The 142,357-nt window shown below is 40.9% G+C and overlaps 10 protein-coding genes across 16 annotated transcripts in view; 4 read left to right on the plus strand and 6 right to left on the minus strand.

The window, feature by feature from the left end:
* The window catches only part of setd1ba (SET domain containing 1B, histone lysine methyltransferase a), a 15,511-nt gene extending 14,916 nt beyond the window's left edge, over nt 1–595 (minus strand). The window contains exon 1 of the mRNA XM_040000525.1: nt 494–595. The gene's annotated coding sequence lies outside the window, so the exon portion shown is untranslated. The remainder of the gene's footprint in view (nt 1–493) is intronic.
* A 3,764-nt stretch (nt 596–4,359) lies between these two features.
* rhof (ras homolog family member F) lies at nt 4,360–7,472 on the plus strand. Its single transcript, XM_040000540.1, has 5 exons — nt 4,360–4,514; nt 4,743–4,830; nt 5,814–5,923; nt 6,254–6,388; nt 6,633–7,472. The coding sequence occupies exons 1-5, from the start codon at nt 4,386–4,388 to the stop codon at nt 6,795–6,797; spliced, it is 627 nt and encodes a 208-aa protein (XP_039856474.1). The 5' UTR covers nt 4,360–4,385; the 3' UTR covers nt 6,798–7,472.
* Nucleotides 7,473–7,687: 215 nt separating this feature from the next.
* On the minus strand, nt 7,688–16,427 carry tmem120b (transmembrane protein 120B). Its single transcript, XM_040000536.1, has 12 exons — nt 16,183–16,427; nt 13,715–13,833; nt 13,440–13,556; nt 13,298–13,357; nt 13,100–13,195; nt 12,919–13,008; nt 12,736–12,801; nt 12,592–12,653; nt 10,149–10,241; nt 9,814–9,878; nt 9,560–9,628; nt 7,688–8,989 (listed from the first exon to the last, which is right to left on the minus strand). The coding sequence occupies exons 1-12, from the start codon at nt 16,243–16,245 to the stop codon at nt 8,873–8,875; spliced, it is 1,017 nt and encodes a 338-aa protein (XP_039856470.1). The 5' UTR covers nt 16,246–16,427; the 3' UTR covers nt 7,688–8,872.
* Nucleotides 16,428–16,559: 132 nt separating this feature from the next.
* morn3 (MORN repeat containing 3) lies at nt 16,560–18,975 on the plus strand. Of its 2 annotated transcripts, none has more exons than XM_040000538.1 (6): nt 16,560–16,708; nt 17,299–17,466; nt 17,566–17,723; nt 17,809–17,968; nt 18,057–18,241; nt 18,405–18,975. In XM_040000538.1, the coding sequence occupies exons 2-6, from the start codon at nt 17,322–17,324 to the stop codon at nt 18,468–18,470; spliced, it is 714 nt and encodes a 237-aa protein (XP_039856472.1). In that variant the 5' UTR covers nt 16,560–16,708; nt 17,299–17,321; the 3' UTR covers nt 18,471–18,975. The 2 variants fall into 2 exon arrangements, with proteins under 2 accessions (XP_039856472.1, XP_039856471.1); XM_040000537.1 differs by having other exon boundaries at nt 16,562–16,738.
* An 869-nt stretch (nt 18,976–19,844) lies between these two features.
* On the minus strand, nt 19,845–22,772 carry orai1b (ORAI calcium release-activated calcium modulator 1b). The gene is made up of 2 exons (XM_040000539.1): nt 21,919–22,772; nt 19,845–21,813 (listed from the first exon to the last, which is right to left on the minus strand). Exons 1-2 carry the CDS (start codon nt 22,030–22,032, stop codon nt 21,256–21,258), a joined length of 672 nt encoding a protein of 223 aa, XP_039856473.1. The 5' UTR covers nt 22,033–22,772; the 3' UTR covers nt 19,845–21,255.
* A 357-nt stretch (nt 22,773–23,129) lies between these two features.
* Nucleotides 23,130–54,020, plus strand: LOC120714353 (lysine-specific demethylase 2B). 4 transcript variants are annotated; one of them, XM_040000528.1, is made up of 21 exons: nt 23,130–23,478; nt 24,028–24,172; nt 24,276–24,354; nt 24,497–24,543; nt 25,581–25,759; nt 25,915–26,021; nt 28,085–28,178; nt 28,324–28,477; nt 28,590–28,705; nt 29,271–29,391; nt 29,771–30,177; nt 30,280–30,366; nt 35,567–35,797; nt 39,638–39,781; nt 39,871–39,957; nt 40,086–40,421; nt 42,696–43,768; nt 43,860–44,023; nt 45,405–45,566; nt 47,420–47,638; nt 49,344–54,020. In XM_040000528.1, the coding sequence occupies exons 1-21, from the start codon at nt 23,434–23,436 to the stop codon at nt 49,523–49,525; spliced, it is 4,179 nt and encodes a 1,392-aa protein (XP_039856462.1). In that variant the 5' UTR covers nt 23,130–23,433; the 3' UTR covers nt 49,526–54,020. The 4 variants fall into 4 exon arrangements, with proteins under 4 accessions (XP_039856462.1, XP_039856461.1, XP_039856463.1 ...); XM_040000527.1 differs by having other exon boundaries at nt 23,131–23,478; nt 42,693–43,768; XM_040000529.1 differs by having other exon boundaries at nt 23,131–23,478; nt 40,095–40,421; nt 42,693–43,768.
* Nucleotides 54,021–54,590: 570 nt separating this feature from the next.
* rnf34b (ring finger protein 34b) lies at nt 54,591–78,860 on the minus strand. 3 transcript variants are annotated; one of them, XM_040000531.1, is made up of 8 exons: nt 78,482–78,855; nt 64,640–64,858; nt 62,155–62,673; nt 58,330–58,392; nt 58,006–58,207; nt 57,892–57,915; nt 57,655–57,696; nt 54,591–56,095 (listed from the first exon to the last, which is right to left on the minus strand). In XM_040000531.1, the coding sequence occupies exons 1-8, from the start codon at nt 78,542–78,544 to the stop codon at nt 55,911–55,913; spliced, it is 1,317 nt and encodes a 438-aa protein (XP_039856465.1). In that variant the 5' UTR covers nt 78,545–78,855; the 3' UTR covers nt 54,591–55,910. The 3 variants fall into 3 exon arrangements, with proteins under 3 accessions (XP_039856465.1, XP_039856468.1, XP_039856467.1); XM_040000534.1 differs by lacking the exon at nt 78,482–78,855 and adding an exon at nt 75,014–75,167; XM_040000533.1 differs by lacking the exon at nt 57,655–57,696 and having other exon boundaries at nt 78,482–78,860.
* A 3,577-nt stretch (nt 78,861–82,437) lies between these two features.
* On the minus strand, nt 82,438–121,068 carry lrrc75bb (leucine rich repeat containing 75Bb). Its single transcript, XM_040000535.1, has 5 exons — nt 120,995–121,068; nt 120,579–120,887; nt 107,770–107,898; nt 105,761–105,873; nt 82,438–85,408 (listed from the first exon to the last, which is right to left on the minus strand). The coding sequence occupies exons 2-5, from the start codon at nt 120,864–120,866 to the stop codon at nt 84,796–84,798; spliced, it is 1,143 nt and encodes a 380-aa protein (XP_039856469.1). The 5' UTR covers nt 120,867–120,887; nt 120,995–121,068; the 3' UTR covers nt 82,438–84,795.
* A 6,892-nt stretch (nt 121,069–127,960) lies between these two features.
* Nucleotides 127,961–136,120, plus strand: ggt1b (gamma-glutamyltransferase 1b). Its single transcript, XM_040000885.1, has 13 exons — nt 127,961–128,258; nt 128,986–129,160; nt 129,257–129,387; nt 129,513–129,602; nt 129,844–130,036; nt 130,125–130,285; nt 130,712–130,861; nt 131,963–132,099; nt 132,400–132,587; nt 132,682–132,809; nt 133,041–133,153; nt 133,249–133,362; nt 134,593–136,120. Exons 2-13 carry the CDS (start codon nt 128,994–128,996, stop codon nt 134,737–134,739), a joined length of 1,719 nt encoding a protein of 572 aa, XP_039856819.1. The 5' UTR covers nt 127,961–128,258; nt 128,986–128,993; the 3' UTR covers nt 134,740–136,120.
* A 5,387-nt stretch (nt 136,121–141,507) lies between these two features.
* The window catches only part of ggt5b (gamma-glutamyltransferase 5b), a 9,039-nt gene continuing 8,189 nt past the window's right edge, over nt 141,508–142,357 (minus strand). The window contains 1 exon segment of the mRNA XM_040000547.1: nt 141,508–142,357. This exon segment is cut by the window's right edge and continues 547 nt beyond it. The gene's annotated coding sequence lies outside the window, so the exon portion shown is untranslated.

The raw sequence follows: 142,357 nt of genomic DNA on the forward strand, positions 1-142,357 counted from the left end.
AAATATGTCCACTGGCATGCTGACATTAAAACATACAAGGCTAGAGGTGCAGGGTTTGTAACATCAGTGCTCCTCAGATGACTGAAAGCAGGCCACGGAGACCTAATGGCCGCTTGTTAAATAGTTTGTTGACTGATAATCCATTTGCTCTGATTAACAACGTCTCCCACTTTTCCTCTCACAACAGCAACGCTTTAAACACCCTGGTGTCTCCTGTTGTGTCCTGTACTGCAACTGTGGAGACAGCTTGAATCGACTAGGTTTGTGCTGTCCAACTAAGAAAGAGCCAAATGTGCAATTGTCGACTTGACCTTACTTCAAGGGCATAATTTAAATTTAGAAAGAAGCCCACTTAGGAAGTCCCCCATCACCACCACCATTTTTAATTATTTAATTTTTTTTCCAGCTTCTACAGCGATTTTTTTTTTCCTTTTAAAAACACAACCTCAGATTAAAGAGATGGAGGGAAAACTTTCAGGCTGAAAATATTTACCTCAGCAGTTAACAGGCCTAAACGCAGGGGCAGGAGGAATGTTTTCAGCTCCATCTTCGGATCCTCTAATAATGGCATTAATAAGGGGTGGGAATGCGTCTCCTGAAAAGGAAGGAATCCATTAGCACGAAAAGATAGAGCTCTTTTGATAACTTTTTTTTGATCAGTGGTAGCTTTGCCTCTCTCAGCCAGCGAATATGCATCTTCAAGCATCATCTGTGTGGGCAATATGCAAAACCATCTCTTCTCTCTCCCTGAAGACAGGATTGCAGTCGATAATAGCCTCTCTTGCTTTTTTCGACATTTCTAGCTGATCTACACTTCACTTAAAACTGCAAGGATAATGTTTTGGACAGGTAATGGATTTTTGAGCTATTTCACTCAATTTGCCAGCTTTATGTGTCTACATTAAATAGTCTCATAAGAGAGCAGACATCAAAGAAGCAGTTGATACAAAACGACGTCAGCGTAATTGTTAAAAAAGGGAAAAATGAGTAACTGTAACCCACATTTTTAATGATATTGCAAACTTACAGGCAGTATTCAAAACATGTAATCCAAGTCTTAAACGAGCCACCAAAAAAGAAGTTTATGGGAAGAAATCTTGTGTTTTTTAAACTGCTTCTTCCCCCTCTCCAAACAGAGACCTTTTTAGTGGTATGTAGGCAACACTTGTTCTGTGGTTTTCTCTGCTGTTCTCTGTCTCAAAATGGCTTCTTTACAGACAAAGGAGAGCACTGTGCCGTGAAAAAGCTGCTGCGCCATAACTGGGTGAGGCTCAGGAGAGCGGCTTTTTTTTTTTTTTTTTTTTAAATCCGAGGGTAATTTCAACTGGAAGTAACCACACTAAGCGCCACTGGGGGGTGATTTATTTTTTTATTTATTTAATCCAAAATGGTGGCTGTTTTTACACGAATATAAAAAGAGAAGAAAAGACGACAACTGCGTGTGAGGAAGGAAACTTTCATAAAACCGGCGTAGTCAGGCGGTCGGTTGCTAGGCTGACTCGCGCCGAGAGCTCGAGCGCATTCGTTGGAACCCCCTCCCCCTCCTACACGCCGTTGCCATATAAGGTCACGAAGAATCCACTGCAGCGGCAGCTCTGTTGTTTGGTATCTAGGCGAAAATAGCACGCAGCGTGCGCGTGATCTCTCGCTTCAAAGTCCAGCGGATCAACGGCTGCTTTACCAGATTAGACAAACAAGATATGAACCTCTTTTTTCGGTGAAGGAGTTAAATATACAGAAGGGGAGGGTCTTTATTCACGTACGTAAAATGGAAGGGGGCGCGGGGGGGTCTCTAGATACACCTCTTTAGTTAAATGGTGCAGTCTTTCTCTGTGTGTCAGTGTGCGTGTCAGAGGCCTGTTTTTCTTGTTATCAACTGCCGGCCCTAAACTGCCAGGCGCGCGCATTCAGGTCACAGGGCTTCAATACCCTCCCCCCTCTCTCTATGTTAAGCTTGTCCTTGCTCACAGCCAGCCCACGGTTACGGCATGTAGAGGGTTTTATGGATATGTTTAAAACAAACAACATAAAAGTGAAAATGTGACATTACTTTAGAGATGGATTTGCGATTAAATCGACACCAATTGGGTTACTTATAGGCCTTTTGATTTTTCTTTTTTCTGTTGTTAAAAAAAAAAAGCTTCCCGAGTGGGTTGTGCCCGTTCAGCGCTGCCGCTGACAGTCTGGAATATTCCACACAGAGAGGACTGGCCTTTTTCCCCTGCAGGACAGCTGTCTCCTTCTCTTCGGAGTGATAATATTTTGACAATTGTTCTTTCTTTATTAACTGATGAAAATGGGCTGTATGCGTGTGGATATGTAAGGACAATTTAATATCCTTTTAAGCCATATGTTATACTGCCAGTTACACCTTGTAAGTCAATCAAGCACTTTAAAAAAATGTAACTTATTCAACATATTTCTTTTAAATTTATTGCGCTAAATACTGTACAAAACTGACAGGTACACTGCTGTGTCTATTTTTTATGGCTTTTTGTACTTTCAGCTTTAAATCCTGACGGACTGAATCAAATCAAACATTCCTCGGAGTCGTGTTTCTCATTATTTATGGGCACAGTTGGCTTTTTCAAGGATTTTTTTCCCCTCTTCCCCGTGCAGAGATTGATTGGTACTGTAAAGGGGAAAAAAAGCCAGATTTCTTCTTCTTAGCTCTTAAATATTTGCATGTGTAGTGTATTGCTGTACTATTCCACATAATGATCTGTAACATACTCTCATTGCAAGTTTTATTACCTCTTGGCTGTGTGTGTGCGTGTGTGTTTGTGAGATGATGAAATAAATAGACTATGCATTAATTTTATTGTTTTCTTTTTATGGAAACTAAAAGGAGATTTTGTTGAATTTTTGGGCCCATCCTTAAAACTGTGCCTTAGCTGTGATGACACAATATATGGCATGTTTCACATGCTGTGGGGTGAGATTACTGGAGGAATTTTGAGTAGAAACACGTTTATTTTGTGCCAATTTATTCACATTTTAAGAATTGAATTTTTGAAATGGAGGAAGGGTGTCAGCCTTTTCTCTTAAAGGGACAGGTTGTTCAAATTTTCAGCGCTTCCATGATCCAGCTAAACATATCATTAAACATCCCTGGGTTTAATTTGACTTTTTAGTCCACATCAGCATGTTTAAGTGTTTGGCGTTTTGTGATCATATATGGTTGTTCCCTGTGATCTGCTCTCTCCCGACACCCACAGTCACTGATAACCAGTCATCTACACTGTCGAATGAAACACGTTCCCAAACCTGCTTTCTCACACTTTCTGCTGTGTTTGTCTTTTAATATCTAGCCACGTCAGTGTTGAGCTCTAGTTTGTAACACTCACCCTTGTGACAAGAAAATACACCCAAAACACTGGAAAATACAAAAATAAACTTTAAAAAAAAAAATCCTCACGCCCTTGAAAAGATTCATCACATTATTAAAAAAAGACCAAAAAAAAAAACAAAAAAAACCCCACATCCACAAACTGCACCCTGGGAAGAGAGAAAATAGTTTGTCCTGATGGTACCATCTGTGATGTCACAGCAGAGAAGCATTACTCACATCCTGCTGAGGACTCAAAATGATCACATGGTACAGAAAACACTTTAATTTTAAAGTAATATACAGTTATTTTGATCTAATCTGGAAGCGCTGGTGCTCAGATGCTCTGTTTTCTGTTTCAGATATATTAAATATTCTACCTGCAAGCTGCTTGCATGCTTCCTTAAGGTTCCAACTGTTGTATCTTTCCAGCCTGACAGTGGAAAAGATTACAAAACAGGCTTTTTACTTGGAAAAAGCTCACATTTAGATGGGTGCACCCAGTGACCCACTCAGTCTCACCAAGACAATGCTTCACACCTCCACAGGCAGGAGTCTAGAAACCTCTGTAGTGACAGCTGTCAGCGTCAACAAAAACCTGCTGATCCTGCATCAGTAGGATCAGCGTGAAAAGTGAGCATTTCTCAGTGTTATCCCTCGCACACACACGCCACACGGTCAGTGGGGGCAGTGCTTCAGACTGAGTACCCACCCAGAAAATGAAATACGCAAACACATTGCGGTAGAGGAAGTAGGAGCAGCCAGACTCAGTCGCTTCACATGTGTAATTCGGCGAGAGAGCGGCATGCTTTCAGTGAACAGGCTCATAATATGAGAGGAGAGAAGTGGGGGGTCAATTGGAGGCAGACAGTGTGACAGGAACAGGAAGTGGTGAGCAGAGTGAGCTACCTGGTAAAACATGAGGCTTGGCTGTTCCTCACTCTGCCTGACACTCCCTGTAAATCATCTCAACCATTCAAAAAATAGACTCGCTAGGCTGTGTCATGTATTTAAGTTAAATCTGGAGGGAGCACCTGCGTGACACTTTGGAGGCGAGATGACACAAAACGGTGCCGGGAGCGGCACCACGAAAAAGGGAGATGAACTTAAAATTGTAATTGTGGGAGATGGAGGCTGCGGGAAAACATCTCTTCTGATGGTTTATGCCAAAGGTGATTTTCCAGAGGTAAGAAGAGCTCCCATGTCACTTTTCACTCATCACAGCTTTCTGAATTTATGAACGCAGTTCTGATGTGTGACTGTAACCTGTCACACCCAGCACTGTAAGCTGCCTTTCCAAAGATTAACGAGGCACACCTCTGAAACACTTCAAATCGGTATAAATGAAGGAATATATAAACATGACACTGTCTCTTAAAGTTGGAAATCTTTCTTTTTTGTGTGTCAAAAACAGAAGTATGCACCTTCAGTGTTCGAAAAATACACCACGACTATCACTCTCGGAGGAAAAGAGATAAAGCTCAACCTGTATGACACAGCCGGTAAGACCAAAAAAAATCAACGATCATCTCTGTGATTCAGGGTTCTTTTCTTCACTTAAATTTCACATTGTATGAGAAGACATCAGGGTTTATTTTTTAGCTCAGAGGCCACATTATTTGTCCTCTGGGTGGAATAAAACAGAAGTATTGTATCTAATCTAATGTGATTATCAAGCGAGAGGAAGAGAAACACCCTTTTATTTTTTTGCTTTTTAAGATATTAAAGTTCAACCACACTCCCATCTTGTGAATTCGGTTGTTATCTTCGTGCTCTGAGAAACACTGTAGAAGGAAGTAGTAAAGGTTGACGCTCATGTCAGAGCATCATCATCATGATATTTCAGGAACTGTCTAAAATATAAGTGTACTAAGCAGCTGTTAATATGAGGGTTTTTTATAGGGTAAATAAACCAAACGAAACACCTACAATCAAGTAAATATCCAAAAACTTGACTGGAAGTAAACCTAGAGTCTCAGATTAGACCCTCAAAACATTTTATGGACTAATTTTATGTATTTTTGCTTCGTCAAACCATTTAAATATATATTAATAACAGTATTTTATATGTTTTGAAACAGAGCACGTATGGCCAGCTGTACAGCGTCGACTTGCTAGTACCAAAATTAGATTCGTAAAGTGGTCAGCGTGACTCAAAAGTGACAGTTTTAACACATTTCCATGTTATCTGAAGAGCTTTTTTAAGAAGACATTTCATTGTCAGGAAAAGCCACGGCAGTCTGGTCTGTCAGCTTATCTGCTGTAGGGTGCCTTACATCAGCTGCAGAGGAAACTGAAGCCAGGATGTGGTTTCTTATAGCCACCATAAACTTTGTAGCATTTTTATGTTTAGACTGTTGCATTTAAAGCAGAATATTTGTCCTTTTGTTTCTTTAGACGCACACACAGAGTTTTGTAGCGTATGGGCGTATTCACACTTCTACATTTATCGGCTAACCCATATTTCTTGCCCTTCTCCTTTCAGGACAGGATGACTATGATCGACTGAGGCCACTTTCGTACCAAGAAGCTAATCTGGTTCTAGTCTGCTTTGATGTCACAAACCCAACCAGCTATGAGAACGTCCTGATAAAGGTGATCCTTTTCTATTTTACAATAAGCGTTAACAATGAGCCAAGTTACTCATGCAGGCACAGGAATGTCGCCAAACGTTCTCGTTTTTTTTGTTTAAGATCCAGTTTACGATTAATCATTAATCGCCTGGTATGTTGGTGCTGGCTTGCATTGTCTCGTATATTATTAACTCTTATGTTGTGCAAGCCTTCATGTGAGCAAGGATTACAATACAGGACCAATCAGTGCTGCAAACAAACAGAGTAATGCCAAATAATTCAAAAATCTAATAGGGGAAATAACGGACATGTACTGTATCACACCGTTAAACTCCCTATTCTGTTTGCCTAGTGGTACCCAGAGGTGAAGCACTTCTGTCGGGACACGCCAGTCATCCTGATTGGCTGCAAGACTGACCTCAGGAAGGACAAAGAGTGTGCCAGGAAGCTGAAGGCTATGAATCTGGCTCATGTCACTTACATGCAAGTAAGAAGCGAACCATGCAGACGTTCACCGATCTCTGTAAACATGTTTTCACTGATGTTACAGGATACAAGAGCATGCACGCTAACCAGAACCCATCACCACATCTAAAAGCTACAGAGTTCCTTCAGATACATGTTTTTTTCCTTCTTCCTTTACTGATCGTTGTCTTCGCAGCTTTACAGTCTAATTCTTGCTTTTTTCTAAAACTTGCTTTGATTTTTGTTCATTTTTTCCCCTCACCCAGGGTGAGGAGACTCGCCAGCACATGAACGCAGAGCTCTACCTCGAGTGCTCGGCGAAGTATCAGGAGAACGTGGAAGACGTTTTCAGAGAGGCAACGAAGAGGGCTTTGGCCTTCAACCGAAAACAGAGGAATAACAAGAGGAAGAAGAAATGTATCATTTTGTGAAAGTTTTTTTTTTTTTTTAAAAAAGGACAAAAAGCCACAAGAACCCTCTTCTTCAGTGAGACAGATTGTGCTCAGTGTCTTGCAGAGATTGAAAGTTGGGGGCTTGCACATGATCCTTCAGTGTTACAAGGAAATGAGTGATGACACAACAGGAAAGACAATTTTGCAAGTTGCAACGTGGAGCTTGAAACACCCTCTTTTGGAGGGTTTTACTTTCATATGTTATGTCTGGTATTTTTATGTATTTTCTTCTTCCTGAGGAATTTTGTACTGTCTCTACTTTTGTACTGTTATTTTACCAAAAACATATTTATTGGAGGCACCGAGTTATTGTTTGTATTGTGATGTAGCTTTTACAATCTAAAGGAGTGAAGGAGAAGAAAAAAAAACAAACAAAAAACCCCAACTCATGACTGTTAGGTTGTTTTGTGGCCGTCAGTCTGAAGCACGGCTCTTAGCTTTGCCAATAGCGCCCACTAGAGTTGAAAAACCATAACGCGTTAGAGCGGCTGCACAGTTTATTTAGGCTTTTATCACAGGTTGGACTGAAACAATGTAATGAATACAGTGAACACCTGTGAGAACAAGAAAAAACGAGTTACTGTTCTTAATCAGGTGCTGATTTAACCATAACGGACACATGAATGAAAAACTCAGGGAGCAAATTGCATTCTTGAAAAATGGCTACGTACAATTTTTCTGTGTGTTAAAGACAAAGTGTTTTAATCACATCAGATGTGATCAATTTCCCTCAATAAAAAAAAAAAAGAAAAAAGAAAAAGAAAAAAAAAGTAGTACACAGATACTGAGATTCTCTCCAGGAGCATGATTGCACAAGACATGACACAATCAATGAAACCATTTTCACAAAACAAGTGGTGTTTTTTTGACCCCTCCCCCCGTCCCATGAATAAAAAGTAAGGCATCAGAGAAAACTATGTGAAGCAAAATGAAAGGTCTCACCATAAATTAATTCAAATATTATAGGGTATATGGGTCTGTGGAATTAGAAAAATAATTGAAATCATTAAAAAAATAAAAAAAAAAATAAAAAAAAATCATAATTCAGTATCAGTCTCACAGTACTGGTGCCAATAGCAGCATTTAATCAAAACATTTCTCCAACATGTAACAAAACGGGAACTCACAGAACAGTAATTTGAACCATCTTCCCCAAAAACTGTGTCGCTAAATGTTATGTGCGTCTTCTTGGGATTAAAAAAAAAAAAAAATAAGTTATGGCTTTTGAAACCGCTGCTTTCAAAAAGACAATGTAGTGCTCCCTTTGTAGTCCCAACTCATCTGGAAACAAAACAGTAACAGTAAAGACAGAGCAGCTGCTCTCACTCGAGACAGCAGAGGGATTCTTTTTTTTCCTCCACCCTTTCAGATAATTCTCAATACTCAAGTATCAGTTTGATTTTTTTTTTTTTGTTTTTCTTTTTTTTAAGCTTTGGACCTACATTTGAGATTTTCAGGACCTAAAGACTAGCAGTAAAAATAATATCACACAACAGGGAGATGAGACAAAAAGAAGGTGGTGAAGTACAGCCTCAAACTGAAAGTGATCAATTTTTTTGGGAGACGTTTTGATCATCATTACTTCACAGAAGTATGAAGCATGTGCGTGACAGACGTTAGGTCTTCAAAGGCAAACTATTTTCTGTTCTGTTAAACGATGCTACCTTCCCTCATTACTTGCATATGATTTGAACAGAGGCTGTCCGCTAAGGTTCATGCACAGACACAAACACCCAAATAAACGCACTCTTTCCACACACACACACACACACACACACACACACACACACACACACACACACACACACACGTTAAAGAGACTAATCTATCAGGTGAACGTCACTTCGTGATGTGCCCATATGAACATCAACACAGTCATACATATGTAAAAACATATTTGTCAGAAACTTTGGCCGGACGCTGCTGCCCGAGAGAAAACGGTGGCTTCAGCCTCGTCGTCTCTCGACCTGATCACACTCTGTTCAGTCCATCAAGCGATTGTGCGTGTTACTTCAAAATGACTGGCCATTGAAGATGCCTCACTGAGGTTATTCTCAGTCAGTTTTTTGGACCTTCTCCGGGTTTTTCTGAACTTTTTGGTGGACGACTTTTACCGTGGTGAGAAAGTTTCCCAGGAACAGGACGAGAAATGTTAGAGCCAGCATGAATACCTAAAAGAAGAAAAAAAGGGTTACAAGTCATGGCATGTGCAGCTGTGTGCCTTTCAAACAGGACACGAAAATGAAGACGACTGTTCTAAAACGCATCATTTCCTAACACTTGTGTTCGCAGACGATTCTTGCTGTGATGAGGAAAGTGCAGGCACAGCGCGAGCAAAGTTCAACAGATTGTAGGCGACACTGAACATCGCACAGTTATTAGTGTCAGACTGGGACTTTCCCGCACAACAATCTCTGGGGTTTACAGAGAATGGTCCGAAAACCGAGAATATTCAGTGAGCGGCACTTCTCTAGGTTAAAAAGCCTTCATGTCAGAGATTAGAGGAAATGAGACGGATGATGAGACTCTGATGGTAGGGTCAGAATTTGTAAATATAACTCTGAATACGACCCCAAATGTGGCCTTAGCTTATACTGCTACCAAATATACATGAGGAATGTACAAATGAGATCCAAAAGAAGCGTCTCAAACATTTTCCTCTTACATAAAATTATCTTTGAGCTCTGCTTCAACATGTCCGTTTGACATTTAAGCACTTGAACTGCAAATGCGATCCTTACCTGCCACTCCTTACAATCCTCATGGCTTGCCAAGCGGAACAAGGTCACAGAGTTGTACAGCTGCCAAAACTGTGAAAGAAGAGGAGGCATCATCTTTCATGATGTTGCTGCACAGACACATGTTTCTTTTAAAAAACGCCAGGCCATTTTATGCTCTTAATGCCCAGTGAGGATCTTGTGCAGTCCTCCTGAAAAGTGCAATCGAGCAATAGAAGTTTTATATTGGATACAAGTAGAAAAACGTGAAAACTTACATGGCCAAAAAATAGAAAAGGCAAAAGAAACGTGAGTCCCCTCCACATCCAAGATTGAAATCCCTCTGCAGAGACAGAAAAACAGTCACTTGTCATGTTTTGTTTTGTTGGAGTGCTCTCACTCTGATTTCACTGCTCAACAGCTTGACGTTTGAGATGTTTGAGGAAGCAGATCTGTGTCATCGGTGCTCCAGCGTGTTGGGACATCTGTGACCCTGCACGCTGATGTTAACAACTGCCCCCATCTCTCACCTTTCCCCCCCATTTCCCCCACCCAGACATGATGTTGCAGATGACTCAAACAACTGAAATGGTTATCATCAAAAATAGCTTACCCACTGTGAGGTCCAGCTGATTTCTCTCTCCCAAAGCTCGCAGCCTGTATAAGCAGCCGCTCTGGTAGTAGTACTGAAGGAACTGAACAAAGCCTGGAGGAACAAAAAGATTAAAAATAATTATTCATCGCTGCACTTTATAACCACGTTCTTATTGTAGAGCACTGATGGCAACAATAACAATCAACAAACTGCAGCTCTCCATGTGAAGTTTGGCTCAAAACCACAAGTTCTACATTCGGTTGAATCTGTCAGGCAGATTTTTTTTTTTTTTTTTTTTAATTATTACGCTTTCAAACATTTGACTTGTCATCCAAAACCCTGACCAGAGAGCACCCTCAGAGTTGACACCTCATGAGTCTGCATATGATATACAGAGCAACAAGTACAACCGCCAGTGTGTCACATGACTTCCCTTCTATACTCAGGGGAAGACATATTTCCACAAACTGCTTAACAAAGCAGCTACAATCTCATCATTTTCCATCACTGTTAAATAAACTGCTCTTTGTTATAGTCCGGTTAGTTTTTAGGCCTTTCTACAACCTTATTAAATCCAACTATCAACTTTAAATCATCTGTATTATTAAAGCTCTTATTTAAAAAGGTTCTCACCAAGAACCTTTTTACAGACATTTACAGCAAGTTTTGCAAATAAGTTTTCAAGTCTAATCCCAGACTACAACAAAGATTTAATCAAGCTCTTCACTGGCGGCTTTTTATTTGTGTACCTCAGCTCAATCCAGTTGTATGGCTCCATCCAATGACTTGTACGGTTTAAGAGTAAGTATACAGACACATAATACAAAGAGACACGTTTGCAAGAGCAGTTGCAGACACACACTAATAAATCTTAGCTGCCTACAAATGGAAAGGAAAAGTATTCAAATCCAGTTTTTCCAACATCATTGTGAACATGAGATACTGTGACATGACTTTCTAATTACTGTATTTCTTTGTAGTACAAACTTGTAAGTCATCACCTTTAAGTGCTGCCCCATCCTGAAGTCATTCAAAGTTTTCGTTTTATTGGGGGGTTATGTAACAAATTTGGTTTTGCAAGTGACCTGACCTTGCCCTCTTCTGGCACAGTGTGGCATCACACCACAGTGTGACATCACACCACAGTGTGACTGCATGTCAGCGTCTGACATGGGAACATTCGAGGGAAAATAGTGATGAAAGCATCTGAAGTTTGTTTTACCCCCTCTGGGTCCTCAACTAGAGCTTTGATTTACAGAATGTGTGTGTGTCTCTCTCTCTCTCTTTTTTTTTTTTTTTTTTTTTTAAATATTGAAATCCCAGATTTTAGACCTTAAGCTCAAGTGCATCTTCTCTCTCCATGCACAGTTTTATGCAATAATTGGCTGAAGGGCAGAAAATATTATTTTCATCCCTTAAATATCACAAAAGCCAAATAAAATGTGATAGAAGCACCTCCAGTCTGACAATTTGCTTTTTAACATTTCTTTTTGTTTACTTCCGCAAATAATCAAAATATATTTGTCTCCGTCTCCAGGAAGACACCCGTATTGCCAACTATTGATGCAATTGGTAGTCATTTATTTGGTACTGCAACAGCATGGTGCCTCAAATGTGATGAAGTGTGGCAATGTTTGACAAAACAACAGAAAACCATGTGAAATGCATTATTTGTTATGAGGTTCCTTATAACAAACAGGAAAGGCTTTCATGCTTAAAACCCCTTTTTTTAAACTGAGGTTTAAGTCAACCCTAAGTACTTTCAGTACTGTACTTCATCTATACTTTTCAGTGGTGTGCCCAGATTGCTCTGCTGTCATGATGTAACTGAGCTGTTTATGTTGGACTTTGAACTATTAAATCTTGAACTGTTGCTTTTAAAGAAGCGCAGGAAGGGGAGTTGGAAAAACAGAAGAATACCTGCTGAGGTTCTGAGCAGCAGAATGAGGAAAGGTGAGAGATTTAAGAGACTTTGACTGTGGGATGGTTGTTTCTGCCAGACGAGCTTGTCTGAATATTTCATAAACTACTCAGCTGCTCTGATTTTGCCCACATAACCATCTCTAGAGTTTACAGAAAATGGTCCAAAAACGAGACAACACCCCATGTGAAAGCTCAAATAACCTCAAACTGGTTTCTTAAAAATTACAAAGAGTTCACTCTACTCAGATTACCTCCAAAGTCATCAGATCTCAGTCTAATAGAGGACCTTTGATTTATTGGAACTGGAGTTTTGCATCACATATGTGCAGCTGACAAATCTGCAGCAACTGTCAATATGGAGCAAATGTTTCGAGGACCATATTGAATCTTACATGTCATGAAGAATTCTGATCTGAACGCAAAAGGGTTCCCAACTTGGTACTAACATCTGTATCTAATAAAGTGGCCAGTGAGTGTAAATAAATAAGCTAATTTAGCACCACTAAGTAAATGAATTAATCTCATGGATTCATCTTACTTTGATAGATGGAGAAGGCAAGAAACTGGCTCCTGAACATCTGATACATAGGTCCTTCTGGCCTGAGAAAAGAAAAGACCAACTCATTCACATTTCCCAAAATAAAAACAACACAATGCTGAATCAACAAAGACAATATCTCACCATGTCAGCATAACACCTGACAAGAAGGTGGAGACATAATGGTGAGACACCCACCACCCTTTGATCCTGAAAAGAAAAAAGGAGGAACTTGAAAATTTTCCCAACTAAAAATCTTCCATAGACAAAGGCTTTAATTTAAAAATAACCCACTAAAGGATAAATGCTCCGATAGTAGCAACACACCTGGAGCCGTTGTTTATGAGGATGCTTTCCCTTATGGTCAATGTGCAGTAGTACCACACCAACAAAAAGTTGAAGATTTCATCAGTGACTCTAAACAAGGCAGAAAACAAATAAATAAGAAGCCAATCCTTAATAAAATAATACCACCAGTCATGCTTCGAGGGGAGGGAGGTTATCTCACCGACAGTTTAGAAAGAAGAGGCAGGTTATTGCTCCGAACATCAGGATTATTGTCATGTAAAGCTTGAACTTCTCATACTCATCTTTGTAGGCAAATCTGTGTACATAAACGGAAGAAAGAGATGATAAGAGACTGACATAAAAAACAATCTGAACCCACACCGTGAACCTGCTTCTGAGGCTAAAAGGTGACACATACTTTGCCTGGTTGCTGAGAAGGGTTACATTCACGTTGCCCAGGACCAAATTCAAGTATAGTCTGGAAATGAAAAGCATGCAAGTTAATGAAATAAAGCTTAGTGATTACAGCAGATCTCTCACTAACAACAAATAGTACTCACCCATTTTTCTTTGGCAAATATGCTTCCATGTCAAAGAAAACATTTTCTTTATCTTTTATTTGTGTTTTGATGTCAGTTATTAGTTTCAGCTCTTTCTCGTCACACGTCTGTGCGCACCTGTAAGGAAAGCAGAAGGGCAAAAAGAGAAAAGACGAAGGATACTTTTCACTCTCCATGATATCACCGAAATCAAAACCAGATCATTTAAGTGCTTATTTTAGTCGTGGGAAACCGTCGACTACTTGCTTGACTACTTTTATAGCAGGTGTACTTACTTGGTTAAACTGTGCCTCAAGTCTTTCAGACATTTCCTCTGTTTACTGATGGCGTTGCTGCAAGTTGCTTGAAGACTGGTGAGCTCTTCTAGTTTTTGTCTGTATATTTTGTGAGTTTCCTGTGAATAAATTAAATACATGTCTGGTTAGAAACATCTGCTGAAATGCAGAAATAAGGATTAAGCACAACCAGCTAGGACTTAAAGATAAATACAGCCACAACTGAATCTAAATACAAATACTAAGAAAAGCCAGTGGGTGTTTACAGATTAACTTCAACTGAAATTTGTCATATTCCCTTGAAAACCTTGTTTGATAGAATAAAAATGCATTATTATCCCACACAAGTCTTTGCCAAGCTTTAAAAAACAAACAAAACAACAAAAGATGAAACTTTTGGCTCATAGTCTCTTTCAGCAGTAGTGGAAAAACTGTCCAACCTTTCTGTATGAAGACAAACCACAAATTCCACAAGATTTTTTAGTAAAATAAATACTCAGGTTTACTTGCGTTCGTAGCTACACTGTCATCACTTTGTCCCCATCAAAAAGCATGAAGCATCTGATATATATACACACACACACACACATTTTTAAATTACAGCTACTGCGTCTGTCTTTTACCTGACAGCTTCAATAAGAATTATAAATTAATTAAAAGTAAATTATATCATTTGGAAATATGAACTGCAGTTCAAACAACACTGAAAACTGATGACACACCCATATATAGTCATGCTTCTAAGTTTAAGTTCTTTTATCATTAATTACATACCCAGTTTTATTAATCCTATTTATTCATTCTGTTCATTTATTGTCATTTTAATCCTAAGAGAAAGTACAATGAAAGTTTGCCTATGTATAATGACAATAAAAAGTTCATTCATCCATTCATGCTGAGAGTGACTCACTATCCTCTGAATCTTTGAGCCTTTAATACTCTGTTCTTCAGTGAAACAGTCCCCGTAAGCGGATCATATTGTCATACATGTAAACTACATGCAAGTTTGCTAATCAGGGGTCAGATTCCTATCCCCCTTAGAGCCAGTTCAACCCCCTTTGTTGTACCTCCATCCATCCAGCACACCATCACAAAAGCAGGACTGATCTCTTCAGCAGAGCACAGTAATTGTTTAATACTTGTCCTATGAGTGTCCTTATGATGAAATAATTCAAAGTTAGCGACACTACAAAAAGTAGGGAGAACTCCCCAGCAATTAATAGGTAAAAGAAAGCAATCTACATGCAGCTCTCATTTGTTGTGTTTCAGCATTCTTTGTTTTATCACATGATCATTTTCTGACATCAGTTATGATGAGGTGCACATGGCCTGTTAAAAGAATGGGTTATACCAGTCAGCCAGTACTGAGCACACGATCTAAGTACACGTCCATTCAAACTGACACGAAAACGATGCAAAATCTGTTTTAAATTCTTCTATGGGTCTGGCACCAGTCTCTCTCTCAGAGATCACATAATCATCATATACAGATAAACAGATAAGTCAGATGCTATGCAGCTGGCCTCCTGGTCCCAAGATCTATACACACAGGAGGAATCAGCTTTTAGCCATCGTGGCCCCAGTGTCTGAAGGTGAATGACTCCACCTCAGTGGCAATTTAAAAAACCCCTTGACTTATGTTTTTTAATTGAAGTGGGCTCAATATTTCTGTACGTGTTAAAGCTTTACGACATTTTTCTTTTATCGTTTCAAAATTTGTTTACACATTTGTTTATAGTTGTAAAAGTTTAGTCAAAATATGTGTTTTAACATTCTCTACAGAACTGCAGCTGTTTGAAAGATGTAAATAAAGCTGAAATATAAAAGCTATAATATGAACGGGAGGCGGTTTCTGCTCAGTTTCAGATCCACGTGTGCACAAACTGTGAGGTGTCTCAGAATCAGAGATTTTAGGTGAACAATACAGTTTCTTATCTTCATGTTGTTCAAAGTTAGCAAACTATGGCTAACGTGAGCTAGCGTGTCAACTTCACGATGGCTGCTGATGTCCCCAAGGACTCCTAAATAAATCACCCAAGCCAAAGACCCAGAAACTAATTTGTGAAGCCACTTTAACCTCTATCTCAACTTCGGTAGCAATGATTTAACATTAGTCAATAGCACAACAATGCAGTGTGCGGTTAGCTAAGTTACTGTATCTGCTTATTAGCAGCAAAGCACCTTAGCCCTAAGAAGACTATTGCTAATGTTAGCGGCTACAACACAGCGATGTTACAGTAAAGTCAGAAAAATTATAAAACGCACGGCAAATATATTGCATCCCTCGGATACTGCTGCCAACAGCGCACTTATTGGCTCGATGCTCGGTTTACGGATGACCTGAGAATGAATGGCGAATAGGAAAGAGCTAGACAAACTGCTACAGAACCCTGCATGTCCTCGACGGCACGCTACTCCTACCAACCTAGCACAAATTATACTATACTCGTTTAAGAGTTTTCAGTCACCTGTAATTGTTGATATTCCCCATCAATTTCCTCCCACTCCGCCTGAAACCTCGGCTTGGACATTGCAGTGTTGTAGCTTATTCGGCGAAGAAGACTCTTTCACAAGGCTTTTCACCCACAGGCTGCTCCTGCTCCGGCCACTCAGGCGAGTTTTAACTGTCTTGTGCGAAGCATGCGCACTTCGTAAACCGCCGTCATGACCAAACGCTGTGGTTTAACCACGGTTGAAGCCATCAAACAGTAAATAAAAAAAACTAACGGCAGATAAATAAAACATGACTTGTGGATTAAAAATGACACCCAAACATGTTAAACTCGAATTTTTAAATGGTCTCCCAATTACATTTATAAGTCACCAATAACTGTACACATTGCTGTTGCTAGGATACAGCATACAAACTTGCTCGCCTGCTGCTGCTGGTCAGCAGGGAAGCTCTGTACGGCTAGTCGTGTAACATGTTTTCTTGATTTCTTCGGTAAATTAATGGCTTTTGTTTGGCAAAGTTTGCAAGCGGATTCAGTTTCAGTAAGTTATCCGCTTGGAAACTCCGCGAAGGTACAACTACTTTGCTATTTTGCTTTTCCACGTTTCAATTTTACTTGTAATGCTAACTAAGCTGGAGAGCTTAACTAGTTTCCTTAGATTACCTTGTGGCTACTTTTCATATTCTGAATTAGAAAATACAGTTTTGATATACAATTAGACATCATGGAAAAGTGTCGCGAGTGTGTTTAAAATACTGTCAATTCCTAATTAAAACCTCAAAGAAGGGCAGTGTTTTGTTGTTGTTGTTGTTGTTGTATGAATTTGGTGATATGTACTGCTTAATGGGTATGGAAGCTTGTTTGTGCCACCAACAAAACTTTTTTTTTTGACATCTATCAAGTCAACAATGTATGTTAGGTATCTCAAAAAATAAAATATCAATTTACTAACTCAAACATGACAAAATAATTTTAAAGTTTGAGTTATTAAGTCAGATTTTGAGACAATAACTTTAAATTTTGACTTATGGGTGGCAAAAAATACAAATAAAAATATTTGTTTTCATTTTCAGTGGCAGAAAGACAGCAAACATGTATTTGTTTTTTTAAATTTCATTCTAATGCTTACAGGTTTCATCAAGCTACAACTAGCAATGCCATTTCTCAAAAGACCTCCAACTAGTCCCCCATTGTCAACACTGCTGGACATTAAATCACAGAAATGTGGACTACGACACACAGTTTTCTCAGCCAGTGGAAACGAATACACCGGGGAGTGGCAGAACAATAAGAAGCATGGTGAGATATAGTTTGTCGTCAGCTTCCACTCAACTCCTGAGAGGTTCGAAGTATAGTGCAGCTGTCATGTTTGCTTGTTTGTTTATTTATTTTTATAAGGCAAGGGAAATCAGGTTTGGAAGAAGTCTGGTGCCATTTATAATGGAGAGTGGAAATTCGGAAAACGTGACGGGTATGGTACCTACAGCATTTTACTCCCAGAATCAAAGAAGTATGTGAAGAAGTACTGTGGTGAATGGACAGATGGAAAGAAGCATGTATGTATCTGCCATAATGTTTCACATGCACGCTACAAGACATATCGGTATGTATGGTCAGTGATGTACTTGTCCGGCTTCTCAGGGGTACGGCACATACTTTTACAAAAACTCATCAGTGTACGAGGGGGAGTGGAGCGAGGACCAACGGAGTGGCTGGGGAAGGATATACTATGCAAATGGAGACATCTATGAGGGCAAGTGGCTGAAGGATAAGAATCATGGAGAAGGAATCTTTATATTTTGTAAGAGAAAATTTTCTATACATGCATGTGAATCAAAACTAGATTATAATTTGGATGTTATAATGCAACTTTCAAATTTTTGTTTAAGCAAATGGAAACAGGTATGAAGGTAGCTGGCGAGAGGGGAAGAAGGATGGTCGTGGAAAGTTCTACTACTGTGACAAAGGCCAGCTTTATGAAGGCCTTTGGGTGGATGGAGTGCCAAAATGTGGGACCCTGTCTGATTTTGGGAGAGATGGCGCACCAATGCCTGCAAAATATCAGATTCCAAAGGTACAGCGTTGCTTCTGACTGTTACAGCCATGGATCAAAATTAAATTACACGACTAATTACATTACACTGCTTACATGACATAATCATATGAGCACTGACAACAAAGCCCTGTTCCATTTGTACTACTGTGCATGAAAGCATGCACTTATCTTCTATTTTCAGGTACACCTGATCGATACTCAGCTGGTTTTAAGGGAAGCCGAATCAGCTTACCTTGGCCGGTTCTGATAAACAACAAGAGGATTGAGAGCAAGTTTCCACTTCACTGCATGCTTGCTGATAAAGAATAAAAAAAAAAAAAAAGCATAATGGGTTCTCAGCATGTATCCATTTTGTCACAGATTATTTGTCCTTGTCAGAGGGGCAAAATCCTTTAATCATCCATTAATGTGACAAATTTATCTGTTGCCAATGCCAATTAAAAGTGTTTAGATAATAGATCATAAAGGAAAAAAATGCCTCATCAGATTTTATATACATATATATATATCCCTCTTAAGATTGAAAACATTATATTGGATGACTTCATAAAAATATGAGCACACAATTGAAAGAGATTGTCATATGATAAATTCAGTATTACACATCCATCTGTTTGTCATATGGTGTCTGATCACACATTAGCCTTGAGTGTGTAAATCCTTGTGAACTTGTAACTAACACACAAGCCGCTTTGTTCTGTTTATAGTTTGTGTAGTTGTCCTAAGAATAAAACACTAGTCCTAACAACCAGTCTGTAAGAGGATGATATTTTGCTATGTTTACCACATCTAAACCTTGAAAAATACTACTGCTTCTCAAAGAAATACAAAAAGATAAAATTTCATATTATTCTATATTCATCGCACATGCAGTGATATATTTCACTACATTTCTTTTTTTTCTTAATTTTGGTGATTATGGAATATAGATGAAAATCAAGAATCCTGTATCTAAAATTATTAGAATATTTAATTTAGAGTTTGAGTAAATTACTATTCAAACAGTATAAATACAGTGTATCTCACGGTTTAGTTCAATACCACCAACCACAATCATGTGGAAGACTGCTGACTTGACAGTTGACTAGATGATGATGATCATCACTGCGCATGAACACAGGAAGTCATTGCTGAAAAGGCTGGCTGTTCTCGAGAGTGCTGCATCACAGGATTTAAAAAGTTGACTGCTAGTGTGGCAAGAAAGGGTGCAAAAAAGATAATCACAGCTTTGAGAGGATTGTCAAAAACAGCTGACTCAGGAAGTGATATTCAGGCACTCCTGAAGCAGAGACATCACAAATGTCTTACCTCGGCTAAAGATGAAGAACTGAATTTACTCAGCGGTCCAAAGTTCTCTTTTAAGACGAAAGCAAATGTTGCATTTTGTTTGCAAATTACAGTCTTAGAGGTTTGGAGGAAGAACTGAGAAGCGCAGACTCCATAGTGTCTGAAGTCCAGTGTGAAGTTTCTGCAGTCTGTGGTGATTTGGGGTGCTGTATTATCTGCCGCTGTTTTGGTGTGTCCCCTGTGTTTTACATCAACTCCAAAATCAACACAGATGTCTGCCAGGGTTTTCCAGTGTTCTGCATGCTTCCATCTGCTGACAAGCTTTAAGGAGATGCCAATTTTCTTTTCCAGCAGGACTCAGCCCCTTCCCACAGAGCCAAGCATTCTACTACAAGGTGTGCTGACTCTGCCGTTACTGTGTGCAAGTGGTCAGCCAACTCAGGAGACTGGATTTCAGATTTTCATGAGCTACAAGCCATACTCATCAAAATTAAAACAAAAAAATGCTTAAAATGTCACTCTAAGTGTAATATGTTTTCCCCTTTAGAAATACAAAAAAACAAAAAACTTTTTCATTATATTTTAATTTTTTAGAATTCACTAGCAACTGGATTATGGCCATCTATCAATGTTCCAGCTGCTTAAGTAAACACATCTCTGACCACATTTGAACTACAGCCTCACATAGACTCTTAATTCAAAATAATCACTTTTTATGTTAAAAACACAATTGGAAAGCTCACAGTATGTACTTCAAGACTGAATCACAAAGGCAAAATGCCAGTTCAGAATATGTGAGTGCTCAGACTCTTCAAAATACAGCACTAACAATTAATATTAACATTAAGTTTCCAGCAGAGATCCCAATGAGATTATAAAGCTGTGTTAGTGTGTATAAAAATGTCAGCAGTCTAAGGCAAACAGATAGGACTAAGCTCTTTTTCATACATATACTGCATAATTTTCTAGATAATCTAGTGTGTGATAACACAAATGTCTGGCTTGCTCTGACATTAGAGGCTCTTTATCCTGCCAGCTCCATAGTGCAAAGTCTGTGTAATATAAGGACAGAACATCTATCTATTGGCAAGTCAGCATCCTCACGAAGCCCAAACCAGACTCTCCACACGCAGTCACGTTTTTTGATTTTTGCTATGATCGTTAACTTTTAACATCACTTTGTGAAAAGGTGTTTATTTGAACACCACAGCCTGTGCAAAACGAGACAGTAAAACATACTGAAGTTGTACTGTAAGTTGTGCAGCTGATTAGTCGACACAAATGGAGCGCATTCTGAATGCAAATGGTGAACATTTAAAAAAACAAAAACAATAAGACCATGTAAATAAAGGGTTAAATACACGTGGTTCACAAGGTAATATACATAAACAAATGAAGTATTCACTGACAGACTGTTAAATAAATACAGCAGGCAGCAACAGACAGGATTCCAGGTTACTGTTCAGACATCTCTCCCATACCGTTGGAGATCAGTGAGGCAGCTACCACTGTTAAGACTTTCCGATTTCAAGCTACATGCAGCACGGCGGATATACGAGTTCACAGTCAATCAAGTGTGTTTTCTAAAAAATACAACTGTTCTTCACAAAATAAGTTTCACAATAAAGAGTGAGATTAATCTTCATTCCTGTAAAAACCATAGAAGCCAATAACGAGGCTTCTGACTTGGAGAATTCCCAAAGGGGTCACGAGTTCCAACACAGATGTGCATCAGCTGGACCCGACTATGGGAAATGTGAGCTTGGCGACTGCAAGATGGAAGATTCTCCTCTGTTATCAAGCTCATTCTGTAGCCTGGTGAGGTTGGAGAGCTCCTCCAGCTCCTCAAACTGTCTGTCAGTCTTGTGGCTCACTAAGGAGCGATAGAAATGCACAGCGAAGACTATGAAAACCAAACCAAAGGGCACCATGATGGAGGTGGAGGTAATGGCAGCAGCCACTCCGGAGGAAACTGTGCTGTTGCTGGATTTGTTGGGCTTGATGGGCAAAAACTTAACCCAGCAGAGTAGAACCACCTCTGCCAGGAAGAGCAAAGTACCAATGACTGTGGAAAACGCCCACGCCAGCTCAATGTGCCGGTGCATTCGCTCATGTGGGGACTCCTTCACCGAGTTGAGATTGTGGACGTTGCTCACGGCCTCTATGTTGGGTAAAATGCAGGTGCTGACCATCAGAGCGAACAGGTGAACGGCTACGAGCACAGTGGTGCAGGCACTGAAGGCAATAAGGAGGGCAGGTGGGTAGGGGTAGCTGTTGTCCAGCTGCACTTCTACCATAGCCACCTGAGAAGACGGAAGGAAACAGGAAACACAACGTTACAACACAGGTCAGTAATGTCCTCTAACAGATTCGGAACAGTGCCAGTGCTTGCCAGGAGACCGTGTTACCATAGCAAATCCAGACAGCAGAGCCGAGGTCCGACTGGAAGCCTTCAGTTTAGCTCGACTCAGGTACAGCTTTCTCCAGGACAGCGCTTGCAGGGAATGCTCGTTCAGACTCATACTGCGACACTTAGCAAAAACACTCTGTTACTTAAAAAAGGAGATTCCGACAGCGTACACTTACACAGCATTTAACCTCGCCTGCTAACTGAACTGCGGAAGCAATTTCTTGTCGTTCTTCAGCGTGCCGCTGTACCGCCTGCACCTTGCATTACCCATAAGTCTGCGCGCTCCCATGGAAACATCCGCTGCTGAGCGTTTGCTTTAAAAACATGGTGCTACTCATTATTAATTAGTCAGCGATAATAGTGTAACTACGGAGTTATATATGTTAGCTTGTTTCTGCCAATATAAATAAATACATACATTTTTTGAAAAAATGGCTAAAGTCACATTTTGCCGGTACTTACTCAACCGTATGAGTAAATAACTCGAAAATTGAGGAAGTATTTGGAAATTCGAGATGTTAAGTTGAAATTTTGAGAAATAACCGGAAAATTCAGCTTAGCTACGCTTAACGGAGGCTTGTTTCCGCCATTGATTTTTTTTTTTTTAAATAAATAAATAAAAATGATGCCAGGCAGAGGTAAGTTCAAATTCGGAGTTATTATCCCAAAATGTTCTCAGCGCTTTAAGTTGGTAAGTCAAGATTTTGAGTTAACCTATAATTTCGACTGAGCTACGTTTTACGGACCCTTGTTTCTCCCAGTGAAAAAAAAGAAGTAGAAAATAAAAATAAAATGATGCCGGGGAGAGGTGAGTCGATATTTGGAGTTATCTCAAAGAAATTGAGTAACTCAAAGAGAAAAAAATATGACTTAACAGTTTCGAGTTATGAAATTAAAAAATTTGCAACAATAACCCCAAATTTTGAATTAACTCTGTACTTTCCTCGCACTAGGGAAAAAGGAGAAAAAGAAAAAAAACTGATTGAATAGCTTGAAATTTCAAGCTATTTAGTTAACATTTTAAGATAATAACTATTTTTTTTTTACATTTTATCTTATTTTTCAGCGGTGGAAACAAGCTTATTAGAATTGCACGTGTAAAACTTATAAACAAGGAAATAAAAAACAAACTTTTAAAGTTAAATGTACCGTTCTTTATAGTTTAATAAAAGTGAGTAAATATACCTCCTTTTTATTGCTTGATGTTTAAAATAGATATCAGCGCTATTCGATAACAGGGGGTTTAACCAGTATTAGTATCATTTCCCCCCACTACTACAATAAAACCGTGTGACGTGGGGAATGTTTATTGTTGGTGAGCGCGGTTAAAAAGCGTACTGACATGCCGTGACGTTGTCCAACAATGTTTTGGTTCCTGGCGGTGACGTAATACACAAAAACATGGTTCCCTTGTTTTGAACCCGTAAAGCGTGCTAAGTGTTTTCTCTCAACTTCGCCACGCACGGAGATGCATTCGCGAAACTGAGTGGCCGGAAAACAATCGTAAAAGACGATGGCTCAGGCCGCAGAGACGTGTGCTGAATCCGGACGCAGGCTGGTGTGTACCATCTGCCGTGTTAAATGTTAGCTTATGAGGCGAGACTGGCAGCGAGCTAATTAGTTAGCTAAGCTAACCCTCGCCACTGTGAGCGTTGGGATATTTGTCAAGTCACTTAAGATGTCCAAGTTTAAGCAAAACGATGAAAAACGGCTAACTGTCGCATTTTAGAGTCTATAACTTCTTTTCTGATCGCAGTAGTTGAGCGAGCGTAGCGTAATTAAAACGAGATAAATCAATATCTGGAGCAGCGGAGTCGAGCAAACATTTTACAATCGCTTCCATAAAATATCACAAACAGCTGGCTTAGTAGTTTTTGCACTAGTTCACACATTCAAAGAAATGACTGCTGTTATAGTACTATCAAAACTTTAGCACAACCCACTGCTCCAGTTTGAAAGTCACACGTAAAATTAACGATCGGTTCCCTCACACGAGTCACAATGACCGTTCAAGGGGGGCAGAAAGTGGCCTTTTGGGGTAGAAAGAGTTCTCTCTTTCCGCGTGGCTCTGTTTTTGTCTTGTAAAACATCTCGTTTTCAATGGCAGCGCTCCATCTCCCGGACGATGTACGACGAAAACGAGGACCTGTCTGACGTGGAGGAAATTGTAAACATCAGAGGGTTCAGCGTGGAGGAAAAGGTCCTCAGTGACAGCTACAGCGCAGACTTTGTCCGGGTGATGGAGGGTAAAGGTAAAGCAGCACGGTGCATATTAGCTTTCTTATAGGTTACATGTGACTGCAGTAGTTTTCAAATAATTGCTTTGGACCTAAATGTAAAACTACTGTCTTGCAGACTTCACTTATGAGTATGTGCAAAGGGAGGGTCTAAGGATCCCTCTCATTTTTAAAGAGAAAGATCAATTAGGGATCAGGTGAGAAACCTTTCCTTTAAATGTGCAATGCCTGTGCACATGCTGTAGATTCAACCTACTTTCTATTTTATTTATATATATATTTATGGTTTTAAGTCTTTGGGAACTAAACAACATGCATCCCTTTCCTATAAATATGCAGAATGCCAGATCCAGAATTCACAGTCAGTGAAATTAAAGGACTAGTTGGTAAGTAGACACCGATGCACACACATGCATATTTTTACCCGTGCATATACTTATTACTCTTAGCCTGCGTGCAAACACGACCAAAGTATATCTGCATCTTCTTCAGAGAATAAGGGCTTTTGCATTGTTGTAAAAAGTAAAAAAAAAAACCAAACAAACCCCAAAACAGTCTGTGATACGGTGAGGCTCCATGCTGACTTAAAAAAATGTAATGAAGTCGTGTTTCATGGTCAAATTTCCTTTTAATTTAATTTATGATGAAACATGTTCAGTCTGCACTAACTATGACTAGGCATGTGGGAAGTTTCAGGATAATGAGTAGCTGTTTTAGTTTTGTCACAACAATTTGCTAATTTTATCTGATATTATAGAAATTGCTAACTTGAAAGATATAGTAGAAATGATTTATTTACTGATCTGCCTACCAACCATCCAAATCTAGTGGATGTTGCCGATGCCAAATGCTAGAAATGGACATAAAAAATAGAAGAGAACGTCAAAAAAAGTCACATTTTAATCATGCATGTTAATACATCAGTGTTGTTTTTTGTATTTTTCTTAGGAAATAAGTTATTTAGTGAGCATGCATCTGTTAGTCACTCTGCTGTATGCCTGTATCTCTGTCTGTGTCTACCTCTTGTACTATTGTGTTATGTGTGTAGGATCATCACGATAGGTTCACCCAGGGCCTCTTGCTCATATTGTGGGGTTATGTTAAAGGTCTCATCATGCTGTTTTCTGTTTGCGACTGTTTTCTAATGCAGTGCAATATAATTATGTTAAGTGTGCCCTGGAAGAAATTGAGCCAGGGTATGATTGGGGTGTAGTTGCCCCATCTAGTGGTTAAATTTGGGAATTACAAATAAGAAGTACTGCTCTTGTTCATAGTAGAATATTTTGCAACAGTACAACTTCTCTGTGTATAAATATGACAAAGCATACGCCGACTCACAGACAGACTGCACTGGATTGTGTGTTGATGTTGATGCGTACGATCTCATTGGCTAAATTCATCGTATCCTGGTTGTTTTTCGCAGGCAGTCGCCGGTCTGTGGACGTTATGGATGTGAGCACTCAGAAAGGTTCTGAAATGAGCATGGCTCAGTTTGTCCGCTATTATGAGACGCCAGAGGAAGAGCGGGACAAACTGTTCAATGTCATTAGCTTGGAGTTCAGCCACACCAAGCTGGAGAACCTCATCAAGCGTCCCACAGTGGTAATCTGCCCCCGACCCTCGCTGTGTATCATACTATAAGAGGTTTGATAGAGGTCACAAATCTGGTGAAAGATTCAAAGAAGAATGACAAAAATAGAAGATGATAGAACACTGTGATTGGTTGCTGAATGGTGCTGCTTTGATTGCTCTTATAGGTGGATCAAGTGGACTGGGTGGACAACATGTGGCCTCCTGGTTTGAAACAAAGCCAAACTGAAGCCACCAATATCATCTCAGAGATGAAATACCCCAAAGTGCAAAGGTATGCATTGCACTGTTGTGCTTTTGTTTTTATGAAGTTCTCTTTGGAGCTGTGTGTCAGTCTACGAGGGGTGAAAAAAAACTGTGTGTAGAGCAAGAAAATAAATACTAATAAAAAGAAAACACTTGTAGAAAATGTCTGTTTCTCCTCCCATCTCTCATCCATCGCTCCATCACGGTAGAGTACTGCATACTGTCACCTCCTGTACGTGCTCCTTGTTGTTGCTAGGCAGCAGGATTTTTTTTCCCCTCCTCGCATAAGAGAAAGGTTTCTAACAACTGTGGTCTGACTGCACACACACACCTCTCAGCCAATCAGCCGTTGAAGAGTCAAAATGAATCAAAACCAGGGCTGCCTGTCTTTTTAATGTCAGCTGCCCATATTTTCTACTGTTACACTTAAACCCTGCTAATCTCCTGTATTGTTCATAGAGGTTAGGGAGATGCTGGCAGTGGTTTAGGGTGTAACAGAGTAGAATATCAAACAAGACGATTTTACTGCTGCAATTTCAGCACACTGTGCAGAAGCTAGTTTAGAATCTATTACTCAAAATAAAGCCATTTTCAAAACTGAAACATTTCAGTCATCTGTACTCTTGTATTTTTCCCTTCAGCACACTCACTGGTTTCCCCTTTGCCTAGAGGCTTCACTTTAAAATTGTTAATCTAGTATACTGTTGCATGAAGACACATCCCATGTTGTTTCTCACCTCCTGTTCTATTTAATTGGACTATATATATATATACCAGCTTTTTGTTAGGTACACCTGTTCAACTGCTCATTAACACAAATATCTAATCAGCCTGCTGATGTTCAAACTGAGTGGGGAATGGGGAAGAAAGGTGACATAAGTGACTTTGAACGTGGCATGGTTGTTGGTCCCAGACTCGCTGGTCATATGAAAATGTTGATTTACTGCACAGCCAACCCATCCAGGTTGCTTTGAGTTGATACGAAGGCAACAGAAGCTCAAACAACTTCTTGTTACAGCCAAGTTATGCAGAAGAGCATCTCTGAATGCATATCTTGGACTACAGCAGCAGAAGACCACACTGACATTTTTAAGATGGGGTCAGACCAACATGAAAGCATCCATCCATCCATCCATCCATCCATCCTGCATTGTATCAGTGGTTCAGCCATCTTCTAATGGCTGCTTCCTGCAGGATAATGTGCCAGATCACATAGCTCAAACTGATTTTCTTTTAAACATGACATTGATGTCACTGTACTCAAATGGCCTCACATCAATATGAACCAACATCTGAAATGGAATTACTGGCTGTTCGCTTTATAATTTCAAATAAAGTTCAGAAAAAAAAAAACAGGAAAAAACCCAAAAACAATATGAACCGACATCTGAGGTATGTTCCCAGCACCTTGTTGAATCTATTCCATGAAGAATTAAACCAGCTCTGACGGCATAACGGGGTCCAGCCGAGAACTAGTGAGGTGAAACTCGTGATATAGCTGTGGAGCGTTAAATTTTTTATTATTGTTGCAGTGAAAGCTACCCTGGATATGCTCTCATTTATGATTCACTATGAACTCAGTCTTCTTTCATGCGGTGATAACACACAAGTCTTTAAATTAAAAAGCTGTGAAATAGTCAATAATGATGTCAGGATTTTTTTTTTTTTTTTTAATTTTGGCTTAGCCGTTTGACGGATGGTTCAACTGGCAAAATTCAAACTTCTTTTTATTTGTGAAGGTGTTAGATTCTCTCAGTGGCATTCACAGTATCATCGTGTGCAAGATGTCCTTGGAAGGGCTTTCCTTTAAATGTCTCCAAGTCAGTGGGGATTCTCTTAGAGATTATACTCTTTAGCTAAATTGGCAAATCATTTGTGTCTTGGGGTTCTAATCATTCCTAAATTAATTTCTAGAGGAGAATTGCCTTATTGTGAAGTGTTTTCTACGCTGTGTCGCTCCCGAGAGTTACCTGTGTCGGTAGCATCCTGAGATTATTGCTGCCTTGTAATTAGCCATGTTGTGTTTACCACTTTTTTCTGTTTACCTATTTACTTCTTGTCTCTTAGATGATTTTCTAATTTCCTTTGTAGGTATTGTTTGATGAGCGTGAAAGGCTGCTACACAGATTTCCACATCGATTTTGGGGGAACTTCAGTTTGGTATCACGTATTCAAGGGACAGAAAGTAAGTTTATTCTTTCTTTGTAAAGCTTGGTTGCCTCTTTAGGATATACTGATCACACCTACGAAGACGTCTGCTAATATTCCTCAAAGCTTTGAATGTTGTTAACAGTTACAGACTCTAAGTAGAAATGACTGCTTCTCCTCAGGTGTTCTGGCTTGTGCCTCCAACTCCCTATAACCTTGCCCTGTATGAGGACTGGGTCCTGTCAGGCAAGCAGAGTGATGTCTTCCTGGGAGACCGAGCTGATGGATGCCAGAGAGTGGAGCTTCAACGAGGATACACCTTCTTCATCCCATCTGGTGTGTTGGCATGGTTGTCTTAAAGTAGCCAGCAGGAATAGATTAGGCTCCGTTAATGCTCAGCTTTGAATATTTGACCATTTTATAACACATTTAACTCTCTGTAATTAAGGGTGGATCCACGCTGTCTACACTCCCGTGGACACACTGGTGTTTGGAGGCAACATTCTGCACAGCTTTAACATTCCTATGCAGCTTACCATCTATGAGATAGAGAACAGGACAAAGGTAGGAGTCTATTTTCTCCACTTTGTGGCTTAACTCTGATCTGGACTGCAATATAGTAAACTCCACGTGGGAGAAATTAATCTCTCTGAGAACCAGGGGAAGGTGAAAAGTTTACCCTTGAGAGAGACAGGAGGATAAGAGGTGTGGGCATTTGTAAAACTAATTTTTGGATAAAGTAACCCTTTCTTGGGTTCTTTCTATATTTTACTTGCGTTGTGCATTAACATCTTTGTGGCTATCTTTTTCCACTTCCTGTTAAATGTGAGCTGGTCTGCTGAGATTACAGTTGCATTACTGAGAATTCTGCAAAGCCTCTGACTGTCAGAGCACAAGATACTGCTACAGATAGCAGCTGCCTCGTTCCTTATAGTCCTTTATAGTTTGACTTACGCTTTAAGCTGTTTTTTATATGCATTAAAGCTTTTGTGGTAATGGAAGGCCAACTTTGTTTTAACCTTACTTAAATGACCAATCATTGAAAGCATCCATTTGAGATTTTCATTTACTTTTTAATGGTTCTTTAATTGAATCTGTCATTTTTAAATTTTTTTTGTCATCCCTTCAGGTCCATTCCAAGTTTCGTTTCCCCTTCTATTATGAGATATGCTGGTATGTCCTGGAGAGATACCTGCATTGCCTTACCAAACGGTCCTACTTTTCTCAGGAGATCCGTAAAGAATCTATGGGTGAGTGAAAAACCTCAATTACGGCACCAAAGTAATTGCACTCTATACCTCTTTGTGACCAACAACCACCAGCAACTGCTCGCCGGCTGGTTGGGTAATACATATTTTTCCCTAGCGACATGTGGTTGCCGGGGAGGGGAAGGGGCACTGACTGGAGCCTAACCCAGCTGGTATGTCACAGGAAGTCACTTTAGATCGAACTTGAATGTTTCAGGGGTTTGGATGTGTTGTTGTTGCTTTGTTATATGTGCTAACCTACAAATTGACCCATAATTTCAGGATTACTAACAGGTGCTCCCCAAACTAGAGAAATTATTTGCTCATTGGTATGCCCGTTATCAAAACATCCATTATAGGAAATCTGCTTTCATTCCTGCAGATTTTGAGACAAAGTCAAAGACAGAAAGCCCCTCCTCTGACTCCAGGAGTCAAGACATGAACGAGGACTCGTGTGGGACTCATGTCAGAGATGAGCAGGGTGAAAAACTAGAGAGAGTTCCTCAGGATGGACCCTGCACACCCGACAATGGGAAGGGCCAACATCTCAAAGCTGTTTTATCCATCGACTCTGAGGACAGCTGTAACCCCAGCTCGGCCTCTTTAGATTTCCCTAAAACTCCTTCAGACTCTCCGAACTCAGAGCCTCAGAATAAATGGATTCATTTAACAGAGTTTGAACTGAATGGGCTAAGGACGCTGATTGAAAAGCTCGAGTCACTCCCGGAAAATAGGAAATGTATTCCAATGGGAATAGAGAACCCCCAAGCGCTGTTGGATGACTTAAAGGTAAAAAAAACCCAAACATGTTTGCGGCATGCCTTCAGATTACTTAACAGACAGGAATCATAGTTCGGCCCTATTTTGATTTTGTTCTCTGTGCCCGTCTAGGTTGTCTTAAAGGAACATACTGATGATGACCCTAAATTAGCCATCACTGGATATCCTGTGGTGTACTGGCCTAAGAAAACCATAAAGGTAAGAAAGTGTCACCTGCAGTACAGTTTTCCAGCAAATATAGTGTTTTTACTTAATTTTCAGGCACTTGAGAATCATTTTATGTGCTACATACCTGTGTAGTACAAAGCTTATGCACCTTTTGCTTAAATTTGTGGTGCAAGCAACATCACTGAGTATATTTTAAATAGATATTTACCTATCAATACAGGTGTGCATATTTTATATATTTCTTTACCTGTGTTATACAGGTACATATCTGGTATAGGACAATTATTAATGGCTAAGGTCCTGTCTTCCCTCACTCATCCCACCACTCACTGCACTCCTTCCCTTTAGCAGGAGATTTAACAGTTTGCATAATTTTGTCATAACGGGCTGCAGTATTGCCTAATGAAGTAAATGATGAGATATTTTTGCTCCTCTGCATAATTTGACATGTGTTTTGCTGTCATTAATGCTTTTTGGTGTGCCTTCCGAATCCAAAACAAGCCTTTAGTGTCCATAAAAACATTGTTTACTAAGAGCAGAAATTATATGGCATGTCTCACCATGTCACAGCCTTTGCGTTTTACGTTGGGGGGACTAAATATTTACAGAGATCCAGAAATATTGCCCTCGCTAGCCTTTTTGCTGTCATATGTTTTGAGTGCGGTTTCGCATTTGTTCGAAACACCGCGATACGGTTCATTTGAAATTGTGATATCGTAAGACGAAAATGGTTGTTGATGTCAGAAGGCTCGAAGTGCATTTGATGTCATGTTACCTGAGTTTCTCTAGCCGTGAGCTGAGCAGCAGACTGTGAGGTCATAATTGAGGCTTTTCATTTATTATCCAAATATAACAACAACAACAAAAAAAACCATGCTCCTTAATATCAGTACAATTCTTATCTCACTTACGGTCTAACATAAGATATCCCAAAACAAATCAAAATGTGAATAAATGGCTTTAATCAGTGTGATGGTTGCAATTTTAATTAGAAGTGTTTAAATATGCCACGGTGCTGCTCTATTTTAGTCGCTGAATATGTGTGATTAAAAATGTATCCAAACAAACACACAAGACATCGGAGCCTCAGCTGAAAGTTTAAGAATGAGATGTGCTTTACAGGAATGCATGAAAGTGAAGTTTGTATGGGTCTTACAAACCCTCAGGATCTCCCCCACTGGGCTCTCCAAAGGCCAGCTGCTGGTCGTGGGGCCTCTTTGTGTTTGCCTTTTGTAATGAGATGCCATCTGGCTCTGGCTGTGCAGAGCCTGCTCTCCTCTCCCTCTGCTACTCATCATAAATATGATAATACCTTTACTGCATTTTCTCTCCACATTGGATGGAGGCAGACTCCCCCCGAGTGCATATTCTGATTCACAGCAGCCTCCCATTGGCTCTGCGCTGCCCAGCACCCCCTCCTCTTCCTCAGTGAGTCGATCCATATTAATGAAGCAGGCTTGTATGTGTTTCCTACATCTGCTTGTGGTATTGTGGAGCTTTTGGAGCAGGAGGGAGGGCTATAGGCCTGACAGCAGTAGCAGGAGGAGGAGGAGGAGGAGACTGCAGCCATGTCAGTTTGCTGTAAGCTGGACGGTATCTGAAAACCAGCCATGGCCATGTCGCTGAGCGCCGATGATGAGGACTACGACTCAGACTCCGAGCAGGTTAGCACCCTAAAAGCCCTGCAGGCAGGCGTAAGGAGGCCGCCAGAGGAATGCTTGTGTGAGACAGAGCAGTGTGCAGCATCACAGGGCAGTGAAGTAATGGAGATACCTGAAGACAAAAGCACTGATTCAGTTTATCTTCTGTGCTTGGGCTTTGATTTTTTATTTTATTTTTTTTGCCTTTGTTTTTATTTTTTTTGCTTCTTTTTTGTGGTAGATTTGTTGTTTATGCGTGCGTGCGTGCATGCTTGCATTTTTATTATCAGATAAATCCAGCAATAGGAGCTTCTGTTTATGTAGCTCGAGGTTGCTATTGGTTGTGTGAAGATGCAGGAGCTGAATCTCTAACGGTTTGATTGTAAACCTATCGATTGATATCAGAATACATGTCATGGTAAACCAAAACAAAAGGGGAAGGTTTTTCTTTCAGTGTGCGTTAATGAAAAGACATAATTTTTTGTGAAAACATTAGAAGATGGGACTTGCACGGAAATTGTTAATTCAAATATTTTCCCCCCTACACTCTTTACTCTGAACCACACCCCCCTTACATTAAGCCTGTGCCTGCATTTAGATTAAAAAAATGCTGACTGCAGATGAATGAGTCAATTCTGCTCTGCTGACAGATATTAAAAAGGCTTTTTCCCCCCTCCAAGTTTTATCCCAAAGTTCAACTATTCAAACATCTTTGGGATGTATTACGTCCACAGCAGGTTGTATAACTGTTAAATCACTGCGTTGCTCCAAAGCATAGCAGTTCAGCTTCAACCTGAGCAACTTGTGAAATATCACTGCCCGATTATCTGCTTGTGCTGTGTGGTCTCAATATCTCCGATGCATGCTCTGTATATATGGAGATTTTAAAACTGATTGACATTGTAATTGATCTCCATTGAAAAGTTTACTTATCTATATCCCCTTGAAGAGAAATTGTGAATACCGGGAACCGTTATTGCATCAGAGCAACGTGAGCGTGGTGTGTTTATGTCAGTGCAGAGTTTAGATCATCACAGTGTTCCATGTATTACTGCTGTCAGCTATCTGATTGTGAAGTTTGCCATATTGTGTGCAGTGTGTGTTCGTGTGTGTGCTGTCTTCACTGCAATGATGGGTATCTTCCTACTAGCTCAGGGCTGTGTCACTGAACATAAGGGTCTGCTTCTCATAATGTTTTCCAGCTGAATGAGCTCTGTAGTGCTAAGAAATCACTAGCGGGTCACCCGTGCTGTCCTTGTTACTGCACAAAGGGGACAAATGTGCATCCTTCTTCCTGTAAAAAGGCACACGCTACATAATACAGATTTCATTGGCTGCTTCTCCTGAAACATGCTGATGAAGGCTTAGCTGCCACCGGTGACATATTTTCTTGTCAAGAGTTCTTGGATATCATTGCACAAAAACATGAGCAGATACAGGGAGTACTTACTGAGATTTAAGGGAAGTTGGTTGTCTTTGGTGATGTTGCTGTTGCCAGCCTTTCCTGTGATTGAAAATTGTGTGTCAGAAGGATATCTGCTTTAGAGATCACCCCACTTATCAGTCTGCAGGGAGGGAGCAGAGTTGGAGGGGGAATTGGTGGAAAATATAGACTACAATCCAAAACCTGCCTCCTTGTGGTTCATGTCACAGGCATAAACAAACATGAATGGAGGCAGTGTTCCTGCACGGCCTGGTTACTTGTTGTTTCATGTGAATCTATTGCAACTTCAGCCCATCAGCTGACACTTAAAATGGCAAAAGCTGAGTTGCAGAACATCATGTGTGTTGTTTTGCTGGGTAATCTGGTCTCATTTCATTGTTTCTTCTCTTCTTAATCCCACCCCCTCCCCAACCATCCCATCCTACACACACACACCAATATCTCCCGCTAATCCTGTCTGGTCACCACATATCTGACTGCCTATGTCAGTCAATTCTGTGGCTATTGTTGGAATAAATTATTGCAATGTGCGCAAGATAGAGCCTACTTAATTTTTTTTCTTTCTTTTTTTTTGTTAGATGGTCTCATTACAGTTCTTATTGGTTACAAGTCCGTGTGTCATAGACTGTTCTGTTAGGGAATGGGACGTGGCTGTTGCTATGCTGACACTAGGAAAATCTGCACTGCCGATGTAACTAAAGAAATCCGATCTTCATTTCCAGGAGCTGCAGTGTTTTGCACTCCTCGTTCATGTTTATTTCATTTCACACACTCCACTCTTTTTATTTTTGATTTTTTTCTTCATGTGGCATGGCTGGCAGTGTTTTGACTTGTGGTTTTCATGTTAAAAATACATTGTTGTGGTGGGGATGTGAGCCCGAGGGGGTGGGGGCAAAATATATATATATATATGACACAAGAAAAATAATGATGCTGATCAAAGACTCCCTCATTTCAATTGGCCACTTCTGTTAAATAGAGCACATTTAATAATGCGCACGGCTGTAAATCATGGAATAATAGATCCTAGTGATCCATGTGTGAAATGTAGCCATAAGTGCGGCTCCTCTTTGAAGTAGAAACATGCAAGCAATTGAGGTGCTAAATTTGGAAGACGCCTCCAGGGACGTTTTTGATGTGTTTGTTTTCTCTCGTACTCTGAGCTATACCAGGCGTGAATAATGTGTTTATGCGCAGCATGTTTCGATCAGGTTTGTGGATATGTGTTATGTGCTGTTTTTGCGTATATAAATGCAGGTGTTTTTTTTCCTTTTTGCTTTCGTCTGCGCCTGGAAATCTTGACCCAGAGATGGGGGGAAACAAAGAAGGGTCCAGGCAGTACTTTAGACGTCAGCTGTAGCACCAACCGCAGCTGGATTTAATAGCCTCTTTTTTGTTTTTGTTGTTTTCTTTTTTCTTTTTATGTAACATGATTGTAAGTGTGCTCTAAAAGGGCCGCTCGACTGCAGAGCTTCATTATTAGAATGTAGATAATCAGTCATCAGAATGATGATAAACATGTACAGCGGTTTGTTATTAACAATGCAAACCAAAGGTAGTGAAAGCTAATGATGCGAGTACTTTGCCAATGACATCCTAATTGTTATATTAATTAACTGCGCTGCGCTGCATCCCGCTGCGTGCTTAACATGTACTTGGTGAATATTTTGAACATTCACTCTTTGCCAACACATGACTCTATCTGACCTTTAAGTGCATACTTGTTGGCTTATCGTTACTGATGCACCGCACTTTGTCCTCCTCTCTGTTTTGTCTTTCTTGGGGCGATCGTGGCTCAAGAGTTGGGAGTTCGTCTTGTAATCAGAAGGTTGCCGGTTCGAGCCCCGGCTTGGACAGTCTCGGTCGTTGTGTCCTTGGGCAAGACACTTCACCCGTTGCCTACTGGTGGTGGTCAGAGGGCCCGGTAGCGGCAGTGTCCGGCAGCCTCGCCTCCGTCAGTGCGTCCCAGGGCAGCTGTGGCTACAATGTAGCATTGCCATCACCAGTGTGTGAATGTGTGTGTGAATGAGTGAATGACTGAATGTAGTGTAAAGCGCTTTGGGGTCCTTAGGGACTAAGTAAAGCGCTATACAAATACAGGCCATTTACCATTTCTTTTTTCCTTTTTCTTTTTTTTTTTCCTTAGCCCCGGCCTCCCAACCGGCCGAAACCTAAGATGGCAGCATCTCCCGCATCAGCGGTCAAGCTGTCGGCCAGCCGGGGTACATCTGGAGCCAGGAGGAGACGGACACGCTGTCGGAAATGCGAGGCGTGTCTGCGGACGGAGTGCGGAGAGTGTCACTTCTGCAAAGACATGAAGAAGTTCGGCGGGCCGGGACGCATGAAGCAGTCCTGCATCATGAGGCAGTGCATTGCTGTAAGTATGATGTGTGTGAGTGAACTTTTGTGTGGTGTAGTCATCAGTGTGGGCAGCACGGTGGTTAGCAGTGTTGGGTCGCAGCAAGAAGGTCCTCAGTTCGACTCCACCATCTGGCCGGGGCCTTTCTGTTTGCATGTTTTCTCTGGGTACTCTGGCTTCCTCCTATAGTACAAAGACATGCAGTTAGTGGGGTTAGGTTAAATGGTGATTCTAAATTGCCCGTAGGTGTGAATGTGAGTGTGAATGGTTGCCTCTCTTACTGTTTTAGCCCTGTGTAGGATTGGTGACCTGTCCAGGCTGTACCTCGCCGTATGGTAGCTGGGATAGGCTCCAAGCCCCCTGTGATCCTGAAAAGGATAAGCAGAAGAGGATGGATGGATGTACTCCTAAGTGTGCCTGATTTAGGCTTCTGCAGGAAATTTACTTATGACCTATCTTAGCCCTACGCCGTGACCTGACATGTAGTTAAATTTCTCGGGAGATAGATGTCAGGGTACGTGGAAGGTTATGCCGCAGGGTTAAAAGAGGGTAGATTTCCTGCTGAAGTATAGTTCGGGCATTAATTTTGACAGCAATTTCGATGTAGTTGTAGTCTGTTGACTAAAAGGTCATTTAGTTTTAGTCATAAGTTAGGCATCTAAATTCTTATAGTTTTATTAGACTAAATATCATTATAGTAGGCTAAATCTGAAGCCAATTCAGTTGATTAAAATATAAAGTGTAAATGTTGGGCTGTGAGGGTTCGCTCAGCACGGTTTACAAAGCTTCTCATCTTTGAGATCAAATGTGAAGAGCTTCCACATATCTGCTCTTTTCTTGTTCCGAAGCGTTGACATGTTGTCGCGTTTTCATTAGAAACAGGAAGCATGGATGCTAGCTGAATCCTTCCTTACACAATTACAAGGAGATTACTTCTCATTGGATCACTTCCGACTTGTCCCGCCTTTCATCACAGCTTCATTATTTCTGATTGGATCTCATCTGTCCTGAGTACTTTCAACTTGTTTTGATTTGTTGTTGATTTATTCCGTTATTATCTTAATTTCATCAGGAAAAAAAGAATCTTTGAGGAAAAGTATTGGTTAACGAATTAACATTGGTTCTTGTGCTCATTGGAGAACGCACAAACAAATCGTGGTATGCTTGTTGGCTACAGGGGAACAAGCATCATAAATAACACACATTAGTGTTAAAAAAATAGAATAAAATTGGGAGAGCTGATTCCTTTCCATCACAAAAGTTCACCAAACTCATACCAGTAGAGCAGCTGTATTCACTGCTTCAAATATAGGAATCCAACAAGCAGCTCTTTCCAATTGAAAGTAATTCTCATCAGATATAGTCACTGATGCTGCTCGAAGCTCGACAACAAGTGATAATGATTGGCCTCCTGGGAGCCACATGCCTCCAGCACCTTGAAGAGCCTGAGCAGGCGTCTGCACAGCTGTGGTGACATATCTACTAGGACTCTCCACGAGTTTCATATACTTATATTCAAAATTGTTAGTTTCACATTTCCATTTCTGTTTTATATAAACGGTACTCACTGTTTTAACTTCCTGAAGTCCCTGATTGGTAGCAAATTCAAAGCCTTTGGTGAAATAAGGAGGTACACCCAGTGGGTGATTCACTTAGCTTTGGATGAATACTGAAAATGGATGGAAACGCCTACATAAGCTATCTAAAACTTACTGTATCTTCTTTGTTTGATGATGAAGTTATTTAAATGTAAGTCTCTTGCATATTGGTGTCACTATCAGTGAAGAAGTCAAACCTTCTCGACAAGAAACAATTCAAGTATTTAACCTCTGATCAAACGACAGCTTGGTTTCTCTACAGATTAAACAAACAACTTCTAATGCCTCAGTGAGCTTTAAAGTACTTACAGAGCTAGGATAGCTGTTTGTTGTATCTATTGTTAGCTAAACTAAAAGTCTCAGTCACAATCACTTTATTGTCCTTGAGTGCATCTGTAGTGACATAGACCAGTGTTATCCTTTCACTCACCAGCTGGTTCTGCTTAGCTTTATGTCCCTCGACTGTGGACCCAAGGCGTCTGCACATTAGGTTAAAGCAGAGGTGGTTCCTTTAGTCAACTTCCTTGATACTGTTTCATATTCCTGCACCAATTGAAGGGTGTTCCTCCCTCCCTAGGCAATATTTTCTGTGTAGATTCTCAGTCATCCAGGTCATGGTAGTCTTAAGCATTGAAGGAAACTGCAGTTCCTTTTAGGTTTGTGAAGGTGTTTCACGAAGCCTCTCGAGTGTGGTGAGTTCTCAGAAATGATTGAAGAGTTTCAGATGTTGGTACCACATTTAAGACAATTCTTGAGATCCTTTTCCAGGTGCTTCAGCTGTCATTCACACATTTATGTGACCTTAAACATAAAGATCCCAGGATTAGATACCACTTGATGAAGAGGTGAAACATCCTCATGAATCTATAGAAAGAAGTCCAGTTGTCTTTGACTCAAATGCTAGACCGAATGGCTCATGACCTCAATGACTGAGAAACTGAGAAACTCATTAATAAGCCTGGCTTTCTTATAATTATTATAAGAAAATAGTAATTATATTATTATATAATTATAATTATAATTATAATTTATTATGTTTGGTTCTGGAGTAGCTGCCTGGATGGTTTTTTTTTTAGTTGCTGTTTGTTGTAGCTGTGTAATAAAAAGAATGCAAGTAGCAGTATCAGATATTACCTGTTACAGTAGCATTTATATAGACGCACGGAGAAAGTGATAATGGCCTGGTCTAAATGTTTCAGTACCAAGGACAGAGACTTGTAGAGAGGCTGAGTTTGATTATTTCTGCCTTTTGTATGTTGAGAAGGACTGTGTTTTAATGTTTAATCATGCTAGTTAAAAGATAGCGAGAGAGCACTCGGGTCTTTGGGCTTTTTAGCCACCGTGACTCGTGTTTAAATAATGCAAAACATGCTTAACTCGCCCTTCATATTAACTTACTCTAACACAGATAGAGAGCAGTCATCAGAGCCAGCGATTACACACAGTTCATCAAGAGCCACTCTGTTGCTTTAGCCCATTTATTAGTTGGCTAATGTTGTTGTAAATCTGTTTGGAAGCTCACGGTAAATGATGAACTAGCTGTTAGGGCTATAACACTCTGGATTCATATGGAATATAAATGAATGAATAAATCAGGTCATTTTTTTTAAAGCTATGGTGGCAAACTTGAGCTGTCAGGATTTTAGATCACAATTAAGGGTAGCTTATACAACTCTATAAACCAGCTACTGTCTTAGCAATTAGTGAAGTCAATCTTCCATCAATATTACATTATTATTACTTTGAGGTTGCTGTGGCTCAGAGGAGATAGAGGAAGCTGGCAGCTGAAGCAAATGGCTTGATGTTGTGCGTTTGGTCCATGTGATCTTTGGGAACTGAACTCCAGATTGCCTCCAGTGAGTGATTTGTGTGTGTCTATGACGGAGAAAGTATTGTATGTATAGAATAAAACGATCTGTCTGTACGTGTGTGTAAATGGGCGACTGTTGCTTGTAGTGTAAAGTGCTTTGAGTGGTCGATAAGACGAGAAAAGAGCTATATAAATGCCAGTCCATTTACATTTTTCCATCACTCAGATTGGATTTAAAATTTTTCTGGGTCCTTAGTTGAGTCATATGAGGAGTAGGCTGTTGAAAGCCATGGCAGCAAATAGTTCCAGCTCTGCTTTGTTTCACCCTTCTGAAAAAGTGTGGGTTAAATTTTGTTGTGACAAAGAATTGCTTAAAAAGACGAGAGTGAGCTGATGCAGAGCCTTTATCTTCTGCACTGTCTTTTCTTTGTTTTTTTCTCCCTCCTCCAGCCCGTCCTACCCCACACGGCAGTGTGTCTCGTCTGTGGCGAGGCAGGCAAGGAGGACACCGTGGAGGATGAGGAAGAGAAGTTTAACCTTATGCTCATGGAGTGTTCCATCTGTAACGAGATCGTTCACCCTAACTGTCTCAAGGTGAAGACCTGAGTGTCAGTCAGCTGTTGAATAATTGCTCGTTTCATGTCAAACGCTGTTTAATAGCCAGTGTGTTTCTTGTTATTCAGATTAAAGATTCAAATGGAGTAGTCAATGATGAGCTGCCAAACTGCTGGGAGTGCCCAAAATGTAACCATGCTGGGAAAACTGGAAAAGTAAGCATCAGTATGGACTTTATTCTGAGTGTGTGTGTGTGTGATGCATTTGTTAAACTGCCGAGTTTTAGTTAAGAATCTAAGAACCAGAAAAATAAAGTTGTGCTCTCTTTTTTCCTAACCTTTTGGCCTCAAAGCAAAAAAGAGGCCCAGGGTTTAAGTATGCATCCAACCTTCCTGGCTCGCTGCTCAAAGAACCGAGGTTAAACCGAGATTCAAAGGAAGAGCCAGACCTACCCATGGTGGCGCCAACACCTATTGCTGCCTTGACTACCACTTCTGCTGTGAAGAGGAAGGTGGAACGGGATGTAATCGCAAAGAAAAATGATGAGGAGCCTCCTAAAAAACGCCCCCCCTTGCTTTCTCTAGATGGTATGCCCCGGCCGAGATTGGAGGACAATCCTCTTAGGAAAAAGAGGAAACTTTTTGACACAAATGATGAGCCTAGCTTTGTTAAAAAGAAGGTAAGACTCATGTCTCTTTGTAAAGTTTTTTATTTAGGCTTTTTAAAAATATATTTAAAATATTTAATGTTGTCGGAAATGTTACAAACGGTGAAGATGCAGAAAACCAAAAATGGAACTATTCTTGAAAATATTTGCGTCTAAAAGTCAGACTGTCTTTTTTTTTTTTTTAAGTGTTGCAATCTTCACCTGGCTTGGTTAATAGTTGTAAGCTGAACCTCCGCTGGAACTTGAAGTACACACAACAAACACAAGCCCAAGTTCTCTGTTTACTCATGCAGAGGAGACCGCCTAAGCCAAGTTCGTCCAACACTGACCGTCCATCAGACTCTCGCCACCTCCCATAGCACTCCTTTATTGGGTTCTGAAGCATAGGGTCATTAACCCTTACATACATGTGACAAAGAATCTGTGTTTGTGTGTGTGTGTGTGTGTGTGTGTGTGGTGTGTGTGTGTGGGTTGGTGTGGTGGTTGTGTTGCTGATCAAGGGTCATACATCTGGTCAGAAGAGGGTTCTAGACACGGTGAGGAAGTCAGCTCATCTAACAAAAACGCACTTCTAAAAGATGCACTACTTATCCTTAAGAGAAGGTACGATCGTGCTCCCAAGTGATTCGTTGAGCAATCGTTCACCTGGCTTTGTTACAGCCCTCCAAAGTTTTTCTTTGGACATTGACTGCTTTTTCACTCATTTTCAGAGTAGTCTTTGTATCTGACCATTTTCAAATCAGTGTTTTTTCAATGCCAGGTAAGCTGCTTAACGGTGATCTATGAATCCTTAAGGTTAAAAAAAAAGGCACCTACCAATGCCGTGTCTATATGTAATAGACAATACAGACGAAAACCATTTTAAATTGTATATTTTGGCACTTTGTTACTAGCGGGCTGTTTCTAAAACATGTAATTTGTTCCCATTTATTTTGGTGAATCTATGAAAAATGCCAAAGAAAACACAGTTTGATAAAAATAAAGTAGTAATTATGTTGTTACCCAGAAGGTGATTTCCAAAGAGTGACTAGCTGAAACCCATATGCCTTATGCATTCACAGCATAATGCATACTGTGCAATATGTCCTTAAAACATTTGAGGAAGCTGGACAAAAAGAAGGCGTGACATGCCTAAAACAAAACTATCTACAGCAGATGAACAGTATCTAAAAGTCATGTCCTCAAGAAATTGGAAAACATTTAGCAAAGATTTGACACATTGCATAGCATCTGAGCTATCAGTTGATCCATCTACTTTTCACTGATGCCTCAGAAAGGGTCTTAGTTGAAGGTTGGCTGTCAAGAAGCCATTCTTATAGAAGGGAAACAGACTGAGGTATGACAAACTACACAAGTTCTGGACTGAAAATCAGTGACAACGGGCCTTATGCAATGATAAAGTTTTTAGTTTTAGTTAATTGTTATCAATATATTTCAAGATTCATATTGTCAATACAGCAGTATACACAGTATACAGTGTACCAAAATTTTACCCCAAGCATGGTGCATTGAAAACTTATAAAAGAATATCTCCAAGGATATAAACGGAAATGATGAAAAATAACAGCCAAATGTGGTAAAATTAAGGGAACAAAGTAAAATTACTAACTATCAATTACTTGATACCAACTATAGCAATCCATGAGGAGGTGGGGAGATAAACATGAGTGTCTACAGCAGTTTGTAAAGCATGGTGGAGGCTCTGTCATGGTTTAAGGCTGCATTTCAGCCAGTGGTGTTGGAATTATGAAAGCAGAAAATTACAGTCAGATTTTGATCCAACATGCAATCCCATGTAGAAAGCACGCAGTAAAAGCATACCAGGATGGAAACAGCGCACTCTACGTCAAGGATGGCCCCTAGAAGAGAACGAAGGCCAGCCAATATCCAAAAAAAGAGCTTTGAATGTCCTTCAAGAAGCCTGGAGAACTATTCCTAAAGACCTGAAGAAATGACAAGAAAGCTGCCTAAGAGAGTTCAGGCTGTGTTTGAGAATAAAGGTGGTCATTTTCCAGTGAAAATTAAAGAAATGAGGCATGGCTCAAGACTTTTGCAGAGTACGATAATTTTTTTGGTCAACTTTGGTTTAAGATGTTGCATAAAATGCAGACAGGCACTAAAGTTTTCAAATATTTGTCTGCAGATGTTTAATTAAAAACTCGAATATATTTAAAATATGTCAAAGAAACAAGAACTTAATTGAAAGTCCTGATCTTTATGTGGAAAAGCTGATAATTCTGTCTGCTTTCAAAACATAATTACGCTCCCTCTTTTCTTTCTTAGAAGAAGCTTTCAAAACCGGATGACTCATTTACTTCGAAGCTGCTTCAGCATATTAAGAGAGAGAATGATCACGGTGATGAAGAAGACGACCAGGAGGATCATGAAGAAGATGGGCTGTCCTTGGAGAGGATGCATTTAAGGGAGAAAAATGAGTATGACGACGAGGACCAAGATGGGGACGCTGAGGAAGAGGTGACGGTGAAAAAAGAGAGGGACAATAATGCAGAGGACAAAGCTAAGGTCCTTCTAAGCCCGCTGCTGAGAACGTCTGCAGCCAGAGAAAGTGACCAGACATCCTCTAACTCTCCCAGAGCGGGACCAAGCGGTGAGTCGGGAGAAGCCCAAGAGAGAAGCTCCGCTCAGCTTAAAGCACGACATCAGCGCAAGCGGCTCCCCAACAAGGAGGCGAGCAAAGAGTTCAGCCAGGAGACTCCGAAGATAGAAGACTGTCTGAGCAGCCAGAAGCTGGGCTCAGTGAAGAAGGAGGAGGACAGCCCAGCCAACCTCAATCGTCGACCACTTAAGACCGAAGACTCCCTGACCAATCAGAACCGAAAACCACTAAAAACTGAGGACCCACCTGCCAATCCGAGTCGTAAAGCCCTTAAAATGGAAGAAGGCGTAAACAATCAAAACAGACTGCCGCTGAAAACAGAAGACAGCTTGACCAATCAGAATCAAAGGCCAGTGAAATCTGAGCCCGAGAGTGAAGTGGACGAACAGAAGCCCAGGTGGCCTCTTAATAATGGCAGCAGCGACCTGGGCGACTGGCTGCGACACCGGGGGCGGGAGATGAACGGGATGCCGCGTGGCTACTCGCCGCTCAGTTGGAACAGAAACACACCGATCGCACCAATATGCCCTCGACCGCTTCCCTGCCGGTCGCCACCGAAGTGTATCCAAATGGAGCGCCACGTGATCCGGCCCCCTCCCATCAGCCCCCCGCCCGACAGACTGCCCCTGAACGACGGCGAAGCGCATGTGATGCAGCGAGAGACCTGGATGATGGTGTTCGGCCACCTCAGTCACAGAGATCTCTGCGTCTGCATGCGTGTCTGCCGGACCTGGAACAGATGGTGAGTAGAAAGATGGTGGAGATGAAAAACGTGCCTTCTGCACTTCATCACACAGCAGTCCAGCGAAAACGTCCGCTGTCTCTCTCATCAGGTGCTGTGACAAAAGGCTCTGGAAGCACATCAATCTGAACCGCTGCAAGTCCATCACTCCCCTGATGCTGAGCGGGATCATCCGCAGACAGCCGGTAGCCCTAGACCTCAGTTGGACCAACATTTCCAAGAAGCAGCTCAGCTGGCTCATCAACAGACTTCCAGGTAAGTAAATCCACCCATCTACACAGGTGTGTTTGTGTCTGTATGAAACAGCCTTAGTGACATGTGCAGGTAATGATGAAGGATTTTATGTGGCAGTTTTGTGTATTTATCTGTGTATTAACACCGGAAACATGACACAATTTAGGGAGTTGGTCTGATGGGCTTTAGAAAGAGACATTTTTAAAACTAGTTAATCTCAATCATTATGTAGTGAGACTAACTCATTATGTAGTGTCAGTCCATTGAGTCAGTTCATTTTGAGGACTGACTCAAAATGGACTGACTCAATGGATTGGGACAATTTGTAATTGTCCTTATTTTCCAAGCTTACGTCTTCACTCTTAGCTTAGTCGTGAAAAGAAAGAGACTCGCTGCAAAACAGTTTTACCACCCTTTGGCCATAATTGTGGCAAATAAACCAGATATACGGCAATATTATGTAATTTTTTTTTTGGGGTCAGCACGTTTGTCTCACTGAAAAAACAAATGTAGTGAGCTCATCATGTTACAGAGCCCCCTAATGGTCGCATGTGGGAAAAATATTTTCAAACTACTTTTGGGAATCATTCAGAATCATTTTTCCTTTTCTCTTGAGGCTTATGCTGTACTGTTAGAGGATATTTGCAGTCTATTGAAAGGATGTTTCAACAGGCAGAGTGGCCACAGTGTGGAGCTAATGCCTGTTAGCTCTGCTGCAGCTGCTCTGCCTGGTTGTGGAGGTAAATGTGGTTATGGTTTGGAGTTTATGGCTGATTCTGTGGTAATAAAATTATTTAGATCTGTGGTCCTTATATAGCTCACGTGTTAGTATGTGTTAGCATTCCAAGAGTTCAGAAATACTGCAACATAAATGTAATGCAACCAGTGCATGTAGTTGGTGTTAAACCTTTCCAGACACAGCCCAAATCGCAGCCACAGTCGTCGCTGCAGCTCATCTCATAAGGTTTCTGGAAGAGTGGTGTGAACAGGTTTTACTTACACCCGTGTAGCCACGAGGGTGCATTGATTCACCCTGTGGTCATTGCCAGCAGCTGTATACATTATAATGTATAATACTGTATCGGAGCACAGCTCAGCCTCTCTGTGTGGATGGTATGTCACTGTTCAATCTTCCAGAGAATTTCTAATTCAAATCCATTCATTATGTGCGTTTTATTTATTTCTTTATTTATTTTTGGGGGGGGAGTATTTGATTAAATGTAATTCTTCTGTGCTGACATTTGTAGAGGATGTTTTTTTTTCTTTGCTACACCAAGAATACTGCATCTGAGACAGAAAACTAAGAAGCAGATGCCACATTGTTGCATTTGTCCGCATGAAATCAAACACCAAACCAAACTTTAAGAACTGTCTATAACAAGGTTTTTTGTGTCCTTTGCAGGTCTACGTGTGCTGCTTCTCTCTGGATGCTCATGGGTAGCCGTCTCTGCTCTCTGCACCTCCAGCTGTCCTCTCCTGCGAACTCTGGATGTTCAGTGGGTCGAGGGACTGAAAGACGCTCAGATGAGAGACTTGCTGTCGCCTCCCACAGATAATAGGCCAGGTACCAACCGTTTTTCTGTCACAGAACACCAGGACAACATTATTGACTGAGTGAGAGAGCTTGATTACAGAGGGGGGGAAAAGGAGATTGTTGGTATAGTGACTCTGTCTGTGTTTTCTTTTCTGAATCACTATACTTCAAGTCACTCCGTTTCACAATGGTAGAATACAAATTCATCTAAAGACAAGCTCAGATGAAGTTTATGTACTAAACTAAATATCTTTGAGAGCTGTTTTCACACATGCCCTTCCCCTGAATTTATCTCAACCTGTTAAAACTGTTTTTAAAAAGCCTCCACAGTCAAATGGCAGTTCTATCACAAGCTCTAATCTACCGATTCGTGTTCAACTACATGAATTTTCCCTTTTTTCCTGTTTGTGGAAAAGATTTCCATCTGTCCTGAAAAAGAACATCTTCACAGGACTGCATAGAGTCCTGTGAAAGCCAAATACACTGTTACAGCTTTCATAGGGATTAAGAAGGTCAGTAGCAGCCAGGTGCTGCTAAAAAAAAGCACTTGATTAAGTGATCATCAGCAAGTGTGAGCACCTCAGTGGCAAAATGGATGTCCCAGCAAATTCTCCCCAAAGTCAGACTGTGCAATGTGCAGAAAAACACCCAAGAGCTACATCTCAGAGTCTACAAGTCTCTGTTAGCATTTTGCATGTCAAAGCTCGTGACGGCAAAATTGGAAAAAAGACTGAACAAGTATGACTTCTTTGAAAGGGTTGCCAGGGGAACGTATCTTCTCTCTAAAAAAAGAGGCTTAGGTTTGCATCTGCGCAAACCACAAGACTTTGAGACCAAAGTGGAGGTGTTTGGCCATAATAGATAGAAAAAGTAGATTGATTGGTGCATAGATTAACTGATTGATCCTAAAAGGGAAATTATTGTGTTACAGCATTAAGAATAACAATAGTACCGTGTACTGTAGATAAATAACAAAGTTAAAATGTTTCAGGTGCATAGTGAAGGGCCTTTACTGTGTGATGGATGTGTGCAAAATCTGCATACAGCAGTGACTTTGAAAACCTCCCCAATAAAAATTTAAATGAGGCAAAGTTAAAGAAGAGTAAAAATTAAGACTGAGATTGAGCAAGAGTAGTGTAAATTGCATTTATCATAAATAATGTGTACACTATAAATACTGCCTCGGGCAGGATTTTAAACATGCTTTACTCTCCCTACTCAGTAGTTCTTAGTTTGTCTGATTTCTTACTGAACCCATGTGAAGACAGCAATTCATTGTTTGACTTTAAAGTGGTCCTGCATGGTCTGTCCAGGCAGCATCCTGACCTAAACCAAATTGAGACCTTTGAGTAGTATCAGAAATGAATGAAAAGAGCTCTGTGTCAACAAATTCTGATAACTAACCAAAATAAAACATCAAATTAATCAGTCTATCAATAACTGGCCAATTCCTTACCTGGTCTGTAACTCAGACCGAGAGCAAACCCACTGGTTCCTGTTGAAGACCTGCATACATTTAAAAAGTCTGGCCTCTCCAATTTGGCAAATTGCTGTAACTGGTGTATTTTCTGTTGAATGCAGAATTATCAGCCATGAATGAATGCAAAATTGGAGTCTTGGCTAAAGCAGCCATGTTGCAGGAACATGTCACTCAGATGTGCGATGTGTGCCTTTAATGTTGTTTGTAGACAACAATGCAGCTTTGTGGCAGAGAGATGAGTTATGTCAGGCTTTAGATCCAGAGACAGCAGTTGTTAGTAGGATTACTTCACTGTTGGGGGATTTGTTTCTTTTCCATGCTCATTAACTATATACCATGAATCATCTCTCTTTACTTAATCCCTCTGGTAATCTCCTCCCCTGTGTTTTTGCACATTTTGTAGGTCAGTTGGACAACAGGAGTAAACTGCGTAACGTAGAGGACCTGCGTCTGGCAGGGTTGGACATCACCGACACGTCTCTGCGCCTCATCATTCGTTACATGCCCCTCTTATCTAAGCTGGACCTCAGCTACTGCAACCACGTTACTGACCAGTCGGTTAACATCCTGACTGCTGCGGGGACAACCACCAGAGACTCACTCACTGACATCAATCTGTCAGGTATGAGTCTGTCTTTGTAGGCTCCAAATCTGCCTGGATTAGACTCATTGCACTGACTTGTGGCTGAAATCAAAATGTATTAGACCTGAATACTGAATTATCACCTCTGTCCCCTGTAGATAATCCCAGTGAATGTATAAAACAGCTTGATATTTAGCCCCATTAGCAACACCGTGCTTTAGAAAACTTAGGTCCAATATTAATAAATAATGCAGTTATAGTACTGTGCAAATAACTCCCATCACCCCTCATTCCTTTATATGTTGCTGGGAAAATTGAAATTAGGTGCAGAAGTTTATTAAAAATTGTGCAAATATACACTGAAGTACAGCATATACGGCAAAAACAGTTTGTGCAGTTTTAATGAGATTAAAAGTCAATATTCGGTCTTTATTCTTTAACATAGCCTGAACTCTCTTGGGGTTAAGCTTCTTGAAGGACATTCAAAGCTCTACTTTGGATGTCGGCTGCCTTTTGTTCTGCTCTCTGTCAAGATAATCCCACACTACTTCAGTAATGCTGAGGTCTGGGCTCTGTGGAGGCTGATCCATGACTGATGGTGTTTTCGTTATGTGTTTGTCTATCCAGGTATGCTTTTACTGTATTAGCAGTGCATCGTGTTGAAAAATGAAGCCGCTGCCAATCAGATGCTTTCCAGATGGTATTACATGGTGAATGAAAATCTGATGGTACTTTCCTGCGTTCATAATTCCATTAATTTTGACAAGATCCACAATACCAGATGGCTGTAGACACTCACTGTTGTATCTCCATACAAACGAACGATGATGATAATTGATGATTTCAAATCCTTAAGAGTGGCGTCTTGACAGCCGGCCATCCACTGAGACTGATTCTGACTTGATGTTTGTAGACCGCAAAGTAGGCTTCAGTGAACAGTAGATGGATCAACTGAGGGGCCAGATGCATGTCTCAGGTCCTGTGTTCAGTCTTTGGATGTTTTTCTAGTTCTTCAGGACCCAGCTTTCAGATACTGTTTATCGGTTGTAGATAGATTTTTGTAGCCCTGCCACTTCTTCTTTGGTCCTGTGCTTGTTTAGTTTTGCATTGCGCACCAGGCAGAGCTGACTGGCTACTAGTAGTGTTTTTTTAATTTCTTTTTTGCCAAGCTTTCTGTTATGTGTTGACACAACACTGGTTTATCCATAGATTTAGGTACCTTTTTGGTTCTTAAATGATTCATAGGTCAGTCTTAAGTGGCTTTGGCTTAACAAACAAACAGACAAACAAAAACATTACTCTGAAAATGTCAGGTACAAGGACTGGACTGAAAAATAGTGAAAAGCAGCCAGTGTGTAAGAAAAATGTTGAAATGCCTTCACAAAGCCTATTGCTTAAGATCGCATGAAGAAATTCCTAGAAAATCTGGCTCCTCGGATCCAAAGCATAAAGAAATGAGGGGTGAGTCAAGACTTTTGCACAGTACTGTAATTTTGGAGAGGAAATCTTGTTCAGTGGCCTGTGCAGAACTGATAAAAATAACTCAATACTTTTCCTCCAAGAATATTATCAAATGTTTAACGCAGTAAATCAAAGGGCCATTTTAGAAACCTCACCATACTGAGACCGTTTGAGCTCCTGTCCCAAAAGGCTGATTAATCCATGCGTGTGCAGAGTCTGTTTCAGCGCAGGTGACCTGTTATACACCATTTAATTTTTTTTCCAACCCAATTTCTCCCTGCAGTCTGTAACAGGGTCACAGACCAGTCGCTGACCTATTTCAAGCGCTGTGGAAGCATTTGCCATATCGACCTGCGATACTGCAAACAGGTGACCAAGGAAGGATGTGACCAGTTCATCGCCGAAATGTCCGTCAGTGTGCAGTTTGAACTCATTGAGGATAAACTGCTGCAGAAGATCAGTTAGGCACACGGACAACTCTGGTGTGATTTTTTTATAAAAAATTTTCACAAGTAGTAAAAGTGCCGTCCACATGGAGGCAGCAGAAGACTGCTTACTTGTGTGTGAGAGAGCGTGAAGGACTCCTGCAAAACTGATATAAAGGGAGTTTGCGCTGCTAAGCAAGAATGTAAAAATGGTCCAGTAATGGATATATATATATATATATATATATGTATATATATAAGTTTTTGTTGTCACACCTGTTTATACGTTATTTATTCTTTATATTGATTGTTTTATGTATTGTATCCTGGTTATCTTTTTGGTGTTTATAGACTATTTTTTGTTTCAATGCAAAGTTTATTGCATTATAGAAGAATATTTTTGTATCAGAAAGTGTTTCATACATTTATGTGCAGTATTAAATGGACCACTGTAGTGGCTCCATGCTGTAGTGGTTTCCAAATTCGCCTAATAAGCGAAGGAACCCCCAGTATCCGGGGAGGAGACACGAATCCCTTTGAGGACTGCGTCAGGAAGGGCATTCGGACATAAAAAAAAGAAAAACAACAGCCAAATTAAAACACGCGGAGCTACCCGCTGTGGTGACCCCTTTCCAATAAGGGAGTGGCTAAAAGTAGCTTTTATTAAATGCACCACTGTACAGTATCACAGCACTGAAAGCGATTATTAGTTGGCATTACTGTTAAGCTTTTTATTGTCGAGAGACAAAGGTCTAACGATTTGTTGCCAGACTTGTAGGATGGTAGTTTTTGTTTGTGTGGGTGTTTTTATATTTTATTATTGTATATGCCAGAGTTCTGCTTCCTTTTAGATAAAGGTACTGTATATTTTGTTTTCCATGTCCGTTTGGATGAAATATCTAGTTATTTGCACTGATGCGGTCAATACGAATACATGAATGTATTCTTACATACACTATACAGTGTACAGTGTATAAAGCATATTTTTTAAACACTAAAACGTTCTGCTAATTTTACTAACAGCTTGTAGGTAACTGGGCTATTATAAGATAAAAACATCTCCATTACTCTTTAGTATTCCCGGTGCTTTGTGGAAGGAAGCGTTTTAGCTCTGCATGCAGACATGTTTACACCACTGTCAGTAGAGTTAGTAACAGTTAAACGATATAACCATGTTTACTCCCGCTGAACTCCACGTTACCATAAAGAAGAGACTGTGTGCTGAATCATGCAAGGAGTAAAGAATCTGTAAAGCCCATAAGGTTTAAATTTAGAAAAGAGGATCAGACATACAAATGAAAAATGCAGCTGAGTGTCTCTACTTTGTAAATCGCTCTTATTTTGGGCTTTATATGCCTAAAGTGTCATGTTCCAAGGAAATTGACAACAACATTGAGAAAACAAGTGAAACCAATAACAGTGAAGCCATTCCAATCTCAAAATGTGAGGCCTTCACCAGAAACTCAGCATGAGACCAAATACACTGTATCCAGTGTAGGAGAAAAGTGAAAAGGTCAGCAGAGGGTTGTATGAAAGATTTCTGTAAAATATAAAAGTAAAAAAAGGCTTTTTTTTTCTTTGTTAGCCAGAAAGTTCACTGAAAACAAAAGAAAACACATTAACACTGGTTTATTTTTTATTTTTTTTATGATATTTTGAGTTGATCTTCTGATGTAAGTACATTGTGACCTGTCATTCAGTGATAAAGTTTCAAATTCATAAGCAATGTTCTTACTGTGCACCTATACTCTTTATAATTGTATTAAGACATTCAGAAGTCGTTGGAAGTTTTGACTGACTCTTGAGTTTAGTGATTAATAGAATTTCGTTTTCCTCTTTAAAACTCCAGATTTTTCTAAAATGAAGTCTTTTGCGTAACTTTTGAATAGCACTCCAGTCCATACAGTTCAGTGGATGGGTTTACATTTAAAATTTTATGTTTTTATTAAAAGGCCGTGTCTCCATGAAATATTTTAGTACATTACTTCAGATCTATTTATCTGTACATAATGTACACGCAAAGCCTCTTCAGAGTCGACCTTTGAGATATTAAATTCATTTTAAATACTGATGATTGTGTGAGTTTCGTCCTTTGGGTTTAATCAGTAACAGGTTTGTATCTTATACTGGAAAGCTTTTCATGTTAGATTTACCTCTGTGTTTAATATACGCTGGCTCCTATACAGTCCTGTGCAAAACTCTTGAGCCACCCCTCATTTCTTTATATTTTACTTATAAGGAGCCAGACTTTATTGAGAATTTTAAAAGTGGTCTTGAGCAATATTTCTCCTGGGTTTCTGAAGGTCTTTCAAAGTTTGATTTTGGAAATTGTCTGCTTTTTCAAAAAAGTCTTTAACTCTATTAGTCCCTCTGTGCTCACAAAAATCAGCACCTCGCTGTTCTCTGCCCAAGTCCCTGCTTATTTTAAGAACACTGTCATCCATCCATTTACAAAACAAAAAACAAGCTTGACCCTTCTCTTCTTAGCAATTAGAGACCAATTTTAAAATGTCATTTATTGCTAAGATTTTAGAAAAGGCTGTGGCTAAGCAGCTTACTTGGACAAATACAGTTTACATGGCAAATTTCAATCTGGTTTTCTAGAGCTCATTCTACTGAAACTGCATTTCTTAGTGTCCAGTGAGATTTTGATGCCGACTGAGGCTGGAGACTGTTCTGGTCTACTAATATTAGACCTGATCTCCGCTTTTGATACTGCTCACCATCACATTTTGTTTTATAGGCTAAAATGTTGGGTGAGTATATCTGGATCTGCTCTGGAGTGGTTCGCATCATCTGTCTGAACGAAGCTTTCCTGCTTCAGGTCCTTGTCTTCTTCCTTTAGCTATGGTGTGCCACAAGGTTCTGTACTAGGACCTTTAATATTTCTATTATATCTGCTCCCTCTTCAGCACATTTTGAGGGCATTTGCTATATATTCCCTTGTATATCTCTTTTAAGCCCTAAGCTGCATATCCTGAATAAGTGGCTAGCCTTGTCAAACTTAATTTTTTTGTCATTAAGCCCCTTTTTGTGAATCCTGAGAGATTTATGCCTAGTTTATGTTGCTGATCCAACTGCAGTGGCTCCCCATTAAATTGAGAGTCCATTTCAACATTCTGGTTCTGACTTTTACAGCTCTTCATGGATAAGGACCAGCTTACATCAGTGAACTTTTACAGCCATACATCCTCAGTAGGTCCCCGAGGTCTGGTCAATCAGGGCTTACTGTACATCATACAAGCCTGAAAACTACAGGAGACATGGTGGCAAGGATTTTCCCACCATGGCCCCCAGACTCTGGAACACTTTCCTTCTAAACTTGAAATCTGTGGACTCTTTTAGGGAGCAACTAAAACTTTTTAGATTTGCATTTGGGTAACGATTTCCTTTTTTGTGAGGGACTTATCTTTTTCTTAAAAGGTGCTGTAAAATACAATTTTACTTTACTTTTTCAGTAATTTTGAGTCCAGTCCTACTCTGTAACCATTTTCACAGAAGTTTCTTTTTTCCATCATTTGTTCCCATTTCTTGGAAAAAAAATCCAATATAACACAGTTTGACAGGCATACAAATGTACTTTTACTTCAACAGGATGATTCCCAAACCATTGACACTATAGCTGCAATACTATCTGGAAAGTGTCTGATTACCTTAATTTGTTTTGTATTGTAATGATCCCAAACACACCGCCATTGCAGTAAAAGCATACTTGGATAGAAAAACACTATCAGTCATGGATTGTCTCAAGACTTTTAAACAGTATATCAATCAGTGAGAATATCACAGTTTTATAAAATGAAAAGCAGGGTTTTACATTCTGGTTTGTAGTACTGCATTTTATTGAATCTAATAAATCCTTTTTTTAATATCTTGATTACCAAAATAAAAAGGTTGAACAGTCAAAAATATAAAGATCCAGGATTACGAGTGCTTATGATGTGCTCTCACTCTGATAATACCTTAGCTGCCCGTGAGTGACATCTTTGAGAGACAGCAGCAGCAACAAACTGACAGAGTAACAGCGACTGCTACATCGCACGGTGCGAGTGAATTGGAAGCAGAAGACAACAGAAAGGTTGTAGAAAGCAAGACTATGATGCAACTTTAATAGTGAGAGACATGATCAAACTCATGTGACCATAACCAGCAGAAATACATTCTGAAAAACAGTAAATTCTTTTTTTTTTAAACCTTTGTAATGATTAGAATTTTTAATCATGTCAACTCCAAGGTAAATGGAAAAATATACATTTAATAAAGTATCAGTAAACAACAATAAAAGCTATCTATGCAATTTACTTAACAGCGATTAAATTGCAGTTATTTTATTTACCACAGGCATACTGTACACACAGATACTTCAGTGACATCCGAGTTAACTGGATCTCGTGACAAGAACAAAATGTTTTATTTGCATAACAGGTTAAAGTAAATCAGGCTGCCTCTTACTGTGTGATGGATATTTGGAAACGACGTGGCAAAACGTCTGCGTGAGGAAGTTTCACTCAAAAAAAAAAAAAAAAAAAAAAAAAGGAGTAGCACCTGTTACCTTCCTACGATCTGACATTAAAAAGGATGACACAAACACGTGATCAATTTGGAAATGAAACTGTATTGCTTGGTGAAAGCTATAGAAGACTAAACCAACTTTAAAATGTAGATAAATATAGGGGCTAAACTCAAGGTCCACTTAGTACCTCCTACTGGGACGTCCAGCAGCATGTCATGGGTTTGTTTTCATTAAATGAAGCTGCTCACTTCATTTAATGAAGTGTCCTGTGTCGTCCTCACCTCTCAGCTCCTCCCGGCAAAGATGGGAGAGAGATTTGAGTACAGAAGCTGCCAAATGAGAAACTCTTGCTTCCATAGTGTCAGACCTATTAGGCAACATCACTTATTTATGATATGCTGCACAGCAGGATCATTTGTCAGCCCGACTGGTTCTACTGTCCACAGAAAAATTCCCTTAGAAGCTGGTAAAATGCAAGAAGACTTAAACTGATTAACTTAGTTGTGCATTTATAGCTGTGTTACAGTTATTGATTTAATCATCTTCTAAGTCTTTCATGGATAAGTGATATGTTATCTCTTCTGCTTTTTTGTATCAGGGAACGTAGTTGGTAACAACTGCTACACAATTTTGCAGTAAAATTATATTCCACTGTGTTAGAGTTACTGTAAGATGATGGAATAAAACTGTCTCACGTGCATCCTGTCTATAATCACTGGTGGACGTGTGATATTTATAAATCAGTTTAGCTCCTAAGGTACATTTAACGATGACTGTGAGGAGAAATGGACCAGTAGGAGAAAGGACGTGGGGAAATAAAATGTACACAGGAGAAGAAGGAGGCCTTTCACATGATCTCCCACCTTAAGTCATGTGACATCAAGGAACATGTCAATGGCAAATCAATGAACGATCACATTACAGAGACTGTAAAATGCAGCAAAAAGCTCTACAACAAGCTTGAAAGTGGGCCTTGAGTTCATTTTGTTGTCGTTGTCTTAATAAACATTCGCACAGTAGATCTAGCAGGAATGTACACTGTGACTTAACCAACCGGCAAACTGCAGGAGTCTTGGATGAGACAACGGAGAAACGATCCTTCACACAGTAAGTGTTAACCGGCTCACGTGTACACACTCTGTTTCCCCAAAGTTCATTTGAGTAAATGGAAAAATAAGAATAAGGTATCACACCAAGCTTGCTGGTTATGTGATGCATATACTGTAAAACTTAACCAAATATCAACTCAAGGCATGATTTTTTTTGGCACCCTACATGCTCCTGTGTGAGACGACCTGGTGCATAATAAATATTTTCTAAGAACACTTCTCTTTTTTATTTTTTACTTTTTTCTGATATTGCACATCCTAAAAAGAAACAAAGAAACAAACAAAACAACACTGAAGGAGAATGACACAATGCCATGTGGCATGACTGTGTAAACCATACTGACTCAAACCCTGGGATCTTATATTTTAACTGCTTCTCTTCCCCACAAATAACAAGGCGGTCCACTTCAAGTACCCGCAGGACCACCTCCTGCCCACTCCTCTCTTGTGGGTCGAATCTAAACAGACACTGGCGAGTACAACGTGATGGCAGGGGCTTCTGCTGTGTGTTTTACGACCAAAGACAGAGAAAATGAAAGTCCCGATGTAGCTGATGCCGGTCCACCAGGGTGGAGAAAGGGGGACTGGAACATAAGTTAGTAAGGAGGGCAGGGGGGCAAACCGTGGTAGGCCAGAGACAACAGTCTGGTTTTTAAGACCGAGAAGTTGCTCACGCCTGCTGCAGCATTAGGCCCTGTGAGACGTCATGCACAGCAGTTCATTCTCAGTGATAAATTCAGGGCTCGGGCCACGCCTGAGAGCCGCGCCGACATTCACCCACTCACCCACGCTCACACTGAGTTTTAAGACTTGAAGACATGCACGGCCCGCACAACATACTGCCTGCAGATGGGGCACTCGCTCATCCTCTTTCCGCATTTGGTGCAAGTTACCATGTGACCACATTCCAGTAACACACAGTCGATGATGGCATCCATGCAGATGCGACACAGGTTTTCATCAGCCGCCAGCTGAGCTTTGACGCCATCTGTGGATGGGGATAAAATAAATATTTTCAATAAGCAATCCTTCTTTGCTGTGGGCTCATAAGAGTGTACGGAGATCAGCGCTGAGGTGCACATGCGAGACAGAATAATAAGCACAAACACCATCACCAATGTTCGGCCCAGTAAACTACAGCCCTACACTCCCTGTGGGTTTGAGATGTTATTTAAAATGATAAAGTACTTTGCCTAGGTAAGAAGCTTTATTGCAGATATTTATATCTACACTTCTTGTGAGGTGGAAGCTCTCCATCTCCAGCGATTAAAAATATTACCATTCATTTTATTTGGTGACAAATTAGTTCTCGGACTAATCTAAATCCCCGCACTTTCCATGCCAAAGTAAAAAAAAACACAAAGAACAAAAAACTAAACTAAAAAACTTAAAAGCATGTGGTCCTTCCTCTTGGACTGAAACAGTGAAGCCAGTACTGAGGTGCTAAAAACGGGTGAAGCTCTAAAATGCCACAAGATGCTGCCATCTCATTTAAATCTGATTAAGGATTAAAGACAGGCATTATTAGGGGTACGGCAACTTTGATTGACATGTCGATGCCAACGAGGCTTGCTTGACTGTCTTTGTGGTTTTGGTTCCTTTAGGAGCCCTGTATATTGCAAACAATATGGCCTTCTGTATGGTTAACTGAACTAGCAGACATGTCAAGAGGTCTGTGCTCTGGTTTTAGTCTAGGCTCTATTTTGAAATGTGTGTGTTAGTGCCAAATAGAGCAACATAAACCTGTCTGTACTAAACGTTTCCATGTGCAGGGCAAAATAAGGGGTTTTATTTATTTGAGATGGAGATAAAATATCAATACTAACAAAAGGAAACCGCTGAGGCGTCCTGTGACAGCTTGTGAACAGAGCCATGCATAATGATCAACACATGCTGATGGTAGGCAGACAGCCTCTCCCATCAAAACCATTTAAAATCACAGCGGCAAATTGTATCAGTGCTCTGGTTTTACTAACACTTAAATGATTTCTGACTGATCAGCTGACTGGCCTAAATCTGGGTCCTGCTGCTCACATCTAGCGTGACAGGAAAAGACCAATGCAGCTGCAGCCTGTCTGCTGCCTGTGCACAGCTGACTAATAAGAGGAGCTAATGTGATCCGCAAGCCCTTCATGTCAACGAGGACGCTTGACAATGCAATTACACCTGAAGACATGCTGCCACTGAAGCACCATGACGGCTCATCAAGAGGTAGGTAAAAGCCCTTAAAGAGGGCATTAACGACGCCATGAGAGGCTGTCCTTCAGAATAAACAGAGATGAAGTACACAGGAGAAGAAGCACGAGTGACAGAATGCAGACACACCGAACCAGGCAGGAAATAATGACTTAATAAAAAGCACCCTTGCAAGATCACAACAAAGAGGAAGATGGTAAAGGACGGGGTGAGTAAAAGCAGCTGCAGCATGCCTTTACTGGTCTAGCAGATGAGTTGCAAATGCAGTATCAGTACAATGGCGATCATGGAGGAGATGGAAATAGTGTGTGATGTGGCTTTTTTTTTTTTTTTTTAGAAAAAACATCTTACCTCCAACTCCACTGTTGCAGAGAGGTGGAGGATATGCAACCACTATATAGTTAAGAAGGGGCAGTAACAAAGAAGATTAGTTTGGGGGACGTGAACTTGCTCATTAATATAAAAAGTGAAGCAGCAAATAAGCAGGTTGTTTTGCATTAAATGCTTCCTCACATAATTACAGCACATCAGCGGCATAAATGCAATGTTGTAATCACAGATGAATAGACATAATTAAATGTAAATTACCTGCAGTTATGTTGACATTTTCCACTAAAGCACAAGGAGAAAAAAATGTGCTCATCAAGAAAAAAATAAAACTAGTGAAATTTGTAAGAAACAATGAAAATTCAAAGCTCTCACTTGACTTCCTGTTCTGCTCGTTTTCTCTGTAGAGACGATGCACTCGCTCCAGCAGCTCCCACTTCTCGCAGCAGCCAGAGTAATTGACAAAGTTCCTGGCGAGAATCTCTTTCAGCTGGCGGACGGACAGGTTTTCTATCGCCTCTTCGTTGTCGAGATCAGACAGCGAGGCTCTGATCCTCCTTTGTGTCGCCGGACTGACCTGCAATCCACACACAGCAGCAGAGCCGTAATCACTTACAGGGCAACAGGATAGCATTTCCTTTGACTTTAAAGATACGGACAGTTCGACGCTGTAGATGTGCACAAAAGCGGGTCTCACACCTCTATGAGACTTTCCGTGGGCTCCAGGTTCAAGAGGGATGCTGTTGGAGTATCATCATGCTCCTGTGTGAGTGGAGACAAACAGTCAGGTTAACTTAAGTCAGATCCAACTGTCACAATGATTTTGAACTTGTTAAGATAAATACCAAAGACTTCTCAGGTGTGACAATGACTGATTTTCGTAGTTTAACTCATAAGATCTAATGCACATCCCATATTAGTTCTTTTCCCTGTGTAAAAATACTTTAAAAATCTCAGGTATATATATATAATGCACATTCATGCTCCTCCCTGAGCCTGGTTCTACTGGAGGTTTCTTCTTGTTATAAGCGAGTTTTTCCTTCCCACTGTTGCCAAAAGCTAGTTCAAAGGGGGCCATCTGATTACTGGAGTTCTCTCAGTATTGTTGTAGGGTCTTTACCTTACAATATAAAGCGCCTTGAGTTCGACTGTTGTGTTGGTGCTACATAAATAAAACTGAATTGAAGTTATTTACACGACTTTTTGTTAGAACAACCTATTCTTTCAGAATACATGTGCTACAACACTATTGAATGAATGCATAAAATGTTACATCACAATAAAAAGTTCTATACAAGAACCACTCTGTTATTGCAGTTAAAAAAAGACACTGCAGAGATAAACATTACATACTTTGCCTTTTTACCTGATGGCTTAGACCTCTTTTGGTCAAAGTAACCAATGTGGAACCTTTATGGAAAGCATAATAAAATAAATTGTTCCTGCTCTGTGTGACAAGGTTTCATCATTGCCACGATAAAAGAAATTACTTTACCGCTATCTGTGACTTTAACTGCTCAGAAAGCCAACGAATGAACAGAGATGTTTAAACACTGTCACAGCTCCTCTTAGCTCAGCAGTTAATTATTCTCTTTGAAGGTGGAGGTCAGGAATTTGCTGTATTTAATAAGAGAACGAAAGGGAGCTACAGAAGAGTTTAGGCTCTGTTTTGTGTAGCTGTGTTATCACTGCTGATATTGCCCTCTTTGTTCTTTTATCTGTGTGACAAAACGAACTCGTGAGGCACTGAAATAAGCTCTAATTGATACCACTGAGTTCAGCGCCTCTCCTTCTAGACCATAAAAACTAAACTCCCTCTCTCTGCTTCAGCACATTCCCGCAGACCATCGTCTTTCTTGAATAAAGACGTGTTAATAATGAATCCATCAGGAGCGCTGCTAGGTGCCTAACGCTTTGTGCAGACATCGTGCTTTTGCTCAGACGGCACTCCTCAGAGACACAAACATGAGCTGCAGTCTCGACTCTCACAGAGAGCCGAACCTCAGTGGAACACATGAATGATGTTAGATTTTATTCAACCATCAAAATGACATAAAAGTACTAGAAAGCACTTGAATTAACCAGCAAGGCTGCAGAAGCACAAGCAGAAACAATATTATTATAGTAAGACAAAACGTTCAGAAGGCTTTTGTGTACAACAAAACATACACGGGCTAGATAGTTTTTATTTTGGCTCTGCACAGGAGGATTTCCTTGAAATGTGTCAGGTTCCATCACATGCTTACTGATTCATAGATTTGATACCAAATGTTAGCAAAAAATGTCCAGACATTTTCAAGGGCCTTAACCTCCTGGACGGATGCCGATATCGTCATATCTCATGCCAGAGAGCTACAAATGTCAAGGTAATTTAAAAGAGAAATTACGGCATCTTGTCAAACAAAGAGGCTTCTAGTTTTGACATTATATTGTGATAAAACAATCCTGTCAATCATCCTGTGCACTGAAATGTTAAATCTCAAAGCAACTGATCCAATTTCCCCCCCTTTCTTTGATATTCAGTCTATTTTCCAGCTCCAGTCGGAAAAGTGACACCAATATCCCCCAAACATCGCCTCAGAGAAAATGGGTTATTCATCAAAAGCAACGATGTGTACGGTCCTTTTTTTTTGTGAAAATGGTTGAAGTGGTATCAACTCGAGAGTTTGAATATCTAAGTGAGCATGAAAATCTTACTCAGTTCATGCAGTGGCTTTGCATTATCACACAAAAAACCGCATCACCCAAAAAGGTATTTCACTGCAATGTGTAGTTTCAGAAGCTAAAGCTAATAGACGTCAAGTGATGTCAACCACTAATCAATCACAAAGCAGAGCCCTGAGCAAAGTGGACACTGTCATTTAAAAAAAGAAAACAAAACAAACAAAACAAACAAAAGCAGACACCACACTAGGGACATTATCAGGAATTATTTCACAACCCCACAGATCTCAACATATAACATATATATCTGCAACATGCAGGATCTGTGGGGCTTGTCCTGCTGAAATGGTGCCAACTCCAGCACCGGGCATCCTTGTCACTCATTGCTCCTTCTGCTGGAGCAGAAATAGAGACTCCACTGTAGCCCATCTGCTTCAAGTTTTGATGTGTTGCATGCTCAGAGATGCTCTTCTGCATACCTTTGTTTTAACTAGTGGTTACTTGACTTGCATTTGCCTTCGTATCAGGCTATTCTACTCTGACCTCTGGCATCTTCTTGCCCAGAGGTTTGCAGATTCTTGGATATTTTCTTTATTTCAGACAATTCTCCGTAAACCGTAGAAACGATTGTGCAGGAAAATCCGAGCAGTTTCTGACATGCTCAGCTCGCCATTCTGATGCTCTGTTTGAACTTGAGCTGCCGACCTTGTCTAAAGGCCTAAATGCACTGATTTGCTGTCATGTGATTTGCTGATATTCAAACAGCAAAAATCAGATGTACCTAAAAAGTGACTGTGTGTCTTTATGTTAATTCACTGAGCTTTTGTAACTATACGTGGAAGTTTCGTCTGCCACCACACTTTTACTGGCAATGATGCCTGTTAATTCTCAGTTAATTTTAATGATGAGGTATATTTTAGGAAGACCACGGCACAAATATATCTGGTACATACGTTAGATTAGTTCACACCTCACCCCCCAAAAAGCCCCATATCCTACATATGTCTAGTCTAAGAGTGCAGTTTGGAGTGATCTAGTTGGACCGTCCAAATTTTTTGACAGATTGTTTTCTCAATAATTCATGAAGTTAGCACAAATGTCTTAGATGACTTTTGCTTTCTTGTCTGACTGTCTTTGTAGTATTTGTGTCAAAATTTGGTGGTAAGAAATTTAAAGTGCCACAAACTAAAATTTGCCCATCCCATGAAGAGATGAGAGGAGGAGTGTACAGTGGTGTTTCTGCTGTTTGGTTGCAGCTGTGACGCTGTGGGGAGTTCTCAACCTGTGCTCCTGTTACATAACAGGCTCAGTCCATGTAACAGTACTAAAAAAAGGCAAAGGGCTTAATCTGCCTCGCTGGCTGGTCTGAGGGCTTTACACTTACACACAGAGCTAGCACACATAGCTAACACAGCTGTTTTCAGCTGTCACATGGACATTTTGCTGAACACTGCACCAGTACCACGGAGGAGAGTTAACCTTTTTTCCCTTCAATGGAGTCGATTTTTCATTCATAACAAAGCAACAAGACCAGAAAACAAAACAAAACACAGAAAGCAGCACAAAGGAAAGAGTAAAGCATGAAATCAAATGAAACAGACATCTAAGCCCTCTATGCACACGAGAGTGCTTGTTTGTTAGCGAGTTAAAAAGAGAAGAAGTGAAAACAGCCACTCTGAAACTTAATATGTTGATTTCACCTCTGAAATTAATTATCTCGGACAGAATGAGGACAGATGTGAAGGAAGTATGGCGGATGTAAATCAGGGAATGATGCTTGTGCACGTGCGGCTGCCAGGATGCTCGTTGTTAGGATGCTGACACACTCTGAATGAAAGCGGTGTGTTTGTGAGCACAGACCTGGCTGGTGGTCCCTGAGCTGTCACTTGGGCTGAGCACGTCTCCCTGAGAGGCGGACAGGACCGACTGTTCAGAGGTGGAGCGCGTCGCGGAAGGGGGCGAGGCGGCACGTGAGTGCGGGAGCGAGTGCAGGCTGTCTGTGTCATCTCCCCCTTCATCTTCCTCCTCTTCATCTTCCTCCTCCTCCTCCTCTTCATGTGTATCCTCCTCCTCCTCCTCTTCATCCTCCTCATCCTCCTCATCCTCCTCCATCACCGGTCTCGGGGTCTGCCTCGCGCCCTGTCTCGCGCCCTGGTGACAGAGCACCAGGTCCACCAGGTCCTCCTTCTCCCTGCATGTGTCGGTCGGTATGTTGCGCAGCAGCAGATACTGGCGCAGGTCCTTCACCCTGAGCTGCATGAGCCGAGGCCGCTGGAAGGCCGTGCCGCGCAGGAGGTGGCAGGTCATGCAGCAGCGCAGGTTCTCCTGCAGCACCGAGCACAGAGCGCAGAAGCTCTTCTTACAGTCACAGCAGATGTGCTGCAGGGGGAGGAGAGATTGAAAGACAGATGTGATGTGATCAGTTATTCTTTCTCTTCTGACTGATGCAAACAAACTTGTTCTTGAAGTTGTTCTTTTTCAGCAACATAAGGGTGATGATGTCTGGCCTGTTAACTTATAAACTCTTCACCATTTATGCCACTTTAAAAATAAATAAATAAGGGAAACACCTTCTGAAAGAAATCTAATCAGATCAGACCTCTGAAAAATGGGCAAAGTTTAGCTTTTGACAGACATTCCTTTTAATCAGTACTGAGTGCAGCCATGTCCCCATATAGCCACTTATTTAAATACTGCATGCAGGAGTCGCCTGGCTCTGCCTGAATCGCCCTGACAAAGAGAAACCTTAATAACCACGAACACAGAGTCCCATCTGAAACAGTGCCCAGTCATTTCTAGGAAAGAGAGTCCAGAAAAGAGACGTAAACCATCTGTAGCTCCTGGTGATGTTTGACATTTAACAGGCTTAACACTGTCTCCTGATACAGAGCCTCTGAGTAGATTGACACTTCAAATGGGCAGGAAAGCGGGTCGGCCACGGCTGTAAACATTTTCTTATCGCTTGTGCACAAATGTGCTCCTGGTTCACAAAAAGCACATTTGCACCGTAACAGATACTTTGCTTCAATCAGTTGTTGTTAATCCCCCAGCAGGTTTTTTTCCCCCTTCTTTTTATAAAGATACCATAAAAATACCACACTGACAGTGAAATGGAAGTCAACCCGGCATCTGTGAAGCTGCGTGGAAAGAGGAAGAGTTTTAATCAGTCCGTCTGACTGCCAGGCAGATAAAACTCTGCCATGCTAACATGTTGAGCTGTGCAGACACCCTGGAAAGGTACGGCGCACATTCTAACACAACCACGTAAGCTGTTTAGCCGAGTCCTCTTAAAAATAGTTTTACTCTAAAACAGCACGTTTGCTGCAGAAACCAGCGAATAAATATACATTAGAGGAATAAATACTATGAAATGTTCAAAAATCTGAAGTTTTAGAGTTTCGAGACGTCAAAAAGAGACAAGCCCGTGAGTTCTCAATGGCTACGTTTACGTGGAGGCTAATATTCACATTATGAAAAGTTTAAAAGTAGGAAAATAATACAACTGCCTCATCATGCACAGCTTGAGCTTTTCTTTAAAGGATTTCTGTCAATAGTGCAAAACAATGTTCTTGACTTGCACCAAAATGGGATAGATACATACAAGTATCAAAGACCAGTCTGAATAATATTACTCTTCACTAACAGGGACCAATTAGATTGACAATGTTTCTTGTAAGAGAACGGCTGCTGTAACAAAGATGGATCTATGCCTACGACTGTGGTTTGGGGAAGGCCTCGGTGAGGACTGGTGGGGGCACCTCAGAGCTGGGCAGATCTCCATGTACTAATGAGAGCCATGAGAACTGAGGAGAAAATGAAAATGAGAACAGAAGAGTGAAAATTTGGCCTTTCTCCTTAAATTAAAAGGTATCTCAAATTAATGATTGTGCTGATTAAGAAGAGCAACATAGACCCTTTAAAAATAGTAAAGAATTACATCATTTATTATGGATTGAATATAATATTGTATGTATAAATCTTATAAGTTATTAGGTTTATATTAAAATATAATAAATAGGATTTTAAGGATGAGAAACTTCTAAATGTTTTGCAAGATTTAAAAGAAAAAAAAAAGAAAAGAAAAAAGATGACTCCGAACTTTAGGATGCGTTTTCCTGAATGCACAAGGAAGGAAAAGTCGCTCCTCACAACCGCACAGAATGATTACAAGGCTGAAAAAAGGTGTGTAAAATGTTGAGTGTGAGGGATTACTTCGCACCTTTGCAGTCTCTGCGAGTTCATTTTTATATAGCACTGGCATGATGTGACTCTCTCGCCCTACGACAGCTGGGATAGGCTCCACTTACTGCTTTGTCACATGTCACTCGCTGACATCCGTGTTTACCTTGCGTCTGAAGACCGAGAAGGCCAGTCCGCAGGCCTTGCACAGCTGCCCGGCGCTCCCTGAGCTGGTGGGGGGGTAGGTGGAGTACCCAGCACTGGGGGCGAAGCGAAAGGGCCCCGCGCCTGCTCCAAACCCCGGCTGCTGGGCCCGCACCGTGCCCGTGCCCATCACCTCGTTCAACAGCCCGCAGCATGACGCCCACATGGACGATGCTCCTGCCTATAACAACACAGACAGAAATACACCCACATGACTTAGATATGACTTTTAGAGACATCTAGTACAGAAGTTTATGCAGTACTTAAGTATTATCATCGATGAAATTAATGACTTTTGAGGATGACATTTTAAATTCTTTTTCAGGCAGATGTAATAATGTAATAATAAAAACATTTTTGTTTGTGCCCTTCTGTTGGCAGAGTTGCATGAAAGACAAGAGGAGCTAAAACGGTTAGTTTTGGGGATTGGATGAACTGAGGGGCTGCACTTAGGTCAGTAGGGTGAATAAGGACTGTTTTGAACTGTAAATCAATCGAACCCCCCGATAGAAACAGAAATATGGAGCTAGGGAAGAGCAGAACAGCACTTAGGTCTTTTAACTTACTTTCAAATGACTGAAAAATAGAACCTATGTTGTAGAAACATCATTAACATTGGAGCAGATAAAGGTAGAGCCAACTTTAATTACTTTAAAACTACACCTCTGGGTAGCTTGTGAAGATTAATTAAGTATGATCTTATCTTAATACATCATAACGCCATAATTTCTTTACTAATTATAATTACTGTACTGTTAATTAGAACCTACAAAGTTATGAAACAAATAAAGATAAAGTACAATATTGCATAAAGACCCATATAAAATATCAAACTACAGTACGACACTTGAGTAATACTGTGCTCAGGGGAGATCAATGACCGGAAAGAGAGAGAAGCACATTATTGAGAGTGCTCCTGCAGGTCAGAGATAATTAGAAAGAAGACGTCTCAAAAATATATTAATGACATTTTTACCAACAGCGCTGTGGCTTAAATTTATAAATTTAATTTATTTTGAGCCACGTTAAAAGAGTCCAAGCCATACAACGGCTATTCTTGTGTGGCTCAAATGGGAAGAGGTGGATGTAAATACATACTCTAAACGTCCCGAGGTAGCTTCCAGACTTAAGTTGGTATATGTAAAATTAAAGCAAAATGCCCCACGCAGAAAGAATAAATCGGATGCGTCTGCAGATCTCAAAAACGGCCCAGAGACGGGGAGCAAAGATGGTGCGATGGGAGCTACGGCTCCTTGGAGCATACTGATGCGGGGAGGAAGGAGGGGGGAGGACAGCGAGGAGAGAATATGTCTTCTGTTGTTCCCCAGCCTGCTGAATCAATAGCTGACATGAGCATAATGTAAGCCCTCTTTGGTTCATGGCTCCAAAGGAAAAACAAAGGAATTCACGGGATCCTGCCACATCTTTTCTTAAGACGGCCCTCTGCTCCGACTTGTCACAAACACCCTGTGATCTGACTTCACCCATCTGCTTAAGGATGGCGTTATGTAATCTTAGAAAAGACACACTAAATGTGGACTCGGGACGCGGAGGGGAAAAGTCTACTTCCACCGGCTCCACAGTTCAAATCATTAACTAATCTCATTAATTGAATGAATGACTGTCTCCGGTGGGCACCATTAATCTTTCTGTCTCCCTGCCTGCATTTTTGTTTGTCTGCCATTAAATGAATGAATAACAATTTTGCCCGATTTCAATTCATATTTTTTGAGGCTACTACTTAATTCACATGGCATCAACTGGTTCATTATTTTTCAGTTAACCGATAAATTGTTTAGCCTGTAAAATGAAGTATGGAGGAAAATGTCTTCCTCCATTACTCTCGGCCCGAGGTAATATTTTGAAGAGATCGTTTCGTCTTTCCAAAACGCTGGAAGTTTTCCTTTTACAGTGATACAAACACCCCCCTCCCATTGCCGCATGGGTATAGATTCCAGGGAGCTGTGCTCCTCAGAGATTCTGCTCCATATGGTCCTTATTGACATGATATGTTAGCATCATGCAGCTGCTGCACATCCATGATGTGAATCTCGGTTCCACCACATCCCCAAGGTGCTCTATTGGATTGAGATCTTATGACTGTGGAAGGCCATTTGAGTACATCATTACTAGGGGTGCAATGATACACAAAATTCATGGTTCGGTTCGATACTTTGGTGTCACGGTTCGATATTTTTTCGATACAAAAAAAAATGTTCATGCCTTTTTAATTTGTCATTTCTTAAAATTATAAATATATATTTTAACTCAAAAGTACAGTTTTTAAATTTAATGTTGCTGAAACAAAAGTAATTAAAAAAATAAATATATCTGATTGAGGAATCACTCATCTTTGGAAAAGAGAGTTTATTACAGAGAAATGGCTCTTTCCAAAATAAAAGCTATACTATACGCTTCTTCTGGGCTATATTCTCAGCAGCATATTGTAGCGGGTCAGGGCTGTTCGGGGTTCTGTTTGTACAGTTATGTTTTGTTTATGTTGCCATAGTGACGGGTGACGCCTTCTCGCTGCGACGGTGTGTCCTTCCGGGGTCAGAGGGCGCCCTGTGTGTTGTTGTTGTTGTTGCTGTGCGGTTGCCGCGCTGAGCAGTTAGCTAGCGGCAGTGTTCTTCTGCAGATGTCAATAAACGGCTGTGCTCCCTGGCTAGCTCACGGTAAGCAAGACCAAACGACACCTCCGTCTCCTCGTTGTCTGAGCTCGCCACATTGGTGTCAGAAGTGGGATGATGGTGGCAGCCCATGTTCTGACCCGAGTGACTTTTCCCCCGCCTGTCGTGACCGGCCGGTGCGCCAAAAGAAGGCACCTGGATATTTGCAAAGTGAAAGCAAAAAACAAGCGCAAATTCAAACGCGATTTCAATATGTCACATATTGACAGTGGCTCACCGATGCCAATGACATAATTACCCAGCTACATTTCCGAAAGAATGCAAAAGCATTGACATATATTTTTCCTTCCTACAATAGCCCAACGGGCAGGGCAGAGATAGATTTTGGTAGCCCGACTGGAAAAATCGCTAGCCCCGGGACGTCGGGCTAGCGATTTTGCAAGCCCTGTGTTACAGGCATGGCCCTTTAAGGATGAAGCCTGATGGGAAATGTATTCGGGATGTGTGTTAGCGGGACTGCCTGGTATGTGTGTGAAAAGAGAGAGCGGAGAAGGGGAAAAAGTAACGGTTAGCTACAGAAGAGACAGAAAGAAAATAAATAAAAGGAGTATAATAACTCCCTCGACAGCCAGAGTTGTGTCGGCGATGCTCGCTGTGAGTAAACTGTTTCAGCCCACTGTACGCGGTGTTCGTGCCTTAGAGAAGAAATAAAGTTCAGTGAAGCAGTTTCCTACGCCTCCTTCGATCTTTTTGCTAGCGGAGTTGACCTGTATAGTAAGCTGTTGCCGGCTACGAGTCAGTTACGGAACCTTCAAGTAACTGCCAGAGGTTTCCTTACTACGGTTCGGGGCCGCGGATCTGGCGCGGTAACACCTGTATCTGATTGAGGAATCACTCATCTTTGGAAAAGAGAGTTTATTACAGAGAAATGGCTCTTTCCAAAATAAAAGCTATACTATACGCTTCTTCTGGGCTATATTCTCAGCAGCATATTGTAGGGGGTCAGGGCTGTTCGGGGTTCTGTTTGTACAGTTATGTTTTGTTTATGTTGCCATAGTGACGGGTGACGCCCTCTCGCTGCGACGGTGTGTCCTTCCGGGGTCAGAGGGCGCCCTGTGTGTTGTTGTTGTTGCTGTGCGGTTGCCACGCTGAGCAGTTAGCTAGCGGCAGTGTTCTTCTGCAGATGTCAATAAACGGCTGTGCTCCCTGGCTAGCTCACGGGAAGCAAGACCAAACGACACCTCCATCTCCTCGTTGTCTGAGCTCGCCACAATATTAAACATATCAGGTCCCCATAAGGAGAATCATGTGCTAACGGCTGTCTAAATAACTCGGGTAAAGTTTGTAGCATGCACGCTTGTTGTTTTTGTCTGCTTCCACTTGTCTTTGCACTAGGATGATGTCGGCGTAAATGTGCAGTCATATTCGTTGTGTTCCCACTAGTGCTGTCAGCGGCAAATCTCCGTTAACCCCCTGCGTGGGGCTAGACGGCTAACACGTTAACGAGCTAACTGCTCGCTAACACACTAGTTCCCACCCATGTAATTGAGCATTGCGTGGCACATCCAACATACTGTTTTACTTTAGTCCATGACGCGCTTACCTTCAGGGTCATACCTCACATGAAAACCAAAATAATTCCAAACGCCAGATCTGAATGAGGGTGGGGGAGGTTCAGTTTGCTCCCCCACCCTGCTCAGGAGAGCTTAACTTCTGTCTGGCTAGCTTGCCCTGCGCTCTTCCTTCTGATGATGCTGTCTGTGTTGAGCGCTCAGTGGATCTGCGCTTGACAGTGCAGCCTAGGCTGAGTAGTCGAACGCAGATTCACTGAGCGCTCAACACAGACAGCATCGTCAGAAGGAAAGTTGATCAAATAAATTACAAATTTTGTATTGTTCGATACATATGCGTACTGAACCGAAAGCACTGTATCGAACGGTTCAATATTGATACGAGTATCGTTGCACCCCTAATCATTACACCAGGACCAGCCCGAATCCTTGAATGCATAGCTCGCAGTTGTTTATGCCGAATTATCTCCAATTTTCCTTTTCTTAGCTGACAGCAGTGGCACCCGGCGTGGTCTTCTGCTGCTGTAGCCCATCTGCTTCAACGCTTCACTTGTTGTGTGTCCAGAGATGGTCTTCTGTGGACCTTGATTGTAACAAGAGGTTATTTGGGGTTTTTTTCCCCTCACTGGATATTTTCTCTTTTATCACACCAGTTTTATCTGTAAACCTGAGAGGTAGTTGTGTGGAAAAATCCCTGTATATCAGCAGTTTCTACAATACTCTGGAACTAACAACCACGCCACGTTCAGTCACTTTAATCGTGTTTTTTCCTCATCCTGATGCTCAGTTTGAACTCCAGCAGGTCCTCCTGACCATGTCAAAACCTGCCGAGTTGCTGTCAGGTGACTGGATGAATTACATATCGTAGAAAAATGTAAAAAAGTAAAATAAAAATAAACAAGAGATTTTGAACTTTTCTGATTGTCAAATTTGTTGTAGAGGATGACCCCAGATGCCTCACTCACTGTCTCCTTCTCAATACTTAAACAAACCATACAACCACGCATTATCGGTGGATTGGTAGCTACTTGGCTACCAATCCACCAGTATATTATGTTATATTAATGAAATAAATATCTATAAACATATATATATATAAAAAAAACGCTATATAATAAAAGTACATTTTTAATTTTATTATATAGGTTTTATTTATTTTTTTATAGATGGCTGCTTATCCTTGGTACATTCCTCCACAAGCTGCTCACTTTATCCAGATATATTTATGTAGAGTTACACTAAATCTTGTATTACTCGCCTGTGGCACAAACTTGACCCCGTGGTTAGCTGCTAAGAAGTCTCCGGTTAGATAAAACCTCTCTCATAAGGGAATGAAGCCACTAAAAGGAATTTTACTGCATTCTCCAGGATGAGGAGCCACTGCAGCCTGGCCATGAAAACAGTCTTATTTGGCTTTAAGCCAGCAGCACGAGTTCCCCGTGTCACTTCAATTAGCACACTGCGAGCTCTGTAGGCAGGGAGTCCTGAATAAACAAGTGACAAGTGCAAACATCACATGTAGGGCAGCGATTTAGGTTTTTTTTTTGTGCTTTGTTTTGTTTGTTTTATCTTCACTCAACAGTCTGTTAACTTGAATGATACCTCTGGGGATACTGTACTGTGCATTTTTATCATTCCTGTCACCTGTCACATTTCAGACACTGCTGCTGGGGTTCAGCCATCACACTGACTAGCCCCTACACACAAGCTTAAAGTGTGAAAGTAGCAAAATCTAACAGAGGCATGGATTTAAATAGAAAAACCCACAGGGGAGAGCCTTGTGTGGCCAAACAGCTAGCCGACCTCATAAAATGAGCCTAGAAGATCAAAACTTAAAAACTGCCCAAGCATCCACAAGTGTAACCGGGATGAGAACCTAGATGAGGTTTAAATGGGTCACTGACAGACTGACGCAAACTGGAGAAATGAGTCACATACTGAGACAGACGATTTTAACCTTGCTTCAAACTGTACTGGGTGACTTTTGATAGTGTTTGTGCATGACTTTCTGAACTACTAAACATCAAATGAAGAAACAGTCTCTCAAACAAAAGATCTTCTCTTTCTCTGGACGTGGATATGTAATAGTAAGCAAACACGCTGACCCCACAGTGAAACAGAGAGCACAGGAGAGCAGCAAAGCGGCAGCAGAGACTCTCACGCAGAGCTGAAATTACATAAGTGCACATGAATTGGACTATATAATTAACATAAATGACTTTGTTTTACTTGGAGCTCTGACACTGCTTTTACTTTTATTTTCTGTCCTTATAACTGACATTTTGAATATAGACTAACATGCATCAAGCCAGCTACAAAAACAACACGAGGATGGGGTTCTAATAAAATTACTCAAGTTGCACTATGGGAAATGTAGGAATTGAATAATAATAATGGAATTCAGCGTAGAAGGAAAATAAACTTTAAATACTTTAAATGGGAGTGCTTTACTGGTGCATTGCAGTGCCCTGATAGCATAATTTGATTATCGATGGTGACCTTTGTTGATGTCACGTCCCCATCCCTCTTCCTTTACCTTTTCCCCCTTGCAAGTAACACAACTGCAAAACTTAAGATGTATTTTAAGTGTTTGCAGGACTCGGAAAGCACTGACGCACGTTGCATTGTTGAATTAAGTCATCGGCTGGGTCTTGGCTTCTTGTAGCAGTACTCAATGTGAACCTCTGAATGATGTTTGTGGTAATGTAAGCATAAGGCTTTGATAAACAGAGGGAAATCTGTAAAAGTGGATATTATTCTTCTGTTAAAGGAGTGAAATCTAAACAAAAAAAACAAAACCCAAAGTACTCTGGCTACATCTGTCTAAATGATACAAATGACACCTGGGGCTGACTTCTGCAAGTCTGCACGCACATGTGGACCAACCAGAGACTATTATGAGGACTTTTGAGAGAAAACTGTGCACTGTCATACATTTTATTGAAGGGGCCTTCAATGCTAATCTTCCATCATCCACCACCTCTCTCCCGCCTTTTCATTTCCTTTCTCTCTCCTGAATCTCTCTCAGTTCCCCCCCCTCTTGTATCAACTGCGAATGTCACTCACACTGTGAAAAGTGAATTCAGTTGGCTGCCTGTTTATACCGGAGATAATGGTTTCAGAAAAAAAAAAAAAACTAATTGATTTAACGCCTTTAGACATTTGTCTGAAGATGATGGAGCTAAATGTGATATTTTTCCATTTAAATTATGACACAAATACAGTCAGTGATGTCTGCTGGAGGATGCAGATGTCAAAGTCTGGAGAAATATGCATGTGCAAATCAAACTGCTACAGGCAAAGTTGGATTTGTGCGTGCAAAATGTGAAATTGACAAAGTCTACTCTGAAGGCAAAGGACGACTTGGCTTGATTTAGCCCTGGAAACAGATGCCGAGTCCTGCAGTCCTGCAATATAAAAACTGTCATGAAATATCACCAGGAATCTCGTGCACCCCTTTGATTCTTTATAGCTTCAGTCAGTTTAGTCCCATTTGGAACAAAGTGTGATACACTGGAAGCAGGGATTTGTGACTATTTACTCCCACCATGCCCAGTATGGGCTTCGAGATGGCCGTGAAAATGAGAATTTTTAAATGCAAAATAAAGAAAAAAAAAAAAGAAAAAGAAAAAAAGCCAACCACTTAAGTCAGAGGTTTAACTCTGAATAAAATGGCACTGGCAGCACAGACTGTACAGCAGTCTTTCCCGTTTTGAGACGCATGCTTACACAACCCAGCGCCGTCCCGTCCACAGGGGCAGAAAAGCTGCTTTTCAATTTAAACCAGATTAGTCAATAAAACGTCACATCCATTTTGCTTTCCCGGGACACAGCGAGTGATGATGTGCCTCGGGAAAATTAACTTCACAGAGTTAAGCCGTCTGTTTTCTTATCTGCCACAATATTGCGATAAACAGGAGAGGAGGGAGGGAGGCATTAAAAAAGAAAAAAAAGGTCTTAGTTGAATCTGCAAATAAAAATAAAAAATAAAAATAAATAATAATAATGATTATCAGAACAGCCTTTCAGTCAAAAATTACGTCCTCTGTGATTTCAACCTGAACCCCAGCTCACTTATTCTCCAAAAAAGCTTCTATTTTACGAGGACGGGCCTTGCACATAAAATCAAGTTAGTTAAAAGCAACCATTAAGAGCTACAAATTCACCGATATATCAGCCAAACATCAATATCGTCCCTGTTCGCTGCCATCAACCTGCCAGCAAATGGGATGACAGTATTACTGATGGCCAAAATGTCTTTTCTGCTGTGCCACATAAATTTTGCGCCTGCTTAATGTTTGAATATAGTGATATGATGGGAGTTTTATTCCCTTGTTTTCTTAGCACGCAGGAGGAAAACTGCAAAAACAAACAACTTCTTTGGTAATCAGCCAAATGGTTATTTTAAGCATCAGAATTGGCTCACAAGTTCAAGATGGGTGCATCACCACTAATTGCAACTATAGAAAAAATATTTCCCTTTTTACCCACTAAGAGCCAAATGAGAAGCTACAATAACAGTGATGAATCCAAAGCTAAACAGAAGAGCAGCATAGCTCCAAAACAAGAAAAAAAAGGGGGGATTAGTGAAAGAAAACCTACATAACACAAATAAACATCAAATATTATAACAATCCAGCAATCTTTAGAGACTTGACTGTAAAAATTTGGCAGGCAAAACCTAAATAATATTAAAAAAAAACAACAAAAAACAAACAAAAAAAAAACCCTCCTCAACACACTGCAGCCTAAAACGTGCAGGAAAACAGACGACGGGGTTGATGGGCCAACACATGTTCAACATTTACAAGAAATGCTGCAAAGTGAGAAAATGTGACCATACACACAAACCACGCAAGAAGCTAAAACGCCCTTCTGTTTAAATGTTTCAGTGGCATGTTTCAGAAAATGTTCCATCTGCTGAAATCCCTGCAGCATTTCAGTGCTGATGATGCTTCCATAAGTTTGCTGTGTGTTGGGCCACTTCGGGGTGACTAAAGAAACAGCCTGACCTGGCACAAAGAACATATCATTTCACTATGAATCGTAGGAAAAGGATTTCACAGAAAAAAAGAGACACGCCAATCCAAAGCAGTGCTTTAGTGAAGAGTTAAAAAGCTATGCATTTGGTTATTTTGCACCTCTGGAATTAAGAGAGGCTTTATTCATAAAAAGGGGGACATTTCCCTTTTAAGGTAATCACTGATGCATGCGATGAGCTTTAAAAAAAATCATCCAGTCAGCTTTAACTGTAACAGATGACTAAGTGTCAACTGCCACCGACAGCAGCACAGTTTTCGTACTGTGTACACTCACGTTCCTTGATGCTGCTGCTGTTTGATGGTGATAATGAAGATAGGACTGGTTGTAGCCCTGCCTTCACTTCACTTCACCTTTCACACCGACTGCCACCAGAAACCTGCCACCACCAGAGGACCAATGACATCATCGCTGTAGTCTTCATCATTATCTGTCCTAAGCTGCCAGACAGCTTCATCACCTTTCCTTCCTATGCTGCAGCCTGTAGCTGCTACAGCACAGGCGCACACAAACAAACACACGCATATACACAAGCGCACACTGAGAGGAAGGAGACTCCTGCACAGCCTGACACAGCTTGGACCTGAGAGGTGACCCTCTCGGTATCCCGAGACGTCTCCCGAACATCCCCACGCTCTCTCACTCACCGGCCGCAGTGTCTCTATCTCGTTAGAGCGGATTAAAGCCTGACGATGAATGGATGTCGCTCTGGCCACTTTAGTCCACTGAACTAGCACTCTGGGGTCAAAGCAGGCTCATTAAAAGGCTACACACTGTACCCAGTGTTTATCAGGACGGCTGGAGACGTGGGGAAAGCGTTTCCAGGCTTGCACCCTCGACAGGAAAATAATGCAAACCCCAGACTGTCAGGCGCTGGAATGACAGCGGCGAGTAATGAAATGTGATGGCAAGTTAAAAATTAAAGAGTGTCTGCAGCGTTCAAGCCTGTTGATACAACTGCACACAAATGAAATTAACTGGCATTAGGATGGGGATATTCCCTGCTTCTCGATGCAGCACCCCTGCACATCACGGCACCGCATGAGCCTCGTTAACAATCCAAATCACAAACGAGCTGCAGAAACAGGCACATACCTTCATTGCACCTCTCGTCTGAGGAATTTGCCGAGTAATGTCAGAACGACGACCATTGCAAGTGCACACGGAATCAAACCATTACGTCTTCCCTCTCTCCGGCTACCAGTGTGTGTGGAGTAAGCATAACGTAATGGCCAAGAGAGCCACAGCCAATCACAAAGAGCACACGGGCGCTGGTATCTTTAGCAGCCAATCCGCTCCGACACATCACCGGAGTAGGCGTTCACGCCTGTGCGTAAGGACGCATCTGAGCGTGCCAGACGAATCACGCTATTTTTTTTCTCCTCAGCGTTGGTTTATTCTGGTGACTTAGCAGCAATAAGCATTATAGTAAGGTGGTCAGCTTTAACAGCCCTCACACAAATTTGGTGCCTTTCACAATGAAAACTCCTTGAAATCGCAAAATATAACACATCAGCTTGAAGGGGTCGTGTCTGCAGGAAGAGGTGATAACTAAGCTTATCTTCCGCACCAGCACACGCTGTGTTATTTCTGTCTGTTTGTACCAAAACTAAATGCGTTTACAGTCTTATTTACAGGCACATTTAGCCTCTCTCTGTGTGTGCGCGCGTGTGCGTCTGTGTGCGCACAAGGATATCGTCTGCAGTAAGAAGATTAGAGGGGTTTTCTTTCTTCACATAGACAGTACCTGCTGAAAGCCCGCAGGGGGCAGCAGATAGCCTTCAGTGAGTTATTATCGTTCAGACACGAGGAAGCCGCAGGCATGAAGGATGCTCCCGATGTTCTTAGTGTGTAATATTACGGAATCATACAGAAAATATGCGTCTTTGAAATACTGCAAAGTGCATCTGAGGTAACTACACAAGACGCATTGTTGTGTGTGAAGTGAGTACAGTGCCGACTCTCTTTAAATTCACTGTCATCCACAGTAGTACATCAAACAGTGACCTTATGGTGATTTTATTTCACGTAGCCACATTAAAATAAATTTGTGGATCCCTTCAGGCCAGCAGTGACACACTTTAGAGTTTTAGATTCGACCTGAATATTTTTTGCACTGTGTGGCTGCACTGCAGGATGGAAGAGTTCTACTTTTTTCTTTCATGTTAAAAACATGCAACCAAGTAGAGGTAGACATATAATCCAGCATGTTCGACGTATCTTTAAACTACTTTTTGGTGGTTGCTGCTTCTAGTTGTTCAAGTTCTGATCTGATAGAGCCACCACGAACAAAGGCTCTTTTGTTCCAGTGGTGTTAAAGCATTTGAATTCGTCTCTTTGTGTACGATCGCTTGTTTTTATTTCCATCTGTGTTTCCTCCTTCTGATCTGGTCATGTCTAAATGGCTTTGACCTCTCTCTGTCCTCTAGTGTAGTGCGGTTCCCACGTCTCAGTGTTATTTTTCTGGGAGTTATATCCTGTTTTACGTCCAATGTCTGTTCTGTGTTGTGTCACACAGTTTTATTTTCTGTTCCTTTCCTTCCTTTTGTGATTTTTTTGCCCCTCCCGCATTCTGTCTCAGTGCCCTGAGATATATATTTATATATTTGTAGTCCTATGTGTTTCCGAATCTTTGTCTGGCTGTTAAGTTCTTTGCTTTTTATGGTCCCTTTTGTGATGTTCTGCTTTATTGTTTGTGACCCTGTTTCCTTTTGTGTGCTTTCATTTTTGGCTATTAAACAAATCTTTTGTTAAATTATTCTGTAAAACTCTAGAGGTACACTCTAGAGTTTTACAGGAAGAGCATACTCTTGTGCAATAGGACAGATTTTATATAAAGTCTTTGATGTGGTGACCACAGATGGATCCTGGCTTACATTGTTACAGTTAGCTTGTAACTGACAGAAGATGTGTGGTAATCAGTTCATGTGGTTGCTTTTTTATTAGTTAAAAGTAATTGTTCAACTGTTACGCTCTTCTGCAATTAGAGTTACAGACTCTCTCTTTGACACCTCTCTAAATTTGTGCTTTAAGTGAGATTTATCTGCTATAACAACCTAAAAATGAAATAAAGGATGACTTTGAAAATCATAGCATCAGCTTGTTTTCTCCAGATATCCTGATAACATCATCAAATTAAATGTTTTTATGCAAAACAGTAATGCACTAAAATCTGCTAGTGTGAGGGCTCAAATCATAACGAGACAAGGCAGGAGCAAACACAACATGACGTATACTGACGGGAGACTATCAAAGTAAAACAGGAAGTACACAGAGAAGCAGACTGGAGGGAGAGAGAACACAGGAAGAGCACAGACATAACGGGCTGGGGAAAACATGGAATAAAACACAAGGAGGAGAAACGAGGCACGGGAACTCACAGATATACATGGGGGGGGGGGCACATGGGGTAAAGACATGGGGGAAATCTAATAAACTTAACCGAACAACCTGGGAACCATGGGATAAATAAAGAACAAAATACAAAAACACAAGAAAGTCAAGTCAAGAAAGCCTTTGTCACATGCAAGTTGCCCTGCAGCGAAATGGGCCGTGAGCCTCTCCACGATGTTATCCAGCTACACCGAGATGTTATCCAGTTTGCTGATAGAGCACGAGTGTTCACGACAGCCGTGAGCCTCTCCAAGACGTTGTCAGAGTCTCAGCACTCAACGCAGCCGCAAGCTTCTCCAAGATGTCATCTGTGCTGCGTCTAATGAGCCCATTCTGAGAAGCCACGGCTCGCTCCATCGTTCCAATCAACATAGTGGGCAGCCTTGTGGGGATTTGAACAGCCGTTTCCGCTTTCTTTATCCTTCGATAAGCCAGGGACAAGCCAGCGCCGATCAGCAAGAACCCTGTTATCATGGTTCCAAAAAGGTGGATGTCTTCAGTGGGCTCTCCCGAACCCAGGCTTCTCGTCGAGACGAGGGTGTCAGTTGCATTCAGAAAACCAAGGGCGCTGGGTCAAAGTGACCCAGGACCATGACTTTACTGTGCAAGGCATAACTTTTCATTACTTTACAGTCTCCAACTTTACACAAATTCATTATTAGATTAAAGTGATACATTGTAAAGTACAGTAACCATCGGGCGTGCTGGTTTTGGTGTTTTGTGTTCCCGCCTTCTGGCTTCCCTGCACCTGTGGGTTATCATGCACCTGAGGCTGTTGACTTCCTCTTCTTAAGGAAGCGATTGGAATCGTTGTAATCACCGCACTTAGTGAAGCCTGGCTCATATACCTTAACTTACCTGCTTCTCTTTGTGCTCAGATTGTCTGGGAAACTGCTTGAAGAGGAAAAGTTTGAAGATTGTTTTTGAACCGTGTATTGTTCAACCCATCTTAAGTACTTGATAAACATCAGCAGATCTGGACACACTCCATTTGTAACTTAATGGCACACTGGACACAGGAGTACTAAACTAGCATGTTTCCACTCCTATATGTCATTCAGGTACATGGATGATGCATATCAGTAGTTTAGTGTTGCATGGCGGGTTTTAAAAAATCCTTTTTAAGTGAATTAGCTTAAAAATATCAAAGTGACAAAAAGCAAAGCTCACCTCTGAGTGAAAGGGAAATAAATCTTCAGGTCTATCAGATCCAAATAAGGAGAAGCAGCACATCTTCAGATTTCACAGGCTGTAGCCAAATTATCTTCGGTGCTTTCCCTTAACCTACTTTTTAAGACTGTCACTGATTAATAAGCTCTCACCTTAATGTTTCATCTCACACACTGGACACTGTCTTCTTTTCCTCTTAGCATGCCCCTCATTTGCCTTTTACTCTCACAGCTGCACTCAAATCTGAACAAATTTAGTAACTGATTTACGCTGCTAGTTATGCATATTATAAAAGAAAACCTTGTCGCTGATAGGAAATCAACATTAGTGGACAAGGTGCTTTCCCGTGAGAAATAAATTGTATTCTTTGACTGCCACAAATGAGGAAGACCAAAGCAAAGACCACCTTCGAAGCAGTGTTTTTGGAACCCCCGCATTTCTGGAGGTGGTTTGTGTTCTTTTGTCTGTAGAAACTAACTTTGGATGAGAACCATATGACAAGTTCAAACTCAAGGACTACAAACTCTGGGAGAGAGTCCAGAAGCTATCAGTCTCCAGGATTGTGAAACAAAGCATACTATGGGAATGACTGATCGGTCCCCCCATTGCTTTTTGTTGAGGTAGGGAAGAAATAAGCCATGTGTGTTTGCTTTATTAATTACACATTTACCGCAGTTTCTCATCTGTTCTCCTGGTGAGATCAGAAATGCATGGATGAATGGAATAAACTCTGAACTGCTGCTTGCACTAACAAGCTCTTCTTTCAGCTGACATCCGGAGCTGGCTCTGTGCAGCCAACAAACGCCACTAGATGGAGCATGTATGCTTTCCAAGAAAAGAGCAATCCACTGCTCACTAAAGGCTTGGGTTCATGCACATCTCAGGAGAAGTTAAACAAATGTTCAAGTATTTGGTGTACTGTATTTTTATTACACAGAAAAAGCAGTTTTAGTCACAATATTTTGAGTGGAGCAAATCTACTGAAATACAATTGTGCTATACTTATACTCTAGCTCATGCAATTAATAGGAGAAAATCATTTTTATTTTACTTTATTTCACTTTTTATTTGTACTCAATAATAATTTATCACAAACAAACTGATTTTTACACTGTAGCTATGACGTCTTTTAAAATGTTTTATTGTTACTTTCAGCTCCAGAGAAAATCCAGCACTCCCTGTTTTGAAAGTTGAGTGAATGAATAAACTCCCTTTGCTGCCAACATGAAACATGACTGTAATGCAGTGTGTTTGCTAACCTGCTAATATGCATTTCATGCCTGAGAAGACCCAGAACAACGAGTAATGAACTGGACTGTTGGTTCAGAAAACCCTGGAGTGCAATCTATCCCAAAATATGTGCAAACACTTTGAGATGATAAAACTGCAGCTATGTTCTCACGTTGCCTTATCACATGTACATCATGTTCAGCAGGGGGCTACAGCACATGCCAGTGGCGTACATTCAAAAGCCCCATTTTAAAACTTGGTGATAAATGATTCCTGGACTGACACGAAAGCAGCATTTTAATCCCGCTGCTCACATACTAGGTGGACGATGTAATGGTTGATAATTCAAAGGTAATCCATAAAAGCTTTACTGGTGGATTTCTCTTGTTTAAGGGAACTTCAGATTCATAGTCAAACCTGTTGAGGAATTACCCTCGGTTTAGATGAATGGGAAGTCTTTAATGTCTTCTGCTTTCCAAATTCTGTAGAAAATGTCTGTGACATTTACCTATGACGTCAAACTAAGAGAAAGAGAAAGAGGAAGAATACATGTTTATATATACTTCTTGGCTAAAAAAGCGTTCCCACTGGATTTGAACTAAACAAATGGAGGCTTGGAGTGGACTGTTGGTCTAGGTTTAGTAACACCAGGTGCCCAAAAATGAGGCCAACCATGTACCTGAACATACCGAATAACCAGGTTTTTCCATCAGGGGTTTTTCTTCTTCCAGATGCCATATTCCAGGATGACAATGTTGGGTTTCATCTGGCTCAAAATGTGAGAGACATCATTCTTACACATGCATTGGCCACCACAGAGTTTGCATTTTGACTCGATTCAGAATTTTGGGGATTGTTCTGGAGAAGACTTTACACTTGGTGAAAACATAATGCAATTCTGGACAGAAATAAATGTGACACTGCATAATCTTACCGATGCAACATCATGACAAATGTGCGCTGCCATCAAAGCTAAAAGTGGACCGATGAGACAGGAGTGTGTGAGCGTTGATGTACTTTAGGACTCCTAAAACATTTGAATGATTCTTTGTTTAGTGTGATGTGTTGTTTTTGCTGCTGCATTTTTTTCTTGTTCAAACTTTGTGCTCGATTTTCATCTTAACGAGAATGCCTGAAGAAATATAATAGTTATACACCCAACGGCAATGTTACACCTCTGATCTTTGTTTTGAAAGGCAGAGAAACTAAACCCAGCCAGTAAAAGTATTTACAATAAGTAAATATGCTTTATTATTGTCCACTATGACTTTTGAGACAGTAGTCACAAACTGCACAGATGTGAGGCTCCAGAGGTAAATAGGGGCAGGGATAGCTTAGTAGGTAGAGTGGTGGCCCCATGATCGGAAGGTCAGGGGTTTGACTCCCCTGAACAGCTACCCTGAGGTACCCCTGAACAAGGTACCATCCCTACACACTGCTCCCCGGGGCGCCCAATGGCTGCCCACTGCTTCACTGAGTGAATGGGTTAAGTGCAGAGAGGAATTTCCCCACGGGGATCAATAAAGTACACATTCTTTCTTTCTGTAAATGTCTGCATAGTGTTTCGGCGTCCTCTACAAACCAGAACAACATCCTCTGTTATCTGACACTCCCGTGTTTCCTTTAGAGGGACAGACAGGAATCACAGATGGACAGCCTCAGGCTCTGCTCCTGCAAACATAAAAATGCCTTGCAAGCAGAGCCACAACTAGCCATCAGGATGTTGATACGGTGGTGCCTCTGACAGGCCCGTACAAGGAACCGTTCTCATCTCTACGCAGCACTAAAAACTGACATGGAAACCAGCTGCTGAAATTGGAGCCCCTTGAAAATGTTTAAAGTATTCCTGATGAATGAGAGTACGCATGTGCTTTCCAGGCAGAGTGACTTAGGTGCAACTTGTGGTGGGAGGAATATATCTCTTTAAAGCATATATATATATACGTGCATGTCATAAAAATACAAACATCAAATATACCTTATGCCCCCATAGATCTGACACACATCTTTCCAGTCAGATGAGTAAATTTCCCAGTTATAAGGCTGACAGAGTATAAAACACCGGTAAAACCTGAAAAACAGAAATGTGGGTATGTTTTCCCATGGCAGGCTTAAAACAAAGAGAGACTGTTTAGTGTTTCTACAGAGTAACGAATGAATGTTTATGGTTTGAAACCGGTCCTTTGTGTTAACGAACCAGTGATTATACTGGTCACACGCTCCCATGAGTGCCCTGTTTTGATTTTCCACCCCTGTTCTAAACTAGACAAGCGAGCTGTCAAAACTGCAGCTTGACAAAGTCAGCGTGGATGGATGTGGGTACACGGTAAAGGAATGACTAGTATCAGAGTAAATAAGGGCGATCGCTCTCCTTCTTCTTAAGGAGACAAACTATGTAAGCAGAGCGATCCAGATGCTTCACCAAACAGAATTATTTCTCACTTTAGCGAGAAACAAGTCCACAGAAGGGAAATGTTATTCAAACTGTGTTTACTTCTGAAGGAACAGCAGGCTCGCGAGCCAAAGTCAAATTTGAGTAAACTTTCAAACGACTTTACCGCAGTGAATTTCCAGGAAGGTCAACGTCTTATCTATCAAATTGAGGATGTGGACAGATTTTCATTTCTGCTATGCAGCTGAGTCACTCGTTTATTTTTATATCAACAATAAAAACAGGAAAGATTGCTAATTCAGGGACGGAGTTGCACAAATGAGTAAACATTTCATTTCTGTGATCAAAGGTAGTAATTTACTCTGCATGTTCAAAACACTCTCATGCACACAGTCTAATTACCATCTCACAGACACACAAAAGCCAAGGATCCATTTCATTAATGTCCCCCTGTAAACACAAATACTCTGAATTTCATGAATAACAGCACTGAAAGAGAACAGACCACATTAATACTGGTAGGATAAAGTGTGAGCTGTATTCACAGACAGCAGGTTTTTTTTAAAAAGAAATCATCAAGCTCCCCATTCAAAAGAATTTGAAATGTATTTGGAAATGTAGTGCAGATGCTATCTGTCTGCGGGTTAAATGCTGTGTTACAGTAAACAGTCATGCCCACTTGTTAAAACCAATACAAAAGGGTGGCAGCCACCCATATATATAAAAACAAACAAACAAAACTCATGCCACAACAAAATCTGATCTGTCCGTGGGAGCGTAACAGCAGAAAGGGAAAGAAAAAGCAGAACTGCTTGTAGTCTACAAAACTGTGAGAACATCTTCAAAATAGGCGGTTTCCTTCTTGTTTCTTGTTGTCTGATTCATAAACGGAATCATTCGATGATCGCCATTGGACGAAATGATCTGGGGCTACGGTCCTATTTGCTGAGAAAAAAATAGATCCTCTGTACACCGTCTCTGACTGAAGGGGCATAACGAGCCCTGATAGAGGCAGTAACCAGTTCATCAGCAGCTCACAAACTCTGTGTGCTCCTGCCAGCATGTGTCCATGCGTGCATCAGGGCTTCTGTCGGCACATCGGCACGGACTTGAAGCATCATTCAGTATGCTTTAGCTTATCATAACTGATCGATTAAAAAAAATAACTCCTGAAGAAATGCAGAGTCCCAGCTGTAGCAAAACTGAAATCATATTTAATGAAAACAGAATTACTTTAATCTATTTCCAGATAAAACATACATATCACAAAAAAGCTCTAAGATTTTACAATAAAGGGCAGAAAAAAACTTGCTTAGTTAGAACAAGAGAGGAATGACTCAGGAATGAACCGATATGTAATCAGTCGTTCATCAGTGCTCTCCCACCCGAACTTCTGACAATTACTTCCTACAGAACCAGCTGGAAAATACGATATTAGTGTGTCATTAGGTGAAACACCTGGGGGTAACCATCCAAAGAGAGAGGTAGTGCACAAGAGATGTGAAGAAGAGAGTGCAGGCAGGGTGGAGATGAGTGCCAGAAGGATAGCAGCGAGAGTCAAAAGGAAAGTTTACAGGAAGGTAGTGAGACCTGCGGTGGTGTATGACTTGGAGATGGTGGTACTCATAGTTTGGAGACAAAGTTAGAGAGGCAATACTGAGATGGTTTGGACATGTGCAGAGGAGGGATAGTGGAGATAATGGACAAAGGATGCTAATGATGGAGCTGCCAGGGAGGAGGAAAAGAGGAAAACCACAAAAGAGATTCAAAGATGTAGTGAAGGAGTAATTGCAGAGGGTTGGTGTGACAGGATGTTAGGGATTGGGTGGGATGGAGGAGGGGGAGGAGGACTGGTTCATAATCATACATAAATTCATCAACTCTGATCCAAATAGTCATCAACCCAAAACAATAACTGCTTGTTCATTACTAAAAATCTAATTAATATTTAACATTTGTTACTCTGTCTGTGTGGCCTCAGCAGTTCCTCATGACTACTCTATCACTTTGTGTTTCAATCAAACCCCTCACTTTATGGATAACTATGAACGAATCACTAATATAGTGCCTCCAGCTGGCTCTAGTGAATAATTACCCAGTGTACAGTCTTGGATCGGGAGTGCTGATGAACGACTCATTACAGTCAACTTGTTGCTTATACTTTCCATACTCTTTCTTCTCTAAGTAAGTTAAATGTTCCTGTTTCTTAAGTGTTTCCTATGCAGGATATATAGTTACTTACATATATATCAGACCCTGACATATTCAGGCAAGGAATGGAAAAAAAGAAAGGATGTGCTTAGAGAAAGTGAATTAATAACACTCCCCTCTTCCTCAGCAGCTACTGCTGATGTGCCCTCGTGGAAGGCACTTAATCCACAGCTGCTCCAGCTTCCAAGTGGGACAAGCACACAACTTCAGTAAGATGAAGCGCTGGAAGCTGGATCAGTTCAGACTTCCCTGGATAAATGAAGGATAAATCAGTCCACAAACATATTCTCACATTTAATTTCAGTAGTCAGAGCATCCAGAGGGACACACAGCACATTTACTTATTTTAAAGTTATTTTCAGAAACGTGTGGGTCACTGTAAGCATCTTCTACCACACTGACATCGGCTAACGCAGGAGGAGCAAGGTGATACAGAGGGATATGCAAGGCTGCCAGTCAAAAAGAAAGCAGCTCTGGGCGATCACCTCCCACAGAAGTGCACTGGCACATTTTTTGACATGCTTTCTTCTCCAAAGCCCCAGGCTTGAAGCTCCAGTCTGTCCTCCTCCTCCTCCTCCTCCTCTCTATCATCTTCTACTATATCTCCCTCCTCGTACAGACTAGGCTCCTCCACAGAGGTCTCCATGTTCGGGTTATAGCTACCGAAAGCCTGCGCCTCACTGTACTCGTAGATGGTGGGGAGGCTGCTGCGTAAACCGAAGCGGCGCCGCAGTGCCACGAGCAGCGGCTGCGGGATGGTGAAGATATCCACATTGTTCCCCAAGTCAATCCAGGCCAGCGTGGGGAACTTCTTGGGCTCCTTCATTACATCTGTCAGGTCTTTCAGGATGGCCGCTGTCAGACGGTTGCCATTAACAGCAAGTATGGTGAGTTTCGGCAAGCAGCTGAGGTAGGGCAGCAGCATGCGTAAGCTGTCGTCCTGCAGTTCAGTGAAGCTCAGGTCTACGGCGGACACCATGTCACTGCTGCTCTGAAGGTAGAAGGCCACGCGGTGGACATCCCGGCCGGAGAGCGGGATTCCCGACAGGTTGACAACGTCTCCCGAAAGCTTCTTTTTCAGCGTGGTCTTCAGGCTGTTTAAAAGAAAAACAAATCATTATCACGATGTTCAAAAGTTTGGTCTCCGAGGTACAAAATGGTGATTTGCTGCAGACATTAAATGTGCAAGAAAATGCTTAGTTATGCAAACACAAGTAGGTGTTACTTATTGATACAGACATTATTGATTTAAGGGCTCCATAATGTAGACTCTAAATGTTCCACTGCTGCAAAAAAGACTGCAAAAAAAGAAACAGCATTAGGCTGAGTTCAGCCCACAATAACACGCAGAAGAGAATTTGCATTTATGTTTCGTCCCGAGGCTCTCAAACAACAAATTTTGTCTCCGGTGCTGAATGTGCGGCGTAGAAAGGCGCCAGGTGTTTTCAGCTTTGAGTGTCATCTGTTTTTTTCACCTCTGTGTCACCTCCAGTTCTACTAGTAAATAAAAAATCCATAAAATAAACCGCACAGAGGCAATAAAATTAAAATATTTGTGATTAAACAAACCGAGCGAACAAAGCAAAAGTAAACATGTTACCCTGACACATGAGTCTCCTTGCTATGATCTGGGACTGTAGCGTCACTCCTGGGACACGGATTATTTTGAAAACAGGGATTCAGTGGAAAGTTTGGGTTTTTTGGGGGTTAGAAAAAAGAAAATCGGGCCACTTGTGTTTGAAATATTGTGAGTGACAGGTTAATAAGCCACTGGAGTTGAGATGAATGCAGTTGAGAGATGAGAGTATTCGCAGTTGAGTCTTTGTGCCAGGAGCATTAGGATGCGCCACATTTTGCAGTACGCTTTATAAGAATACAGACAGTGAAAAGTTGGGTGTTAGAGGCGATGATTACCATTGGACTGACTCCCTGTTAAGTTAATTTAGCCAGAAACTGGCGTTAGCTTTAAATTTAATGTATACACTTGAGAGATGCATGATTCCTCTCCACAAACTGTCGGCAAGAAGGCAAATACATGTACTTCCCTGAACTTTTCCCTGTCAGGATTTGATAAATGGCTGTTAGGATATTGTGTAGAACAGACAGGAGGATAAAAGAGTCGATGATGCACGTACAAACAGTCTCGAGAAGGCAAGACACACAAGTGATAAAAGCAACACGTCACCATCTATGTCAGTCAAACTGTGGATAACAGATGTTAGGGTGAAACCATCTGAAAGGAAACTCCTACGCAGATAGGTCCATAACTTTTTGGACAAAGACTCAATTCTTGTGGTTTTGCTTCTGTAGATTGCCACGTTGGACCAGAGCAGTCAAGATGTGATTGAAGTGCCGACATTCAGCTTTAATTTAAGGGGTTTTACAAAAGCCTCGCATTAACTGTTTACAATCTTTTTTTATAAATGTTAACATTTCAAGAATGTTTATCCAAAGTAACTGGACAAACAAACACAATTTTAAATATATAATATATGTTTTTGATAGTTGGAGGAAATGCCTTTGACTCCCTGAAGTGTAGAACCCGTGGATGTTACCAAACGCGGTTTCCTCCTGCTTGTTTGTGGGTTTCTCTGCCTTTAGTTTTGTCTTCAGTTTTTTAAAAACCTGCCCCACTAGGTTGAGATCAGTTTACAGACTTGGCCATTGAAGAATATCCAATTTCTTTGAATTGAGAAACTCTTGGGTTTTTTTGCACTTTGCTTTGGGTCATTATCCCTGTGCGCTGGGAAGTGCCATCTGATTGGTTTTGCAGCACTGCTTCTTCTCTCAGCACTTACATCATCCATAAAAACTAGTGACCCAGTTCCACTGGCAGTCACACATGCCCATACTGTAACATTACCTCCACATGTTTGCAGTATGCATCAGTTCATCTTGGTTTCATCCAAATATATGTGCAGGCTCTATTAGGTTTTTTTCTGGCAGTCTAATCTGGCATTCTTGTTCTTGACTGTAACCAGTGGTTTGCACCTTGCACCCTCTGTGTTTACATCTCCTGATTTAGGACCCCATGCAATCTGCATGTTATAAGAATAACAGGAAGTACAGCATCATTTATAAGAACAAGTTTGTGGCAGTAAGGACGCACCCGACCACATATTTGCACTTTGTAACACTATTCCCGGTTGCTGCTCTTTTAACTCTGGCTGCAGCTTCCCAGCTGCCAGCCACACATACGGCACAACAACAACAAACTCAGGTGTCAGTCTCCACTGCAGGTCACCACAAACCACACCCGCCACAACAGAATGGATACTATGGAATCTCTCCATTTAGCAGGAACACAGTGAAAGGTGAAATACTACTATCGGTCACTATCAGACTTCCAGATCTGTCATGGAATTGCTCAACAAAACATTTGCTCTATAAAAGAACTTGGTTGAATATGGATAGCTGAGCTAAAAGGAGGAAACATACATGTTAGGGCGGTACAGGAGTGTGTAGACAGAGCCTGCTGCAGAACACTGTTTTTTTTTAAGAAGTCAGAGGAAAGTCAGAGCAGGTCTGTTTGACCTGCTACCCTCAGGCAGGAGGCTCCGGTCCATTCACATCAGAACCTCTCGCCATAAGAACAGTTTCTTCCCCTCTGCTGTTGGACACATGAACAATAACCATATGACTGTCCCCGCCACTAACACATGACCCTACGCTGTGTCACTGCATCATTCCATGTTTGGCACTGATCACCACCTGCACTCATGTATATATCTTTCTACGTAGCACTCTTAATTCTTATTCTCATGTATATATCTCATGTATATCTCATGCACATATCTTTCTACGTAGCACTTTTAATTCTTATTCCTACTTTTATTTTTTTTCATGTCTATTTAAGTGCTATTTATGACACTATGTTTGCACTGAAGCACCGCAGCAATTTCCTAATGTTGTAAACCTGCTCAACATTTGGCAATAAACCCCTTTCTGATTCTGATTCTGAAACAGATATGCCAAACAAATGGAGAATTAGTTAAAAAAAATCAACAAACAGCAGAAAAACGCTCTGTTTGAGCGACCAGAGGTTCATTCTGTTTTTGTCTTAGTCCTGTTTGCTTTTCCTCGCCCCTCTGCCTCCTCAGGCGCACTAAAGGATTATCCCTACATCTCTCTCTGCTCTCTGGTCTGTCTGGGAGCCTCATAAATTGGCAGGCTGTGCTCTTTACATCTGTCACCCTCTCTGCTCGGTTAAGGGAAAGAAGAAGATCTGTAGCACACCGGGGCTGTGATTCGCAAGATTATTGATTTGAGGAGTAGGCTATAATTCATCTCTCCCTCCCTCATATCCTCACTCCTGCTCACTGCCTCTCACTTTCTTGCTCTTTTCTATTTTCTTGGCCTCTTCGGTTTGTTTTGTTCACAGCCTCACCGTCTCTCCTGTTCTAAATCTGATCTGCTGAAGCAAATGTATTCACCCCTTCATTCTCTCATTTTTGAATGGCTCCCTTCAAAAGGTTATTGAATTGCACGCACCAGGTACACCTAAACCTCTAATAATTAACAGATTAAAAGACCTAGAACAGTTTTCATATGAGAATGAAAACCGTATTTTTGGGTTATGTATTATAGGGGACATCCACAAAGTGAATCTCCTGTTCCATCACATCCTAAAAATACTGGCAGCTGCCAGCGCTACACTGCAGCCTCCTAGTAGATACATGCATGGTATAAATTTCAAAGTCCTACATCGCCTCGTTCTCCAGTTATCGCATTCACAAGATTTTCAGAAAACATGACCTCTGACCTTGAGGTCAGACTCGAACTCGTCCAATATTTTTAGTAGATACACTTATGCTATTGATTTTAAACGCCTACCTCTCCTCTTCCTCGAGTTATCGCATTCACAAACGTAGGTGTGCACGCCACTTGCCTGGCCGCCCACCCGGCGGGGTGATGACAATGCCCCATCAGTCTTGTACTGCTGAGGGTAAAATGCTCAGCTGGATTGATGTCTGCTGACTGTGTCATTTGATTACAGTGGCTCAATGCCATGTTCAAGAAACCAGTTTGAGATAATGACACAGCGAGTTATTGTGGTGGAAGCAGCAATCAGAAGACGGTCATCACAACACTGTGGTCATAAAAGGACAGGGCATAGTCACGGACAATACTCAGGTAAGCTGTGACATTTAAACAATGCTAAGAAAGAAAATATAGCCACATCATTATACCACAACAGCGGTACCCAACCCCCGGGCCACGGACCGGTGTCGGTCCACGAGTTGTTTGCTCCGGGCTGCGAGAGTTGAGGCTCGGGTGTGAAATTGATGGTTCTCAGGGTTTTTAACATTATTTTTTAAATTGTTTTTATCGTTAACTTGGTTTCCCTAGATCTTTTCCCGTGTGTTATAAATAAATCTTCTTTTTTCTGGTACCGGTACTGGTTTTATTTTGTTGTATTATTCCGCAACATGTGAAAATATTGTCGGGCATAAACTGGTCCGTGGTGCAAAAAAGGTTGGGGTTGTACTACAACACATCCATGCTGTCATGTTTTTTTTTTTTTATTCTAACCCTATCATCTGGAAATCACAGCAGAAATTGAGAGTCATCAGACCTGGCAACACCAATCTTCTTGTTCAGCCCATACAAAAGTTTTGCTGACAAGAGTGGCACCGATTGTGGTCTCCTGCTGCTGCAGGTTCAATATGCTGTGTGTTCAGAGATGCTCTTCTGCATACCCTGGTTGTAATGTGTTTTTTAGCCTTCCTATTAGCTCAAAGGAGTCTTGACATTCATCTCTTACCTCTGGCATCAACAATGCATTTTCACCAAGAGACCTGCTGCTCACAAGATATTTTCGCCTTTTTAATGCATTTTCTGCAAACTGATGGCTGTGTGTGAAAAATCCAGAATCAGCAGTTTCTAAAATACTCAAACTGGCCCGTCTGGCACCAGCAGTCTTGCAGCATTCAAAGTGATATTCATCTTTCTTCTCCATTTTGATGTTTGGTTTGAACTTCAGCAGGTTATTTTGATCTCGTCTGCATGCCTTGAGTTGCTGCCATGTGATTGGCTGATTACAGTGAACGTTAGTGAACCTAACATAATAACAACATAAAATCCTAACCAGGGCAATTGATGTGCAAGTGTATGTCTGACCTTCAAGAAGCTAATTTGCAGAGATTCAGTTAAACAAAGGGTTTTTTTTCAGTGCTACTTTTCATGTAATTTTTATGTTCTACCTGTACCAGTGCATGTGACACAGCACAGGAGCCTGAAAACTGTCCAAAGTCTTCTATGCTAATTTTCATTGCTAAATTTGTAATATATATTTTTTTAATTTTCCATGGTCCCCCTCTGATTCGTTCTCATTGTCCCCCTGTTACACCTAGTTTGGGGATCGCGCCTCATATTTGACGTTAGTTTCTCGGCAAATTCTGTGATCTCTTATATATTAACAATTAAATTACTATTCAATAATTTTTTCTCAGTTTAATAATACAGAAAACAGAAAATGATGAATGAGGTTTGCACATTGCTAAGAAGCAACTTAAAAAGCAGAAGTCTTCTTGGGTTAATCAACCACAGGCTTTCTGTTCCACTGTGCAGCTTCTGCTCTTTACTGTCATCTAAGTGACTATTGTTCTCTCTGACTTATTTATAGGAGGTTTTCCTGCTTCTGCTAGAACCTTTCCCTCTCACCTGTGGTGCCTTTGCATTCATGTAGAAAGAGCTATTTCATGAGACAGGCACAGTAGGTGCTGCAACTGAGTAGGTGGTGCACGGGGAGGTGGGGCTCTAATATGATTTTAATGAGACAGAGTAAAGACCCCCCCCCCCCCATCCCCCAAAATGTGCTTCCTCCCAGCTCCGTGAGCTCAGTTCCACCCACGGGCTCCTTAGTTAGCTGCAGGCCCAGGGGGCATAAGTAGGATTTCTAAAGCCACAGTGTATGCAACTGTCCATCAGCATGAAAATGATAACAACATAAACAACAAAATGTCTTATTTTGCTCTTTCTGATGTGGTTGCACACTTGTAGGCAGTGGTGCGTTTCCTCTTGGACCAGCTCAGTCACAAACAACTTCAAAGGCTAGCACGTCCCCATAAATATGATGTGAACGAGAGCGTCCCCAGCTTCGGGACCAATTTAAAAGCAAATAACTGAGGAAAATCCATCTATTGACATCTTCAGGAGCAACTGATACAACAGCGCAGGAATCCAATAATGGCTGAGTCTCATGTGTCAAACTATTGGCTGCTTAAATGTGGGTTCACACAGGCTGTCTAATTGCTTTTCATATGCCGTCTTTCCTCTGGGATGTTGTTAACTTTTATCCACTGAACCAGGGTCCTTGTTGCTTTGTAGTTATGTAAACCCCAGAGGTGGAGACTAAAACATCTGGGGTTTGTGACGTTAAAAATGAGTGCAGGCAAAGAGAGTGGAGTGCACAAAAAGGGTCAGAACAAATTGAAAGAATCATGACTTAATGAAACATTTTTGAGAATTCGGTTTAGGAGCTACAAGAGTGATTCAGCGTGTTTCAGACTGCAATGGAGTTAACGCTGATTAAAAAACCTACAGTGGCTTGATCTATTGCACAATCTGCTGCTGTTGAGACAGAGATTTATTCAGTCTAGGCTGCCCGGCGACTTCTGTGGCTTCCGAATACATAAAAGCTGATTTTTTTTTAACTTTTTTAAACAAAAATGAATAGAAAAATATTCATATTCAATTTGCAACTTTTATTTCCAGATGTAAAATATACAACTTTGGCTTTTTTCCCATTTTCACTGAAACATTTACCAGATACATGTAGGAGTTGTAATTTTGTTCTATACATCCCCAGACAGCATTAAAGCCTCTCCATTAAGGCTCGGTCGTAGCAGGTCCATTGATTTCTGCATTCACACTCATTTTCTGTTCCCCGTTAGTCTCCACTCAGTCTAGCTGTCTCAAAAAGTTAAGTGCCCATCATTAGTCTGCAGCTTCCCTCCTTCACCGATGTATTAATCAATTTTTGCTTGAATGCAACCAAACACTTTCTCAGCACTGAACCAGGCAGAGATGGAAGGCTGAGGAGATGAATACATTTAAAAAGAGCTGATAGGGTGAGAAATGTGGGGAAAATCTTATCTACAGACTTCATGACTCATGGACTACATGGATATCTTTTTATCCTGGGGAGCTAGAGCCAACCCTAGCTGGGCATAGAATGAGAGGCGGGGTATTCTTGCATAGGTCACGGGTCCATCACAGGGCAAACGTAAAGAGAAAGACAATGCTTATATTCACACCTACGGCCAATTTAGACTGACCAGTTAACCTCACATGCATGTCTTTGTACTGTGGGAGGAAAGCGGAGAACCTGGGAAAAATCATTAATCTGTTTCTTGAGATGCTAACTGCATGGTTGACATCTCGATTCATCTTTTCACTCATGCAGTTGCATATAGTTTCTGTAAAGAACTATTACTGTTAAGCAGTTATTTTTTTAAATTAAAAAAGCTTGCTAACAACAATGAGATGTATGATATTATTAAATATGCCTCACTGTCATTATAAGTTATTAAAATGACCCCCAACTGGTCACGGCAGATGGCTGCCCCTCCCTGAGCCTGTTTCTACTGCATTTTTATTCCTGTTAAAAGGGAGTTTTGTTTCCAAGTAACTTCCTCAAGTGAGAAATTCTGACTTTAATCACAGAATTTGGGTTTTTATTTTTTCACAATGATGAAAAAAATTATAATTCTGAGGCGAAAGTCAAAATTCTGACCTCAAATAAAACAGAACAAAAAAAAATCTATAAAAAACCCCTCCAAAACAAAGCAAAACTCACAAAACACAATGGAAGTGTTTTTGTGGAGACGGTAGAAATGACAAGCTAACATTTTACTGCTAATAGCAAACATGCGCTGGTTTTGTATGAATTATGCGATTGAAACACACACTACCCCTTTTCTCACTCACAACACTGAAGAATTCTCTGCTTCTCTTAAGTTTGTTCCGGTCCCTCAGATGTTTTCTTTTTTCTATTGTGTTTTTATTCAATTTCCATTGTGTTTTGTGTGCTTTTGCAGCAATTTTTATTGTTAATTTACAAGCGTCTTCTTAAATTACAGTATATTTGACCCCTTGGGGCCACCGTAGATTTCTGACTTTTTTCCCCCTCATAATTTTAATGTGATAATTCTTACTTTTCTCACTTTTTTCTTTAATTATAAAAAACTCTTACCCTAACCTATAACCCTAACCTCTATAATCCTCTAACAGCACCTCTGAGTAGTGTTTTCATAGCGTTATTTAATTTAATTTTCTTTTGACAAATAAGGTCTTGCTGTGCAATCAATTACACTAACAGCCCATCCAAGAAGTCTCCAGTCTCTGTTATGAAATATATTAATTTCTTGGTTTGAAGCATTATTAAGCAGATATGTCTGTGTGGGCCATACAGCTGAAGTTTGTGGGTGATTTGATGGTGGCATTATCCATATTCTCTCCAGTCTCTTAAAAGCATGAAAGCTGAATACTTTATTACAAATTATAGCCCATTAATAAATCATTTATATTATATAATCTGTCTTATTAGAACATGTTATTAGAAAAGGTCTGTGGTCCATTTGCACAGCTCTGACCAAGTTCAGCATGTCCGTGATCACATCAGAGAGAATAACGAGCAGTACCTCAGCTGTGAGGAGAAACTTCTCTGAACTACAAATTTGATTTGAATTTTTTCCTGCTGAGCATGCAGAGAAACACCAGATTCATTTCAGGGCAATAAAATAAAAGCACTTAAGAAACACTGGATGTGGATGCTGTACCACAGACCCGTGGGACGACCAGATCAATGTCTGCTTCATCAACGCTTTGGTCTTGACTTGTTTATATCTCAGATCGATCTGAACTGTTTTGCCTCCGGGCATTTGTATAATACATACGTGGTAGTCTGTCTCAGTCAGGGAGGGCCTTACAAGGGTCCAATGTACTGTACAAACTCATCGCTGAAAAGTGAGCTGCTAAAGGGCCGATCCTTCAGTTCTCTGCAGATGTCACTTCAGGCCTTTTGACCGCAGGCTCAACATTTTCTCCACCAGCTTGTGGAGCTTGACTCAGTTATAGCATCGGCTATGTGTCACTCTTACGCCTCAGGCTACTTTGGCCCGTGTTAATGAGGATTCTTTACAGCGACTCTAAAAATGGAGTTGAATTTGCACAACTATGCAACTGTCATACTGATACTACGGTTCCTGCAGAAAATGCACTAGGAAACATGAAAGTGGTGATTACATACACCATCCAGAGTCCTCCAGTTTCATGGGGATAATGGCACATTTTCTGGGAAGGAAAAAATAGCCTCAAAGCTCATTTGGATTTGGATTAAATTTCAGTGAAACATTTAGCGGATGGGCTGATTAAGGCTGCCTCTATTGTACACTGTCAATGCAGCAGCTTGAGGCTGTGCAGTGTTTTGACATCTCAAATCATTCACTTGGTTCTTGGAAACTTTGAATTCGAAGTTTTGGGGAAACGTCGGTGTTGACTGAGAAAGAAGTGACAGCGTGTGCCCTTAAAATGAGACAAGCTCTCGCTATTTTTTTTTTTTTTTTGTCTCATCTCATCTCACCGAAAGACACAAATCATGGAAAACACGGGTCGAACAGTCTCCAACTTACAGTCAAACCCTTAAAGATGCAGCGCCATTAGTCACCATCCGCCTTTCGTACGAGTCTGAAGGTGGAGTTTTAATTAGCACAAAGAAAAACAGGAACAAAAAAGACTCCAGGGTCTGTCAAGTTTCTATAAACCACAACTATAAGCTACTCCATCACACAACTCTCAGAGGTCTCTTCACACATCGATGTGGAAAACACGTCAGACTGCACAACCTGGAGTGACATTTTTTCTCATAAAAAAAAGATTTCCCACCAAAAAATGTAAGTAATGTACAGTACAGCGCAAAAGAAACCAAATGTCTTTGACTCCCATGTAAATACCACTAACATTAACGCCCTGTTATGTTCATTTTACACCAAAAATAACACAAACGGCCCAGCGACGCAATGACGCGGATCTCTTCTAATGACATGTAAATTCAAACCAAAAGCATATCGTTGCTTTTGTGCCGATGATACTTAAACCTCTCGGTACAGGATGTACCACAATTCAACTGCGCAGTGTGGCAGAAGCAACACGTGCTTCTCGGGTGAGCTATAAATTCACCCATGATTTGATTTCATGTGACAAACTAGATGATTGGGAGGAAAGAGCACTGCGACAGAACACATAGAAACAGTTTGCATTACATAACTGTATATCATGGAGGAGTGTGCCTGTCTCTGCTACACCGTGTCACGGCGCAGTTATGAAACCAGCATTAAAATGCAGGGCTCCAAACACAGGCCCGGGGGCTTGATCGTGTGGAGTGATCTGTGTCAGCCTTCAAGGAAGGAGACCCCGCAGATCATCAAAAACACAACAATCCTTATTTATGTTTTAGTGAAGCAGCCTTATCTCTGATTCACAGTTAAAAACATGAACGGTTAGGAGAGGAGAAACCATCAGAAAGAAGCTCTTGAAATGCATAAAGAGGATTTTATTTCAGTTAAACGAACTACACCAGCGATCTTCAGTTAAAAGATCAACACATTTAATCATTCTAATTATTTAATTGTCACCCCGTGCCCTGAAGTCACTGAGCGCCTCCTCCTCCCTCCGCCTCACTCTGCAGGATCTCCACGGGAAGCCCTCAATTATTCATGGACAAGGATGGTGGATGGATCTTTAAGGCTGTATTAAAAGTGGAGGTCAGAGAGACAGAAGATCGAGGAGACTGAATGTGGCGTGCATTCAAGTAGAGTACTCCATCGCCGAAGGGAAATAAAAACAGGGACGGTCACATTTTACAAAAAACAGACATCTGTAGTTAGAATTAAAAGCACAAGTTCATATTTTCCCACAAACTCTTTCCCCTCCTCAGTTATGCGTTGACCTTGCGGCGTAGTCAGAGGTCAGGCACGCTGTGTCAGAGCCTGTTTGGACTGCCAGAGTACACTTCAGGGGGGTAATTTGGCTCCAGACAAATAGGTCACGCATGCTTTAAAGGCAGATGACACAAAACTTAGTTTGCAGATGTCACAAGTACAGTAAAAACATTAAAGAAGAACTAGATAGTTAATTTTACCAGCAGCAGATGTGCACATTATTGGTAACAGCTTAATATTTAGCTCTACGCTAAAGTGTTGGACAGATGTAAGTTTCACCTGTTGATGGCTTAAAGAAGAACAAAAAAATGTCTGTCCACAGTTTCATGGTTTTAATAGGTCAAGGAAGCACAACAACTAAAGTCAGAAAGTAACCAAAAGGTGCTTTCAGACCAGAGTTAGAGGAACTGTCTGGGACTAAATGCCTAATCGGGTGCTTTCCCATGAACGACACACCTTTAAAGGCTTTTTCTTCCGTGTATTTGCACCACTTATTACACACACATGATTGGATTACTAGTATAGCTGCTGCTACTACTATACAAACAGTGTCCTGTGTATTGTGTTGAGAAAGGCAACGTTTCAACCAGAAAGCAGGGTTGAAATGTGTAGTGCTATACTGTCGCTATAACACCATTACACTGCATGAAACATATGTTCACATGTTTCCAGTCAGCTTCTTCAGTTTCCCTTCACGGAAAGGCCAAGGTTGTGAGCTGAGGACCAGTTTGCCTTGCTCGGTTGACATTGTGTTGTATTTCCTTATACAGACGTAAAAACTTTAACAAAGCTTAAAGTAACACTGTTGTTTGATTGTCTCCACAGATCATGTTTACATCATCGTGTTGTTTTGGTTTCTTTTTTTAGGGGTCACCACATCTCACCCTAGCATGCTCTCCTGTCACGCCAAGACTCTGGATGTCTTTCATTACATCCATGAACCTCCTATGAGATCTTCCCTTTTTCCTCTTGCCTGGCAGCTCATTCTTCAACATCCTTTGTTCAATATATCCACTATCCCTCCTCTGCATGCGACCAAAGCATCTCACTCTTGAATATTTGACTTTGTCTCCAAACTCCTCAACCTGAGCTGTCCCTCTCATATACTCATTTGTAATCCTATCCATCATGCTCACTCCCAATGAAAGCCTGAGCATCTTCAATTCTGCCATCGCCAGCTCGACCTCCAGTCTTTTTGTCAGTGCCACTGTCTCCAAACAATAGACTAGGTCTCACTACCATCTTGTTAACCTTCTCTCTCACTCTTTCTGTCACACATGAAATCCGACACTTGTCTTCAACCGCTCCACCCTGCCCGCATGCTCTTCTCTTGCTTTGGATGATTGGCCCCAGTTTGCATTTCCACCCATCTCCCTCTCATTCATTTACTTTCAAACAGATTATGTTTGCATACATTTTTGAAATATCTTTCCTTAACACTGGATACCACAAAGTATGAATATATAAATATGTATAAAAAATACCCTAAATATTATGCAGAAGTGCACAGAAACTAAAGTAGTGGCAATTTGCAAAGTTTTCAATGACAGAAGAGGAACCTACCTAAGGAGGACTCAAGTGACCCCATAAGGGAGCTACATGAGTCTGTTTAAGAAAAAAAGGAGTTATCCTGCTGGGAGTGAACAAAGAAAGAAGAGGAAAAAAAGAGGAAAAGGACAAAAAAAACAAGACGAGTGACAAGTGAAGAGTCAGACTCAGCAGACTGAGTCCAAATGTTAGCATAGGTAGCAGGCTGAAAAAAATGCTAGCAGAATATTTGACCTGACTATTGATGCTCTCAAATGTTTCATAACAACGTGGTGATGAACGCTGGTTAAAAGGGGCCCCTCTGAATTTTTGTCTAGAGCCCCAGCAGACTCTAGAACCACCACTGAAAACACATTTCTAAGAACTCTGACAGTTGAAAGACCTTGTGCACAAAGACCAAGAACTTCCTCCTGCAGTGTTTAAAAAACCTGGCCGGTAACTAAAGTCCTGTCCACAATTAAAACAAGTTTCTCATTGTCACAGTTGGGCTGAAGTGAACAGATCCAGCTTTCTTTGCTTTTATTTGCTTTCTCTTTTCGGTGTTAACGTTTCCCACGCCATCCAATGTCGGTAAGCATTATTATTCCATCCCTTGGTGCACATTTGAGTTACATCACTTCCAAGTTGAGACTCACTTGGTGTTCCCAGCAATTCATCACAGCAGCAGAGGTAAAGTCAGGACATCATGACATGAAAGTGAGTAGAATACATCGTCAGGGAGCCAAGAAACTTTCATGGTCAATGTGTTTAAGATTACTGAAATTTCTTTATTTCTTTGCCCTTGCTCATGTTAGCAGTTTCCCCCTCTTTTCCCTGTATCTCACAGGATGTGTGTTAAGGAAGTCTCTGCCATTAAAAAAGATTTCTCACCATTCTTAAGCCAAAATATCGATTTATTAGCTGAAAATGTTGACTTACAGATTCGACTTCTGAATAATTAAATCAAAATTGAAAAACAACTTGAAATTTTGAGTTAAGTTAAACATTTAAGATAATAATAAATAGAAATAACTTGAATGTGTCCTCATGTGCCTTTGTTCTTCTCATCACTGTCTGGTTTAATTTATGAGCGCCTCACTGTGCATTTCTCACTGCTGTCTATTTGATCTGAGTGGTGTATTTCAGCCTTTTTAAAGCCAATGAGTCAAAGCAGCGTTTTGTTATTGCGTTTCTTAAAATTAACACTTAGAGTAGCTCTGCTTCCATCATGGTGTCCTTTCAGAACTTCACCTTAAAAACACCATAAATATCCCACCTGGTCTGACTTTCCCAGAAAGATAAATTAAAGACAGACATTTTTTAAAACCACATCAGTGTAAATGTTGTCTTGAGGTAAGCTCTGAGTCAAATATTGCTGTGGCTCTGGAAGGATTGTGCAAAAGGGGAATTCTCGAAATAACAGCAAGGAAACGAGGAAGACGGGAGTTCTTTAAAGATTAGAGCAAATGAGGCTGAGCAGAGCAGAAAAAAGCTAGTTAGAAAATCCCACTGAGCTTTTTCACTTGTGATTAGTGAAAAGCTGTCACAGATTCGGGGCTGAAGCTGTAAAGGTGGTCATGGGCATCCAAACTGTTAAAGAGATGTCTAGAGAATTTTCACTACTCAACCAAAATTAGTTGTATAGTGAAGATGCCTGGATGGCTTTTTACTCGTTAGTGCTGCAGGGGTGTGATTCCGAAGTGACAACATGACACGAAGTGCCACTTGTGCAAGTGCAGCCTATGAGCAAAGGCACGGAAAAGGTGATCTTGTTAAAGTAGGAAGGGCATTTCAACTCTGGTAGAAAGGAGAATGACACATTTGTGAGCTTTGTGCAGTAGATGCAAGATTTAGGCAGATCATGGCTATTAGTGTACTTGTTTCTTGAGTTGAGATCTAATGTTTATGTCAAAATTGTTTATGCAAAAACAGCCAACTAACAACTCATTAAAATATAGTCCCATACTGTCTATGATCCAGTAGGCTGCTCGGTATGTGCTGCAGTCAGCTGAGGGGGTTGATTGTGAAGCTCTCGCTGCTGATTTAGAAGGTGGAAGACAGGTGCACATTTCACATGTTGTGATTGGACTTCAGTTGAGGTATGACCAGAAATCAGGCTGAAAATGAGCAAAACAAAGCATAACCGATGGTCCAGCCATGAATACTTCATACATGACAGAAGCTCAAGATTATAGATATCTGCCTCTTGTTTCTTTTCCCTTTACTCTGCTGGTTTCCACTGAAATTCCTGATGAACACGTGGCATTTTTAATCTTTGTTGTAAATTTGTGTTATTACAAAATATTTGAGTTGTGCAACAGTAAAGTGATCTCAGATGTTAAATGTTATCAGATGTTTCCAGATGCTTTCTTTCTGACTATTTCATAACACACTAAACACATCTAAATCACTGCTACATCACTATGAAAGCGTGAGTACTTACAGACTAACAAGACCTTGGAAGATGTCAGTTGTTAAAACTTGAAGCCAAAATGAAAGTGATGAAACTGGCATCTGGACATCCTTCACGGTGTGAAATGTGGGTGGAAAAGCAGTTTAATTTGAGCAGTGTGAGGTCAGGGTCAAATATCAGGACTTGGGTTATCAACACTCATCCGCAGCTGTTCCCACCTGCTCAAAACAGCTGTCACAGCCGCGCCTGGTTTCAGCATTAGTCAGCATGACGGGCAAAACTGAAGATGAGCTTCAGTTAAATCTTGACTCAAATATAGCAACAACAACAACCAAAAAAAAACAGCTCCACAGATATTTTTCCAATACTTGGATGGTTTTCTCTCTACCCTATTAGAATGAGTGCTCTTCTTGAGCTATAGTAATTTTACCTGAAGACGCCTCTAATATCTGCTGCCAGAGCATCGCATCAATTATTGCCCTGCAGTAAAGACGAGTAATGAAATAGCAATCTGCAATTGGATTCCAATCTCTTCAAAATGTGCTGGAGGCGCAATTTTAGTGCAATATGAAGCATGAGCTTGATTAATCTGAAATTCAATACCAATTACGGTAACATTAAAAACTCCACTGGATATGTTTGGCAATACTGTAGAAAGCTGGCACAAGCAGCTGCAGAGTAAGAATGAAACTGCCTCGATAATATATTATGCGTGACACACTTGCTTTGCACTTACAGTGTTAGAGAAAAAAAACAAACAAGACTCTGTAATAAAGCTTGAATTATAGTTTATATGTCATCTGTTGAACATTTGGAACCACTTGCATATATTTCATGAAAGTAATCTCCCGTGTGCCACGGGGACACTTCGACAGATGGGTTCTCATTATCAATTAATGGAGAAAATAAGATTGCGAGGGTACAATGCAGCTTACGTAATAGCTATCGCCTTTTCATTTTATAAAAAGATCAAATTCTTGATCGATTCAAAGTGAGTCTGGAAGAACGGGAGGGCAGGCGGGGGCTGCGTGTGACTTTTAATCTGCTACCTTGCACTGATTCCAGATTTTCTCTCTCCCTCTCTCTCACTGACAGGCCTTTCCCCCAGAGCGTTTCCCCAGAGCCTCGGCTCAAACTGCAGAACCGCTCGGTGTGGCAACTGTTGAACAAAATGGACTCTCACAAGGAGGAGAGAAAAAAAATCCCACAGGAGAGGGAGAAAATCGATGCAAGAAGGGGATTTTGAAATAGGTTGAACTGAAGGTCGGGGGGGGGGTTACTGAAAGAGAAGAGCTTAAAGGTGGGCGAGAAGATTGCCAAAGAAAGGAGTGAGGGATTGAGAAAGAGAAGATTGAGCTGTAATGAAAAGCATCTGAAATCACGTAAACTGATGCTTAATCTAATCCAAAGGCAGCCACGTTTTCTGCATGTTTCAGACAGCATCGTATCCAGCAGCAGAGAGACAGCCACAGTAAAGTGCTGCTGTGTGGATGTTTGCAGCCGAAGCTGTGAGAGAGACAGAGCTTGCTAATGAGCACACTGGGAGTGTCTGCCTTGTTGTTTTGTTGAGTGTTATTTCGAAACATTGCAACCAAGAGACTCGGGCGGGAAGGCAACTCTAGCTGTCAACCCATCTTTCGATCTGGGTTAATTGTTCGGGGAGAGTGCCGTATTATTATGATTAGCACTGTTTTTCTTTTCTTTTTTTTCCCATAATGTTTCCTCAAATGTAACTGTTACTTAACTGAGTTTGAGCATTTTTATTTGTTTACACAGATTTTTCTCGAGCTGATCAAATCAGTGTCCTTTGTTTACTCCTTTACATCCTTTATCTCGCTCTCTCTCTACCTCTCAAGCATTGATAACACACTTAAAGCACACTTCACAAAGTACATCAGTTTAGGGGTTGGTTAAAATATCATCCAGTCAAAGAAGCAACTCAATTTAGACATGCAGACATGGTCAAAGTCAAACTGAGCACCAGCCTGGGGAAGAAATTTGATTTATGTGGTTGTTGGTGCCAGACAGGCAGGACTGAGTATGTCAGAAACTGATTTTTCCACAGAGCCATCTCTAGTTTAAGAGAGAAAACATCCAGTGAGCAGCGGTTTTCTGGGTGAAAATGCCTTGTTGATGTCATGGCGAGACTGCCTCAAGCTGACTGGAAGGACAGAGTAATGCAAATAACCATTCATTACAATACGCAGATGGGCTACAGCAGCAGAAGACAACACTAGATTCAACTCCCGTCAGCCGAGAACAGGAAACAGAGGCTGCAATATACAGGGGCTCCCCTGTAAATTATAGCCTCAGTTGGACAACAGAAAATTGGAAAAACATTGTCTGGTGATGACACTGTAGTGTAACGGTGTGGGGGATATTTTCTTGGCACACTTCTGGCCCCTTAGTACCAACATAATTTAAACACCACAGCCTGCCTGATTATTGTTGCTGACCATCTATCCCTTTATTATCACAGTGTAGCTGTTTTCTGATGGCTTCTTCCAGCAGAATAACACAACAGGTCATAAAGCTCAAATGATCTCAAACTAGTTTCTTGAACACGATAATGAGTTCACTGTGCTCAAATGGCCTCCACAGTCACCAGATTCAAATCCATTAGAGCACCTTTGGGATCTGTGTCATAATCTGCAGGATGTGCAGACTGGAAGCTGAGTTGTACTCAAATGCGGACACGAGGAGGCGGGGTTTAACAGAAAGAAAACTCTTTATTCAACTGATGGCAAAAAATGAACAAAAGCAGCAAACGTCCAAAAGGGACAGAAAACTATAAACTGCTAAGAAATACACCAGAGTTACTAGGACTGAGAAAACACTAAGCACAAGAAGAAACAGGAACTAAACAGATGCTGACAAAGGACAGAGAGACAGACAACACACACACACACAGGAGGGTGATTAGGGGAAGTGGAGACAGCTGGGGAGAACGAGGCATTGATGAGCAGAATCATAACAGACGACACAAAGGAAGCAAAACTCAAGACGGCGCACATGAACAAGAGATCACCAAAATAAAACAGGAAGCACAAACACAGACAGAGACTAATACACATGAACTTGACATAGACAAAAGGTAAACAAACCGGGAGGCACGACAGACTTCAGGGAGACACAAAAGGATGAAGCACAAAGAGATGACTAAGGTTACAGGAAGGGAACTAATGAAAAGTGATTCACAACTAACCTAGAGACATAAAATAATACAACAGGGAACTGTTGTAGTAATTATTTATAAAACTCAAAACAGTGTATGAAGTGACACGGGACAGGTTTGTAGCAGATTTTACTACTGAGGGAACGAGAGGGCGATTAACGCTCTGGGTTTGTCAAACTTGTCACTGGCAGTGTTTCAGTCACAGCAGTATTGGATGAGAGAGAGAAAAAAGAAGCATTTCTGTTGAGAGGCCAGTGAGAAAACGGACACATCCCAGTAAGCACACATTGTGATGTGTTATTTTACAACAAGAAAAATTACATTTACCAGGAAAAACTCCACTTTTCATAACTAAAGTAAGTAAAACAACAAAAATAAAATATTCATAATTACTTTATTCATTCTTGACTTTGTTATTTTGCAGATAATACAACCTCTTACCTGTACATATGCACAGATATAATATGCTGTATTTAAAACATCAATCACCTCAATGTTTAAGAAATGTACTATAAATGAAGCAAGAGAGCACAGGCAGGCTAGTGGTGGTGTTAGACTGACTGACTATGCACTGAAAGTTGATTTGGATCACAAACATGTCCATGTAAACAAATACAGGGCACAAGGTGGAAAACTGTAACCTGAGGACTTAAGTTCAGATGAAAAGAACTGCGTTAAAGATGCGTCTTCTATTTTTCTTAGGAAGGATCTTGGTCAGGGGTGTGATCAGATAAATGTCAGTACAAATTAAAAATTAAAGAGCGGTTGATCGGCCTATCCCAGTGTTATTATCACAGCTGGGATAGGCTCGCAGTCCACCAACAGCCATGAATAGGATAAGTGGTAAAGACCAGAACCATAGTGATGCTCATTTGACTCACGAGCCATTACAATTCACAGGTTTTTGAACATATGTGATTTTGACCTTGAGCACAGTTTGCACAGATGAAGACCCATCAAGTAATTTCTGTATGCAAGTTTGATCAAATTCTGACCAACACATAGGGGGAGCAGCGATTTTTGTGAATTATTGATGGGGGACGCCTCTCTGTGGCATAAGCTCATCGGTCCTTCTGCTGCATGTAATGAACTGACGACCTTTAAAAGTCTGCATTCTGCCACCTGAGCCGATGTCAGCGTGGGTAGTTTACCATATCGCTTCATAACTGAAGCAAAACTATGTGAATAAATGTAAGAAACACTTAAAAAGCACAGAAATGTCCTTAACAGTGGAATACTACATTTTTTGTTTTTATGTTTTGTGTTGATTAATGATACAAAAATATCATTACTGGCTACACACATGGATTTGTAAGGGCATATCAGCTCTAATGTTATTTAGGTAGAAGAAAAAACATCAGGTAAACAATTTATTTAAAAGAAAAAATGAAACCTGTCATTTATTGTTCCCCTGTGATTGGTTGTGGGTTAGAAGTGCAAGCTACGCCTTGTGGTCATGGTACCCTTGGTTGTATTACTAATGCAACCCTGACTGGCTAATGTAAGCAAGGAAATAATGTTTTTAAGAAGAGCAGCATGCAGTAAACATAAATCCCACTCCAACTGCCAGTTTTCACATCATAACCTAATAACCAAATGGAAAACAAATCCAGACAGGGCAGGTCAAATGTATTCACAGTCAGAGGATGAGCTCTACAGATTGTTGTTGAAATGACATGATAAATGATAATGATCCGATCAGCTCTGATGATACAGATCTTGAATAGTTTAAAGCCCATATTGTTAAATTCACTCTGCACTGAGAAAGAACCTTACTTTGTCTAATTAGTAGCATATTTAAGACTTATTTTAAGACAAAACAGCAAGAACAATTTAAAATTGAGCCAAAGAAACCCCTTTCTGCTAACTGGAGCAGTTATCTTAGCTGTGTAGCTTTATTAGTGCGCAAATTGATATAAAATCTGTTGCACACAATCATTCCAGCCATCAAATTCAGCAGCTTATCTCTACAAATGAGACGCTGATTTTTCTCTTCTCCTGTCTGGGCTCCTTATGTTGGAAAATCTAGAGCTTGGTCAGTGAACCCCAAGCAACCCAAAATCCTTGCAACCTCCACTTGCAAAACACTTGCAAGCTGGTTGAGGACTTTACATTTTCCTCTAGTGACTGGTGGTTGCCAGGGGATCTGACTGGATCTTAAATCTGCACTGTTCTCCTGGTAAGTTGGAGATAGATTAGCTGCATGAGTTAAGAGGAGCAGGGCTTAGCAAGAGGTCAAGGAACATATTCCTAGACACAGAGATTGTTCCACGCTTCCTTTATTCCACAGATGCTCCGGAGGGTTGTGAATCACACTGAGACACACGGTGAGGATATATTTACTGTGTGATGGCACAGTTTCAGGCGGTAGCCAAGAGAACACACTCACCAGGCCTGGGACTTTCTCCTGGGCACGCTCTGTCTTGTCCACTTGGAGTGAGGGGTCAGGTGGTAAATCAGCTGGCGACATATCTTGTTAGTAGACTTAAACGAGTCAGTCTCCTGCAACACACAAAAGGGGCGAATGAGGGACAGAAAAGCAAGCCACAAATCTATAAACAAACTGTTGCTCATGCATGAGCACACCTGAAACAGGGAACTAAGCAAACAATGTGATACTGGACAGCTTTTCCAGATGTTAGATATACTAAAAGTCAGTAATTAGCAAATATTTTCTTCCTTTATTACTGCTGAAAAAAAAATACTTGTAAAACCACCAAATTTTACATCTTTACAAAGTATTTCTTTGTCTTGCTTTAAACATTTTCCACATGACTCAGTAATTCAGCTTCTCTTTTGCGTTCCTGTTCCTTCCTGATTCTCCGGCACCTCTTTACATTCTTTTTCTTCGCTCTCCCTCCTCCGTCAAACACTGGAACGGGTTGCGCTGGGCAGGCTAAATCTAATTAATGGTACAACACGACAACAAGAAAGAGGCAATGCGGCTAGAGAGGAAAAAAGACAGGGCCAATTTACCTTAAGGCGATTAACCGTTCCCGCTGCCTCTTCTTTTCTTGGGTGACAAACAAACATGTCACGCGCTTCAAAACATTCAGTGCTTCTCTTTCAGCCACTTGGATGAATGAGCACGATGTTAAGCAGCGCATGCTGATTTACAGAGCAAAAGTGTTCTTAGAAAAATGCGTGCTCCAGAGTTATTGACAGAGTGCAGTACTGTAACTCTATAAGCAATGCTAAGCATTAATAACGGGTCTGCATTAAAACAAGACACTGGCATATGATGTATGTTTTAACCCACGGTATGCCCTTGAATGCTCAGCCTAAATAAATCTAAGGTGGAAAATACTGGCCACAGAAGCACCTGCGGGGCCCTATATCCACCACATTGCCTCTATACACCCTTGTCACGTTTAACACAGTATCCTGCCACGGGTCGCCAGCCAGTCAGGAGAACATTGGTGCCAGCTTCTCACTTTTCTTCCCTACCTCCAGGGCTTTCCTCGCTGAAGTAAACAAAGATAAGATTAGAGTTTCTTCCAGGTGATTATCATCTGAACTCAGTAAGTAATAACTACACCACAAGGACGTTTTTTCCCCCTGTGGCAGCCATTCTTTCATAACTGTATCCGTAATAGCTTCTGGGTTCATGTTTTACAGCCACTCTGAGTAGATTCTGTAATGTCTTCAGCCTCTTACCTTAGATTGAAATGTACTTTGAATTTCAACGTGTCTGATTTGTATGCTGTGCTGCAAGTAAACGAGCCGACTGCCAGTTTGGACAAAGAAAAAAAAAAGTGGCTTTGATTTTTGGGCAGAATTCAAATTTTGTGTTGGAAAATCTCTCTTTGCTCTTTCCTAGATTTCCCAGTTCCAAGAGGAAAGCATTACCTTCCCCAGTTTGATTTTTCTGGCTATTTATCAAAGCCCTCAAATTTCCCTCACTGTTAGTGCCAGGGTAATGAGCCCCCTAAAGCCAGGCAGCTAGAGGTTAAGATCTCTGTTGACCTCTAGCTGCCTGGCACCTGACCGTGCTTTCCAGTATAACCCAACCAGAGCAGGTAATTGAATACACCTGGTGCACAGCTGCTTCCCACTTGCAACTGGGCTAACCGAGCGCAGAGTAACAATGAAGAGTCATACCCTGGTTCTGTTTGGCCCTGCTATTCATCCCTAACCTCTCATGCTAATGAGTCAGCTCTTACAATATTTTCCATTCTTCCTGTCTTCTGCATTTGTGCCTGCACAAAGCAAACCGATGGTTCATTGTTATTGCAATAGCATGACAATGAATATGACACAAGCATCTAAGCGTGGCTAATGAAGGCGTACGTGTAGCCTCTGTGTGAAATGTACTGCTTGTCCTTTTTACTGGTGTCAAGTCTGTAAACAAACAGCTGCTTTGAATGTTCACTATGAATAAAACTGTTTTATTCATACCCTTTTTGGACACTGCAGGTCCCGGGCAAGGCTGAGCAGCAACTCATGGGAAATGGGGTCCACCAGGTTTAGAAACGCTGCATTTTTGTACAAAATGTCATTGAGTGACGTTCCCTGAAGTCCCAAATCCTAAAGGAGAGAAAAGAAAAAAGATGTGAGTGATTCAATTTACTCTTTCTAACCCATGGATTAGAATTTCAAAAACAGAATTTGATTCAACTGAACCACACTTTAAATATTAAACTGAGATTTCATAGCTAGTTAACTGAAAATAGACTTTCAGTATTGTCAGCTATGTTCATTATTCCCTTTCATCATGGCTCCTTAACACAAGGTCAGCTGATGAGTGTTTCCCATCATAGCTGTGTTTCTCCACCCAATGTAGCTGATTAGGGTGTGCTGGGCAGTATATAGAATATACAGTTGTAGTCAACATCCACTCATCATTGCCAAATGTCTTTGTAATTGTGGGCATTTAATGAGCTCTCTGAACTGTTCTTTTTCCACTGTAATATAATTATACAGGATACATCTTTGATGACTTTAAAAAACAAGAGAAAAAAAGAAGATAAAAAGAAGAAAAACAAGACCTAATATTTTCAAGTTGGTGATCATGATCGACTACAATTTGTAGTTTCTCTTTGCGTTCAAAAAATTTATTTGACATGATTCAATTGATTTATCAATGCTGAGTGGGAATAGGAACAATTATAAAAGAGGAGTAAGACTGAGGCTTTCAAACGAAAGAGCTACCAGCTGTTGGAGGTTGGTAAAATTTGTGGACTAAACTATAATGAACAATTTTTCCTTTCAAATGGTCTGTATTTGGTTTTACTTACTTGGGAATCAAAACATTGCCAAACCTAAAGGACCTGTGGAAACCTAATTTTCTTCCAGTTTATTCCTCAATAAAAAGAAAAGACATTGACCTTGGCATGACGTACCACTTTCTCTGATAGGCCACATTAGTTTCATTAAAATGAATATCCTCCCTCATATTTTATAAACTTTGTAGATGCTTCCTCTGTAATTGCCCAGAAGAATATTCAGGATATACAAAAGGCCTTCTCTAAATGAATCTGTCATGGCAAAAAACCTAGACAGAGGCTTATACCTTTACAGTTACATACAGACATGGGTGGCCTTTCCATGCCTAAATTACTGTTCTACCACCAGACTTGCCATGCTCACATCTTTGGTCTTGGCTAATGCAAATGTTAAATTGGAATCATGTATTGCTTCTTGGAGTTCTCCACGCTTCCTATGGAGTCTGGTCACGTTATGTCAGTAATATAAGCCCGGTGGTAAAGCACCATCTTATTTTTATATAACAGTATTAAAGACTGGCACTATATTACTAAATACCTTGGAAGGAATAATATGAAATCCTTGCTGTCCCTTATTGTCCAAAATGCTGACTTTCCTGCTGGCACTGGCTCATCTGCTTTCTCCTTATTGTGGGACGGGGGATTCGTGCACTTGGAGACCTGTTTGGAGATAATGTGTCCAAAGGAACAATTCTTTGGATATTTGAAAGTTAGGCACTTTTTATCTTCTAATCTCACCTCTACTTCTATTAACCTACCTACCTACAGGGTTCGGTTACCTACCTATAGCATCATAGAGCGGTTTGTCTTAGAGCCTTAATCTGGGAAGTCTTTTATTTCGCTATTCTACTCCCTTCTCTGTTCCTCTGATGAATATGAGCTGCCTAATATTGCTCATAAGTGGGAAAAGGATTCAGGCACAGAATATATAGAGGATGACTGGCAGGGAGCATTATAAAATCTGCCCTCATATGCAATAGACAGAGCGACTCAGTATAAGATTCTTCACAGATTGCATATCACCCCTGTTGTTTTGTACAAGATCAACTGCTCTCTCCCTTCTCTGTTCTCTTCTGATTGGGGAACATATTTTCATTGCTTCTGGGAGTAAATTGATTTCCAGCTTGTGGTCATTTATATCTAAGGAACACAGCAGAATATTTAAAATGAAAATTTAAAATGATCCTGGTGTTTTCCTCTTAGGCCTATCCTTTAGAGAGTTGCATCTAGCAGTAGCTAGCAGTCGTAGCTCAAGAATTGGGAGTTCGCTTTGTAATCGGAAGATTGCCGGTTCGAGCCCCGGCTTGGACAGTCTCGGTCGTTGTGTCCTTGGGCAAGACACTTCACCCGTTGCCTACTGGTGGTGGTCAGAGGGCCCGGTGGCGCCAGTGTCCGGCAGCCTCGCCTCTGTCAGTGCACCCCAGGGTGGCTGTGGCTACAATGTAGCTTACCATCACCAGTGTGTGAATGGGTGGATGACTGGATGTGTAAAGGGCTTTGGGGTCCTTAGGGACTAGTAAAGCTCTATACAAATACAGGCCGTTTACCATTTACACTACAGACTTCTGGAGAAGCTTCTTTTAATTGCCAAAAAGTGTATTTTACACAACTGGATCAAAGCTTCTTTGCCAAGTGTTACCATTTGGTACCAGGAAATCTAATACTCTCCACATGAAAGACTACAAAACAGAAATGACTCATTATTTTTTAGGGTCTGGTCACTCTTTCAAGACTTTCTACCTTCTGGCCTGAAAACCCCAAAAAGTCAAACACTTATCCAGTGTCACAAAATGTATTTCTGTCCACGGTTTCATTACTTCTTTGCCAACATCTTGTGTTAATGATGGAAGAATCTGACCACTCATGCTCCCTGAACCACTCTTGCACATTTTGAGCTCAGTGAATCTTGGAATATGACTCTGCCATCAGGGGAGAAAATATCACCTGATGGACAAACCTGGTCATTCAGTATGTTTAGGTAGTCAGCCAAACTCAGTTTTGGGCACATAATGTTGCTGAAGCTAAACCTTCAATCTAGACACTGGCAAGCAGATCGTTATTGGTTAGTGCCTCTGCTGATTGGGCTTTTTTCAATCCATCCTGCAGATGCTCATTTGGACTGAGCGCTAGACAGTTTGCAGGGTAGATCAGTGCCTCATTGTCATGTTGCTCAAGCTGTTCGTGAGCAGATTTTGTGGAGTGGTGCTACGGGTGGGGAGCACCATTGTCATATTATAGCAACACAGTGGTGGAGAAAATGAAACTTCTGTTGCCTTGTATCTGCTTTGCAAATGTTAAAAAAGCTTGATCTACAGAGACGTGCACACAAGCATAAAGCATCACAATCTTTTACTAACTGAAGTTGATCTACTCAGACATATTAAGAGATTACTGGCATTTTTATAGCATGAAAAGAATAGAAAAACATGTTCCTCTGGCCCATCCTCTTACAGTTTACAGTGATGGCAGATTTACATAAGGACACAACAAGAGATTATGGACCTTAAAAATTTGTTCAGCTTTGTAAACATATAACAATGTACAATTGTCCTCATTCAGGCTTTCAGTACAGCCCACCGGGATCCACAGTGCAACCGTTTTTTGTTTGCAGAGACAAACCTGTCAGACTGCTAACTTTAACTGTTTCTGCCTGCACAAGTGCATGCGAGAGTCTTCACTCCCCCCAGGCATCTGAGAAATGAAGATCTAGTAGTAATGCCACCACATCCGACAACATTGTGCGTGATGTAGCAATTTCTGCCAGAGTTTCATGTGGGTTTTTACTCAATCATGTGGGTTTTGTAAAGCGCTTTGGGTGCCTTGAAAAGCGCTATATAAATCCAATCCATTATTATTATTAATCAAAACACGCACAGGTAAACTCCAGGGTTCAGCTAACATGTGAGAGGACTATAGCTATACTTGTGCAACCTGCAAGAACACAAGTTCATGTTGCCTGTGGTTCTCAGGCCAGGGTTATTTCATTAAACAAAGTTAAAGCTACAGACACCGAAAAAGAACTTTTGCAACATGGATAAAACTTGTAGCATGTTCAGTCACAACTAAGAGGATGGTTTTTGTTGCTGGTTTGAGATGTTTCCCTGAAACTGTAGGAAATGGTGTGAGGCTGTGAACTGCATCTCCTCTCAACTGTTTGATGCATCAGACGTCACATGTATAATAACCCCCCCCCCCCCCCCCCCCCCAAAAATGCTGTGAAGACAACAGATCCTCTGTCACAGGTGCACCACTAAAGGGCTGAATGCAGGGATGCTAAAATGAGCAATCAGTGTGATATTTGGAGCTGGACACTTACATTAACCAGTTGAAATGGGAAAAAATGTAAGACCTCTAATCCATTTGAGGATAATGCTTTTTGATTCAATCTAACGTCGCTTTTCTTTGATCTTCATAGTTCATAACTAGAAGACTGTGTGATGTGCAGAAGATTTTAATAAAACCATAAAACAGGTCACATCCCCAGTGGGGTGGCTGATGATATTTTTTGATCGGGCTTTATTTTCGTTTGCGGCGACAATGTAAATAGAGTATATTGAAGCTGCGTCTTGAGGTACTGACGTGTCATTAACAGCCAGTGTTTGAGATGTAATGTTTTCAGACGCGCTGAATAACCCCAGCAGCACGCAGTGTCAGCCACCTTTTCAATGAAGACGCCGACACGTAAACACACAACAAGCCATATTAAAAAAAGAAATAACAAACGGCGGAGAAGACATGAACGAAGCGGAGGAGACCAAATAATCCGAAGATTAAAGGCTGGCAGCAAAAGGAAAGGAAGTCAAAGGAAATCTGGTCTTTAAAGGCATAAAGCATCAACGTCTTTTCCTAGTTCAAGACAAATTAAAGAGTTTCCCTACTCAGATATATCAACAGACTACAGACCCTTTTTTTTAAATACGAAAAGAATATAAAATCGTGTTTCACTGGCCGGTCTTCCTCTAACAGTTTACTGTGATGGCAGTTTTATGTAAGCATGCAACAAGAGGCCGTGGAGCTTAAAAATAAATACTGTCAGCTCTATATGAACTGAAAAGCTTTTCAAACTGCAGGCTGGAGGTTGAAACTGTGTAAGACATGCTCTATATGTGCTGACAGCCATAACACTGCGGGGCACAGTGGAAGCAAAGAGGAAAACTCCCATCAGCATTTTCTCCTCCTCCAGCTTTTGTGTTGATTTATTACAGCAGAGATCTGTGGGATTCCCTGACGCCGGGCTGTCCTCCAGACCAGCTCTCCTTTCAATAAACCTCATTAATTGGAGACAGAAGGTGCCACATGCGTCTAAAAGTGGAGGCATAGAGGATTTTGGAGATTATGATCATGATGCGTGTTAACCATAGTGCAGCTGCAGCATCAGATATGATTTTTTTTTCTTTGTGGAGCATTCACAGCTAAATCGAAAGACATTTCAACTACGCAAAAAAAGATCTGATCCCGTGGATTAATCCGACCGATTCCTAATTATAAAAGCATGAAATGTTTTGCTATTTCTCACTGAGACGATGCCTGTGCATACGCTTGTGTGCCTTCAGATCCCACGACAAATGTCCCCCGTGAAAGCTGCATATCTAATCTGGTGTGTGCTTTGTCACAAAAAAGTCTGAATCGAGCGATGAGCTCCGAACCGCAGAACATCATCCCACACATGCAGTTCATTAGAATCCAATTAAATATATTGCAGAGTGCAACAAATCCAGTCCCACCATTTTATGTAGGAAGAAACATGCCAGAGCTGTCAGGTGAAGGATGTTCCAACTCCGGTTATGCTAACCCTTTTTTTTTCTTCACTGACTGGACTAAATTCAAAATATCATGGCTGTAATATGAAAATGAAAGCTGTAAAGACTTAAACAACACTTTGGTAAGGGTAGGATGGAGTCTGTATGTTTGGTCACAGGTGTCAGGACACAGTAAGATGACTATTTCTGTATTTTATGATATTTTTGTTGTTGCTTTTTGCTGTCACATTGATACATGGGAACGCTAATATGAGTCACTACATATTGGTTTTGAAATAGACACTTGGCTTAATTCAGGCTAGCATCCAGTGCTAGCCTGGCTTTGCAAAAAGTCAAGTATTTCTGAAACTAGCTTGTTCCTTAGCCTGTGTATAGAAACCAAACTGTTTCTAGATACAAAGTGTGGCGGGGTGTAGTCTGCGGTGCCGCTGCAGGGGAGGCAGACGCACCTGCACGGCATCCGCAATCATGACTCGCCGGCTTAAAGTCTGTGCTCTCTGACTGTTGTTGCTGAAGAGCTGCAGCTGTTGTGTACATTTCAACAGCCGTGAATAAAGATGCTGAAAAGTATGCAAACGTGGACGGGTCTTCTGTGGTTCTGTTACACAAACAAAAAACTTCTTGCGCCCTGTTAGTCACCTGAAACTTCAGGAAGTTCTAACTTATTTGTAACATTTATAACACATGCTAATTAGCAAGCAAGCTTTAAAGACACTTGCTGGTATACTCTGTTTCTCTCAGACAGAGTTGAGCTAAGTCCTTCCCTCGGTGGCTGTATTATGAAGCAAATTCGACAAAGCCAGGCTTTCCCTGCATTAGCTTGGTGCTGCATTTCTAGCATTATAGCTGCACATTAGCACTCTGGAAGAAACATTAACCTCCTAAGACCTGAACTCTTTCTTGACATGCATTTTTAATTTCTCTTTGCTATTTTGGGCTGATTGGGACCTGATGAATGGAAAAACAAAGAATTACCTTTTTTTTTTTTTTTTACCAGATTTTTTCTGAGAAAAATGAGATCCACATATGAGGACATTCATTTTAAATTATCAAGCCCTTGTAGAGCAAAATTAAGTATGTTGGTCTATACAACACAAAATGTGATGTTCACATATGTGGAAGCCAGGTACTAGGACAGTGGTGAGATCTATCATACCCCCCCAGTCAAATAAACAAAATGTAGAGGGAGTTCAGCACCTAACCAAGTACAAGCCTGGAAATACCACGATGGCTGAGGGCAACGAGGCGCTTGCGGAGAAACTGAACCACGTCTTTGCACGCTTCACGGTGAAGGGACAAGAGGCAGCCGCAGCTCAAACATCGGACAACAGCAGCAGCCCAAGCCTCATGGTGCAGGTATATGAGGTGAGGTGCACACTGAGGGCAGTGAACCCCAGGAAGGCCGCCGGTCCAGACGGGGTGAGTGGGAGTGTCCTAAAAGAATGTGCAGACCAGCTGGCTGGGGTCTTCACTTTGATCTTCAACACGTCACTGTCCCAGTCCTGCATCCTGCCATGCCTAAAGTCGGTCACAATTGTCCCACTGCCAAAGTGTACCAACATTAGCAGCCTCAACAACTACCGACCAGTTGCTCTAACACCTGTTATACTGAAGTTTTTCGAGAAACTGGTCCGATGCCACATCATGTCCTGCCTGCCACTCACACTCGACACGCTCCAGGTTGCATACAGAGCTAACAGATCAACTGAAGACGCCATTGTCCAAAACGCCATCTCTCACCTGGAACAACAGGGGTGTTATGCCAGGCTGCTGCTTTTAATACGAAACTCCTGGACAGACTAATAGTTAAACTGCTCGATATCGGATTTCCTTCTACCACCTGCTGCTGGATCAGAGACTTCCTGTCAGACCGTGTACAGAGAGTTAGAGTGGGTCCCCTTCTTTCCTCAGCCCTCAGCCTTAACCCCGGCTCTCCACAAGTCTGTGTACTAAGTCCCCTACAGTGCACTCTGTACACACATGACTGTATCAGCACCCAGTCAACGCAGTTATTAAGTTCGCAGATGATACGATGGTGGAGCTCATCTCTGGGGGCGACGAGACAGCATACAGAGCTGAGGTTCAGAGGCTGTCGGATTGGTGTGTAGACAATAACTTGGACCTCAATATCACCAAGACAAAAGAACTGGTAGTCGACTTCAGAAGGAGGAAGTCCCTGCTGCAGCCCTTCAGCATCAACGGGAAGTGTGTAGAAAGGGTGTCCAGTTTCAGGTTAATGGGTATGCGCATAGACACAGACATCCAACGGGAGCTCAAACACTTCGACGGTTGTAAAGAAGGCCCAACAGCGTCTCCATTTTTGTGAGAATCCTCAGAAAAATGGACCTGAAGAGGGAGCTGCTGATCGTCTTCTACTGTTGCTCAAGTTAAAGTGTGCTGAGATACTGCATCTCTGTATAATTCTTCAGCACACAAAAAGGCACTTCAGAGGGTCATTAATATGGCCCAAAAAAATCATTGGACATCCTCTTCCCTCCCTGAAGGACCCGTACAGCACTCGCTGTCTCAAGAGGGCACGCAGCATCCTAAGGGATTCACACACCCAGGACACCGGGTGTTTAAGCTGCTGCCGTCTGGCAGGAGATTTAGGTTGCTGAGGTCACAAACAAACACACTCAAGGACAGCTTTTACAACAGTTACAGTAACAGTTAGATACTAATCAGTGCTAACAGCTGACCTGAATGGTTACCTCCCTTGACTTTTTTGGTGTGCAATAAAAATAATGTACAATAAGCATTCACTTATTCTTTTATTTATTAAGTCATTCATTTTTTTGCTCATACCTTTCTTGCACTTAAAAAAACACTTTAAAGTTACTGTGTTGTGTTATGTTTTGTTGTGTTGTGCTTGGTGCCGACGTGGCACCAATTTCGTTGTACTATTGTACTAGGTATGACTGTGTAATGACAATAAAGAGTTATATATCTTATCTATCTAATTTGGCTGACTGAAAATGATTGGCAATAAATAGCCTACACATGTAAATAATTGATTTTCTAATCAGAGCTCTGTTAGCTGCTAACTCATCAGCGTTAGGACCAGTCACACTGTAAAATCCATTCAAAGCAGCCCCCCGACGTGATTCAGTGTGAAGCTTTTATTTAGACTATTAAAACATTACCTCGCATGTACATAAGCAAGAATGCTGCCATTAAGAGGGTTGCATCTTGGCTGCAATCCAGCTATACTGTTATTACCATATTAACAAACTTAAGGCAAGTTGATTTTCTTTTATATTTTAATTCCAAGGAACCAGGCTGTTGTAATTTTTAAGTGGTCTTGAGGAATAGTTTTCCAAGCTTTCTCAGGGCATTTTAAACTTTAACAGTGGACACTGACTACGTTTTCACTCATTTTCAGTCCAGTCCTTTCACCTGACCAATTTCAGAGTTTTTTTTCCTGTTAAGCCACTGACCACCAACCTCTGACTTATTCAATCATTAAAAGGCTTTTAAGTCAACTGAATAACTGGTATTGTGTCTACGCATAACAGACAACTTAGCAAAGAGCCAAATTTTCTTACCAGCAGCAAAACACACCATGTCTCCACTTCTTTACTTGGATATCCAAAAATTGCCAAAGATAACACAGTTAGCAGGCATAAAATAGCTTTTTTAGACCAACGAGGTGATTCCCAAAGAGCCAAAAACTTGACGTAGCGTGTCTTAAAAAAGGAAACCGGACAAGTGGTGAACAAAAGAAGAAGTGGCAGGTCTAAAAAAAAACTGAAAGTCATCTAATTAAGAAATAGGAAAAATCCTGTAGAGATCAGACACAGGACCCGAGAGATGCATCTGACCCTTCAGCTGATCCATCTACTGCTCACTGAACCCGCATCAAAACGGTTTTAGTGGAAGGCTGGCTGTCAACAAGCCATTCTTAAAGAACGGGATGAAAATTACAAAAACTGGACTAAAAATTGGTGGCAAGATGTTTTATGAAACGATGAATCCAAATGTTAAATTTCTGGTTTAAATCATCGTCAGTTTACATTGAGGTACAACAGTGATGTGTCTACAGCCATCTGTGCAACACAGCGGAGGCTCTGTCATGTTTTGGGGCTGGATTTCAACCACTGGTGTCAGAGATCTTGTCAAAATTGATCAATTTTGAATGTAGAAAACTAGAGTCAGATTTTGACTCTTCATGCAATACCACTGGGAAAGCATCCGGTGCATTTATCAGCAGTGATCTGAAGCACACTGCCAATGAAGAACAAACAGCAGAACGTTATCAGTCATAGATTGGCCTCCCCGAGCCTGATTATTACTGAAGCAGTGTGGGATCATCTTGACAGAGAGCGAAACAAAAGTCAGCCAACATCCAAATAAGAGCTTTGAATATCCTTCAAGAAGCCTGGAGAACTATTCCTGAAGACAACTTAAACAAATGACAAGAAAACTTGTCTAAGAGAGTTTAGGCTGTGTTGAAAAATTAAAGGTGGTCATACCAAATATCGACTTTCAAGCTTGTTAGAATTGTACAAATTATGCTTTTGCTTTATATGTCGTATTTCCATGTATTTTTTTTATATCCATTTCTAGTCCACTGTTATTTAGGATGTTTTTCCAGTTAATAAAATAAGTGTGCTTCTGACAACTAATCTTAATCTTTAAAAAGGTCACATACAATAATGTGGAGCAGTTTAATTACTGTTTTCTCCATAGCTACATATTGGTAATTAATATCAGTATTTGCTGATTCTTTGTTTGCTAATAAATATCTAGAAGATCCCAAACTAATTAACTTAATGGCCCAGAAGGCAGATCTACCACAGAGATATCATGTGGGGGCCGATGTTATTCGTTCCTCTTTGAAACGACTTCCTCGATGTGAAAGACACTTGTTCCAGCATCCATCACTTCGAGGTGATTATCTCCAAAACCATCCGTCCCTGAGAGGAAAAGCTGCTTTACTGCTAGAGAACAACAACAGGAGATCAACTGGCAGTTTTTTTTCCCTCCAGTCTTGAAGTATTATTAGTCAGACACTTGGCTTCAGCCCCAACAACGTAGCAGTGCTCTGGCTTCACCTCACTGAGTGATGGAGAGAGTATTCGTGCTTCGTGAGCAGTTTAAATGCCGAGCTATGGAGAAAGCAGCCCCTGCACACGACCAACAAATCTACATGTTGATCTTTAAAATCCTTTAAAAAAATAAAAAGAAATGACTGACTGTAGGTCTGCTTTAATAAACATAGACACTTTGAAGTCTTAAAGGAATATGTATGAGTCACTTCCCTCCTGCTTCATGCAAATAGTGTATGAAGCTTAACAATTCATCCTATTTTGTGCTCTGCTATTGGTTTTAGCAGAAGGATACCCATAAATCTGTCTTTAATTCAGACTTTTGAGAGCTTCCCATCGGCATTGTTTCCTGCTTTAATCTGCACACATCTGTATAATTTATTCTACAGCACCCTACAGATAGGCAGGGACTTTTCATGACAGGAGGCCCTCTTGATCAAAACTGCTTTTGTCTGAACTTCAGAACTGTTCCCTTTGATCACAGCTAACAGAAGGCAGCAGGAAGCTCAGGCTTCAAGCTTGAAAAATATTTATTTTTTCTTATTTCTCTAGTTTGTATAAATCTAGAGCAAGGATTAACCCAGAGATGGCAACACACAGCAACGTGTAACAGATGAGAGAAGAAAGCCTTCCCTTACCCTAGACCTGTATATTATTTCAGAGCTATGAAGCTCGGGAAAGAAAGGTGTTTCGATCGGGGACTAATTAGAGCTATTTTTAACAATGGTGTATTATAACCTCCAAGACTTTTAGATAAACTGCTTCTTAAGCCTTCTTAACAATGAAAACAGTGAACAGACATGCCATTCATTTACATTATATACAGGCTTTGTATACTCTATAAACTTGACTGGTAAACAGAGTCACCCCAGGTTCTTAAGTCTGCCTACTCACACTTTCAGTGTTAATATAAAAGGCTGATAAAAATATTGAGCCTGAGTTTATCATCTCCATCTTCATCATCTGAATCTTAATATTTTACCAGCATCTGAATTTTTAATCTCACATTTCTAAGCTCATTCAAACCTATTTCGTTCAACCAAAAAACAATGCATAAATCAAACACAGATCATTTAGACCCACCCATAATTTAGAGCTTTTAGTACGCACTTAAATTTTCTCTCATCTCTCACATTTTATGTGCGTCCCTCAGTCCCGCTTAGCCCATCATCAGCTCATCCAGAATTGCAGCTGCTCACAAAAAACATGGCCACCACCCTTCTTATCCTGGCTTCCCTTTCACTGACATCCAGTGAAATTTGTGAATTCATTTCAAAGTGTTACTAATTTCATATAAAGCCTTTATAGCCTCGTATGGCCAGGCTCCAGTCATCTGAGCAGAGTCTTTATACTGACCCAAGCTCTAATTTGAAATCTTTTTGACTTTATTGTAAACTCTTTTGAGGTTGTAGTACATCAGCCCCCTCAGCTTATCAGGTAAACTGAATAAGTGGGTGTGTTTTAAATAACTACTGAGAACTAATTTCTGTGGTTTCATATGTTTCTCTAATCTTTCATCCAGTATTTTTGTGATACAACTCAAACCGAATGGATGCACAGAACTATGCCTTTATGAAAAAACACAATCAAAAGATTGTGTGTGCCTGTGTGTTTGCATGATGGGTTGTGTATACTTATCTTTAATGTGTTTTTTTGTAATTGTGAAGAGCTCTGCAGCAATGTGTTAAGAAATGCCGTACAACAACAACAAAATAAAATCATTATTCATAGTATAATAATGTTTGATTGGACCAGAATGTAACCAAAGAAACAGACTTTATGGAACTATTCAGCATGCCTTCATTTGAGGAGAAGTTGCACAGGATTTTAGAAATCAGAAACGCTGATGGCCAAAGGCTATTACTAGCTGGGGTGTGATCATTATGCTGAACTTCTGCTTTTAGTGAATGTTCTGTTAGACGTGACCAGGTTTTAGCAGACATGCAAAAACTGAACTACAGAATTTTACAAATGCACTTGTGGATGGTTCAAACATTAAGCACACAGTTTCACGCAAAATCAGCTTCCTAGCGATTTAAGAAGGCCAGTTGCTTAAAAACCACCCTCCATCCTTTAGTCACAAAGTTTCAGGTACACTAGGAATAAAGTAGTCCCCCCTCCCCCAAGCTTCCACAGTAAGCGCATGCATGATTAAAATAAGCTCGGTCTCTTGCCTTTCTCAGCACTTTCAGCACTTCGGCCGCTTGCTCCATCTTCTGCTCCCGGAGAAGCCTCTGGATTTCCCGGACCCAAGCCACCCGCCTGACATATGGGCTGTGGTTGGTTTTCCGCAGCATCCCTGGAAGCTTGTCGGACTTGAGCATCAGGGAGGTAAACAAGAAGTCTCCGCTCCTGCCGCCACTCCTCTCGCTCTCTCCAGGAATATCATTCCTCTGGCGTCTCCTTTTTGACAATTTGCTATCAAAATCGAGACTTCTCTGTCTGGTCAACTTAGAGCCCATCACTCCTGGGAGGATGTGTCACTGTTGGTGCGGAGAGCGAATTTTCAGCGTGCAGCCAAAACATCACACTTAACTTGAAATGTGAGGAGATGCATAAAATAGTGCCTCAAAGTTTGAAGGCCACTAACCAACCGCACAGCATCGCCACCGTAAATGTGCGGCTGGTTTCGCCGCCGTCTTCTCTCAGTCTGCATCTGTCCATGCACTGCCTAAGCACTCTGGCATCCCTCGCTTTACTCGGGGATGGTGTTTCTTCTCAGCCAATCAGATCGGTACTCGCTGCACAGCTTGAGAGTGCAGGAAAACACTCAGCTGAGTTTTCTTGCATAGCTATTAGAGTTGGCAAAAGCTGAACTACAATCTGAAACTGGGTGTGAATAAAGTGAATAAAAATAAAAGCATCCAGAAAATATGTTTAGTTTGAGTTTTTGTCAGTTTGGTGAAATTTGTTATCACAACATGATGCTTTGATGCGTCTGTTTATTGAGATTTGGGGCGTCTGTATGGGTCACCTGCCTTCAGTGGTATTTACACTCACTGGCCACTTTGTTAGGTACACATGTTCAACTTAAATATACAATCACGACCTGTTAATGTTCAAAGTGAGCATCAGAGTGGGCCAGAAATGTGACCTACGTGACTTGACTGAACGTGTCATGGCTGTTGGTGTCAGTCAGACTGTCATACTGGGATTTTCCCACTCAGTCATCAATAGGGTTTACAGAGAATGTTCTGAAAAACAATATATCCAGTGATCAGCCGTTTTGTGGGTGAAAATGCCTTGCTGATGTCAGAGGTCAGAGGAAAATTGTCACACTGCTTTGAGCTGATAGGAAAGCAACAGTAGGTCAAATACATACTCATTATGACAAAGGTACGCAGAAGTGCATCTCTAAATGCACACTGGATCTTGTAGCAGATGGGCTAAAACAGCAGAAGACCACACTGATCAGCACTTCTATAAGCTAAAAACAGTAAAATAAATGTCATAATCTGCACAGGTTCACCAAAATTGGACAACAGGAGATTGGAAAATGTTGCCTGGTCTGATGGGCATTGATTTCCACCGTGACATTACAATGGTAGGAATCAGACTTTGAAAAAAAAAAAGCATGGATCTATCTGGGCTAGTGCCAGCAGTTTAGGCTGCTGGTGGTGTAACAGTGTGAGGATATTTTCTTGGCATTTTTTTAGGCCCCTTAGCACCAACTGAGCATCGTTTAAATGCCACAGTCTGCCTGAGTATTGATGCTGACCATGTCTCTTTATGACCACAGTGTACCCATCTTCTGATGGGTGCTTTCAGCGGGGTGATGCACCACATCACAAATCTTGGATTATCTGAGATTGGTTTCTCAAATGTCCTCCACAGTCACACGATTTCAGTCCAATAGAGCACCTTTGGGATGTGTTGGAACAGGAGACTCACATCATGGACGTGGAGCTGATAAATCTGCAGCAACTGTGTAATGCTGTCATGTTAACAAGTTTAACAAACCTTGTAAGCCAAAGATGCTTGCATTTTTTTCAGTCCTGTTATCAAAACTCAAAAAACATGTTTAAAACATGGACGAATTCCACTGACTTTCCAAGAAAAGTCAAGAAAGTCAAATAACTGATATTTGTGACCAAAAATCCTTATGTACACACAGAAACTGTGTTTTTTAAAGATCCAAAGGTACATTTATCAGTTCAAGTTGACACAAACCTCAAGTTCATCGTATTTATTAAGCAACATAATTGCAGAAACAAAGCAAAGTAACAGGATTGAACATGTCCTGAGAATGTGTGCATGTCAGTGTGTGTGTGAGTGTGTGTGAAAACAAACTTATGTAACCTTTTCTAAGAGTCCCTCTCTAGTTTGGACCTCTTTTTCAATTTCCATATAGCAGGCTGTGACTGGCTTCAGTGGTGGGATGACCCCAGTTTTGTTCATGCACCTCAACATGTGTATCTGTGATGACACCTGGTTGGAGGTCACCACTACTTTACCACACACCATTCGCCAACAACTTCAGGACTTTGCCACAGAATATCTGTGGCTTTGGGTGCTATCTGTTAATGATTGAGTGTGAAATGCTTTGCATTAAAGCACTCACAGATCAGAATTTAGTGTGCACAGGCACCCGACATCCCTGCATGTCAGTTTTGCCTGGGCAATGGTCACTGCCTGATGTATCCTCATAGCGGATTGAATTGATGGCACATCTTTGGGCATCTCCTGAACTGCTTTCTCTACTGCATCATCATTGGCAAAAAACAACCTGATTACCATTTCTGTCTTTTGTAACGCAGCAAACAGTTCTGTAGCATCAGGAATGTCTGTCCCTTTGCTGACCAGACTGTCAGCCTTCCTCTTTAGGGCTCCTCCCACACCACCCAGTGCACCCTTTACAAGGATCGCCTCAAAGAAGTTCCATGTCCCAACAGCGAATCCTTGTTTGAACAGTTTATGGGCCGTCACTACAAAAATGGATCGTGGAGACCTTTGGATGTGCCCTCTGTCATGCACCGGTGACGAGTACTGCCAGATTGCTGGTGGGCCCTTAAATCTCGTTCCTTTAAGTTTAACTTTCCTTTAACGTTGTTTAACAACCCTCCACCTCAAAAGTATTTAGGTGCAGTTGTGAAAGTGGAACTGGAAAACCCACCTGTGAGGCTGAGTGAGGCTAGAGGTAATAAAAATCCTTTTTCACTGACGTGTAGTTTGAACAGCTGTGTTTGAATGTCAGGGAACAATGTCAGGGAACGTCAGCTCCTTAGATTACCATGACCTGGATGACTGAGAACCTACATACATGTTTTCTTTCCTTGTATGGAAACCTAGTATAACCCTTGTCAAGCATTTAATTTAGAGGGGTTGTCCCCCCTTCATCTTGCATTTAATTCTGCCTTGACACCATCATTATGGCCTATGGCAGCAGGTAACAGACACTTTCTCTAAACACAAGAGTAACAACAACACAGAAATTAGTTTATTAATCTAGACCTTTTTTCTAAAACTGAAGTGGGTAATGAGAAAGCTTATAATTTCTGACTTACTGTAGCATTATTTAGAGAGTCATACTAATCTTATACAGATCCTCGAAGAGAGACGCAAGTGGACTTTTAGAACGAAATTGAACTCTTTGTTTACTGTGGATCTCACCTTTCATCTGCCCTTGTGTCTCCAAACTGATGGAGAGCCTTTGGGATGCTGTGCTGCAGGATGTGTCGGCGCTCACAGGCGGAGGCCTACTCCAGGAGCAGCAGGTGTACGGAAAAAAATCTTTAATGATCTGCAGCTCCATCTCCTGGATTCCTCATTCTCTCTGTTCTGCTTGAGGGACACCACGGTCACCGTGTGGTTTATGAGACGTGGGCTAACATTTAAATTCAAGGAGAATCATTAGCGTGCTGCGAGAACACCTGTGGCTCACTTTGCTCACTGCTCTTTATGGTGGTGGAGTGAGGCATTCCTTTACCTTCCCAGCCACACTCATGCTTCTTAGCTGACGTGTCTCAGTGGTTCAACATACCTGCATGCAACATAGGAACTGATTTACCAACCTGTGTTGCACCACCACCACATAGATGGTTTGGGGTCAGGCTTTGCCATGAGCTCCTTATATGCTTTTGTATGCCAGACTGTCATAAAATGCTGTGTGAGGCAAGGCAGAAAAGGACCCAGATGTAAGACTCTCAGGCAGAACTAAACTCCACAATAATTTAAAAATACCCAAAAAAGAATGTGAAAAAAAAATCCCCAAACCTCCGACAAACTCAAAACTGACCATGACACAGACATAGCTGCCTTTACAAGATAAAAATTACACACTATATGAATGAAGACTCCATATCTAGTCTTCATCCTCACAGGGCTGGGTAATAACTAATAAAATGTTATCTAAGTTACACAATCAGAAAAAATGACATTTAGATTGACAAGAACTGCTTGATTAATCCCTGATTACGTGGTTAGATTCAGATTGATTCTGATTATGTTCCACTGTATATTGAAATTACTCCTTGAACTTTAATCATGCTAATAAAACCCATGCAGGCCACAGGTTGAACAATGCAAAGTTCATAACAGAAACTCCACAACCAGTCTGGTGGAACCTAACTAGAAAACTTGGAGTGCAATTTGTATTTTAGAGTAATCGGACTCACCCACAGTTCTGCAATAACATCTTTTATTAAAGACGCCATTAAACCAAACTTTAAAAAAAATCTGTCTGGCGGATGGCTGTCAGTTGGGTGGAGCCTGAGGAGAAATCTACAGCTTCATTGTTCTTGTGAAAAGGAAAGAACAATATCCCATCTCTTCTATGTTTTGTTGCATTATGAAGGCACCATTTTCCTGCTGTTCTCTTTCGTCTGACATGGAGCAATGCACCTAACTCTGAATATTTAGTACAGCCTGAGGGTTACAGCTATGAAAACATCAATGCTGTCTGTTGGTGATGTCACAGCAGGAGCAAAGTGATGGGGACAAATTAGTAAAGAAGAAGAAGACTATAATTGTTTTGTTTGGCAATTCAAAGGTCAAAGGTCTGTGTTCCTTAAATGCCTAAATTGGATTTTTGAGTGCTTTGATAGCTGCAGCTCCACAGATTCAAGATTCGTTATTCGTCACATGCATAGTGATACAAGTACAACACACAGTCAAATGTGTCCTGAACTGCTCCTTTGACTGTGCAAGACATTATATTAAAAAAAAGTACATTTAAATTAAAATTAAATCTGGAAATTTTAAATTTAAATCTGAAAAAAGTACAATGTGCGAACTTAATGTTAAAGTGCTTTGTGCCATATCAGCACAACAATGTATTGACAGAGCAATGAAAGCAGAGAAAACAAAGTGACCAGAGTAATGTAAACAGAGTATTTTAACAGGATAATTAAACAGAGTGACCAGAGTAATATAAATAGTAGTGAAGCAGTATGATCAGTGAATCAGTGTGTGATGTAATAATAAATCAGATATGATATGAAACATGACAGTAAAAGTTCTGGGACGTGACAAGAATATGATATAATGTCCTGTTTCCGTCACTTTGGGTGATGTTATGAGGGAAGTGGGAGTGGGAGCTCCTCTTGAGTCTCTCTGTTTTTGCCCTGATAGTGTGGAAACTTCTGCCTGATTGCAGAAGTCGAAACAGTTCGTCACTGGGATGGGACGAGACCTGCAGCAGCGTTCTGTCGCACGGATCACTCTCTGAAGAGCTTTTCAGTCTTGAACACAGCTATTCCCACACCAGGAGGTGATGTTCTGTGTGAGGATGCTCTCCACAGGGCCACATGGGACAAGGGATCCAGAAATTAAAACACACATAGGGAAAATACAGCTAAATGACCAGAGCCATCCTGCAAACCATCTCAATCTGGCCTCTGATATCCTTAAAAACAAACCCCAGCATTAGGATGGAATGAAACATTATTTTAGTTGAGGTGAACAACTCTACATAATAACAAAACCACCTACAGGGAGCAGGTCAGGCCTCTCACAGGTTATTGCTATCACAATCATTTGGATTTAAACACTACAAAAACCAAGGAAATGATTGTGGACTTCAAGAAGTAGAGCAGGTAGATAGTTTTAATTACCTTGGTGTTCACAATTAGGTTGACCTCATTTGAACCACAGATCTCCTGTCAGGTGGGGAAGGCCCAGCTGAGGCGTTTGCTTCCTGAGGAAGCTAAAACACGTTCACCTCCCTTGCTACCTGCTGAGCAGCTTCTATCATTCAACAGCAGAGAGCCTTTGGACCCTCTGCTGCGTGGTGTGGTTCGCCAGCTGCATAGCTGTTGAGGGCAAGTGGTGGTCAGCGCGACACCCTGACTCCAGTGGAAAGCCAGGTGTATAATAATGGATCACACCCACCCGGACATCACTGATTCTTTGCCCTGCTCTCTGGGGAAAGATTCAGATTAATCAAATTCAGCAGTTTAAACGAATCAGCCTCTTATCAGTAAAAAGCACATTCTGTTTGATTCTATTCTATAATAGGTTGGAGCTGCTACATCACTCATTTCCACCTGTGTGTGTTTTCTGTGATGAGCTACACTGAAAGCTTACACAGAATTTAACCCAGTGAAGCCTGAATCATTAAATAATTACCAGAAAATTCAATTAAAAAAGCAAAAAACAAAAAACTGGAGTGCTTATTTAAGAAATCCACACAAATATACTAAATAGACATCCGAAATATAAATACATATATAAAAAATATATCAATTTGCATATATGAGTTTGTCATTTTATCATAAATTAAAAATCCTATCTTTTTAGCTACATCTGGCAATCATGCAGTTTATTGCTCACATAAAAACTGCAAAAACCCATGTATGTGGGTAGATTTTCTAACAAAAAATCCTTGGTTTTTAAACAAGGACGTATTTGAATGTAAAATCCATAGTTTAGCATAATTCAACACCAGGTGCACCATATCTTAATTCAGTTATTAGAAGTGTCTTTGCTAAAGTAAAGATGTTCCTGGATTCATTCAAGTTTTGAGGTTCAAATCAGTCAAAAATAAGAATAGAATAGAATAGAATAGAATAATCCTTTAATTGTCCCACAAGGGGAAATTTGGTTGTAACAGCAGCCAAAAACACACATATACAAACAAACAGTACACAGGACACAGAACAGAAACATACACAATTTTTCTTACATAAGAAGGTAATCCATCGTGTCCCTGCTGCTTTCGGCCTGAATGCTTACTTAACTGACCTTCCTCAGTCAGCTTTGCACTCGTTCACATGGTTCTCCTGCAGTTTGTTCAGAGAGTTTGTTTCCTCGCCTCATGGCAGATCTTCTCCCTCGCAGCCGAGAAAGCTTTCACTTTTCCGATGAGGAGGCACTTTATTTAAAAACCTAAATATTAGGTTTTGTGTGAAGTCATAGAAAGAAAAAAAACTCAATGACATTCCTGCAGGCGCTGCGTTACTTAAGAGAAGGAAACAGGTCCTGTGTTAACTATAAAACGTTTGGCATTTATTTAAAGTGAACCATCAGCAAACTGAGGCTACTGCTGGTTAATCTTTTTCACAGATAAAGTATTACCACAGATAAAGAGCCTTTCATCTGGCGATTATTTCTTACTCTCAGCTCCAGGGTTGTGCAGTTGTCTGTGGATATTAGAAAGTTGCTTGAATACAGAAAACTAATTATTTGAAAGCAGTTGTCTAAGGTTTTTTTTTTCTTTCATTTTCTATACTTTCGTCTGCCTGCATCTTTCACCCCAATCAAAAACACAAGTATGGTGTTTTATGGTGGGATGGTTTAAAGTTTAACTACTCTGTGACAATCACACATCGAGACCTTGAGTGAGCCTTTTACCGTTCAACTCCTGCAGACCGTGGCACAGCGTGCAGCCTGCTGCTGAGACCCCGAGAGGAACTGAAGTAAGAGAGGTCATTGATTCATATCTGTGAAAGCAAAATGTTCAATTTAAATTGAAGAACGGGGCCGTTTTCAGTTTATTGAAGTTAATTTGTGTGTGAGGTGTGAAAACAGATGACAGCTTTGTATAACTAGTCAGTTTATACTGATGTGCACTAATATTAAATGTGCTGCGCAGCTATTAATTTGCTTTCCCGTCACATTCTCTGGTTTTATTCGTGTAGTGAAGCTTTGCAGGCTACAATTTCCAAGACGTTTTTTCAGGGAAGTATTAGAAATGGATTCTCTTAGGGCTCTTACTGTGGTTATGTTAATATTACACAACGTTGGAAATCTTGTGCCTCAGACTTATCAAATCTACAAATCTTTTCCTCAAACTGGCATTGTTGACCTGGATCAAATGGGAATACATGATGAGCGTAGCTGTATAATGATGACTAAATTTCTAAATTATTTACCCAAGCCACTGGACATGATATATATTTTTAGTTTTCTCTCTGCTGAATTCATTTCATCTACAACCTCTTTATGTAGCTGGTACAGGTGCGAGCAGTCATGTTTGGTTTCACATTGCACAAAGTATTTAAACATGTATTGTATGTCTGTCAGAGGATGTATAATCTCAGTGTTTTGCATGTTCCTGCTGCTTTGTTTTAGCTCAACATTGCAACTTTTAAAATACAAGCCAAGTCTTCTGAGGTATTAAAGAAATTATTTGTTGTGTTTGAGGTACAAAAATGAAAAAGAAGACAATAATTGTGGCACTGACAATACTGCTGCTGGCAGCAGCTGCTACTTTTGTGGGCGTCTACTTTGGTGTGGGGAGAAGGGAGACAAAAAGTGAGAGGGGGTACTCTAAGGCAGCTGTGGCAGCAGACGCTGGACCATGTTCAGAGATCGGCAGGTAAGATCTGTCCACAAGATACTTCTGAGGATCTTAACTGTAAAACTTCCAGCACCTTCCCTTCCCACTTTGTCTCCTTTTTCTTTCAAACCTCAGGGACATGCTGAAGAGAGGGGGCTCTGCAGTAGATGCTGCTATAGCTGCTTTTTTGTGTGTTGGCCTGATGAATGCTCATAGTATGGGTATCGGAGGAGGACTTTTCTTCACCATCTATAATGCAAAGACTGGTACACCTGCCATCTTAAATGCATTTTACTTCAAATACTCTGTTCTTACACTTTCCCACTAACACAACAAACCCATAAAGCTTCCACTTCATTGGGCCCCTAAATGCTTTTCCTGACCTGCACAGGGAGAGTTGAGATCATTGATGCCAGGGAGACGGCACCACGCAACGCAACTGAAAACATGTTTGGGAACAGTACAGATCTATCCCAGAAAGGTAATGTTTAACCAGCACTATCTGACATGGCAACAAACTGAGGGAAGCTGATGACTTTGTGATTGTGATGGAGAAAAGGGTGATCAGTGTCAGAGAGTGTAATTTCTTAAAGATTTGCTTGTGAAATAAATAATTAAACAATCATTTAGATTAAAAATTATTTAAAAAACCTCTAAAGAACTTCAGTGCACCAAAATAAAATCTTTAAGACTTCCTTGTGCCTGAACCTCATTGTTATTAGGAGGGTTGGCGATTGCTGTGCCAGGGGAGATTCGAGGTTACCAGATGGCACACCAGCGACATGGAAAACTGCCTTGGAAAGACTTGTTTATGCCAAGCATTGAACTTGCAGAGAAAGGATTTCCTTTGGGAAAGGCACTTGCCTCAGCTTTGTCTAGTAATAAGCAAACCATCATGGAGGACCCAACCTTGTGGTGAGAAGAAGGGAACTATCCCTATAAAAACTGTGACATTATTTAGACAGTGACTAAATCCATTGTAAATCATCTTCTCTTCTTTCAGTCAAGTTTTTTGCGGGGAGAAAAGCGACGTCCTAAAAGAAAATGAAACCGTTAAATTTACCAAACTCGCGGAAACCTATAGAAAAATAGCCGAAGAGGGTCCTGATGCTTTTTACAAGGGAGAATTGGCTCAGAAGCTTGTGGCAGATATCCAGGCAGCAGGTACTATTTTTATTTTACAAAGTATAGTTTTTAACACTAATAAGCAGACATTTTAATTAAACGGGAAAACAGATGAGTTGGAGTCACATATATAGAAATTCACCAGCACTTAACATCAGGACTGAACTGATTTGAGTCTGGCAGCAAACGTTCAGTTCTCCTGTGCTGATAGTCGCAGCTATCTTCCCAGTTTTGAGATTTACAGTCAAAGGGTTAGACTTATGAGAACAGCAGTTTCTGCAATTAAAATCATGTTTCTGTACCTAGAAAACCCGATATACACAGTTTCCATAAAAAGTCTTTATATTTAGTCTTTAAATAGCTACATACACCTCTATGCACATCTAATTTTCACGATAAAGAGGATTTGTGCAACGCAGCAGTTCTGTCCAAGTGTGCGTTCACAGTGTTTGTCAATCTGTTTAGGCGGCATCATCACAATGGAGGATCTGCAGGATTATACGCCTGTCTTGGATGAGAACCCTTTAAGGGTGAACGTGGGGGAGTACACCATGGTTGTTCCCAATGCCCCCGCTAGCGGCCCTGTGCTCTCGCTGATATTAAACATCTTGAATGGTAAGCCTTGATGCTTTGTCCAAAAAAACATCCCGAGTGGGAGAGAATAAGCTTTTATGTGAGCTGCCTTCACACTACCAGTCAGTCTTTCAGAAAAGACTCAACAAGCTGATCTACTGTGCACTAAATCTCTTCAGTCTCACTTCAATAAAAAGCACCTTTGACTTATTGCTACCTAAGAGCAGCTGGAATGACGGGATAAAGCACAGATCTACCTTTGGGATGATTTTCAGTGAACTATCTTATAGATATGGGATAACTATGCCAAAATTAAATTAGTGCTCCAGGTTGAAAATGTGGGGCCCATTTGGATTAAAAGAGCTTTAATTTGATTGAAGTAGTGAAGATCCAAAGATAATTGTCTGTTTTACATCTGTGATGCTATTTCCATGCTCCACTTTGTGCAGCATGGACTGTTGGCAATGTGATATATAAATAAAGTTGACCTTGACCTTGTTGGTTGGGGAATGCTATAATATCTAAAATATTTGCCTGGGAGGACACTGTCTCCCTGCTTCAGTAACTTTTTAGGTCAGAGATAGTCTCTTCTTCTAACGATTAGATCCCAAATCTTCCTTTTAAAGATATTAATCTTTCCTTTCCTTTCCTTTCCTTTCCTTTCCTTTCCTTTCCTTTCCTCACTATTTCCGCCCTGCCTCCCACACACTCACATTAATCTCACTATTTCATCTCTAATTGGACAGAGTTGAGTGGTGGAGGCTTCACGCGCGCGCGCGCGCACACACACGCACACACACACACACACACACACACACACACACACACACACACACACACACACACACACACACACACACACACACACACACATTTCACTGTCCAAAAACTTCCATCCGGCTGATTTACCGTGACTCCTGCCGCTGTCAGCTGAAACCCATCAGACCCAGACTCTGGCTCTCTCAGCCATCTCCCTGTTTCCTCATGTGGCTGTCAGCTCTGGTCTGATTGCAGCTCCCTTTTAGACTAAATGAAAAGCACAGGAACAGCCTGCATTTTGTGTCTCATTTCCTACCTGAACAACCATTTGTGGGTAAGGCTGTGCTTTAAATGAAATGGTACTTATTGTTGTATTTTCTGCAGGCTACAACTTCACCTCAGATAGCGTGGCAAGCACTGAGAAAAAGATCCTAACTTACCACCGCATGGTGGAGGCCTATCGTTTCGCTTACGCAAAGAGAACCTTGCTCGGAGATCGGAAGTTTCTCAACATCACAGATGTAAGGTTATAGATTATACAATTAGTATCTCTGCTAAAAACAAATCTAAATATTAAAGGAGTTTTTGACATCACTTCTATAATGAAACAAATCAAACAAATAAAAAAAAACCAATTGAAATTAATCCAAATTTGATGTTAGTCCTCCATGAGAGCCATTGTTCGAAACTGTTTGAAAAGAGAAAAACAAAATTACCCTGCATATTCTGATTAGGCTAGAATCTTTAAAACCTGAGGACAGAATAATAGGAAACCTTTTTAGGTTTTGCATGTGTATAATTATAATATTTCTCCCCCAAAGCTCATCCAGAATATGACTTCACATTTGTATGCCAATGCCCTCCGTGAAAAGATTACCGATGAAACCACACATCACATAAACTACTACGAGCCGGAGTTTTATCTGCCTGAAAATTACGGGACCTCGCACCTCTCGGTAGTAGCTGAAGATGGAAGTGCTGTGGCTGCCACCAGCACTATCAACCTATAGTACGACTTCCTAACTGACACTTCATGAAGTTAATCACTCATGTGTGTACAACTTATGTGATTTCTTACTGGTTAGTGAGTTTGTTTTTTGCAGTTTGGGCTCCAAAGTTATGTCAGCATCAACAGGGATCATTCTCAACAATGAGATGGACGACTTCAGCTCGCCTGATATCACAAACAGCTTCGGTGTGCCTCCTTCACCGAACAACTTCATCAGGCCAGGTAAGGTTATGGCCACCACGCTCGTACAGACTGAGAACACACATAAGAGGGCCTTAAAACCAGCGACTCTGCAAGACAGATGAGCTTTTTAATGACAGAGTGATTAAAAGTCATGCAGATGTCAGCCTGGTTATTGACGGTTACTGAATAATATCTTGTGTGCATGCACATGAATCTGCTCTGACTCAGACATTCAGAAAGTAATTATTATCAACATATCATTTTAAAAAGGGAAACGGCCAATGTCTTCAATGTGTCCAACAATCCTTTTTGACAAAAGCAACAAAGTGAAGATGGTGGTCGGAGGTTCAGGAGGAACAAAAATCACCACCTCTGTTGCTCAGGTAAAATGCGTACCGATACCTATGTAAAACACTCATTTCTACTCGTTAAATGTAGAAACTAATTAATAACTCGGTTTTTATTTAATACTTATTAGGTGATTCTAAACACCCTGTTCTTCAACTATGATCTGAAAGAAGCTGTGTTAGATCCAAGGGTCCACAACCAGCTGAGTCCTAACATCACTGTAGCGGAGCCTGGCTTTGACAAAGTGAGTGTCACAAGCAGTAAACAACAACTGGGCGGTGGTGTGGTGTGCAGGGAAACTATGTTTTATTCACAACCCTAAGAAACACTGTATAAACCAAAGTCATGACTAGAACTGGGAACACTGTTTCATCTTTAGCTTCATGGGTAAAAACAGCGTAACAATAAGGGAGGAAATGGTTGTACTAGGGTTATGCTAATGGTCTAATTTGTGGCATTTCACCTCTGTTCACAAAATTGAACAAGACACCAGACCAGGACTCTCTGAGTGTTCATAACATGTGTGTTAATTCATGGTGAGAAGTTTAGAGGCTAGGCTGGAGCAGAATAGAACAATTATAAAAGGCTGGAACAAAGCTGATATTTACTGAGTTTATAATCTGGGGATGTGGTGGAGCTGAAAACTGGACTGCAAGCAGAAACAATTACAGATGATTTCATGATTCTAGAGCCATACTTCTGTAATCAGATTACACAGAGAGGAGAAGAAGGGAGAGAGGAAGAGAAAACTGAAAACAAGAACAGTTTTAGGTGATATATTTGTACATCACAAATACAATGCTTGACAAATTTGTTTTTTTCTGGTGTAAATTTACTACCACAGCTACTCTGAATTAGCAGTATTGGTAATTACAAAATTTCTCTGTTTCTGTTACAGTTAATCCACCAATCATAACGATATTTTAATGCAAAAATATAAGTATTGCTGTTCTGAATTTTCTAATTCAGTTTGACTAAAAAGCAAAAAAAAGAAAAAAAAAAGTAGCACACTTTTTTTTTATTGGCACCAGTTTACAATTATGAATTTCCATACCTGAAAAGAAAAAAATGTTTCAGTAATTGAGTTTTATGCTTGATTAATTTCAAACTTCCACCCCCTTTAAATTCTGCATCTGTTTTTTTCTAAGAGCAGACACTGACTTCCTGGTCCAAAGATCGTTCATGCTTTACATTCTTATTCTTACATAGTTAACTTGGTTGCACCATTACATGTGGGGTGATTGCTGACCAGCACTCCAGTTCTCTTATTAAAAGTGCTCTTTACAAGTACAGTTTACATGTACTGTGCAATGCAAAAAGTATTAAAAATAATCCTCTCTACTCTCATGCAAAAACAGCAGTGTTAATGGACAAACACTGAACAGACAACCCCTCCCCACATGTTTACATGGCACGCCTAGTCAGTCATGTTTTTGTGCTTAGAGTCTGTCTTCACTCATGCTTTGGTTTCCAGGATGTCCTGGATGGTTTGGCAAGGAAGAACCATGAGACAGAACTCCTCACATCGACGGGAGCCGTGGTGCAGGCAGTACTGTGTCATGATGACAAGGTGTATGCTCAGTCCGATCCACGCAAGGGGGGGTATGCAGCAGGATACTGAAGTTATAAACACACCTATGATTATGTAGAGATACTGTAGTTTTGTGAACCTTGACACCGGTGGGACAACCTCAAAGATTAGAAAGTTGATAAAGATTCAGCCAACATGGGTGTTTGTCTTGGGCACCAGTTGTTTTGTACTGATTGTACAAAACAGCTAGTACCAGCTGTACAAGCCTTTAACCAGTACAAGCTATACTTTAACACTGAGTGCCTTGGCTGAGTCTTCTTAACTTCACATCATTCTAATGATCACATCAATCTAGTGAATAACATCTTTTAAAAAAGATATCTTTTGGTATAACAGTAAAAACAAACAAAACTGTTCAGACACAGAGCGCCTATGATTCAATCTATTTGTGAAGCACAGATTAGTAGATGTGTAAAGCAGTTTCCTGCTATTGTTTTGACACATGGCATCCACAAAACTGAGATCTGCTACTGTAATAAGAAACTGCAACACCTCGGGATCAAACATTTTCAAACACTGCACATAACAACATCCAGGAATCCCAAGTTCATTGGCTTTTAATGACCTCACAAAAACATTACAGCTGTTGCCGTCCATCTTCACCTTTCATTCAGCTAGAGTTACATAATAAGTTAAATACATAACAGTGTTAGATTAGATATATAGAAATAAATAGATTTGCTATGAGTGACTGGATCATATGTAATAGAACCAATGTTTCAAAACAAAGCTGGGACTTGTTCTCTGGACCTACCATATATTTATTGAAAAATAAATAAATTGCAACTTTTGAAGCCCAGAGCTGTGTAGTTTGGCTATTTCCATCTTGTTCTCTCTTTTAATTTTTTTTTGTATCACTACTTGGATCATTAACTATGTTTAAAACGTTAAACCATGACTCCATCTTGGTGTTTTGACACCAGATCTAATAAGTGAAGGATGGAACTGACAAAGACTGTGCACTCTTATCACTCAACAACTCGTTGCACAACATTCAGCCCAGTAGCTTACCCTGTTATATAGTTTATTAGACTAGAGCTGGGACCATAATTTACCAAATGAACATAATCCTGTATTGAATTTAAGTTGTGAATCTAGCGACTGACACCATCAAGTGTTTTCTGAGGTCATAAATCAAGTGCAGGGCCAGGTCAAGGTGTTATGGGGCCCTAAGCAGAATTTTATTAGGGCACCTAAACACATCACCTACCCCCCACATGGCACCATTAATTATTAACCATTCTCCTCATTTAATTGTTAATTGTGCATCTAAGACAACCATTACCATGGTGTACTACCGTGCAGGAAAGCAGTAAAATAAACCAGCAGACAAAAGTTACACAAATAAAGTTAACAATTTTTATTGACTTTGTACAAAAGGGCAAAACAATTACAATTTAACATAAGCCTAAATATTTTTTATTACATAAAAAACAAGGGCAAAAAAACAACCAAGTTTAATACAAACATATGTAGGAAAACTTAATGTGATGTGTTCAAAATGAGGCAATGCAAGCCACAAACAAAATGAGACAACCTGTCAATACAGGATAGCCCATTAATATGTGACTAGCACTTCCTTAGTTCAGACAGCCATGGCAACGTTTCAGCCTAATCAGTAACAAGTCATAATTACAGTTTAACTTGTGTAGCAAGAGTCTAACTCTGACCATCTCAGACTAATTCTAAAACATAATTCATTAGTCAAATCAATGAGATTAACGGGAAACAATCCCGGCAGCTACAATATTTATCATATTAAAGTTGAATCTCCCACTTTCAAAAGGGATAAACAATACAGTCCAAGGCCAGGGATAGCTACGCCACAAATCAGCTACACCCCACAGGCTGATAACCTCAACAGGGATCAGCTGTTGTTCTCCCATCCTGTACAGAGTAGTCCAGCAACCACTCCAGGCTCAGCAAGACAATTTTCTGCATGTGAGTGCAATCAAATACACCTGTCATCAATGAACCCAACCCAATTGCAGCCATTGTGAAACACAAAACCACTCCCAAATTAGTGCCCATTTCCTTGCATCAAATATTGAGGTGCCTCGATGGTGTGAGTACCATTCATATAACGATGAATGTTATTCAGTAACATCAGACGTGATGACCAGATCTGTTCGTAAGGCTGTTAACAGACTAGTGAGCTAAAGATAAAGTTTCCAGCCATGATTTCTGTGGTTTCCACACAACGTAAACTAACCTCGTCATGCACTGAGTGAAATGAAGGCCACTTTCATGCCTCTGTTTAACTAACATCACAGTCAGTGAATGTTTATGATACCAGACTGTAATTACTCATGGAAACATCCTTTTTCTGCTACTTTTTTCCTTCCTCTGTTTTTCTCTTTTTCACTTTTCACCCCCAGAGGAATAAATCACTTTTGTCATGATCTACTTGCAGACAGTTACAGTAAACATGACCTCAGCTGTGACACTGGCAATGGAAATCTTTGCTTTTTTCTTCTTCCCAGAATTTCATCTCTGCTTATTGCAGATGATGTAGTTCAGCAGTTCACACGCAATGGAGCAGTTTGCGGCCAAGAGTGATGCGGCGGGAACGAGAATTAGCACCTCCAAGTCTGATGCCATGGTCCTCAGCCAGGGAAGGGTGGAGTGCCCACTCTGAGTCAGTGATGAGATGCTGCCACAAGTGAGGGGAGAGGGGAGCAAGTGATTGACAGACGGACTGGGGCGGCATCTGCAGTGATGCACACACTGTACTGGTCCATCGTGGTAAAAAGAGAGAGGAGCATGTCGATTTACGTCCCTACCTTATAGTCACGAGCTCTGGATAGTGACTGAAAGAACGAGACTGCAGATAGAAGTGGTGAAAATGAGCTTTCTCTGAAGTGTGGCTGACATCTTTCTTAGTGATAGGCTGAAGAGTTTAGTCATTTGAAAGGGGCTCAGAGTAGAGCTGCTGCGCCTCTGTGTCGACAGGGTAAATGATTAGTAATGGCAAATGACACCTTTGTACTCCAACTGACCACTTTACATGACTTGCCGACTCATACAAGCACTTCTTTCTATGCTTTATCTACATAAGTGCTTTCTATCTAACATTCAAACACATTCATATGCTGATGGATCCATCGGAGAGGAACTTGGGGCTAGCATCTTGCCCAAGGACATTCTGAGGTACTGTCTGAGTTGCGGCACCTATCCTTCAGGAGAATACTGCAAGTGCTACCTGTAGTGTACAGGGAGTGCAGAATTATTAGGCAAATGAGTATTTTGTCCACATCATCCTCTTCATGCATGTTGTCTTACTCCAAGCTGTATAGGCTCGAAAGCCTACTACCAATTAAGCATATTAGGTGATGTGCATCTCTGTAATGAGAAGGGGTGTGGTCTAATGACATCAACACCCTATATCAGGTGTGCATAATTATTAGGCAACGTCCTTTCCTTTGGCAAAATGGGTCAAAAGAAGGACTTGACAGGCTCAGAAAAGTCAAAAATAGTGAGATATCTTGCAGAGGGATGCAGCAGTCTCAAAATTGCAAAGCTTCTGAAGCATGATCATCGAACAATCAAGCGTTTCATTCAAAATAGTCAACAGGGTCGCAAGAAGCGTGTGGAAAAACCAAGGTGCAAAATAACTGCCCATGAACTGAGAAAAGTCAAGCGTGCAGCTGCCAAGATGCCACTTGCCACCAGTTTGGCCATATTTCAGAGCTGCAACATCACTGGAGTGCCCAAAAGTACAAGTTGTGCAATACTCAGAGACATGGCCAAGGTAAGAAAGGCTGAAAGACGACCACCACTGAACAAGACACACAAGCTGAAACGTCAAGACTGGGCCAAGAAATATCTCAAGACTGGTTTTTCTAAGGTTTTATGGACTGATGAAATGAGAGTGAGTCTTGATGGGACAGATGGATGGGCCCGTGGCTGGATTGGTAAAGGGCAGAGAGCTCCAGTCCGACTCAGACGCCAGCAAGGTGGAGGTGGAGTACTGGTTTGGGCTGGTATCATCAAAGATGAGCTTGTGGGGCCTTTTCGGGTTGAGGATGGAGTCAAGCTCAACTCCCAGTCTTACTGCCAGTTTCTGGAAGACACCTTCTTCAAGCAGTGGTACAGGAAGAAGTCTGCATCCTTCAAGAAAAACATGATTTTCATGCAGGACAATGCTCCATCACACGCGTCCAAGTACTCCACAGCGTGGCTGGCAAGAAAGGGTATAAAAGAAGAAAAACTAATGACATGGCCTCCTTGTTCACCTGATCTGAACCCCATTGAGAACCTGTGGTCCATCATCAAACGTGAGATTTACAAGGAGGGAAAACAGTACACCTCTCTGAACAGTGTCTGGGAGGCTGTGGTTGCTGCTGCACGCAATGTTGATGGTGAACAGATCAAAACACTGACAGAATCCATGGATGGCAGGCTTTTGAGTGTCCTTGCAAAGAAAGGTGGCTATATTGGTCGCTGATTTGTTTTTGTTTTGTTTTTGAATGTCAGAAATGTATATTTGTGAATGTGGAGATGTTATATTGGTTTCACTGGTAAAAATAAATAATTGAAATGGGTATATATTTGTTTTTTGTTAAGTTGCCTAATAATTATGCACAGTAATAGTCACCTGCACACACAGATATCCCCCTAAAATAGCTAAAACTAAAAACAAACTAAAAACTACTTCCAAAAACATTCAGCTTTGATATTAATGAGTTTTTTGGGTTCATTGAGAACATGGTTGTTGTTCAATAATAAAATTATTCCTCAAAAATACAACTTGCCTAATAATTCTGCACTCCCTGTATTGGTGAGCATACATGGATGTGAGTGTGCCATGACGTTAGCGGCAGCACACAACGTGACCAACGCGGCAGGTATACTGATGTCTTTAGGATGACTTATGAGGACACTGAACAAGTTCAAAGGGCCTATACTCCTGTAAGGTAACACATAGCTTCAAACATAAAGACAAATTCATCTCTATCCTCTCTTCTCACAAAGGGACCAAAACTTGCCAACTTGTATCAGTGAAAACTGCTTTTGGAGCCAGCCTCAAGAGGCCATTTGAAGTCCTTGCCTGTAACTGTAACTTGCTTGTACTTGTTTCTCTGCATGCAAACATATTGACTACCACTAGCTTACAGCTTCAGTACAGCGGAGGTGAGGTCTTTAACTTTCATTAAACTACAATGGGCACACAAAGCAGGCTAATATCCCCATTCTGACAGTTACAGTTACATCAGAAAAAATGTTTGGCCGCTGAAATATTCCCGCTCCTGGAACAAACCTCGGACGCAGTGCTATTTTTCACAACGTTGCTCAAGGCTGGATAAAAGCCAGTGGTTTTATTTTACATAAATAAAGCCAAATGTCTCCTGCAGGGGGAAATAGGGGGAGAACTACCTGCCGAGAGGTATGATTTAATGTCTGTGTGCGCGTAGTTATTAAAGTGAGACTCATTCGCATTGCAAAATCCATGTTGATGCTCGAATTCTTTGATGTAAGCCTCAGAGAGAAGATCATTTTTCACAAAGATATCTTCCTACACATACAGGCTCTTACTGAACCTGACCTAATTTATGTTTTTTTTTTTTGTTTTTACATATTTTAAAAGAAAAGAAGAAAAGAACAAAAATAGAAGAACTATAAAAAATGTGTAGATGACTGTACTGTGGCGAGTAAGACAGTGCTACGGTTTTTTGTTTCATTTTTTCCACTCCAGATATTCCACGTACATTTTATGTTTTACCTGAACAGTTAGTCTTGATTGTTATATAATGTTATGATGTAATGACCTCTCGCCTGAGATTTGAGATATGTATTTTTGACTTTTATCGCTCTCTGTTATCTGGTGTTTGGGCACTCTCTCACCTGTGAACCATTACCATCCGTTGGCGGTTTTGCCAGTAGTGGCAGGCGCAGGTGTAGAGTTACAGTAATTGGGGAGAAAGTGCAATCCCACCATGTGTGCCAATATTACATTTAACATACCACAATTTTATTTGAATTCACAATTATTTTATTTTTATTATCCTGAGCTGCTTCCTCCTGTGCTTACAGCTGCTCTGAGAAGAAGCTGCAAAAAATTAAAAATAAATAAAAAATCTAAAAATTTTCCTTCAGGGCCCAATTAGGCAAAGTCTCACTTCCACATATGATTAAATTCAAAGTTATGCAACTCAGACCAATTGACTAACCCTCTAGGCTAGGAAAGAAAAAAATCCCAATTCTCTGTGTATATCAGAGTCTACGTGTAGTTTTAATTTGACTCATTGCCTCGAATGGCATTGTGACAAATGCATATAATGACACAGAAACTGACATAATAAAAGCATCAAACTACTGTTAAGATAATTTGCCTCATCAAAGGACTTTGTGAGCGAAAGTGTGCTGAATCATCACAGGATTATTTAACCGCTCCGCTCTGAGAGAGAAAGACTATTTCTGCACCCTTTAAAGTGATGGCTCACTTTAAGTGGTTGTTATTTATACAAAGAGGGCAAGATCGTGGCACTAAAGTCGTGAAGTTGCAACTTATCCAGATTAACTCATTTGTCATACAACAAAAGACAGTGGTGCTTCACACGGAGTAAAATTTGCATGTTCTCATAACTCTCATCTAGAGCCTCAAAGGAGAACGGAGCAGAATCCACTTAAGAAATCATTACTAATTCATAAGTTTCTCTGCTGAAATGTATCTCATTACTGCTTTCTTTGTTCCACTGCTGCTCTGTATAAACGCATAAGGCAAAAGGGGAAAGCACCAAATAGAATTATTCCCATCATACTGTACTAACAACCAGGAATATGTGTTTAAAGAAAGAGTTTGTGGTTTAGAAGGATTTTTATTACAAACAATACAAAATATGTTCATAAAACATAAAAAACCAAAATATTCAAGGTGTGTTAAAATATATAAAGTACATTTTTGGGGGAGGCTTTTTTTGGATTAGGTTATTTCACATAGAGTAACACATTTAAGGTCACAGTAAAAGTTCCTTGTTGAGGAAGCTGCCAGGATGTCACTTTAAAAAGGTTATACGGCTCATCTTGAGTTAATATTTCTTACAAAGAATTACATGTTTCAATAACTGATTTAGCAGACACACTCAGTGCACATTTCTCCAACAGTGCATGAAATCAAATACGAGCACCTTTGTGGCTGGAGTGATCATTTGTGTATCCGTTGGTCAGATATTAACATTTCAGTTTAGCTCCCTACTCTTGCTGAGGACACGTAGGCAACACTAAAAGTAGCTCTGACGAGGCAGGCGGCCCGTGCGGTCGACCAAAAGCAGTTTTCAAACAGTCAGTGTGGTCGGCTGAATTTTGTGACATTGGTTTTTGACAAACCAATAAAAGTCATCGTCCTCTTTGACTACTGTCATCGAGGCTAGTGCCATAAAAACGAACAAGTGCGTATGTACTTAAGACGGAGCATTTCAAACATTCACAACACTTCAGAGACCGCTTTCCTAGCTGAACATTGTCCTGAACTTTCTGTAGCTGTGCATGCTCCCGGTACACACAGCGACTGTATTTTCTTATCTCATTGTTTTTATGGGAATTCTCAGTGACTGCATAAAAAAAGAAACATACAGAAACTTGTCAACACAGGCTGAAGGTAGAAAGGTTGACACATGGATGAAAGCAAAGTTCACTGGAAACGGTGTGT

Source organism: Simochromis diagramma, unplaced genomic scaffold, assembly GCF_900408965.1.
Source record: "Simochromis diagramma unplaced genomic scaffold, fSimDia1.1 OVJJ01000596.1, whole genome shotgun sequence".
NCBI classification, from domain to species: domain Eukaryota; kingdom Metazoa; phylum Chordata; class Actinopteri; order Cichliformes; family Cichlidae; genus Simochromis; species Simochromis diagramma.

Excerpts from the sequence above, each read along its gene's own strand:
- rnf34b (XM_040000531.1), bottom strand. The coding sequence starts at position 78,544 with ATGTGCTGCTTCTCCTTATTTGGATCTGATAGACCTGAAGATTTATTT. Across the intron at positions 58,208-58,329 it reads CCACGGAAAGTCTCATAGAG|GTCAGTCCGGCGACACAAAG; the intron begins GTGTGAGACCCG and ends TGTGGATTGCAG. Across the intron at positions 57,697-57,891 it reads AAATGTCAACATAACTGCAG|TGGTTGCATATCCTCCACCT; the intron begins GTAATTTACATT and ends TTAACTATATAG.
- orai1b (XM_040000539.1), bottom strand. The coding sequence starts at position 22,032 with ATGAGTCTGAACGAGCATTCCCTGCAAGCGCTGTCCTGGAGAAAGCTG. Across the intron at positions 21,814-21,918 it reads TGCTGTCTGGATTTGCTATG|GTGGCTATGGTAGAAGTGCA; the intron begins GTAACACGGTCT and ends CCGTCTTCTCAG.
- LOC120714353 (XM_040000527.1), top strand. The coding sequence starts at position 23,434 with ATGGCTCAGGCCGCAGAGACGTGTGCTGAATCCGGACGCAGGCTG. Across the intron at positions 28,478-28,589 it reads CACCTTCTTCATCCCATCTG|GGTGGATCCACGCTGTCTAC; the intron begins GTGTGTTGGCAT and ends TCTGTAATTAAG. Across the intron at positions 47,639-49,343 it reads CACTGACATCAATCTGTCAG|TCTGTAACAGGGTCACAGAC; the intron begins GTATGAGTCTGT and ends TTCTCCCTGCAG.
- ggt1b (XM_040000885.1), top strand. The coding sequence starts at position 128,994 with ATGAAAAAGAAGACAATAATTGTGGCACTGACAATACTGCTGCTGGCA. Across the intron at positions 130,037-130,124 it reads ATGGAGGACCCAACCTTGTG|TCAAGTTTTTTGCGGGGAGA; the intron begins GTGAGAAGAAGG and ends CTCTTCTTTCAG. Across the intron at positions 132,588-132,681 it reads ACCAGCACTATCAACCTATA|TTTGGGCTCCAAAGTTATGT; the intron begins GTACGACTTCCT and ends TGTTTTTTGCAG.
- tmem120b (XM_040000536.1), bottom strand. The coding sequence starts at position 16,245 with ATGTCCAAGCCGAGGTTTCAGGCGGAGTGGGAGGAAATTGATGGGGAA. Across the intron at positions 13,557-13,714 it reads TTGAGGCACAGTTTAACCAA|GTGCGCACAGACGTGTGACG; the intron begins GTAAGTACACCT and ends CTTTCCTTACAG. Across the intron at positions 12,802-12,918 it reads CTCATAAACAACGGCTCCAG|GATCAAAGGGTGGTGGGTGT; the intron begins GTGTGTTGCTAC and ends TTTTCTTTTCAG.
- lrrc75bb (XM_040000535.1), bottom strand. The coding sequence starts at position 120,866 with ATGGGCTCTAAGTTGACCAGACAGAGAAGTCTCGATTTTGATAGCAAA. Across the intron at positions 107,899-120,578 it reads TGCTGAAAGTGCTGAGAAAG|GATTTGGGACTTCAGGGAAC; the intron begins GCAAGAGACCGA and ends TCTCTCCTTTAG. Across the intron at positions 85,409-105,760 it reads AGGAGAAAGTCCCAGGCCTG|CCTGAAGACCACGCTGAAAA; the intron begins GTGAGTGTGTTC and ends TCTTTTAAACAG.
- rhof (XM_040000540.1), top strand. The coding sequence starts at position 4,386 with ATGACACAAAACGGTGCCGGGAGCGGCACCACGAAAAAGGGAGATGAA. Across the intron at positions 5,924-6,253 it reads ATGAGAACGTCCTGATAAAG|TGGTACCCAGAGGTGAAGCA; the intron begins GTGATCCTTTTC and ends CTGTTTGCCTAG. Across the intron at positions 6,389-6,632 it reads CTCATGTCACTTACATGCAA|GGTGAGGAGACTCGCCAGCA; the intron begins GTAAGAAGCGAA and ends CCCCTCACCCAG.
- morn3 (XM_040000538.1), top strand. The coding sequence starts at position 17,322 with ATGCCATTTCTCAAAAGACCTCCAACTAGTCCCCCATTGTCAACACTG. Across the intron at positions 17,467-17,565 it reads GCAGAACAATAAGAAGCATG|GCAAGGGAAATCAGGTTTGG; the intron begins GTGAGATATAGT and ends TATTTTTATAAG. Across the intron at positions 17,969-18,056 it reads AGAAGGAATCTTTATATTTT|CAAATGGAAACAGGTATGAA; the intron begins GTAAGAGAAAAT and ends TTTTTGTTTAAG.